This window comes from Odocoileus virginianus, chromosome 17 (genome assembly GCF_023699985.2).
Source record: "Odocoileus virginianus isolate 20LAN1187 ecotype Illinois chromosome 17, Ovbor_1.2, whole genome shotgun sequence".
In the NCBI taxonomy this organism is placed as follows: Eukaryota; Metazoa; Chordata; class Mammalia; order Artiodactyla; family Cervidae; genus Odocoileus; species Odocoileus virginianus.
This window is the reverse complement of record NC_069690.1, coordinates 19,106,828-19,245,508: the sequence shown is the minus strand read 5'-3', so window position 1 is coordinate 19,245,508 and position 138,681 is coordinate 19,106,828. Positions and strand designations below refer to the sequence as shown.

At 52.1% G+C, this 138,681-nt stretch overlaps 4 protein-coding genes and 3 long non-coding RNA genes across 18 annotated transcripts; 4 read left to right on the top strand and 3 right to left on the bottom strand.

Annotated features, from left to right (window-relative positions):
- Positions 1-1,070: 1,070 nt before the first annotated feature.
- On the bottom strand, positions 1,071-11,495 carry LOC110149375 (uncharacterized). Its single transcript, XR_002317445.2, has 3 exons — positions 11,365-11,495; positions 3,639-3,717; positions 1,071-1,340 (listed from the first exon to the last, which is right to left on the bottom strand). It is a non-coding gene; the product is annotated as an uncharacterized lncRNA (long non-coding RNA).
- An 8,201-nt stretch (positions 11,496-19,696) lies between these two features.
- Positions 19,697-67,619, top strand: SEZ6 (seizure related 6 homolog). 3 transcript variants are annotated; one of them, XM_070478768.1, is made up of 17 exons: positions 19,697-19,954; positions 40,944-41,576; positions 42,271-42,404; positions 54,710-54,905; positions 59,303-59,488; positions 61,917-62,085; positions 62,219-62,385; positions 62,947-63,141; positions 63,387-63,525; positions 63,639-63,835; positions 64,426-64,620; positions 65,010-65,201; positions 65,290-65,484; positions 65,760-65,798; positions 66,056-66,173; positions 66,258-66,360; positions 66,525-67,619. In XM_070478768.1, the coding sequence occupies exons 1-17, from the start codon at positions 19,900-19,902 to the stop codon at positions 66,555-66,557; spliced, it is 2,946 nt and encodes a 981-aa protein (XP_070334869.1). In that variant the 5' UTR covers positions 19,697-19,899; the 3' UTR covers positions 66,558-67,619. The 3 variants fall into 3 exon arrangements, with proteins under 3 accessions (XP_070334869.1, XP_020767426.2, XP_020767425.2); XM_020911767.2 differs by having other exon boundaries at positions 19,698-19,954; positions 65,287-65,484; positions 66,541-67,619; XM_020911766.2 differs by having other exon boundaries at positions 19,698-19,954; positions 65,287-65,484.
- A 3,205-nt stretch (positions 67,620-70,824) lies between these two features.
- Positions 70,825-110,229, top strand: PHF12 (PHD finger protein 12). 4 transcript variants are annotated; one of them, XM_020911760.2, is made up of 15 exons: positions 70,827-71,455; positions 72,107-72,288; positions 91,980-92,052; positions 94,633-95,026; positions 96,282-96,402; positions 97,808-97,940; positions 99,812-99,976; positions 102,483-102,641; positions 103,266-104,061; positions 105,250-105,375; positions 106,045-106,188; positions 107,026-107,124; positions 107,822-107,904; positions 108,454-108,592; positions 108,958-110,229. In XM_020911760.2, exons 1-15 carry the CDS (start codon positions 71,390-71,392, stop codon positions 109,290-109,292), a joined length of 3,015 nt encoding a protein of 1,004 aa, XP_020767419.1. In that variant the 5' UTR covers positions 70,827-71,389; the 3' UTR covers positions 109,293-110,229. The 4 variants fall into 4 exon arrangements, with proteins under 4 accessions (XP_020767424.1, XP_070334868.1, XP_020767419.1 ...); XM_070478767.1 differs by lacking the exon at positions 108,958-110,229 and having other exon boundaries at positions 70,826-71,455; positions 108,401-108,577; XM_020911762.2 differs by lacking the exons at positions 70,827-71,455; positions 72,107-72,288 and adding an exon at positions 84,534-84,981.
- LOC110149372 (uncharacterized) lies at positions 72,862-91,985 on the bottom strand. Of its 3 annotated transcripts, none has more exons than XR_011492160.1 (3): positions 91,594-91,985; positions 90,703-90,996; positions 72,862-73,583 (listed from the first exon to the last, which is right to left on the bottom strand). It is a non-coding gene; the product is annotated as an uncharacterized lncRNA (long non-coding RNA). The 3 variants fall into 3 exon arrangements; XR_002317443.2 differs by having other exon boundaries at positions 72,862-73,506; XR_002317442.2 differs by lacking the exon at positions 72,862-73,583 and adding an exon at positions 82,504-82,867.
- Positions 110,230-112,887: 2,658 nt separating the features above from the next.
- Positions 112,888-121,583, top strand: DHRS13 (dehydrogenase/reductase 13). The gene is made up of 5 exons (XM_070478772.1): positions 112,888-113,222; positions 113,314-113,432; positions 114,516-114,639; positions 114,816-115,127; positions 120,451-121,583. The coding sequence occupies exons 1-5, from the start codon at positions 113,096-113,098 to the stop codon at positions 120,900-120,902; spliced, it is 1,134 nt and encodes a 377-aa protein (XP_070334873.1). The 5' UTR covers positions 112,888-113,095; the 3' UTR covers positions 120,903-121,583.
- Positions 121,584-121,713: 130 nt separating this feature from the next.
- Positions 121,714-138,161, top strand: FLOT2 (flotillin 2). 5 transcript variants are annotated; one of them, XM_070478769.1, is made up of 11 exons: positions 121,714-121,856; positions 127,460-127,541; positions 133,061-133,151; positions 134,121-134,244; positions 134,869-134,987; positions 135,110-135,223; positions 135,328-135,447; positions 135,541-135,755; positions 136,169-136,352; positions 136,645-136,794; positions 136,884-138,161. In XM_070478769.1, exons 1-11 carry the CDS (start codon positions 121,808-121,810, stop codon positions 136,920-136,922), a joined length of 1,287 nt encoding a protein of 428 aa, XP_070334870.1. In that variant the 5' UTR covers positions 121,714-121,807; the 3' UTR covers positions 136,923-138,161. The 5 variants fall into 5 exon arrangements, with proteins under 5 accessions (XP_070334870.1, XP_070334871.1, XP_070334872.1 ...); XM_070478770.1 differs by lacking the exon at positions 133,061-133,151 and adding an exon at positions 130,913-131,003; XM_020884746.2 differs by lacking the exons at positions 121,714-121,856; positions 127,460-127,541 and adding an exon at positions 130,914-131,003.
- On the bottom strand, positions 125,611-127,463 carry LOC139039030 (uncharacterized). The gene is made up of 2 exons (XR_011492161.1): positions 127,112-127,463; positions 125,611-125,745 (listed from the first exon to the last, which is right to left on the bottom strand). It is a non-coding gene; the product is annotated as an uncharacterized lncRNA (long non-coding RNA).
- Positions 138,162-138,681: the final 520 nt, after the last annotated feature.

Sequence of the window (138,681 nt, the reverse complement as noted above, 5' to 3'; positions counted from 1 at the left end):
ATGCAAAACAGAAAAAGAGACTCAGATGTATAAAACAGACTTGTGGACTCTGGGAGAAGGCGAGGGTGGGATGTTTCAAGAGAACAGCATTGATACATGTATATTATCTAGGGTGAAACAGATCAACAGCCCAAGTTGGGTGCATGAGACAAGTGCTCGGGCCTGGTGCACTGGGAAGACCCAGAGGGATCGGGTAGAGAGGGAGGTGGGAGGGGGGACCGGGATGGGGAATACATGTAAATCCATGGATAATTCATTTCAATGTATGACAAAAACTACTGTAATGATGTAAAGTAATTAGCCTCCAACTAATAAAAATAAATGGAAAAAAAAAATAAAATAAGAAGGGACTAAAGGCTTGTAAGTTTAAACACCAGCACATGGCCTGGCCCCTGAAATCAGTCGGGGCACTTTAGTGTTTTGCTTGTTTGGCTGCGCTGGGTCTTAGTAAAGGCATATGAAACCTTAAGTTGCAGCATGTGAACTCTTAGTTGAGGCATGTGGGATCTAGTTCCTTGACCAGGGATCGAACCCTGGCCCCCTGCACAGAGTCTTAACCTCTGGACCACCAGGGAAGTCCCAGTCAGTGGCTGTTTTTAACATCGTTACTCTGCACCTTCCATGAGGAGAACAGAGCATCTTCTGTACTTAGCACCTGACAAGCCTCAACTTCTCACCTCTGGGAAGCATTTTTGGAAACACTGGAGATGGGCCCTTCCAAGGATCAACTTCTTAGGGGTACACAGCGCTGCAAACAGGCCCCACACCCACGGCACATCCTCTCCCCTCAGAGACCCTGCCCCTGACCAGGTGACCTCATTGGTCCCCAGGCCACGGGAGCAACCCCCAGTCCTGTGACTCATTGAATTTTTCCAGGGAGTATGTGTCACCACCATTCTCTTTTCCTGTTCCTTCCCTCCCTGGCCCCTGCTTTTCTCTTGATGGAGAAAGCACAAATTAGGCAAAAAGGAAAATGTTGACAGTTCCCAGCCCTCCCTTGCTGGGGATAAAGAGAAATACGTTAACGGTTGAAGCTTTAGGCGGATCAAACAGTTTGTGAGATGTTTCAAATGTATTATTCATCTCACCAATGAGTTGCAATCGTGGGCGTTCTCTTTTTGCCCCAGCAAGAGGAAACCTCAGCTGCCATCAAGATGCTGGTCTCCAGGGAGGAGGGGAGCTTTCGGAATGCCCTCTTTTCAATATTAAATCAACAAGTCCGTCTCGCATCCCTCTTGTTCCTCCAGAAGCCTTCCAGATGGGATAGGTCAACTTGCCAGAGAATCTTAGGGAGCAAAGGCTTCGGGTAAGATCCACAAGGCCTGGGCAGCAACGAGCGCCTAGAATCAAAGAGAAGACTGACTGTAACATTTAGAGGAGGTAGGAATTGGAAGGTGCTCCATGCGCCACATGATCTTGAGGGATGTCACTCTCATGGACTGGAAGAGCTCTGAGAGGAAGCATCCCAGCTGTGCCTTTAGCCTGGAGACCCTCACAGAGAGTGGGGCTGCATTTACCCTCTGCTTGGCCGCCTGGAGGAAGGATCTGGATCCAGACCCAGACGCTTGATACACAAACCTTCGACCTTGTGATTAGGACTTGCTGAGACCCCTGCCATCCTCGCCTGAGGGTTTGGTACTCATCCGAGCACTGAGGTCCCCTCTGGGACTCCTGAGAGGATCCCAGGGGTCTGAGGCATCTTAAATCGCACACTGCCCTCTTTTTGAACACCACCCAGAGAAGAAACAGTGCCAGCCTCCCTTGGCTTTGCCCTACTATCTCACAAACCTTATACTTTTGTGCTGAACAAATCAGAAGTTGTGGTGGGGAGCGGGTGGTGGAATGGGAGATTGAAACAGCCCTGAAGGAAGGAAATTTGACATGATGGATCAAAAAACCCTTAAGTGTACATTCCCTTTAGCAATTCCATTTCTTAGAAACTGCCCTAAGGAAACAATGGATGAGTGTGCAGAGATGTACAAAAGTGTCCACCCCCCCATCTTTGTTGATAAGAGCAAAACCAGCAGACATCTTCAGACCACAATAAGAAAGAATTAATTAAATAGTAGCCTTCTGATGGAGTCATTTAAAAGTAGATTCTGGAATATTGGGGGGAAGCAATATACAAATATATTTGCATTCTAAAAAAATCTTATATAATGAATACAAAGTTCCTCCTTTTCCTAACCCAATCCAGTTCATCTCCTCAAGATACCAATTATCAGTTTAGCACATATCCTCTCAGAACTTTACTTTTGAAGAACAAATATTTAATGTAAACAAGTAATAAACTCAGGTTATGCAAGTCTGTGGGCTTCCCTGTTGGCTCAGTGGTAAAGAATTCACCTGCAATGCAGGAGATATGGGTTCAATCCCAGGATTGGGAAGATCCCCTGGAGGAGGAAGTGGCAACGCACTCCAGTAATCTTGCCTAGAGAATCCCATGGGCAGAGGAACCTGGCGGGCTACAGTCCACAGGGTCACAAAAGAGCAGGACATGACTGAGCAACTAAACAACAACAACTTGCAAATCTGTAACTAGAGATTTGTATATCAGTGCAAAGAGAAAAGGCTCCCTGATTATACACCAAGACATCAACAGTATTCACCTCTGAAAAGTGGGATTGCATATGATTTTTATTTCCTTCTGTAGGAATAACTGTGTTTTCTACATGAGCAAAAAAGGGAAACAATGCTATTTTTAAATACAGTCAAAACAAAGAATCAATAACATTGGCTGTCTCGGAGGAGTGAGAAAGACTCTTCACCATATACTATTTTATGCCTTTTGAATTCTGCATCTTGGGCATGAACTACCTACTTAAAAAATGAATAAAATTGTTAAAAATTTAACACGGCAATAAAATAAACTGAGGGGGTGGTGGAGAAGACCTCTGAAGGATGACAAGCCCTGATCTTCTGAGAATCTGTAAAATTCTCCAAGCTGTAGTTACAGTTTCTGAATCTGGTCCGGATTCACTCCAATAGTGTTTCGACTCTTTCTCACCAGACAAGGAATTAGGACCCATAACCCAGAAGAAATGAGGTAGGGTCTAAAATAAACCAGGCTGCCAGCCAGAAATAACTTTGCAATAATTTACAGCATAGCAACAATAATGGCTTGGTTGAGCCTGATTTCATACTTTTTCAAAGCACTTTTCATCTCCCTTTGGTTCTCCAAATTTTCCTTGAGGCAACCTGCTGCTGGCAGTTGCCTGGGCAGGAAAGGATGGAACGGAAGGCCTTGTCTGAAGAACCATTGTTTGAAGACAGCCCCCAAATTCACATTTCCCAGGGCTGGGCGTCAGGTCTCAGACCGCGGTGCTCCCTTCTGAATCCCAGATCATCTCATCTGTCTCACCCGCCTGTCACCTGTGTATGAGCCTCAGGTTCCTAACTTGTAAAATGAGCCTAATCAACCTTCTCCCTCAGACTGAAATGTGGGTGATGGCTGGATAGACTATAGGGCAAGGGGGCTGCCCAGTTAGAACAGAGGGGCCCCAGAGTGGAAGCGGCTTCCAGACAGCCCCCTGGGTGGGGGACAGGCAGGCTCTAGACAGCACCCCACGGCCTGCCCCTCCACTTGCCTCCCCTGCTCAGAGACCCAGGCCCAAGGGCGATCCCCACCCCACGCCCACCTTCACGCTGCTCGGCACAGGGACACCACCGGTGATCCCGTCTCACCTAATAAATTCCTGTCAGAGAAGCTGTCAGGACCTGGGAAATAAATAATGATATTTAACATTTTGTAATAACAACAATTAACCAGTAAATAATGTCCTTTAAACTGCAAACGCTGGAGTAAATTAATTCTTCTAATGAGCTGTCAGGCACGGAAGGGAAAAAAAAAAATCCCCGTTTTCTTTGGTGCCACGCGACTGCCGTGTGAGCAGCGAGGAAAGCTCACCTCGGCCCCGGGAGCTCATTACCGAGAAGCAGGCGGCGCGGGTTTCCCGGGGACTCGGCCGGCCTCGCCTGCTCCCACGTGGGCGCTCGGCCGCCGCCCGCCCCTGCGCGCCCGGAGCCCCAGGCCGGCCGCACCCTCACCCGCACCGCGCACCGCACTCCGCCAGGTGCCGGCTGCAAACGCGCAGCGCGGGGAGCATTTCAATTAGAGATGCCCCCTCCCTCTCATTCCCCTGCCTGAGCCGCTTCTGCTTCGAGGTGGCCCGGGGTTGGGGGAGCAGGAACCTAGGCCGGAGCTGGGGGGAGAAGCCCGCGCGCATCTTTAGTCCTTGCTGCGTGACCTTGGAGAGATTTCCTGCCCTCTCTGGGCGGGGTAGTCATAAATGGAAATGTGGAGCTAATCAAACCAGATGTGATTACTTCTGAGCTCCCCGAGAAGCCTGTGACCATAAAAAGACACCTAAGAGGAAGGCAGCTCTTTATGTACTGATTCAGAGTAATCTCCAAGATATATTGTCAGGTGACAAAGGCAAGGCAGAGAACAGTGTGCCGGGCTATGCTACATCTTGTGTGTTAAAAATGAGACGAAAGAAAGAGAATATGTGTCCCTATTTACTTGTATATGTGTGGATGGGAAGCAGAACATTGCTTCCCCTGGGGAGGGGAACTGGGAGACTTGGGTGGGAGGGAGACCTTGCCCTGAGCCAGCTCATTTTTTGTATCTTTATTTTTGAAACATGTGCAGGTATTGCCTATTCAAAAAATAGAGAGGGGGCTTCCCTGATGGCCCAGTGGTTAAGAACCCACCTTCCAATGCAGGGAACATAGGTTCTATCCCTGGTGGGGGCATTAAGATTCCACATGCCTCCGAGCAATTAAGACCCCCATGCAGCCAACAATAAATATTAAAAAAAAAAGTCACACTCATCAGAGGTCATCTTGTCTCTCAGTAGCTTTCAAGAAGTGGGAGTCACGGGCCGGGGGGTGGAGGGAAGCAGCTGAATTGAGACCCCAACTGAAACCACCCCAGAGACAGTGCAGCCTCTCGAATAACCTCTCCTAGAGATAATCTCCTGCATCTGGAAGTCTTTCCAGCATCTACTCCCATTCCCTCTTGCTTTCTTCTGAGCTTCTCTCTTCATGCCCTGTATTTGGTGGGTCAAAAGGCTGATAGATACAAAACGGGTTGTGAGGAGCTGCCTCCACACATAGAAGAGGGGGTGCAGGCAACCCCAGTCCTCTGGGGTCATACAGGCCTGGGTTTGAATCTGCTTCCATCACTCCCAAGCTGTGGTGTATTGTATGTCATTCTCCATGGCTAGGTTTCAAGGTTCAGACATCCCTGCCTCCCTCAAGGAAGACATAAGATGCAGAGCCTGATGAGCAAGGGTCCACACCTACAAGAGCTGGTTCAAACTCCCCGGGACAGACAGAAGACCCTTCTTCATAGTCCAGGACCATCTAGTCCCCAGACTCAAGCGTCTCCAGCTGCAATGCCCAAACCCAACCCCCAAAGGATGTAGCTATGTGGCTTCCCTATGGCCAGGGGCAGTTTTGCCCACTTCGCACCTAAATTATCATGCTCGAAACCCAAACAGGCTCACGGTAGCTGTCAAGTGAGAGATGGTGTGGGGCCCAGAAAAATAGCCAGGCCCAGGACTTGGTCACACCACCTGGGGCATGGGGGATAGTTACTGTGGGGCTGGGGGTGAGGGAAGAACAGGAGGGCTCCCAGCCCCCAACCCCATCTGACCAACTCCCTTTTGTTCTGTTTGTATCCTTGCCTTTATTTTATTATTATCCTTTTTTATTGTCGTTATTTTATTATTATCCTTGGTTTTATTTTCTTGGGCTCCAAAATCACTGCGGCTGGTGACTGCAGCCATGAAATTAAAAGACACTTACTCCTTGGAAGAAAAGCTATGGCAAACCTAGACAGCATATTAAAAAGCAGAAATATCACTTAGCTGACGAAGGTCCATCTAGTCAAAGCTATGGTTTTTCCAGTAGTTGTGTATGGACATGACGGTCAGACCGTAAAGAAAGCTGAGCACCGAAGAATTGATTCTTTGGAACTGTGGGGTTGGAGAAGACTCTTGGACAGCAAAGAGATCAAGCAAGTCAATTCTAAAGGATATCAACCCTGAATATTCATTGTAAGGACTGATGCTAAAGCTGAAGCTCCAATACTTTGGCTACTTGATGGGAAGCACTGACTCATTGGAAAAGACCCTAATGCTGGGAAAGAATGAAGGCAGGAGGAGAAGGGGGTGACAGAGGATGAGATGGTTGAATGGCATCACCGACTCAATGGACATGAGTTTGAGCAAACTCCAGGAGATAGTGAAGGACAGGGAAGCCTGGTATGCTGTAGTCCTGGGGTCTCAATGAGTTAGACATGACTGAGCAACTAAAAAACAGCAACAAAGTATCTTCATTTTGTCGAGATCAGATAAGAGACACGCCAAGAGGTTAAGAGACTTGCCCAGGATATTCTACTGAATGGGCTAGAATTTGAACCCCAATCAGCTGACTCCAAAGTCACATCTCCCAACACCCTGCAGGCTGTCCCAAGCCCCATGTCTCACCACACAGATAGACTAATAGGGTGGGAAAGGGGAGAGGAGTAACAGATGAGGCGCAGGAAGGTAGCTGGCCTGTTGACCTTTCTCCTCAGCACCCTCATCAGTACCTGGAGCATCAGGTGAAAGTTCAGGGAATAATGGCTAATTGTGAGAATTCCTGAGAGGCTCCGTTCCCTGGCAGGGAAAAAGGAATGGGTTCGTTTAACCAGACAGGATCCAAGCCGGGGGAGCGTGAGGGGGATCTCTGATGGTGTCTTTAGGACAGAGTGGCCGCTAAGGCTTAGGGACAGGAGCCTAATAGACCTGGGTTAAACCCAGGCTGCATCGATTACAAGCTGTCTGACCCAGAACAAGTTCTTTAACCTCTCTGAGTTTTGGTTTCCTCTTCTACAGAATGTAGAAATTGCTTCCTCTCTTTGGGCTGTCACGGGGATTAAGAAGATGAGGTGTATAAAGTTCTAAGCTTACCTCCCTGGGCATAAAGTAAGCACCCAGTAAATGGCTGTGTCTGTTCTGGTGAGCGTTTTTGCTGCCCTGCTAGACAAACTCCATCTCCAAGACCAAGAAGGGCATTTGTCCTAGTGTCTGAGGTAGGCAAGCTACCTCTGTGACTCCTGATTTGGGAGGCAGCCCAGAAAGGCTCCCAGGTTTGCTTTTTGCAGAGGGCAGTGGAAAATCGGAGCTGAAGCCAGCAAAATGAGTTTCCCAACAGCGCGGCTGAGTCAGCTCCTCCTGGGTTTGGGGGTTCAAAAGCCTTCCTCAAGGTCACACGACCTCCTAGTCCCCCTGTCCTCCACACGACTGCCCCCCTTGGCCTGAGCTCTCCAAGGACCCTGGGCACCTGTGTGCACGAGACACCAGCTGGGAAAGAGGAGTGCTTCAGTGAGCAGAGGAAGCTGGGCCCGGCCACAGGGAAATTAAAATCAGCTTGCCCAGCGCTGAGTTACCATGTCGCCTGAAATCAGATTGATTTCTTGGGCTTGTTGTGACGGCAGTGTTGCAATTGATTCGTCTAGATGGCAGGGAGTTTATCTATTTGGAGCTGTCTGTCATTGATCTGAATAAGCTTCTAAAATAGCCCAAATACCTGGTGAGGGCAAGATCACCAGCAACCCTGGCTCAATATTAATTATAATAATGAACAGGCATGAGGAGGGTGGCTTCATTGCCTGCCCTGCAGGGCTGGCCTCTGTGAAGTTTGGTGTTTAATATTCATTGTGGGTCAACCTGTACCAAGAGCTGGTGGACGCTCCTAAACTGAGGGAAGTCTACGTGGGTGGTGATGCTATTCTCTGCTTCCATGGGACAGAGAAGGAACTGCTCCTGCTGACACAGACAAGATTTAGGTTAGACCTCAAGAAGTCTTACTAATTACCAGAAGTAGATGGATAGAGTGAGTCATTCACTTATTAGCCTAGACAAGTTATATCTGAGTCTCTTTCCTCTTTAAAATAGGGGTTATAATATTAACTTCTCAGAGCTGCTGCTTCTGCTGTTCTTGGGCAGAAAAAGAAGACAAAACAAAGCAAAATAAAGCTCAAGACCTCTTCTGGGCTGTCTGATGGTTCAAGGAGAAGCGAAGGGTCTTGCTTTGTGTAACAAAGCACCCACCTTTCTCAGCATTCACAGGGTGAGCATTCAATCAATGGAGTTATTATTATAATAATTATTGATTCTGTGATATTTACTGAGCACAGGCTATTTGCCTAGCCCTGAGGGAAAACTAGGAAAGAAGCCATGATCGCTTTGAGGAGACTCTGGGTTATGGGAGCCAGGATATCCCACTTGCTCAGGAGTAAGACAGACCCCTTCCTCTGGAAGACAGTTAGAAGGTAGGCACAGGTGGATGTGAGGACCTCATGGTGTGGGTGCAGGTCCCAGGTAGTGTTACCCAGCAGAAGACAACTCTGCTTAAAATCAGTCCATAAGAGCCCCTCCAGAATAACATTCTTCCAGTAAGAACAGGATCCTGCCCTCAAAGGATCTAACAGAAATCTGATTAGACTTTGTGGTTCTGGTTGGCAGGAAGCAAAGAATAACCAGCTGACTCCCACTGCCTATGAAGACAGAAGCTGAAGCCGCAGCAAGAAACATGGAGGTCAGATCACCATAAGGACTTCCTGGCTGAGGTTTGGAAAGCCGTGAAGGAGACCCAGGATGGAGAGACTCCTGCATCTGTCTGGGAGCCTGATCTGCTGCCTTCCTTGTGACATTCCTGCCCCTGTCCCTACAAAATTCTCCCTCTTTCCTCTGGCTTGGCGGCTGGTGGAGACCCCCATGGCCAGCCTTAAGAGAAACATCAGAAGAAAGTTAATAGTGAAACGCTCTGGCGGATCTAATTGATTTTCTTCTTATTGGTTCCCTAATATAGGCAACACTGTTCCTGCCGCTTTTCTGGGCTGGAGATTATGTCATAAATAAAGAGATTTGCTCCCTATTTCCATGTGCTTATCTTTAATAAGTTAAGAACTCAACAAGCTTTAGGAGGACTTGAAATAAGCAAAGGATCCGGTGGTGGCTTCAGCTGTGGCAGTGACAGCGGCAGCAGGAGCTTTATTTCAGCAGAGGGGGAGGGGGAGGGCTGAGGCAGGTGGGGCGGGGGAGGGAATTTGCATTCTTTGGGCAGCCTTGGGCCCAGGCTCAGTTGGAAGATGAGAGGGATAGGGTGGGCAGAGCTAGGGGAGAAAATTCCTGTCGGAAGATGTGCAAAACAGCTGGACAGGGCCCGTGAGGCTGGGGCTAACGTGAGAGTTGAGAGTGCAGGTTCTAGAGCTACCGGAGCCTGGGCTGAAATCCCGGACCCATTGTTGCTTACTAGCTGTGTGACCTTGAGCCGGTTACTTAGCCTGTTTCCTCGTTTTAAAAATGGATAATAACATCTCCTTCAAAGGTTCAACAACAGGCAAGATGCTTAGGCCAGAGCCTGCCGTGGGGTATATGCAGACTTCATGCTAACCAGCACAGGATTGTCAAGGCAGTGTCTAACTGAGTTCACCTGAACGGCTGCTGAGCCTCTGCCTTGTGTCAGGCCTTGGCGTGGGCTTCCCAGAGGAGTGAGACACGGTCCAGCCCTCATTTCCTGGAGGAGGAAATGGCGACCCACTCCAGCCCACTCCAGTATTCTTGCCTGGAGAATCCCATGGACAGAGAAACCTGGCGGGCTGCAGTTCATGGGGTCGCACCGAGCACGCACACGCACAGCCCAGCTAGGGACCCAGCTGCTGTGACCGGCATGAGCTGGGTGGCAGTCCTGAGGGTGCACGCTGGGAGAATCCAAACAGGAAGTGGTGACCCCTTCCTGGGGAGGCGGCCCTGCTCTGCCCGTCTTGAGGCTGACCTGCTCTCTGGCTCCAGACGCCCCACGGATTACTGGCACTCCTTTCAAGCTGTAAAGTAAACAGAAACTGTGCTGCATGCGCAGAACCACTCCAGACTGAGCCCAATCACCACCACGCACTGTGCACTTTCGTGTGTGCCAGGCTTGCTCTGTCCCTGCCTCATTTAGTCCTAAGCAATCCTATGAGGACAATACTATCACGAGTTCCCGTTTCACAGCTTAAGGAAACTGTAAGACAATTTGCTTGAAAGCTTATAGCTGGTAAGGACCAGGATTTGAACCCAGATCCACTGACTTCTCTTGCTCTAAACACTGCCCTCTGTTCTTACGCTGCATTTATAGTCCAAATATTCATGAAGCACATATAATATGCAAAACCCCAGGCTAACGGTTGAGAGGATAGAAAACTATAATGAGCATTTATTGAGTACCTATTATGTGCCAAGCGTTCCTACAGGTTGTCTCATTGAGTATTTCTCTGAAAGGTAAGTAGCATTGTCTTCCTTTTATATGCAAAGAAGTGGAAGCCCAGAGAGGCTCAGAGACTTGTTCAAGGCAAGCAAAAGGCTGGGATGAATTCAACTCAGATCTGAATTTGAAGCCTGGTCACTGTTCAGGATGCCCCCAGCCTCTTTTTTTTTTAATTAATTTATTTGGCTGCACCAAGTCTTAGTTGTGGCACACAGATCTTCAATCGTCTTTGCAGCCTGAGAGATCTTTAATTGCAGCATGCTGGATCTTTAATTGTGGCATGCAGAATCCTTAGTTGCAGCGTGGGAACTCTTATTTGCAACTTCTGGACCTAGTTTCCTGACCAGGTATCAAACCGGGACCCCCTGTATTGGGAACGTGAAGTCTTAACCCCTGGAAAGTGAAAGTGTTAGTCACTCAGTCATGTCCAACTCTTTGTGACCCCATAGACTGTAGCCCACTAGGCTCCTCTGACCATGGAATTCTCCAGGCAAGAATACTGGAGTGGGTAGACTTTCCCTTCTCCAGGGGATCTTCCTGACCCAGGGATCGAACCCATGTCTCCTACATTGCAGATGGATTCTTTACTGTCTGAGCCTCTAGGAAAGTCCTGGACCACCAGGGACATTTCCCTCTGCCAGCCTCTTGATGAGCAGTCTCCCTTTCCAGAAGGCCTCACTCTTGCAAACCACTAATATGATCTCGGGAGAGCCAGGAGGCCTGCCTAGTCCTTCCTGAGAAGTATCAGCAATTTCCCCCTCCTTGGCACCTTCACATCCTCTCTCCTTCCCTGATACTAAGATTAAGGTTCAAACATGGGCCAGGTCCTGGCCAGATCCTCTAGGCTAGTGAGACTGAGAACAGAACCATGTTCCTACCTTACTTCCCAATGATACATGGGGCCACCTCAGTGATCCCAGGATGTTGCTTACCAGGTCCCATCACTGTCTACAGCCCATCTGGGTGGGATTAGATGAAGTTTTCCCTTCATGGGCAATTTTACAGGGGCTGTTTGTCAGTGTAGAAGCTTTTCAATGAGGGAAAAAGTCAATAAGCTGTTTTTACCTCCCTGCAGATGGGCTAGAATAGAGTCCTCCTCCCTCCCATGGGTCTTTAATGGCCTTGTACTTTCTGTGTAGAAGCTGGTTTTCTTCTTAAGCCTCTGTTTTGCCGTCTCCCTGTCTCTTCCTGACCATTGTCTGGCCCTACAGACACTGTTGCTTTAAGAATTGGTGACCTCACAATTGGTTGCCATAGAGACCACTGTGATGTCACAAACAGAGGACAAATAGTTCAAGGAGGAGTGAAGAGTGGGAGTGTGTGGCTGGAACTGAGGGACATTTGGGATTTCTGTCCTATTTTTTATGCCCAGAACAGGCAGTGTCTAGAACTGGATTCTGATATCTGAGGGAGACCTGATCAATTTTCCCTGTGTTGATCTGGGACAGAGAGGCCTCAAAACCCAAAAGAAGGGTCACTGAAAAGGGCCATCAGAAACACTCCCCACCTTGGGGCTGTGAGAAGTGGGCTACTTTTGTTGCTGAAAGGAATGAGGTTAGGTGCCAGGAAGAATTGTGTGACTGGAAGATCTCCCTGGAGGGGTTGAGGTTGCTTTGCCTTAGGAAGCTTGAACCATGGGAGACACTTAGCCTCCAGGGTTGTGATTGTCTGCTGAAGCACCTTGTACAGATGGACATACTATGCCACAGTGTGATGAAACTAATTCTCCCCTCCCTGAGAGCTCCTTGAGGGTCTGCCTCTCCAACAGAACACTGAGGTCCTGCCACGATAAATGGTCCCTCATTCAGTAAAATGAGTGAGAGGGTGATGAATGAACTGGGTAGGAGATTGGAGGAAGGTTGAGTGAATGCATGGACAGACGAACACATGGACAGATGGGCAGCCTAGAGGTCATGTACAGCGCCCCCGCCCCAAGCTTTGAAGTTCTATACCTGTCTGCCTCTCTAGCTGCATCCCACCCCACACTTCTTTTTTTAGAGTTATTCATTTATTTATTTGGCTGTATCAGGTCTTAGTTGAGGCCCATGGGATCTTCACTGCACCATGCAGGATCTTTCATTGCTGAACATCTGCTTAGTTGCTCCGTGGCATTTGGGATCTTAGTTCTCCCACCAGGGATGAAACCCACGTTTCCTGCTTTGCAAGGTGGATTCTTAACCACTGGACCATCAAGGAAGTTCCCCATCCCATGCTTCTTGTTCTCTATGATCCAGCCACAATAACAGTTTCTTAGTCCTGCCTACCACAGGAATTTGCACCTACTGTTCCTTCTGCATGGAACATACTCTCCATCCTTATTTGACCGAATAACTCATACATGTCCCTTGGCTTTCTACTCAATCAGTATCTCCTCATGGAAGCCTTCCCTGACTAAGTCAGGTCCCCAGTGTGGGCCTCCACAGCCCTGGGAACCTCTCCTGAGTACCTGCTACACTGTAGCTTTGCATTTATTCAGGCGGTCCTGTGTAAGGTCTCCAGTTCTAGACAGTGAGCTCTGAGCAGGCTGGGGCAGTGCCTGTTTTTACTCACCTTTGTGTCCCCAGCATTTAGCACTGTGGACACTTAGTATTTGTCTAAAGAATAAATTGATGAGTAACAAGTCCTGCCCCACCTATTCCGAAAGGCCTACCCTTCCCAGCACCAGAGGAGCCTGCAAAGGTGCACTGACATATATGCACTTCTGCTCTGCCATGGTAGTCTGTCTATATTGGTTTGACCTACTAGGTGGTTACAAATCCTTTAGTCTCCCAGAGCCTCAGTTTCCTCATCTGTACAATGGGGACAGTAACAGTGCCTATTTCATAGGATTACTGTGAGAATGTAGTTAAATTCCCCAGCTCAGTGCCCAGTAATACTAAATAATAAATGGCGCTGTTACTCTTATTTTTAAAGGTCAAGTACAGCCTACTGGATTTAGGGTCAACTTCTTAAAAACAATGAGAAGTATACCAAATTTTCATAAATCTGCTTTAAATGTACATGGCAATTTTTTAAAGAGGAAATTTACCTAAAGCTCTCTGTAAAACATGAACCAGCTATAAGTCTATCTTTTATGTAATTCTGAAGCTTCATGCCTGTGTTTGCTCAAAGGGGAAAACTCAATTATCCTCTCATATTACCCAAAGCAACCCCCTAATCTTATCTTAGGCCTTAAAAAAGGGCAGAGGGGGTATGCCCCAGCCATGGGCTTGACCCAGGGTGAGTGTTGTCAGAGGCAAAGGCTGAGGTCAGTCTGGCTGGGATAGTGGTTCATGCCCCACCCATCCTGCCCTCATCCCTGGAGGTGGGTGGAACTGGACTTGGGATTCTATAGGGTAGAAGGGCTCTCCCTGACAAAGGGAGACCACTTCTTGGTCACTGGCACCTCCTCCTTGCTTTTCCTATACATAAATAGTTTCTATCTACTGCTGATCAAGATTCCAGTTAGGTCAAACCCGGTAAGAAGCATTTGGGGCCCTATAGCTGGCTCCATATAGGAAAGAACTGAGATGTCTTTTTAAAATACATATATTTATTTATTTATTTATTTGGCTATGTCAGGTCTTAGTTGAGGCAAGTGGAATCTTCGTGCATCACGCGGGATCTTCCATGGCAGTGCTTGGACTCTCCAGCTGTGGTGCGCAGGCTTAGTTGCCGCGTGGCTCGGGGGATCTCAGTTCCCTAACCAGTGATGGATACCACACCCCCTGCATTGCAAGGTGGATTCTTAACCACTGGACCACCAGGGAAATCCCCCAAAATGCCTTTGAGGGTCATCTCAGCCAGCCAGGGAAGCTTTGTTCCTTCCATCCCCACCCTCAGTTCACAGGAGCCCCCTGAGGCCCATCTGACAGCCCACATGATGTATTTGGGCTCCTTCCCCTTTCTCAGGAGCTCATTGCCCCCCCACCCCCGTGACTCATTCCCTCATCCATGGTCATCATCCTGGTACCAGGTCTCCAGCCTGAGCCACACTACCATAAACCCAATGCCTCTGGACAGATGTATTTTATGTAAGTTCAAGCACTAGAAATATTGAGTTCAGAGCATTTTATTTCTCAAGCTCTCCATATTTCTCTGGGATTATCACCTGTCTTTGTTCCCTCCCTTTCTGGGTTATTATCTTTGGACCCTTTCCAAGCCAAGCTGCCTTGATTGCTTGAGGAGAAGGCTGCCTGCATCCTCCAATGGGTCCTCTGGGTCTGGCGAGGGCAACCTTGGGGGACCCTTTCTTCTTCCTCCTGCATAACTCTGCAGGTGGCCGCACTGCCCAGGCAGCCTTGGCTTTTAGGAGTTGGCTTGACTGAGAGACTCTCCAAGTGCCAGGGAACATTGAGGGGATGATGGAAGTGAAAGCCTCATCCCCCAAATTAGGGAGGGCTATGCTCAGGGTGAGCCTCAGGGTACAGAGGGGAGGGAGAAGGCCAGCTGTTCTCTTTTCTACGCAGTGCCAACCTAGCCTGACACCAAATTAATAGCATTCAAATGAGATGCAAAGCATTATGCAAATCTAGAAGAGGAGGCCACTCTCACCCAGGGCTTTTCGGCTGTCGGAAGGCCAGCACCTTAAGCCCTTTCTCAGAGGACCCTACAGACTTCTTTCAATTTCAACCCTCATCTCTTCTGCACCAGGCGATGTGAAGAATCTGATGAGACTGGCACGACCATGTCAAGGTCCTCTGAACCAAGGGCCACTTTGGTCTCACCTCCCAGGCACTCGAGTCCTCTTCCACTCTGAAATGAGGCGGAGGCAGCCACAGAAGGTGGTATAACCTTCCTCTGGATGCAGAATGCCAGTTCCCCATTCAGTAGCAGTGTATGCAAAGTAGATGCAGGAAGGGGGGGGGGGTGTTGTATCTATTTAAATGTCCATTAAAATGGCCCCACGCCCATCACCTCTGCATAAGCCCAGGCTTCCAAATTGCCAACCCCTGCTGCCTGCAAACACCATGTGGTTCCTGCGCCTGGTAATTGCTGTAGTGTTTGTTGAGCTGTATTTGCATTTGATTGTCATTTAACTTTCCATCTTTCTCCTTCAATCAAACCGGGAACTGGGCTTCTGCAATTGATTATTCATTTTATTTTCAGCCCCTTGGTGGGTTTTTAGAGTTTCCTTCATTAGTGCCACAAACTTGAATCCTGGGACTTCAGTCACATGGAGGGGCAAGGCCTCCTCCCACCCATCCCAGGGCTCCTACATGAAAATAATCTAGCCAGCATCACGGATCTTAAGTCCTATGCCCAGTCTCTGTACTTCAGCACCTGCCTCATTTCTGCCCAGCCAGTGGCATTAAACATTTATGGAGCTGAGGAGGATCAAAGACCTTGGCTGGGGGTGGTGGGCAGGCTGGAGGCCTCAGTCTAGAGATGGAAAGCAGCTCACATCCCTTTTCTGCTGCTGTCTCCACCCACCCTGGGCTCTTGCTAGAGCTGATCTGGTCCTCCTCCCAGAGCAGGAGCAAATGCTGAGTAGTCAGGACTCCCATTTAAGAGAGCAGAGCCCTCCTCCTGCCCCTAAATTCAAAGGGTTGATTTTGGATTCTCTGGGAAGCCTGGCTGGGGCTTCCCTGGTGGCTCAGGGGTAAAGAATCGGCCTGCCAATGCAGGAGATGTGGATCCAATCCCTGGGTTGGGAAGATCCTCTGGAGAAGGAAATGGCAACCCACTCCAGCATTCTTGCCTGGGAAATCACATGGACAGAGGAACCTGGCAGTCTATAGTCCATAGGTTCGCAAAGAGTCAGACACAACTCAGCAACTGAGCAGGCACGTACAAAGGGAAGCTTGGTTGGAGCCATGGCATCCCAGACTGTTCCAGATGCTGCAGGGTTTTGGAACACCCCCTGAGGAGTGGGTTGAGGTGAGCAGACTGCCCTGTGCCCCAGGAGTCTCTGGACAGAGGAGGTAGCCCCTGTCCCTGCTTCCCTGAAACTTCAAAACCCCGTTGGCTCCACAAGATGTAGCTTTGGTTTGAAAGCTGTCTTGAAGACTAATTTTCTTCTTCTCTCACTCAGAAAGGAAGTGTCATCCAGGCACTTCAAAATAAGTCACCAATATGACCGTGATGCCGCAAACTGATGGGCTGTTTGGGAGTGGGGAAGTGAGGCTGGCTTCTCCAGGGGGTGCTGTGCTGGATGTCTGGCATGCTCTGGCCAGAGGCTAGGAGAGTCCCTGAGGTTGGAAAGCCCCTCTCTAGCTCCCAGTCCTAATGCAGCTGTTGTAACTCAGATCCCTTCCCCCACCATCTGAGTGAGCAGTAAACCCCTCAGCTCCTGTCACTGGCCATGGTCATTGAAAACCCACCGTAAGAACTCCAGATTTTCTGGTTTTGGAGTAAAGATCTTTGTGATGGCATAACCCTTTGCAGTACAGTCACTAAGGCTGTCCTATGACTCAGACGACCACAAAGCCTGGCCCCTCCCTTCTCCGACTGTGTCCCTACAGAGACTCCCTGCTCCTCCAGAACCAGTCTTCTCACTGACCCCAGCTCACCTTGCATTTTCCACCACCTTGTATTTGCATAAATCACTCCCTCCACTCTGGATACCCTCCTTCTTCCTCTCCCTTGACTGAAACCTAAGGTGTAATTAAGGCTAATTTCAGGGACTTCCCTGGTGGTTTAGTGGCGGGCCCCAGGCTTGGTCGCTGGTCAGGGAACTAGATCCCACATGCTGCAACTAAAGATCCTGCATGCCACAATAAAGATCAAAGATCCCACTTATCTCAACTAAGACCCAGGGGAGTCAATAAATTTTTTAAAAATAATGCTTTTTAAAAATTATCAACCAAAAAAAGGCTGATTTCAGTCAACCCATCTCCTGTGTGAAGCTCTCAATGACTTCCCTTCACCCCCAAAAGCAATTGTCCCCTTCTCCATTATCTCACAGCATGAATTTAGCACCAATGACCTGCCATGGGCATGACATCATTTATTCACAAACATTTATTAAGCATCTACTATATGGGGGGCACCAGTTAGGTTGGGAGTGGAAGAGATAGACTTGTTCTGTGCCTTCACAGAGTTGACAACTAGTACAGAAAACAATTAAGCAAGCAGTTACATAGACAAGGAGGTCCAACACCCTCTGGGGTAATGATCAGGTGGGGGACACAAAGCAAAGAGGAGAAACCAGACCAGTAAAGGGAGCCTTGGAAGTCTCCCCAGGCTGCCACTTTCAAATGCATATACGACTTGAGTGTATTGTAAATCTGTAGCATAGAGCTCAGTGTTCCCTAGGGCATCTTATTGTACTTAATTTGTGGGTGATGCTAAGATCTGGGCAGAATGAGCCCCTTGAAGTGTTGACAGAGGTGTTGAAGATAGGTGTGACAGAAACTCTACTGCTTCCCAATTTGGTGCAATCTCTGCCTCAACCTAGCTAGGAGCCCATTGCAGAGAGGCCACATTGACCATCTTTAGGAGGGAGGGACAGAGAACCTAGGTGCATATTTTTCCCATAATGCAGGACAAATCCATCCCCTGAGCTCAGGGCAGGGTGATGAATTCTGGGACTTGTAGTCTTTATTGGACACCCCCCCCCCCCACTCCTGAATGCCTCGGTTATTTCAGGCAATAGAAACCATGATGTGACAGGTTCCTGAGCTCCTCCTTTTTGTGAGTATTGCCCAGCTTATCAAGGAACACAGTTTCCACCAGCCTCCAAATTTGCATGAATCATCCTGGCACACAAGGTTCATCCCTGGGTCATGATTCACCCTCCTCTGCCCAAGTTGCGTAGTTCAGAGGAGCCAAAGAATCAAGGAGGAGCTCAGAAATAACTTCAAGGAGGAATCTCTTGCCATTTGCCAGCATTTCCTCCCCTGAGCCACAAAACCTTCTACCTCCATCCTCTGTTGGCAACTCTCTTCCTCCCTCCCCTCTGCATCTTCTTTCCTGGCTTTCTCTCCTTACCTCTGATTCTTTTGTCAAGTCCCCTCCCTTCTGCCATCCATCTGCTACTGCCCTGTTTTTTCTGTTTCTTGAAACGATTGTCCAGGAATTCTCTCCCAGTGATACCCCCAGATAATTCTACATGCCACCTGCCTGTTGTCTAGGCTTATATACAGCCATCAAGGTAGCTGTTCAGAGCCCACAGCAAGAGAATCTAGAGAGACTCTGAGAGGTAGAGCTGTAAAATTGTGATAGTAGTAAGGACCAAAAGACTCTGAGGAATGAGACTTCAGAGTGGAAGTCTTGCCACCTGCTTCCAGGGTGAGACAAGGAAGGGCATTGGACAATGACTGGGGTCTGGAAGCTTTGGAGAAGAGCCAAGTTCATGCGCAAAGACCTGAACAGAAAGCTATTCTCCCAGGGAGCCACAGGAAGTTCAGCCCTCTTCTTCCTCTACAAGGAGAATAACATTGGTCACAGGGTGATGTCTCATTTGTCTACTGAGGCTCTTCCAGTGAGCTCATCCTTGGAGCCAGAAAAACCTCTGGATCTAAACATCTGCCTCAGGGATCTGATTGCCCTCTTTGCTGTTCTGTGACTCACTGGGGCTCCTCAGTCCAAGCAGAGCCCTCGAAGCTTGTTTGTCCATGTCCTTGAATGGAACCACCTCCCTGGCTACCCCCCTGGCCTTCCTTCAAGTCTCTATCTAAAATAATCCTAGGGAAATGCCCTCACACTCCACACACACACCCCACCCCAGTGCCTGTCCCATTTTCTCCACCAGTTCCAGGAACCTGGGCAGGGATGGATGTGAAGGGTCTGCTCTCACTGGCTAGCATTGTGGCTTCTCTGGTCCTGTAGGCGGGCCAAGGCAGGGTCCTGGAGATTCAGGGCCACATGGGGACCCAGGATATTACCTTCACTTGCCCACAGTTTGGCCAGGTTAGCTCCTGCCAAATGTAGAATGTCTTCCCAGGACACAAGTACTACTGGCTTTTAACTATAATATCAGGATAATTAAGCTTTTCTGTGAGCACAGTTTGCTGCTGATGCAGCTGCCTGGAGCCCTGGCATTTATTGAGCGCAAAGTAATAATTTATTGTCCTTTGTACGCTCAAAAGCCATCTTCATTATAGGCTCAGGACGGAGCTGCCACAAGGGCACGCGGGCCTCTCCAGCTGCCTCATTCGGGGACGCCTTCCCAGGTCACCCTTGGCGCCCTCAGGTACCAGGATGGGGTGGGGAGAGATGGTGACAGGGTGGCTCTCTCACGGAGACCTCAGGTTAGAACCTCACCTCCTCGGTAGGCTGCTAATGAGGAAGAGGGCGGCAGACTTGGCTGGGCGTGGGCAGCGGGGAAGGGCGGGGGCCGTGTGCCCACATTAGCAAGGGGGAAGTCCTTCCTCAGAGCTGGCGGCGGCGCAGGGAGGCTGTCCTCCCGCCTCTGGGTCTTCTGCGCCTTTGCTTGAGACTTTACGGTAAGCCGCTCCTCCCGCGCCCCCGCCCCCAGCCCGCGCGGCGATCCCCGGCGCCGACGCCAGGCGCTGGCCGTGGTGCTGATTCTGTCAGGCGCTGGCGGTGGCGGCGGTGGCAGCGGCCACGCTCCCTCTTCCCGGGTCGGACCCGGCTCTGTCCCCCGCGCCTGAGCCCTGCTGAGCTCCCAGCCCTCCCGTCGCAGCCCCGATCTGGGGCGCGGCCGCCACCGGCACCATGCCCCCGGCAGCCCTGCTGCTCCTGCCCTCGCTGCTGGCGCTCCTGGCTCACGGTAAGGGACCCCGGCGTCCGGCGGCAGGGGCAGGGTCCCGGGGGTGGGAAGAGAGGACTGTCCCCGAGCTCAGCTCCGCGTATCTGGCTGCCCAGCCCGGGCACCGCGCTCCGCCGGTTGCTCTGCCCCCCGCGCCGGCCAAGCCGGGCGGGGCGCGGGCTCCGCGGGGCGGGAAGCTGCCGCTGCTCCCGCCATTCGCACCCGGCCGAGACCTCGCCTTTAATCATCTCTCCGGATCTAATGGGATTTCTCAGCTGCAATTCATCACGCCACCCCTCCCCGCACACACTCACGCGTTCACCCGCGCGCTACCTTTCCATACTCCCTGGGCGTCTAGGAGCGTTGGGGTGCGCGTGCCGGGGTGAGGACGGCACAGGGCAGTGAGTCGGGACGGTCCCGCTGGCGGCCCGCAGTCCCGCCTCCCCTGTCGCCCGCCAAACTTCGTTCGACTTTGCCGCCGGTTCCGGGGCCTCTCACAGCGGAGGGACGGGGCCAGATGGCGGCGGGACCCGGAATTGGGACTTCGCCCACCTCTCTCTGCCTTGGCGCTGCCACGCAGAGGTCGGGATTTAGAGTACCATTCCAGGGAGAAACTCGAGGGGCCCGGGGACCCCTATCTGGCTCCTTGTTCTGCCCTGGGCTGCAACAGCTGAAGTCTTGGGATAAAAACTCCGTCCTCCCCGGAGCCCTTTCCCTCCACCCTCCACCCTTGCACACTCCCAGAGCTCCTCCTCCCTCCCGGCCTGCCGTCCTGCTCCGGCCCCCCACCCACCCCATGGCCGCAGACACTTCACGGGAGGACTGGCACCCAACCCTGAGGTCCTCCTTCCCCCACTTGCTCAGGGCTCCAACTTCATCAGTCCTGGGTCGAGGGAAGCTTGGCCGTGAAGTGGGCAGCGAGGGAATGTTAGGGAGACAATGGGGGGTTCTGTGCCTTGCGGAAGGAAGGTTTCCGAGTCTGTCTCCGTGGAACCTGCCCTGGCTCAAACAAACACTCATCAAAACTGCGGGCACCCACTTCTCTCTTCCACTGCAGCCAGTCGGCTGGTGGGATCGCTGAAATCTTGCTTGGCATTGGGACCAGCCATCCCTTAGGAGTGTGGTTAGTAGTGCATGATGCGGAGGAGGAAGAAGGTGGGAGTTTCTAACCTCATGGCTCCATCTTCCCAGGCCTCCTTGGAGCTCAGCACAGTGGGGATGGGGCCAGATTGGGCCCCTGGGCCGCAGTTTTCTTTGCTCTGTGTCCTCAGAGACACGGAAGCCCCTCTCTGAGCCTCTAGCTCTAGCAGCATACAGCCAGGTGTGCTCGCTCTGCTCCCTGGCTGCCCGTGCCAGGTTCTTTTGTGATTCCAGGAATTCAGTACTATGTGTTCCCATTGAGGGAGAGGGAAAAAGTCCCGAACGCCCTGCCGAGCTGGGGCAGGGAGAAGGGAGAGAAGCTTGCATCCTGGCCCAGCTGTCGGAAAACGTCCCTGGGAGTTCGGGATGCGTCTTGCGATTGCGCCACATTCTTGCGCTGGACAGCTCCCTTGGGGTGCAGAGCCTGTGTGTGCCTCCTAATCTGTAGTCCGAAGGCTCCCGTGAGGGTGCGTGGGGTTGCTGTGAATGTAATCAGGGCCCAGAGTGTCTGGAGTAGTAGGTCCAAATGTGTCTGTGCTTCAGAAGGTCTGGATGTTGCATGAGGGCTCAGCAGTGAGTGGGTGTGAGGAGTGTGGAAGGCCGCTAGTGTGCGATGCAGCCTCTGCCAGAGAGTTCCCTGCAGGGCTAGAGTGAGACTGCGGGTCTCCAGGAGGATGGCTGGGGTGGCCAGGAGCCTGGCTGGGCCTCGCTGGGGTCATGGGTGTGAGCATTGAGAAGAACTGGTTCATTCTGCGGCCGAGAGTCTGTGTGTCTCCAGCCAGTGTCCCTCCCTGACCATCTGGACCTCTCCAGTGCCCAAGAGACTTCTCCCCCAGGCGGTATGCAGAATAGGGGTCTGCCTGCTTGGAAAGATCTTTGTTTATAACCCTCCCCACCCACCCAAAGGAGAAGAGGAAGCAGCCCAGCAATGCCAGGCATGAGGAAAGAAGGCCTGGACCTGGGCCAGCCCTGGTGCACCTCTTCCTCCCAGCAGGGCTGCAAGGTCCCAGTCCTTGGGGTACTGAGTGGTCTCACTGAGAGACAATGCACTGAGCCATCTCAGGACTCCTGGGGTCTTCGGCTGTGAGAAGGAGGCCCCGAGCAGTAAGAGGCTCAGACTGTGAGCGTTTGTGGCCTGAATGGTGCCTCCATCAGCCTCGTGGCCCCGAGAGGGGAGCCTCAGAGCTTTGCTCACGTTTAGGCAGAGAGACACAGATGCAGCCAGAAGCGGCCCAGAAGTGGCGGGAGATGGGAGAGGTGGAGACCTAGGGGGGCACAGCAAGATGGTGCTGGGCCAAGCTCAACCTCATGGGCTCAGTTCCCTACTCCCTCTGCAGCCGTTGGGGCACAGTCAGCCTTAGGCTTGAGGGGTGCCATGAGCCACTGGTAATCCTCCCTTCCCGCAGTTGGTAGCTGGCAATCCTGCCACGAGGTAGGAGGAAAGCGGTTTGGGAGGGGCAGCGTGTGCCCAAGCCTGCTGTGTCAGTTTAATGATTTTTAATGAGCAATTACCTTTAGTCATTCTCCTAATTTCTGAATATCAATAAAGTTAATTAAACTCTGCATGTGTGAACGTGGCCTGGGGAGATGGTGAAGGTGGAAGCAGCAGAAACTGGGGTGAGGTTTGGGTCTCCAGAGGCAGAGGCTCCCTCCACTGGCTGTGTGACCTTGGACCTGATGCTCTCCGTCTCTGAACTCTGATGGGAGCATTGGGTGGAAAGAGTGAGGGAGGGGACAGCAAGTAGGGGTTGTTCATTGTGCCAAGAACTGGGGGGACAGGGTCTGGAAGGCAAGAAGAGAAGGAAAACCTGGCCTCCAGAAGCCCTAGTGCTGAAGGGGTTAACAAACCAGGGCTGCCTCAACCTAAAATGGTAATTGCTGCTTCCCGCAGAGTCTGTGGTAGGTGCTGAAGTCTCAAGGTACATTCCTGAGTCTGGGGGCTGAAGCCAAAGCTGGCACCAAGCCCTTCTCTCTGTTGCCCAGCCTGGCACATTGTGGGACTGCTGGGGACAAGGCTCAGACAGTCTAGATTGCACCCAGAGCTCCAGGGGTTGACATGGCAGCCAGGAGACTCCCCTGGGCTTCTGAGTAGACTGGAGGGCCCAGAGACTGCCGTGGACTGGAGGGAAAGTCTGGGTTGGCTTTTGGCCCCTCACGGGCCCAAGCTCATAAGGCTTGGCAGGCCCTGGCGGCGGTCCCAGCTTCCTCAGCAGGGTGGCAGCTTAAAATGCCTTGGGGACACCATGGGGCGCTAATGGGGATCGAGGAGACACAGGGACTGGGTTTAATTAGAAACTGGGCTTAATTAGAGCTTTTGTACCTCTCCCACCAATGGCTGCCTGAATGGTGGGGGGCATGTTAAAAATCCTGCTTCTTTAAAGCCTTCCCTCCACCCCAGCCCTGCCTAGGTGCCTAAGGCTGCCAGCCTCCTCTCCCCTCCTTGTCCCCACTTCTCCAGGCCCCGTTTGCCAGGCTAGGCTCAGTTCAGGGATGCTGCGCCCCCACCTGGGCAGAGCTGTCAGAGCTGGGTACCCCAACCCCCAAATAAGAAAGAGGGTGTGGAAAAGGGCCTATGGGCAGGGGTTACTTTAGCAAAGGAACCTCTCACTTCAGGTGGTTAAGAGCCGCAGGCTACCTGTCTGGCCTCAGGCATGCCTCTGTCCTCTGTAGGTCTCTACCTTCTAGAGCGTTCAATTTAAGGGTGCACCAAACTGGTGGTTGCCAAGACTGAAAGCACATTAGGGCAGATTTCTGGGTCCTCAGCTTACTGACCTGCTCTCAGGGAGGAGGAGCCAGGCTCTGTATGTAAGTGGCTGGGGGAGTGGTGTTGAGGAGACAAGCTACCAGCCGGAGTCAGCAGCTGGGAGGTGGGGAGCAGACATTTGGAGGTCTCCAAGGCCCCTTTCATACTAATTCCAGCAGGAAGCCAACTTACCCAACCAAGACAATCAGTTCCTGGAATTAGCCTTGTTCTCATCAGCTCTGGGCCCTTGCTGTCCTTCTGCCTGAAATTCTTTTCCACTCCTAGGCCAACCTGGCTAACTCTACCTCATGCTTCAGGTCCCAGCTTAGTTGGCCCTTCATGCAGTTCTTCAGCATATATTTATGGGGCATCTACTTACGGCTTCTCAGACCTTCAGCCTGAGCCAGGGGATTCTTCTGGGCTCCCACCAACCCCTGACTTTCCCCCATCAAGTTACCCACCTTGAGGGGTCACGAGCTCCTAGTGCTTGAGGCACCTTTCCAGGAGCAAGACTGAACACAGGAGGAAAGGTACCAAGTCTGTTCTGCTCAGACCCTCCATTTCAGGACAGTTCTAGAATTCTTCTTTAGAAGAAGTTTAGGGTCAGCTGCCTGTTTAGAAAGGAGAGTTGGGTGCATGGCAGCTGGGACTGAAGCTGAGTTTGCGTAGCAAGCACACTATTTTTACATAGATTGTATGTTAGGATTTTTTCCCTTTCCTAACGGTTGGCCAATTATCCCAACTGTAAATTATAGCCTTGACTTAGTTTTTTCCTTCCACAAATTAAGCTGTCACGCCATCAGCCTGAGGTGGCTTGGGGGTGGGGTTCTGATGGCCATTCTAAGAGGGCGAAAGCCTCTCTCCAGCCGCCTGGTACCACCACTGCTTGGGTTCCCAGGGGGCACTTGGCGGACATTAAATACACATTGAATAAACTCCTGACCTGGACAGGCAGGCAATGGCAGAGTGAAGCCCAGAGCCTAGGCTTCTTGATTCCTTCCCACAGCAAGTACCCACCACTTCTGCTGCCTGGGAGGGGTGCCCTGCATGAACTTAAGAACTGAGCTAAGGGAGGGGCAACCCCATGTCATCTGTCTTTATCACTTTCTCTTCCGTCTCAGCTTCAGACACCCTCTCAGAGCTTGGCAGGACCAATATGAAACCTTGGGAGCTGATCTGAGCCTTTCATGCCCTTAAATGAAAAGGTGGAGATGAAGGAGTCCTCCAGAAGCACAACAATTCATGTCCATGAACCTTCCACAGCTCCTAAAAGAGCTATCCCTGGGGAACATCCATCCCTGGGGGTTCATTCATTCATCCATCTCACGAACATCTTTTTGGGGTATGAGGCCTGGCTCAGTACCCTCAGGAGCCAAGTCTTTCATTTTTAAGCCTTTTCTATTTAATAAAACCAGAGACTAGTTATCCCCACTTTATAGATAGGAAAACTGAGTTTCAGAGAGATTAAGTTACTTACCCTGGGCTTAAAGCCAGTAAATAATAAAATGACTCGGGGAAAAAAAAATAAAATAAAATGACTCGGAAGTGCCTCCCCATTTTGCAAAATCTGGCTGCAGCCAACACTGTGCCTACTCCCCCACCCTAAGGCAAAGCTTCAGTACAAACAGATGAGAACCCAGGAGAGTATCACTATCCTATTAATAGTAGTAGTAGCAACAATAATAGCAAGTATTTATTAGTTACCAACTAATGTGCCAGGCACTGTACTAAGTGCTTTATATATTATACATTAGCTCATTTAGTCCTCATATCACCTCTGTGCGGTAGAAGCTGTTATCTGCATTTTATAAGCCAAGTTCAAGCCCATGTTCAGACAGACACAAGACATAAATGGCCCCTTTCTTCTAGCATGTTTCTAGTGATGACGTTGGCTTATCTTCCTGACATCTACCCTCAGTCCTTACTGCTGCAGATTAGGGATATTTTATCTGGCTCATTCCTTAGAGGGCAGAAGAACAAAACACCCTTTCTGACACTTGGAGGCCAGGATAGAGCACAGGACTGGGAGTCAAGTGAACCCTGAAGTCTCGGCCCAGAGACCAGTGACCTTGGGTAACTCTTACTCTCTGATCTTTTAGGAGACTTAGTGAATGAGAATACCAGTCACTCCTGCCCTGCAGCTGGGCTGCCCCACCTACCCGGTACCCCCACTCCTGCTGAGGCCCAGCCCCTGGCGGGGAAGACCCAAGCTTGCCTTGAACCTCAGCTCTTGGACAGGGCTGGGCACCAAGCCTGCCCCAGCTTCCCTCCACCTGCCTACCTGCCACCAGGCTGCCAGCCCTTGGAGGCGAGGATCGATGCCGCAGCGCCGGCAGTGTTGTTGGCCATTGATTGTTGAGATTTCTCGGCGGGCTCTGGAGTAAACAAACCTGCCGCTTCTCCAACAACAATCCGGGTCTCAGGCTGCAGAGTCTGCAGCCTGGCTGGCAGGCAGGCTGGTGGAGAGGAGCCAATGATGGGGGGTGGGGGGTGGGGTGGGGTCCTGGCTGGGCCCAGCAGTGACAAGGGGCTCTGCCAGGAGATGAGAAGGAATGAGTGGGTGGGAAAGGGGCAAAGAGACAGAGTGAGAGTGAACCCTAGACCCTGTAACGCCTTGTTCAGTCCACCCTCTCCATTTTCCCTTAGCCATTTTTCCATACCTGGAATGCTATACCTGGAACCTTCTATTTGTTTCAGTTCAACCACCCCCTCTTTACCTGATCATCCAGCCCACAGGGTTCTCTCTCTTCTCTCAACACTACCATATATCAGGAACTTAGCCTATCCATCTTTCATCCACCAATCCCCTCTCCAAGCAACAGCTCTCTATATTCGGCACCTATCAGATGCTTTAATAGACAGGAATACAACATAATCCCTGCCCTTAATCTTCACAAGTTCAGCTGTGACTGCCTCACCAGCTACACTACAGACTCGCTGATTTTAATTGAATGCGATACAAGTAAGTTGCTAAACAGTATCCAACCACTCACCTTCAAAAGGACAAGAGATTCCTAGCCAGGGACTCTTCTGAGCCTCAGTTTCTTACCTGCAGCGAGAGGGCTCATCTTTTTGTTCTTTGAGGGCAGCAGCAAGACTCTGGGATCCCTGAGCCAAGCCTTGCTTGGTGCCCTCCATCACAACTCTTCCCATCTCTGCTGGGTCTGAGGGTCCCTTTAACCCTCCAAGAAGGCAGAGCAGATACAGGGTCCCTCCTTCCACCAAAAAGTTATGACCAACCTAGACAGCATATTGAAAAGCAGAAACATTACTTTGCCAACAAAGGTCCGTCTAGTCAAGGCTATGGTTTTTCCAGTGGTCATGTATGGATGTGAGAGTTGGACTATAAAGAAAGTTGAGCATCAAAAAATTGATGCTTTTGAACTGAGGTGTTGGAGAAGACTCTTGAGAGTCCCTTGGACTGCAAGGAGATCCAACCAGTCCATCCTAAAAGAAATCGGTCCTGAATATTCATTGGCTGAAACTTCAATACTTTGGCCACCTTATGTGAAGAACTGACTCATTTGAAAAGACCCTGAGGCTGGGAAAGATTGAAGGCGGGAGAAGGGGACAACAGAGTATGAGATGGTTGAATGGCGTCACCGGCTCGATGGACATGAGTTAGAGTAAACTCCGCGAGTTGGTGATGGATAGGGAGGCCTGGCGTGCTGCAGTCCTTGGGGTTGCAAAGAGTCAGACACGACTGAGCTGAACTGAACTGAACCTGCCACCAAACCACAAGTGTTGCAGAATAATCCAACCTGGGGGCTTCTCCCTTCCCGCAGTGAAGTCCCCAGGAGCCCAGTTAGACTCCTGCACCCTGGCAAAAACCTCAGCATCTCCCTCAGTCACCCACTCCTCCCCTCCCACTGACTCCTCTCTCTACCCTCAGTCTCCTTCCAGCTGGTCATGGGCTGCAAGGGCAGAACTGCAGGGCCCCTGTGAAAAGTGCCTGAACCACACAGCAGCCCCCAACAGATGTTCATTTGCATGCTGTTTTACCCCGCTTTGCATTCTGTCTCCTTATTAAAGGCACAGAAGCAGACCCGGCCCCTCCCACTCCCAGCCCCGATCCCTGCCCCCCTCCCCACCCCCACTGCTCCTCCCTCCCTCCCTCGCAGCCCAGCAGCTGAGCGTCAGCTCCTTTGTCCCCCAAGCGGCCACCTGCTGAGCGTCTGGCCCGGGTCCCACCAGCCAGCAGGTGCCTAGGGAGCCCCAGAGCCTGTGAGGGGGGAACACTGCACCGTGTGGAGAGCCAAGTTGTGCCTCGGGGGGAGGGGGTGGCCCCAAAGGAAGAACATGATTAGAAGGATGCTGGCCAGAGGGCCAGGACTCCCAGGGTGTAAACCTGATCCTGGCTCTTACTAGCTAGGTACTGCTGCTGTGTGTGTTCAGTCGCTCAGTCGTGTCCAGCTCTTTTGCGACCCCATTGACTGTAGCCCTCCAGGCTCCTCTGTCCATTGGATTTCCCAGGCAAGCATACTAGAGGTGGGTAGCCATTCCCTTCTCCAGGGGATCCTCCCTATCCAGGGATTGAACTCAGGTCTCCTGCATGGCAGGTGGATTCTTTACTGGCTGAGCCACCGGGGAAGCCCTTACTACCTAGGCGACCTGAGGCAAATCATGTCACTCCTCTGTGTGTCAGTTTCCTCAGGAATTCACGGCACCTGTCCCACCTCTTTCAAAAAACAGATCCAGATCAAAGAAAATCAGAGGAGTTGGTGACAGGGAAGAAACTGGAAGCCCCCCTTAAGAGGAGCATAGGCCTATAGCTGGAGCTGTCCAGCACCAGGAGGGGCTGATTTCCAGGTAGTCACTGGAGGGGCAGATTGGAAAGTGGAGGAGTCCAGGGCTGGCCTGTAAGGTAGGGGTGGGCAGTGAGCTCAAGCTGGCCCAGGCCTGACTAGGAAGCTGAGACTAGCCATGTGGAGGGATGAAGGTTGTGGGTAGGGTGCTTCTAAGGGCCTTCACCCTGGCTTGCTGCTCTGATGGACATTCTGAGATATCATTTATATCCAGCAAGGGGAAGTGCTAGTGATTTGAAACATCTGCTCGGGCAGCTGGCAGGCTCCCTCCTGTTGTGAGGTCCTATTTTCTGGCTGGTTAGAGGAAGTGGGGGAGAGGGATTCACTTTCTTTTGAGGACAGAAGAGCCCCTGGCGTCTCCAGGGAAAGGTGTAAAGGTGGGACCAGACAAGGCTTGTCTGAGGGAGGTCACCTGTGCATCTGCTTGTCCAGCCTCCCCTCGTCCACCTTCCGTCACTGCCCACTCCGTTCTTCCCACCTCCTGGCAGAGTTCTAGCCTTGCTCTTCTGGGTCCAGCCATCTCCCGCTCATCCCCCTACTCTGCCTGCCGGTCTAGGCCTGCTGTTCAGGTCGAGGTGCTGCCCCGAGCCTAGCCTGTTTCACCTCTATTCCTGATGCTATCTCTGGTGTTCCCAGGTTCTTCCCTGCTCTCGGCTTCAAGCAGAAGAGACTGGCAGGGACATGGGGCGAGGATTATCCTTCTCAACTCAAGGCGTACATACATCCCACCTGCCAGGGTCCTTGGAAGAAATCAGAGCAAGGTTGGAGTAAGAGAGGAGACAGAGGGATTATGGGATGCACGGCTGAGTCCATCTGGTGTTCCCAGGGGGTCTGGGGCTACTTGCCCCAGATTTCCAGGTAGCCATATCTGTACACATCTTGCCCTGGCTGGTCCATCTAACCCTGGGTATCTGTGTCCATACATCCCTGCATGTCTGGGTGCTCATGTCCCGACACCCTGCAGCTCTGGGTGCAGGCACCGCAGGTCTCAGCTCAGGCTGGTCTCTCCTCTCCCCAGAGCCCGTTCCACTCTCTTCCTCCCCAATTTTGGGCTCCACTGACCCCTCAAGGAGACTTGAGCTGCTGCTGCTATTTTTAGCAGCTCTGCACCCCTCCCCTCCCCCACTAAGCCTTGCTGGGGGAGGTGGGGAGGACAAGCTGAGCCTGGGGAGCCTCAGAGTCCCATGGAAACAAGGGGAGTCTGGGATAGCCCACAGGTGCAGGGGCCATGCCCTGGGGAAACTTAGGCCCCATGCCACTAGGAGAAAATCCCAGGCTGCCCTTTCTCTGCCCCCTCCAAGCCTTGTAAGTGCAGATCCCAGGCTGCCAGGGACTCTTCCACAGGACATTTAGAAGTAAGGCAGGACTCCCAGAGTCTCCCCCATAGAAGCTGGAGGGGCAGAATGGGGTTCAAAGTGGCAGGAAGTCAAGGGAGGGAGCATACCTGGATGAGATTACCCCATCCACATATACACATCCACACACACACACACACAGGGTCTTCTGGCGCTGGAGATGAGGAGACCGGGGTCTAGTAACATCCAGAGGAAAGTGGCAAGTCAATAGAGCACAGTCACCTGCCCCGCCAGGCCCCCTCAACCTTTACCACTGCCCACCATGAGGCTCCATCAACCCTGATGTTGGGCACTGAGAGTAGAGAGGCTCTCCACCCACCCACCCACAGAACCTAGAAGAAGCCAGGCATGAAGCACTACATGAAAAGCCAAAACAGGCCCAGAGAGAGCAAGAAAAGCCCGAGGTCACACAGCCTGTCGGTGGCAAACCTACCTCCCACACTGGAGGCGGCTCTGACAAGGCCCCGCCAGGCTCCTCAGGCTAAGGACAGACACTCTAGTGACCTCCAGGGGAGAGAGACCCCCTCCTCAGCATTTAGGATCAGGGCAGCTGGGGGTCTAGACTCGGCCAACTTCCCTCAACCCATCTCCTCCCAGGTATAGCTGACAGAATCAGTCACAGGGCAAAGGTCACAAGCTCACTTTGACCCTTGGTACACAGAATGAGCCTCTTCCTCTGACCAAAGGCCACAGAATCTTGGGGCTACCAGACTCAGAGGTGGGCACAGGACCTGAGAGCCCCCTCAGTACTGCCAGTTTTTGAACTTCAGAGGGGGTTGAGAAGGGGCAGCAACCCAGAGATGCTGATCTAGGACCCAGGGTGGTACCTGATCTCAGGTCCTGGTGCCTTGCTGGGCTCAGCGGCTGGGAGGGACTCTCTTTGGCCAGTGTCTGGAATTGGGCAGGGGGCAGAGGATGGAGGGGATGGCCATTCCTCCCTAGAACAACCCTCCTGTTCCCCAACTCCACCACTGGGCTGGCACCAGCTCCAGGGAGAATGCCTTTCTGCCTTCATAGCCTTCCTCACCCCAGCTGACATTTCCAAGGTTTCCAGTCAGAGAAATATGATCCCTGCTGTCACTGAGGAGGCAGCGGGAGCTGTTGGTGCTGGTGGAGGGCTGACCTGAGCACCCAGCTTGGGGCCACGTCCCTTCCCTGCCCTGGCCACACTGCTGCCAGTGGGCATGATGGAGTGGAGTTCGGCAGACTGATCAGCTTCCTGGTGGTGAGGGAGGTGATGCCAAAGGATGCTCAGAGTGTTTCTCCTTCTTCCAGCCTGCCCCAGGGATGGCCATCAGTCCTGCTGCCCCCACCTCCAAGCCCAGCCGCTAGTTCTCTCCCAATCCCCCACCTCAGGTCCCCAACTCCCATGCCCCCTGCCAAGCACCAGGAAGTGTGAGCTGGCAGGATTAGGACCCCCAGGTCCCCAGGGGCAGTGGGCAGGCAGGAGGGAGCACGCAGGGCTGCAGGGGAAGGTGTAGAGCACAGCAGGTGACGCTGTAGCAGAGGCCTCATTAATCACTTCTCCAGCCCCCAGCTCTGCAGCGGCGAGACCATATTAGATTTTAAATTGGAAAGCGGCGAACGTGGCAGTTAGCTGGGAGCTCCCCATACCCTGAGCCCCTGGTCACAGCCTCACGGGAGGGAGGGGGCCGTGGGGAGAAGAGGGCAGGAGCCCGGAGCCCCGTCCCTTCTCCCCGCCACACACCCAGAGCCTGGGGAGCTGTCCCGGCCACAGGGCCCTGGGAAGGGTCAAGGCGAGGTCCAAGAAGGTGGCAGACTGAAAGGAGGGCGCACAGCCACCTTGGGGAGAAAGGCATCGCTTCTGGGAGGCAGTCTGTCCAGGCTTGAGGACCGTGAGGCTGGGTTCCAGGGTATGGCATCCACAGGCAAGGACAAGTGGAAATGACTTGTATTAGTGTGTTTGGAACTACACATGCGCGTGTGTGCAGGCACATACACTCAAGTGTACACACAGGCCCTCCTAATCACACATGAAGCAGCAACTCTGCAGTAGAAACTCAAGCCCAGGCTGAGGAGCAGGCAAACCTAGTTCAAACCCCTTATTTGCCAATTTCCTCCCATGTGAACTAGGATGAATCACTGCCTCTCAGCCTCAGTCCCTTCACATGTAAAGTGTAAAATATTGATTCCAGGCATAAAAGGCGCTGCTCTGGGTGGAAGACAGCTCCCTAGGAAGTCCTGCCTGACTCATGGAGGGTGCTCAGTGTGAGGCCCTCCCCTGGTCCCAAGGTCAGGCAGCTATTCTGGGGCTGCCCCAGGAGCCCTGGGGTGGTGGCCAGGCCAGGCTCCCTGCCCCCATGTGCCTGGCTGGGCAGGGAGGTAGGGGCAGGTCAGCCAGCGCAGCAGGCATTGTCACAGAACGTTCACATACCCTGAAGCCCATCCTGGGCCAAATCACCGGAGGCCAAGCATTCCTGGCTGCCCTCCATCCATGAAGGCCTCCTACACTGGCTCTGCCCAAACTCCCCAAATTGCCCACTGAACACCCACCTCTCAGAACACCAGTGCTCGGACAAGGTTTGGAAGCAGACATCATGGGTGGGCAGTACCAGTCCTTCCTTGGTGGATCAAATGGTTGACAGGCCTCCTGAAAACCTGAGGCCTTTATGAAAAACCTAAGAAGTCCCAGGACTCCTTGTCACCTCTCCCTGCCTGGCCCCAGGCCCTAGTTTTCCCAGGCCCAAAGAGGTGGGTAGACACTGCCAGTCTATCTTAATCTTCTCTGGAATGCCACCCCACCAGCCAGGCTCTTCCCTTCTGAGAAGTGAATACTGCTGAGGTCAAGAGGTCAGTGGACAGAGCTGCACTTTCCATCACGGTAGCTACTACGTACATGTGGCGGTTTAAATTCATGAACATGAAATTGAACTTCAAATTTGGTGCCTCAGTCTCACTAGCCACACTTCAAGGGCTCACTAGCCATGTGTGGCCACTACCATGTCACACTTGCAAATATAAAACATTTTCATCATCACAAAAAGTCCTATTAGCCAGCACTGCTCTAGGGCTGAAAGGCCTCTACGTTTGAATCTGTCACATCCAAACTGGTAACTTGACAATTGCCGTTCCCTGGGTCCCTGTTTCTTCATCTATGAAAGTTCATATCTCAGAGTTACTGTGGGAGGTTAAATGAGTTGATTCTGGTAAAGCACTTCTAATGGTGCTAGGTGTGTGATAAATTCTCAGTAAACAGTGAAAATGTTAGTCGCTCAGTCGTGTCCGACTCTTTGTGACCCCATGGACTGTGGCCCACCAGGCTTCTCTATCCGTGGAATTCTCTAGGCAAGAGTACTGGATTGGGTAGCTGTTCCCTCCTCCAGGGGATCTTTCCAATCCAGGGATCGAACCCAGCTCTCCTGCATTGCAGGCAGATTCTGTACCGTCTGAGCCACAAGTAAACAGTGGCCTTCCGTGTTTTTATTCATAGAGCCCTTTGTGGCTCACCAGATCCTGGAAGATGAGACCTGGCAGGGTCCTTAGATACCTTCTCTGTTTTGCTGATGGGGAAATAGAGGGTCGGGTTAGGGGACTGATTTCTGCAGAGGGATTAACCTCTTAGGGGCAGGACCAGGACTAGTGGGCTGACTCCTGGCTGTTGCCTGCTACACCCACCCACCCTCCCTCCATCTGGCAAGAAGACCCCAACCCTGAAGCTGATGAAGTCCAGGGTTATCCACCCACTCCCACCCTAGTACAATGGGGGTGGAAGCTGCTCCTGGCACACCTCCTGTCGCTGGAGGTATACCCTCTGATGGCAGATGGCCCCAGGAGTAGTGGAGGGTTCACTGTTCACAACAGTTGGGCCAGATGCTCTTTGAGCCCCAACATCTTGAGTTCTAGCCCTGCCCCAGGTTTGCTGTGTGACCTGGGAAACCTCTCTGGATTCCGTTTCTTCCTGTGTGAATGAGGGTGGCTGAGATGTACACAGAGGCTACAAGAGCTCAGATTCAGGGGACTGGCCAATTTCTTGCCTGGATGCCAGCCAAGAGGAGGTGCCCCATTCATCTCTGTACTCCAGATTTGACCAAACTGCCACAAGTTGGCCAAGAGAAGGTAGTGAGAGGGTGCGATGGGGCAGAGGTCAGTGGCAGAGGAAGAGAGCATAGTCTGAGGTTGGAGGCCTACCAGCTCATGCTGGTAGAGACTCTTCATCAAGTGCCAGTTAGGGCTGTGCTGGGGCACTGCCAAGGGCTGGCTGCCCATCTTCTCCCTTCATGACACACCCCTGCCCACCCCCACCCTCCCCTGCCCACCCCTGCTGGCCAAGGGCCAAGTACTTTGGGGAGCAGGGAGCCTTCTGTGTGTGCAGACAGGCAGATTCCTGGCTTGGAGACCATGTCCTCTGAGCCCACCCTGCACTGCGCCTGGCCCCAGAGTCAGCAACTATGAGCAGAAATGAAGGAAGAGAGATGTGCCGCGTGCTGGATCCTTGGCCATGGGCACAAGCTGTACCCGTGCTGAGGGTCCACCAAGAAGTGCCACCAGAAGATCAGAGGAGAGAGGTGTTGCCACCCCCTGGGCCAGGCAGGGTGGCTCCTGCTGCCCAGGAGGGACTGGAGCTGGGTATGGCAGGATGGGGAAAGTTTAAAGAGACAAAAGAGTGATAGAGAGTTGTTCAGTCAAGTCCAACTCTTTACGACCCCATGGTCTGTAGTCCACCAGGCTCCTCTGTCCATGGGATTCTCTAGGCAGGAATACTGGAATGGGTAGCCATTCCTTTCTCCAGGGCATCTTCCCAACCCAGGGAACAAACCCAGGTCTCCTGCATTGCAGGCAGATTCTTTACCATCTGAGCCACCAGGGAAGCCCTTAAAGAAACAAAGCAGTGAGCCAGTAGGGCAGAACGGGGAAGGCACCTGTGTTGGCAGAGTTCCCTTGAAGGGTTTCTCCTCCATTCGAACCACGGTCCACCCCAACAATGGCCCCTCCGGGACACCACCAGGACCTCCTTCCCATCACCCTAAGCTGAAGGGCTCTCAGCACGAGTGCCATAGGATAGTGGCGGCCAGGCTAGTGGGAAGACGGTGAAGAGGTACAGCTGAAGGCCAGTGGCAGCAGGAGACAAAGCTGAGTGATGGAGCTACTGAGCCCTGGGTCCTAGTCCCAGGCTTGCCACGCACTGGCTGTGCAACCTTGGACAGCTTACTTAACCATTCTGGGCTTCAAATGGCTCTATCTCTGGGGAGGATAGATGATTACATGTGAAGGTGCTGAGTGCCTGGTTAGCACATGAGCAGTGAAGAATGACAGCTGCCTGGCTCCAAACCACAGGAGGCAGAACATATCCATTCTGGTTCTGCCGTAGCATTCGGGTGATCTTGCAGAAGCCACACCCCAGCTCTAAGGCCTCAGTTTCCCCATCTATTCTATTGGGTTTATATTGCCTTTCCTGTTAATACAAGAAGTCGACAGCAACAAACCTACCTCAGACACAGGAATCCTGTGGGGTAATTATGTCAGCGGTAGCACATGGAAACAGGCCTCAGGGGCCCTCTGTTACCCTGCCAGCCTCTAGCCGGGGACCCTCAGTTCAGGAGGCAGGCCTGGATCCAGTGAAACGGTCACTGTGGACACCAGGCTCTGGCTCTGGGGGGTGCCCAAGTGCTTTTACTCGGGGGGCCTCTTGTCCTGCCCTCGGGCTCTGGGATAATGGGGGTCTGCAGGGGCCAGGCCCTCACTAATCCCCTATTAAAACTTGAAAGGGGCCAAGGAACCTCCAGAATAAACTCATTAGCTTTTATGGGATAATAAATGGATCCCATTAAATTCTCATTCTCCCTATGCTGGGCCAGCTTAACCTCCAGAGCCCCAAGGGGCAGGCTCCCTGCCCACTGTAACCCCTAGACTTCCCCCTGTACCCACCAGCAGGCATGCTCCCCACAGCTGAAAGCTGGTGCTGCCACAAGTGGGGATCAGGCCTGACCTGTCTGAGGACTCTGGGGCCCCCCTCCATGTGCCAGCCTCTGAGACCAGCAGGCCCCTCCTGCCCTGGCAGAGGATGCGGGGGGGGGGGGGGGGGGCAGCAGAGGGGAGCACAGGCCTGTCTCTAGTTGGCCCTCCCCAAACCATGAGGACCCCACTCCACAGATGAAGAAGCAAATGCTCGGGTGGGCAGCCCCCAGCTCAAGTCACACAGCTAGTGAGAGATAGATGGGGGATTGGAACCTGAAGGTTTTCGGTCTGGAGCAGAGAGATCTGCAGAAACAGTAGTCCTAAGCAGGCGGGCCACCTGGGCTTGGTGCAGCTGTTGCCCCAGGTCTACACCACGTGCAGACCACCACCCGGGTCTTCCCTGGTGGTCTAGTGGTTAAGACTCTGCATTTCCGCTGCATGGGGAGGGTTCCACCCCTGGTGGGGGAAACTGCCTGCTGCCTGGGGCGGCCAAAAAAAAAAGACTACCACCCTCCCCCATTGCCTCCAGACAAACCAGTTCAGGCTCCTCAGCCCACCCATGCTGTGACCCCTGGCAACATCTGGGCCTCACTGAGCCTCAGTTTCCCCATCTGTCAAACAGGGACAAAACACCTACCCCTGGAAGCTATGAAGAAGAGTCCCCCGTCGTTATGGGTTTCCCAAATCAGAGATGAGCACTCCACCCTACTTAGATCCCAGTCTGTCGGGGTGGAGGATGCATCTCGACCCCTCACCCGTCGCCCCATCTCCACCTTCACCCCGCTGGGTCCAGGGGAGGAAGGCGGCGGGGCCGGCGGCTCTCCCTGGGAGGACCCGGCTGGAGCCGAGAGGAGGGGGCTTCTGATCCCAAGAGGGGCCACAGGGGGGCGGCGAGGGCCGGGAGGCGGAGCGGGAGAGAATCCACCGGGGAGGCATCCTGAATGGCTCATTAGTGCCGATGAAAGCCTTTTTTCATTTCGTCTAAATACTTTAAACAGGGCTCCCTCCGATGTCTATTTGCATAGCTTAAGAGCTAATGCGGGGGGAGGGCCCAGGCGGCGGTGGCGGCGGCGGGGCCACACCAGGGCCGGGGGCTGCCGGGAAGCTCCGGGCCTCCGCCGGGGAAGCCGGACTGGGGGTGGGGGAGCGGAGGGGGTGTTTCCCAGCCCCGGCCCGCGGGAGGGGAGGAGGGAGCGGCCGCCCAGGGAGTGCATTCTTGTGTCCAGGCACCAGGTGGACCGGGCAGCCGGGGGATCCTGGGGGGCTGTCTGGCTGTGGCCACTGTCCCCCAGCTCCATGCCCGCCTTCGAGGCGGCCGTCCTTTGCACCGTGTGGTACAATATTATCCTCGTTTAACAGATGACAACGCTGACATCCTGGAGGTCACACACACTGCTACACAACAGGGAACACGGTCCCCCAGAAAGGAGAGGGTGGCCTCACCCGGGCCAGCCTCTCCCAACCACCCTCTCCCAACCCCAGAGAGCTGCTGCCCTCGGAGGGTGGCCTCACCTTCTGTATCCCCCCACACTTCCCCCAGAAACCCCTGCTACTTAGAACATTAAGATTCTCATAAAACCTCTCCAAAGCGCCCGTTTTACAGCTCAGGACACGTGGTGACTGTCCTGGGCTCCCTTGACTTTTAAGTGGCAGAGCTGACATTTAAACCTGGTGCCTGTGTGACGCAGTGCCCCCGCCCTGTGAAGCAGTGTTCTTGGCCTCCGGTTTTGAGTTCCAGACTCAGATGCGCTTTGGGCACAGAATGGGGGCTCCCTGGGTCCCAGCCCAAAGGCCTCCTGGGGGCCCAGCTCTGCTCAGTCTCAGCTTAGGTCCCAGGTGCCAGAAACTGTGGCCCCAGCTCCACTTCCAACCTGCATCAGACCGTGGACAGGTCCAGTCCTTTCTCTGGGCCTTAGCTTCCTGTACTGGCTAGAGGACTCTGCTGGGGAGCACCAGTCCCTTCTTCCTGTGAGGCAGACTGGTGTCCTGGAATGACTAGGGTTTTGTGAACCAGATCAAGGTAGGTTCAGATCCCAGCTGCACCACTGTGCCCCAGGCAGATCCTCACCTTACCTCTCTAGGCTTCCAGTTCTTTTTCTGTAATGTGGGAATAAGAGTCTCACCTCACAGACTTGTAGTGTCACATAATCCAAGATCTGGGGATGGCCTGACTCAGTGTCTGGTACATATCAAGGTACCTGAAGAGACTGGGCATTTGGCCCCCGACACCTGGCAACCCACTCCAGTATTCTTGCCAGGAACATCCCATGGCCAGAGGAGCTGCAGTCCATGGGGTCGCAAAGAGTCAGACATGACTGAGCAGTTACCACACACCTCCCCTGTATCACACCCCCTCTTTGTCGGTCTCTATACCTTTGATCGCAGTCAGCCCAGGCAGAGAGAACCCCAGGAACCTGGCGAGGGAGGTCACAGAGCCTGAGGCTTCCATCAGAATCAAGCAGGGTGTCTAGAGACGCCCTCTCTGTAGAAATGGCTTGTCTCCCACAGATTATCCTACCCTCTCTGACAGTGGGGAGCACCCTCAGGGACCAAGTGGCAGCTGATTGTGGAATCAATTTGCTCGTTTGATATGCTATCTCCATCCCATTTAACCAAGTGCTCGGTCCCCCCAGATAACACAATCAGTGCAATCGACAGTGACGGGAGGTGCCCATTAGCTCTGCTCCGCTGCCCAGCACCCACCTGGCAGCCGGCGGGAGGAGCCGTGCCCACTCTGGTCCCTTCCTGAGACAGAGGCATTCCCTCTCCCAGTGGAGACTGCCCTGGGAGACTCATCTCTTCTTGGGCCACCCTGGAGGGGGACACCAGAACCCTAAGGCTCCAGTCTGTGTGATGAGAAAGGCTCTTCTTCCTTGTGACATGCTAAGATTAGTCTCAGGTCACCTGGCAAAGACCGTGTGACATCTGGGGGCTGGGCAGAGAGTAGTCCTGTCCTGGCAGGTCACAGGCACTCCCTGGACCCTCCAGCACAGACTCAGATGAAAGACACAGGACACTGGCGAACCATCTGCTCCAGGGGGTGTGGGCCTGGCTGCATACCTAGTTTGGGCACCGCGTTGTCAGTGTCTGGTACAGAATGCCAAGGCACAGATGGGCTGTTTTAGTGAGCATCCCAAGAAACAGGGATTGGTCCTGCTTTCTAAAGGCTTTGGGCCCCCAGACCTCTCTGACCCAGAGCAGCAAAGAGCCCTCTGACCTGCAGCCACCTCCCCCACCCCAGTTTCCTCCCTCCTCCTGAGTGTCTAACACATCAGAGCTGCCATGGTCTCCCGAACAGAATGTAGGCCATCTGCTGCATCCTCGTGCCTGCCAATCCACAGGGTGGGTGTGGGATGACAGCCCCACCATCGGATGTGCAGAGGAACCAACCTTCTCCTTGCCGACTCTGTTATCTCACCCTGGCTGTGTTTCCCTTCAAGTCCTCATGCAGCCATTTTGAGAGTTGTTCAAATCAGAATATCTTCCCAGCCTTCTCAAAACTGGCAAAATTCTATGTGAAGTGTATCTGGAGCCAGCATCCATTGACCTTTTTTCTGACAGTCCAGGATCTGGGGAGCCTGGTGGGCCACAAGTAGAATATACAGCATCTCTCCAGCTATGATGTGGTTAAATACGTCACTACAATCAATAGCATAGCAACCTCAGGCCAGGAACAACAAACACGTTTCTTCTTCTTCCATAGCCTATCTAATCAATTGGTAGTGGCTGCCTGCGTAACTGTGTTGAGAAGGATTCTGAAGTCCCATGTGGCCTCAGCAAGAAATAATCAAAACTGGTTAACAATGTCTGCCATGGATTGGGGGTGATGTGCAGATGACCCTACTTTAGACCCTACCCTAAATGGATCCTGGCTTGTGTCAAAAGGAAGATAAAGAGAATTCAGAAAGACGTAGCAAATGGGAAAGGGAAGTAATATTATGTTAATCCTATAAAAGAAACCCCATCTTACAGGTGAGAAAAATAAGGTTCAGAGAGTTTATTTGCCCAAGGTCACACAGTCCCATGGTGACAGATTTGAAGTTATATCTGCCTAATTCCAGAGTTTAGCTTCTCCTACTCCATTCATATTACTGTTCTTGGTGGACAAAAAAGAGCGAGAGAGACGAAAGAAATGATTTTATGGAAAGTAAGAGAAATAAGGCGTAATGGGACCCTAACAAAAAAGTCATCATGAATCCATGAAGGAGTATAAAATAAAATCCCAAATATGTGAAGTATTTCCTGAGACTAATGACCAGCAATTTCACTGAAAATAGAAAGTGAGTTTGAATGCAAGGCCCTGTAATCTCAGGCAGAAAAGTCACGGTGACGGCACTCTTGCTCAGGGTGTCATCTCTGACCTTCAGTTGACTGGTGGTTGACTTCGAGCAAGTTGTTTCCTTTCTTTGACCTTGTTTCCTCATCAGTAAAAGCAGGCCTTTGACCTACATTAGGGATTGGAAATATTTGTTCAACATGTGTGTCTGAGGTTTCAGGCATGGCTGCCTAGAGTGCTGTTTTAAGAAGGATTCTGAGGCCAAATCTGAGAAGAACCAAGAAATGGTGTGATGACAGATTAGTAATGGCCCTCCAGGTGGTGCTGCTGGTAAAGAATCTGCTTGCCAATGCAGCAGACCCAAGAGACCTGGGTTTGATCCCTGAGCTGGGAAGATCCCCTGGAGAAGGAAATGGCTACCCACTCCAGTATTCTTTTCTGGGAAATCCCATGGGACAGAGGAGCCTGGTGAGCCACAGTGCATGGGAGTTGCAAAGAGTCAAACATGACTGAGCACTTGTCAGCAGCAGCAGATTAGTAACGGCTGCCTCTGGTGTTGGTGGGGGGAAGAGATCTCCCATGTGCCATCCTTGAAATGCGTGTTATCATCTCACTTTCAGCTCTCAAGTTCTATAGCTCCATGATTCTCAGCCATGAGGATGCTCCCCAAGGCTCTCGGTCAAAAGAGACATGGGTCTCCCACCGCCTGGACTGTGTATGCTGCTGCTCCCTGTGGGGCAGGAGGAGAATCTCTGAGCATTTGTTATCATTTCAGGACTCTCCTCAGAGGCCCCCACGGAGGGGGAAGGGCAGGCCCCAGGCCTGGAGGAGACGGATGGAGAGTTGACAGCGGCCCCTACACCTGAGCAGCCAGAACCAGGCGTCCACTTCGTCACAACGGCCCCTACCCTGAAGCTGCTTAACCATCACCCCCTGCTGGAGGAATTCCTACAAGAGGGGCTGGAGAAGGGCGAGCTGAGGCCTGACCCACCTACAGCGAGTCCCCTGCCCCGCCTGGCCAATCAGGACAGCCGCCCCGTCTTCACCAGTCCCACTCCAGTCGTGGCGGCAGCCCCTACTCAACCCCAGTCCAGGGAGGGACCCTGGAGCCTGGAGTCAGAGCCCCCTGCACTTCGTATCACAGCTGCCCTACCTCCGGGGCCCAGCATGGCAATGCCCACCCCAGGCCCAGGGGAGGGGCCCAACACTACACCCCCTGGCGGAGCATGGACTCCAACCCCAGAGGGTCCTGGAGACATAGGCAGGCCCTGGGCTCCAGGAGTCATGTTCCGGACCACAGGGCTCGGGATGGAGGGGACCATCGCCACCTCCACAGCTTCAGGGGACGATGAGGAGACGACCACCGGCACCATCCTCACCACCACCGTCACCACAGTCCAGCCACCAGGTCAGTTACTTGCTGGCTCACATCCCCATCTAGAGAGAGGGATGGGGGAGCTGGGGGCCCTCTGGATTCCTCTCTCTGTGTCTCTGTGCTGGCCTGCCTTGCCAACCCACAGGGAGCATGTGGACTGGAACCAGACCCAGGTTCAAATCCTGAGTGAAAGCAACTACCCCAGACCTTGGGGCTTCCCAGGTGGCGCTGGTGGTAGACAGCTCACCTGCCAGTGCAAGAGACGCAAGAGATGTGGGTTCGATCCCTCGGTTGGGAAGATCCCCTGGAGGAGGGCACGGCAACCCACTCCAGTATTCTTGCCTGGAGAACCCCATGGACAGAGGAGCCTGATGGGCTACAGTCCTTAGGATCGCAAAGAGTCGGACACGAATGAACTGACTTTGCATGCACACCAGACCTTAGGGATTTTATCTAACCTCCCTGACCCTCTTCTGTAAAATGGCAATAAGAAGACCCACCTCCCTGGGTCACTGTAAGAACTGAGATAAGACTGCACACAGTAGTTGCTCAAGAAAAGTGGTTACCCTGCTTTCAACAGGGTAATAGAACTCCCAAGGGGTGAGTGTCATCACATACCAGACACGCACTCGCACACACACACACACACACACACACACACGGGGCAGCCATAGTTGGGGCCAAATTGCCAGAGCTGTTTAGCCTTATGTCTCCCACTGCCTTCCAGGCCCTTGCAGCTGGAATTTCTCAGGCCCAGAGGGCTCTCTGGACTCCCCCACGGCCTCCAACTCATCCCCTGATGTCGGCCTGGACTGTTTCTACTACATCTCCGTCTACCCTGGCTACGGCGTGGAAATCAAGGTGAGTGACCTGGATCTGGCAGAGGAGAAGTTGGGGCTAGTGTGTTATCTTTCCAGAAAGGTGCTGGTTACTGGGGGGAGGTGGGGATGTGCCAGGTCATCAGTGGGAGAAGGGGCCTAGGAGCAGGGTCAGGCGATGGGCCTAAACCGTGGTTGGATTCTGCCCTGTGCATCGGGAAGTGAAGAGGTTCCTGTTCCCACTCAGCAGTGCCGAGGCTCGGAGGGGTGGCAGGAGGGGCAGGTGTGCCCATTGTCTTGCCCCAGGGGTTTAATCAGGCGCTCAGGAGAGCCCGAGGAGGGGCTCTAGCCATGGATGGGTAGGGGATTGGGTGAGTGTCTGAATCCACGTGTCTGAGTCAAAGAGGACTCAGGCTGGCCTGGTTGGGCTTCTGAGAGCCATGGAGCCTCACTCGCACATGTATTCACTCACTCATTTCCTTCAGCAAATACCCTCTGAGCAGCCTCTCTCGGTCAGCCCCCTCTGCTGGCTCCTGGCATGCGAAGGTGGGAAAGACAGACATGGCTGCCCCATCCGAGGTGACCAGCTACTGAGGGAGTCAAACCTAGTGCCCAGCCCCCTGCCTCCTGCCTCCCTCCCCTGGCGTGAAGTGTTAGTTGCTCAGTCATGTCCGCCTCTTAGCGACCCCGTGAACAGTTGCTACTTCAGGCTCCTCTGTCCAGGTGATTCTACAGGCAAAAATGCTGGAGTAGGTAGCCATGCCCTTCTCCAGGGGATCTTCCCAACCCAGAGATCAAACCCAGGTCTCTTGGATTACAGGGGGATTCTTTACCGTTTGAGCCACCGGCTTTCTCTTAATCCCCAAACCTGAGCCTGTAGGTTCTCTTGGCTGTCCCACAGGCTCCACATGCTCCAAACCCAGTTCTTCCTTTTTGTTCCCCAAAACCTGCTTGACACTCTACTCCTATCCTCAGAGGTTGGCCCCAACCAATCAGAAACCTAGAGCAGCAGCCCCATGGTCCATTGTAGATGGCATCCCTGAAGCTGTGCAACCAGGGCTGTGAAACCTCGGCCCTTCCCTCTCCCTCTCCCCTGAGTCCACCAACTCATGACAAGTTCTATCACCATGACACTCTCCCAAACTCAGATCTGCCTGCTGCTCCCTCTTATCCCAACCACCACGTGGTCCAGCCTCTGTCATCCCTCCCCTGATGATATAGTGGCTGCCACACTGGTCACTCCACTCATGCTTGACCCCTCCTACCATCCTCCACCCACACTGCAGTCCTTTTTCTCAAATGAAATCGATCCTACCTCCCACATCTCCCCCAAGGGCCTCTGAATCAAGGCCAGTCCCTCTGGGCCCATCTCTAGCTGTTTCCTCCCTTGTTCTCTACCCTTGCTTTGCATTAAACAGCTTACAGCTAATAGAACAGACCAAGTGCACTTTCCTCACAAGCTCCTATTGCACCTGCTGGTCCCTTTGCCCAGAAGAGTCATCCTCCTATCCCTTCCCTTAGGACTCTAATCTTGCCTCACTTTTTCCGGGAATTCTCTCCTGATCCCCAGAGCTTGGGGTATCTCCCATCCTAGCTCATCACTCTGTCTCCTTTGGGTGTGTTTATAGCTGTCCACCTCCCCAGCTCGACTGTGAGTTCCTTGAGGGGTGCCTTGGAATACAGGGCCCAGGCTGGCTTCTCCATGGACTGATTGAATGAAATGGATCAATGAATGGAGGAAGGAAGGAATGAGGTGATATTTGATGTGACTCTGGAGAGTGAATGGAGGTGGAGAGAAGAGGCATTCAGTCCAGGAGAGGGAATCAGGCAGGTGATGGAGGAGCCCAGGGAAGGGGCAGAGGAGGAGAACAGGCAGGGAGCAGGACAGCACTGCCTGTCTCCCCTTCCTGGCCTGTCCCCCACGCATCCCAGAGCCCCTGGATCTGGGCTAAGAGCCAGCTCATCTGTCCTGGGGCAGCACCCTCCAGTCTGGGGATGGCAGGTCCAGGTCTCTGAGCCAGACCCTGAGGAGGGGGCACCTTTTCCCACCCCTGGTGGGCCCCTCCCCTTCTTTCTATAACTGTTTGCTCCTGTTCTGCCAAGCCCTGTGCCCCTCACTCTGGTCTGACTGGGAGGGTAATTAGGAACAGTCACCAACACCCCTCCCCAAGCCATTAGCTCTCAGTGCCGCTTAATTAAGGTAATTAATGTAACATCATCACCTAATGAGTGGTGGCACCGGCTGTAGCTCACCGGGTGGAAGACGCCAGCTGCAGGTGTGGGGCAGGCAGTGGGTAGGGGGGCAGATACCAGGCTGGCTGCCCCCCTGCAGGCCTGGGCTGGCTTTACCTGTCCCCCCAAGCCTACCACCCCCACTGATGCCCACTAGGCCAGGCTGGGCCCCGTCCTGGCACTCTCCACAGTGAGGTGAGATGCTGTGGGCTCTGCCTGCCCTGGCCCCGGCCCCGGCCCAGGCATCTGCCCCCACCCCGGATACCCACCCCCTTACGTAAGCTCTAGGAAGCCCCGTGTCTGTTGTCTGGTTCTGCCACATTTTTTTTCATCAGATGCAAAAGCTGTTACCAGGCAACCTTGAGAGGAAGACCTGCCACAGCCCTGGATGGCTGTCAAGAAATGTAGCAGACAGATGCTGGCCCCGCCCTCTCCTCCCCCACCACTGGGCAGAGTCCTTGGGGACCCTGTCAACCTGATGGCCTGAGACAGTCTGAGGCCATGGCAGGGAGGGCCAGGTGGGGAGGGACACAGAATCAGCCAGTGCTGAAGCAAGATTTTAAGGTTCTTCTATGGCCAGTTCCGGCCACTTCGGATGCTATCCAGGCCTCCTGGAAGCACCACACAGGCCACTTGGGGACCTGAAGAATTACTGATACTGCAGACCAATACCCAATGGGTATGTGAAAAACTGAGGCCATCATGGAAAGAGTGCCCAAGGCCACTCCGTTAATCATTAACTAATGTTTTTTGATGAATGAATTTGTTCCACAAATACGGATCAAGTAACTGCTATGTGCCAGGCTCTGTGCTGGGCACTGGGGACACAGATCTTCACAATTAGTGGAGGAGACAGAAATAAAAAATGATGACCATAAAAAAAAAACTACCACCACCACCAATTACCATAAAATACACAGTACTGTTGGCAACGGAGTGGGGAGCACGGAGGACCGTAGGAGTTCTAGGATGGGGCACACTACCTTAGCCAGCAGTCTGAGTAGGGGGGCTGGTCAGGGAAGGCTTCTGGGAGGTGACGATACCTGTTCGGAAGGCTGAAGGATGAGAGGCGGGCAGCCAAGCCTGGGCTGGGAAGGAGCAGGTAAGGCAGACTGGCCCTTGAAGCGTGCCCAGGCAGTTTTGGACAGGTGACTTTATTGCAGAGGAGCAGGAGGTGGGCTTCAGGGCTTCTCGATGGCACTCCTGCTGGAGGCTAGGTCAGCGTAAAATGCTCTCTTGCTCAGAGCTGGATGTTGGGCCAAGCCATGCTGGGCATTGGCAGCAAGATGAGTGAGACTGTTGGCACACTTATGAGGCTGCCCATTGCTCCTTTAGGCTTGTGGCTTCTCCCCATAACAGGTAAGCCCCTGCCTGCCCCTCCATGAGTTCAGGGAGATGGCTCACACTAGGTGAAAGGGATGGAATCCTGGCAAGGGGGATGGGAGGAGCCATGGGAGGAGAGGAACATCTTAAAGACGCATAAATTACAGCCCTGCACTGGTCAGCCTGGCACCAGGCTGAGCCCCTGCCATGTGCCCAGAGTCCTGGCTAAAGACTGGGGCCCTAGGCAAGACCCTTTCAATCCCCTCTTTGTGAGGGATAGTCTCAGGGTTCTAGAATCTCTAATTGCCCAGCTCCCCATGGCTTGGACCACCTCCCTTTAGGATGTTCTTCGTGCCCTCCAAGAGTGAAGGTCTGAGCTGCCTGCAGGAAGAAGGCCAAGGAGGAAGAAACTTGCCTGTTTCGACCAGGAGTTTGGCATGGGGCTAGGCTTTTTTTAGAGAGATCCAGAGAAGCCCCTTCAGATGGGTGGGCTTGAGCTCTGTAGCCCGTGAGGGTCCCATTTCCTCTCCAGGCAGCCAGTCTCCACTGAGGGCTCCAGGCCTTTCTGGGCCTGGCTCATGTCTCTCACTGTGCTGGGCATTCCAAAAGCCTTCCCACTGCCAGCCCCATCTTGGCTTGACGGCTGTCTGTACCATCTGGAGCCTGGGCACAGCTGCCCACCATCTCTGCCCTGGTGCCCCAAGTGGCCCCATTGGAACACTGCTCTCCCATGCCAGGCCAGCTGCCAATTTGATAACCAGAACCCCCTATCCTCCCAGGCCAGGACCAGGCCTGATGCAGGAGTACGTGGTGGGGCGGTGCAGTGAAATTCCTCAGCAACCTCTTCTCCTCTTCTCTACTGGCTCCAGGAAGGCCCATATGTGTGTGTAGGGGGGAGGGTGTTGGCGGCAGTCACAAGAGAGCAGGCAGGTCTAGCCCCATGGATCTAGGCCCTTCTCCCCATCCCTAAAGCAGACCCTGTGCCATCAGGGTTTTCAGACAAGCATCATTTAAGACAAGGGCATAGAAGCTACAGGACTGGGGTTCCAGTCCTGCCTTTGCAGCCCATCTCTCAGTCATGTGGCTAAGCCCCTAGCCTTCTCTAGGCCTCTGTCCCGCTCTGTGAAAGGAAGTTGAACCAGATGATGGAAAAGTGGAAACGTGTCCTCCACGCCAGTCCCTCTGAGTATGGCTCCTTTTCTGGCTGAGAAACTCCCTAACAGGTCAGACTGGGCAGTGGCCCCTCAGCCCCTGACCCTGTTTCCTGCTTTCTAGCAGCTGGCTTTCTTGGTGGCTCAGACAGTAGAGTCCTCCTGCAATGCAGGAGACCCGGGGTCAATCCTTGAATCAGGAAGATCCCCTGGAGAAAGAAATAGTAACCCACTCCAGTATTCTTGCCTGGAGACTTCCATGGAAGGAGGAGCCTGGCAGGCTACAGTCCACGGGGTCACAAGGAGTCAAACACGATTGAGTGACTTTCACTTTCAGAACTTGGGCCAGGGAGAGGGTGGTTCTTGGGTACCGTGCCTTTCAGGCAGAGCCCTGGCACAGCTGAGGTGAGGTGGCCCACAGCCTGGATGGGGCCCGGGTCACTCCAAAAAAGGGGAAGGAGACCACGGATGCTCCGCCCACTCTGTGCTGAGCCCGTATAGCTGGGATCTAACATAATCCTTACAACCCCAACTCACAGACAAAACTGCGACTCAGAGAGGTCATGTGACTTGCCCAAGGACCTATCAGCTAGTCAGTGACAGAGCTAGGATTTAATCCCAAGACTTGACAGGCCCTGTTCTTCCCCTGGCCCAGAAGGTTGGCCTGTTCCAAGAGGGAATTCAGCTGGGGACAGGTGGAGAGCTCCATCTGCCACCCCTTTCCTCAGCCCAGCCCTGCCTCCTCCTTTACGACCCCCACCTGGAATTCTCCCAGTCTGGGGGCAGAGGCCTGGGATGCATGCATGAAGGCACAGCACTGGACCAGGAAGCAGGAGTCCTGGCTTTGCCTCGGATTCGCTGTGTGACTCAGAGGACCTCTCAACTTCTCTGATCACAAGATTCCTTTCTCTATAGAGTGGAGGTAAACGCAGCCTCCCTGCCTCCTTTATTGAGGTTCTGTGAGATCTGAGAGGATAATGGGTGTGAAAGAGCTTTGAAAACTGTAAAGGATCTCATGGGAAGAACTGTGATTCTACTACTGTTGGAGTGAGGGAGCACATGGACACGAGGGAACACATATATGTGTGGACACGCATGTGCCAGCTCATGTATTTTACGGAGTAGTATGCACACAGTGGGTGGCGCTAGTGGGAAAGAACACACCTGCCAATGCAGGAGACATAAGAGATGCAGGTTTGATCCCTGAGTCAGAAAGATCCCCTAGAGGAGGGCATGGCAACCCACTCCAGTATTCTTGTCTAGAGAATCCCCATAGAGAGGAGCCTGGCAGGCTACAGTCCATAGGGTCGCAAACAGACATGACTGAAGTGACTTAGCATGCATGCACGCACGTGCATGCAGTGGGCTTATGTCAGAGTACACGCATGACTGTTGGTGACCAGGAGAGTGCAGTGGAGCAAGGGCTGTGGTCAGTCTCTTGGGGGTGGGACTCAAGTGCTGGGGGAGGGGCTTGCACATGAGTCATCCCTGAGCTCATGGCCTGCCTCTGCAGGCTTATACTCAGGTAACGGTGTGCAAAGCCTTGTGGCACCATCCTGCCTGTGAGTCATACCATTAGAGTGTGTTCTGGAGACCGACTGGCAGCTTCCATGGGGACAGAGAGGCTGACAGTCTGGGGTTGGCAGAGGGCAACCTAAGTCCTCCCCATCTCCATTCCAGGAAGGAGTCAGGACAGAGTCAGCCCCCTCAAAGCAGCCCTATTTCCTTCCTTGAACTGACCGCCAGTCTGCGGGAAGCCAGGCAGAGTTAGACAGCCCAGGGTCCTATGGGAATTGTCCTCGCCTCCTTCTGCCTCTGTCTTCCCTGGCCTGGTCCCCAGCTCCCCTCTTGTCACTGGCTTGGGGTGTGGGAAGACAGCCCTCATGAGCAGAGCTGACATTTCAATCTGTCTCCTGAGCTCTTCAGATGCCTGCAAATTACATCAGGACTTCATCACCTCCCCCTTGTCTAACACCCAGCCCTGTCTGGCCCCTGTCAGGCCTGGCCCTCAAACAAGTGACAAATTACATCTGGTCATGGTGGCAGGCCTGCAAGTGGGTGCTTGAAACCCAAGGGGCCAGCACTGCCTAGACAGTCACTGGGAGAACAGGGTGCCTTCTGGATAAGACCCCGAGTAATCAGGCCCACTCCATTCCATGCTGTCATGGCAACCCTACCACCAGGCCAGCTTTGAGGGGGGCATGCCTTCCCCAGATCAGAGAGGGACAGAGGTCTCAGTTCCTGGTTTTCCCAGCTTTATAGGCTTCTGAGAGCTTCCTAGGTAGCTCAGTGGTAAAGAATCCGCCTGCCAATGCAGGAGATACAGGTTCGATTCCTGGATCAGGAAGATCCCCTGGGGAAGGAAATGGCAACCCACTCCAGTATTCTTGCCTGGAGAATCCCATGGACAGAGGAGCCTGGTGGGCTACAGTCCACGGGGTTACAAAAGAGTCGGACTCCACTTAGCAACTAAAAACCAACAGGCTTCTGAGGGGGAAGGCGGCTCAACACCTTTAAAAAAAATCCCAGCCTGGCCAAAAATCACGTCCCTGCTAAACCTGACAGACCTGGGGCCTGGGAATAAAGATGTCTAGAAATCTGTCTGCAGGTGACACCCCCATGAGGCTGGGAGGGAGGGAGCTGCCTTGGCCTCCAGTGAGGAAGGCTCTGTTGCTTAACACCTGTGCGACCTTTCCAAAGCTCCTTAGCCTCTCCCAGCTTCTGTTTACTTAAGGGGATTTTACCACCTACCTTCCTTATAGAATTGTGGTGAGGATGAAATAATATCTGTAAATAGTCCAAGGTTTGACACATGGTAGGTGCTCTGTGAATGGTAATTATTGGTATTGCTGCCGCTGTTGCTGGCTAAACATCAGGGTCGGGACCTGGAAGCTGGGGTCAAAAGGGTGTTTAGGGGAACTAGGAAAAATACTAAATTCATGTGTATTTCTCTGCCTTTGCTTCCTTAGCAATTTCCCTGCAGTGATGTCATCCCTTCCTCCTCCTCCTCCTCCTAGTACCGCCCTGCCCCCTGAAGCACTCTCAGACCCACCTGCTCCAGGCTCTATCCCCACGAAGCCTACAACCCCTCCACTCTCCCCTAGAGGATTCCTGCTGCATGCTTTCAGTCCCACTTAAGGCAGAATTATATGCTGCCTGGCATCTCTCGATAATTACAGATTCCACGTGTGTGAGTCTTGTTTGCCCAACTCGAGAATCACAGAATCTCCAAGTTTGAGGGGACCTCCTCCAGCCTCCGCCTGCTGCAGGAATTCCCTGAGGACTGTCGATGGCAGATGGTCCAGCAGCCTCCACCCAAACATGCCCTGAGCTGCTCTTGGAGGAGCAGCACTTCCGGCCCAGCATCTCTGCCTCGGGCCTTCTCCTCAGCCCCCAAGATTCCCCAGGTCTTTGCTCCCAGGCAGGGGGGTCTGCAGGGCACCTCTGCTCTCAGCACTCATAGTCTGAGGGGCTCAGAGTCTAGCACAGCTCTGTCCTCAGACCTCGCTGTTCTCAGCAGCCTCTGGCAAGTGATGTATATCCAGCGACCCGCCCATTCACCCTTTCCATATGTCTTTATTGCAACTGGCCAGTGAAGAGGGTGTGTGCGTGCTAAGTCACTTCAGTCGTGTCTGACTCTGTGCAACCCCATGGACTGTAGCCCACCAGGCTCCTCTGTCCATGGGATTCTCCAGGCAAGAATACCGAAGTGGATTGCCGTGCCCTCTTCCAGGGGATCTTCTCAACCCAGGGATTGAACTGGTGACTCTAGTGTCTCTGCATTGGCGGGTAGGATCTTTACCACTAGCTCCACCTGGAAAGCCCCAGTGAAGAAGCCTTCGTGATCCAAAACGCTACCTTTAGGCTTTAATAGATAGAGGACAGGTGGGGAGGGCCTGAAGTAAAGGAAGTGACTGTCCGGCCTTTGGAGGCAGAGGATGGTGGCCCTGAGACCTGAAAGAATGAGCAGCTTCAGCAGGAGAAGAAGAAGGGCAGGCATTTCCTGGGCAGGATCCTGGGCATGCAAATGCCCAGAGGAGGGGAGTGAGCATGGCCTGTGGCCGCAGTGAAAGTAAGAGGCTGGCATAGCTGTCGAAGTCAACAATGAGCTGGGAAGTTTGGACCTTGTCTTGTGAACAATCTGAAATCACCAACAGCTTTGGGTAGAAGAGAGACATGAACCAATGAGGGACAGCCAGGGCCTGGGAGATGAGTTTGGGATGGACAGGGTGAAGGTCAGGTGGGAAACAATGGAGGGGTGGGGTGCTGGTGGTGGTAATCAGAGCCAAGATGGAGACAAAAGGATGGAGAGAAGGAATCAACTGAAATATTTGGGAGGCAAGATTAGGAGGGATTTGGTGACTCACTGGATGCTACTTAACTAGCCCAAGTGGATAATCCATGAAAGTCTTCCCTCAGAGCAACATACTAGGGACCTTTGAAAACTGCCTGCAATGCGGGAGACCCAAGTTCGATCCCTGCATCAGGAAGATCCCCTGGAGAAGGGAATGGCAACCTGTTCCAGTGTTCTTGCCTGGAGAATTCCATGGACAGAGGACCTGGGGGGCTACAGTTCATGGGGTTGCAAAGAGTCAGACATGACTGAGCAACTAACACTTAAACTTGCACTTTGGAAACTATGTTGATCAGTGCTTTGGAATCATGGGGGAAATCTTGTTAGAAAGTGTGTGTGTGTGTGCTGTCGTGTCAGACTCTTTACGACCCCATGGACTGTAGCCCACCAAACTCCTCTGTCAGAATACTGGAACTGGTTGCCATTTCCCATTCCAAGGGATCTTCCCAACCCAGAGATCAAACCTACATCTCCTGCATCTCCTACATTGGCAGGCAGATTCCTTACCACTAGCACCACCAGAGAAGCCCCCTTGTTAAAATGCAACGGATGATTTAGTAGATCGTAGATGGGGTCTGAGAGTCAGCTCCTGGGTGGTGCTGACACTGCTGGCCCAGGGACCACATTTTGAGTAGCAGAGATTCACACTGGGCCGTTTTATAGATGAAGAAACTAAAGCTCAAATAGTCGGCATATTTGTGCAAGATTACATGGTTAGAATTAGGCCCTAGACCTCTGGGTTCCTAATCCAATGCTGCTTTACGAGGCCATACACTCACCTGAGCTGAAACCACTCAACCTGAGCCTGGGGCTTGATCTCATCTCAGTGCCGGGACTCAAACCCATCTGAAACCCGTGATCTTCCAACTGAGGTCACATGCCTGGTTTCAGGACTTAATGAAGGTCAGGTTCTTTGTGAATGACTGCAGAAGGAATTCAGCAAGAGTCAAAATGATAGGCAAGAAGTAGATTTATTAACATAGGATTTATTGTTAAGAGATGCAAGTGGGCAGGTGAGGGAACTCTGCCCCGAGGATTAAGTAGGCTATAATTTTATAGTCAAAGGAAAGTAAGAGAGGGGGAGAGACTGCCTTCTTTGAGAAGAGGTCAGGCTTACATCACTAGCTGCTCCTTCATATCGGGCAGGAGAGTGTTCAATCCTATGAGATCAAACTAGGATTATCGTTGTTGCTCAGTCACTCAGTGGTGTCTGACTATTTGAGACCCCATGAACTGCAGCACACCAGGCCTCCCTGTCCTTCACTACCTCCCGGAGTTTGCTCAAACTCATGTCCATTGAGTCGACAGTGCCATCCAACCATCTCATCTTCTGTTGCCCCCTTCTCCTCCTGCCGTCAATCTTTCCCAGCCTCAGGGTCTTTTCCAATGAGTCGGCTCTTGGTGGACAAATTGTTGGAGCTTCAGCTTCAGCATCAGTCCTTCCAGTGAATATTCAGGGTTGATTTCCTTTAGGATTGACTGGTTTGATCTCCTTGCTGTCCAAGACACTCTCAAGAGTCTTTAGCACCATGGTTCGAAAGCATCAATTCTTTGGATTATCATAGCACTTATTGAAAACAGTAGAAGGTTGTTCGTTTTTGTTTTTTTTTTTCCCTTTACTTAATGGCCTGGGGCATGTCTCATGCTTTTATTTATGGCTTTGTGGTTAAGCAAGCCTGCTTCACTTCACGATGTTCCAATAGCTTTCTTGAGTGATCATTAACTTAGAGTGGTGTCCCAAAGTTTCCTAGGTTTCCCCTCTCTATCCATAGTCTCCTGGGACTTCTATAGCTACCTGTTTAACTCTCCTATTCTAATCCTATCACTACCGTTTCTCCTCTGGGCAGACGCTGTTGCTGTCCAGTCCTTGTTTGACTGAATGAAGGCATGGAGCCCAGAAGGATGCTCCAGGGATTGAAGGACTAAGAATTGGAGTGATGGCAGGGGGGCCTGTGACAGACAGGAAACGATCAGAAGGGAGGGGTGTGGTGTAAGACCAGGCTGAGCAGTCAGCAGGGGCCAAGTGGGGCAGGGAGCCCAGGGCCGCAGCAAAGAGCTTGGACTAGATACTATGGCCTTTGTGGGCTCACTGGAAAGTCAGGGAGGATTTAAATAAGGAAGCACCATGAGCACCCACAGATCGGGTCTATTCCCTGGCTGCAGTTCAGATAATAGTGATGTAGAGGAAGGAGTGGGGTAAGCCCTGCAGGCGGAAAGGCTGGCAGCAGGCTGCTGCATTGGTCCCGGTGAACAGTAAGAGCGAGGACTGTGGGGAGGGGACAGTGAACAGAGCTGGGGCCAGTTGACAGGATGGAATGACTGATTGGGTGTGGAATATGAGGCAGGGGGCAAGATGCTAGTTTCTAACTTGGGCTTGCAGATGGATAGTGAGGTCATTCCCTGAGCTAGGGAGCCAGGAGAGCTGCTAGTTGAGGAAAGAGAAGAAGAGAAGAAGGTTTGAGGTAGACTGGGTGAGGATGCCTGTGAGGCATCCAACAGGGGATTTTCAGGGGAAACTGGGCTCATGGGTCTGATGTTTAAGACCCCACCTTGCTGACCAGGACCCTGGACACCACTTAGTTCAACCCACCCACTGCATCCCCACTTTACAGATGAGAAAACAGCCTGAAGCAAGGAAGGGACAGGAAGCATATGGTGTAGTTGAAAAGCTTTGGAAAACAGAAGTGAAGTGAAAGTCGCTCAGTTGTGTCTGACTCTTTGCAACCCCATGGACTGTATAGAATTCTCCAGGCCAGAATCCTGGAGTGGGTAGCCTTTCCCTCCTCCAGATGTGTTTACAAATCCCACTTCTGCTAATCTCTGGGTGTATGCGTATGTGTGCTCAGCTGTGTCTGACTCTTTGCAACCCCATGGAGCCTGTCAGGCTCCCCTGTCCATGGAATTCTCCAGGCTAGAATATTGGAGTGGGTTGCCATTCCCTTCTCCAGGGGGCTCCCAACCCAGGGATCAAACCCGTGTCCCCTGTGTCTAGATTGGCAGGTAGATTCTTTACCATTGCACTGCCTGGAATGCCCTATAATCTCTCTGTGACCTTGAATAATATACTTGGTATCTGTGAACTTCGGGTCCCATTTCACAAGGTTACTGGGGAGGTAAAATGAGATCTTCCTGCACTGAAGGGCCTAGCTCCGGGCTGGGGGCTCCAGTGCCCAGGAGGCACTGAGGACTGGCCATGCCTCGGGGCCTGCGGGAGCCTGAGGGCAGCAGGGCTCAATCAGTAAAAAGAAGCCTGACCCTTCTGCTTTGCTCTGTCTATCCCACGGGCAGGTCCAGAACATCAGCCTCCGAGAGGGGGAGACCGTGACCGTGGAGGGCCTCGGGGGGCCAGACCCACTGCCCCTGGCCAACCAGTCTTTCCTGCTGAGGGGCCAAGTCATCCGCAGCCCCACCCACCAGGCAGCCCTGAGGTTCCAGAGCCTCCCACCCCCTGCTGGGCCTGGCACCTTCCATTTCCACTACCAAGGTAGGCCTGGGGAGCTGAGGGCAGGACCAGTCCGGACTGGCTGCCCTATTGGGGGTCTCTGTTGCTATTACAGCCTGAGGGGGAACACGGAGAGGCTAGTAACATACACCGGGGTGAGCATGGCCCATCTGATACCTCCAGGATGTTCCCTCCTACCCTATCACCCACCAGAGAACTCGTCCCAAAGAGGGACTGATGCAGAATCAGGTAGCCCTGGGTGTGTCCATTACCACTCATTCGTTCATTCAGTAAACTTTTCCTAGGCATCTGCTCCTTGCCAGGCCTGTGCTGGAGACTGGCAGTATTAAGACCCAGCCTAGTCCTTGCCCTCAAGGAAATCAGAATCTCCGCAGCAGGCAGACACTTAACAGGCAGTTAACAACAGAGGCCCTCTTCCCAAATGCAAGGGGGTCAAGGTCAAATGGGCTTGATGGCTGACCATCTATCTAGAGGTCCTTACCTACCACCCTGGCCTTCCTGGACTGTCTCACCCACCCTGGACTTGGCCCATGTCCCAGTCAGCTCAGAATACCTCTGGAAATAGGAGAGTGGTATGACGTAATAGGAAAATCACAGACTCAAGAGAAGGGCAGATCCGCGTCTGAATCTCCTTCCCCCTGGCTATCAACCTTACGCAAGTCATTTGACCTCTCTAACCCTCTGACCGCTTTTCCTCCACTGTAAAATGAGACCAAAACAGCGAGTCCACAAAGCTATGGTGGACAACTGTTTAGCACTCATCCATGAGAAAACCGGAAACTATATTAAAGAGCTGGCAGGATGGGAAAGGGAGGAAGAGCAGCTCTGTCCCTCTCCCGCCAGGATCCCTCCCGGCCCCTTCTTCCCCAGGCAAAGTCTCCTTGATCCCTTGCACTGCTGTGACAAGGCAACCAGTTCAAACTGGGGAGTGCTGATGGGGAGATAATTGATGAGAACAGTTGCCTTGATCACCAGGGACCACTTCCCCTCTCCTCTGGAGATGGGGATGCTTGGTCCTCCCCTCAAGGAGTACCCACACCTTCCTGGCGTCTCCACCTAAACTGGGGGAGCAGTCTGGTGTGGTAATAGGGAGCCTCGTGGTCACCAGGGTTTGGCCAGGGGCTTGTCAGAGACAAGGGACCAGCTTGCCTTGAGGCAAGGGCCCTCGTGGCTCATCAATCCTCCCTAGCAGCAGGCATAATTTCACGCCACAGTAACCTTCTCAGTAGCTACAGATTCCTTTGCACAAATCCTCGGACCTTCTCTCTGTTGGGCCAGACAAAGGTGGCTGAAATGCAGCAAGGTGGAGGCCTGGTGAGGGGTGCGGACCCCAAGGAGGGGCTGGGAAAGCTGGCCCAGTCCTGCATCTTTCTCAGTTCCCAGAAGCCCTCCCTCCTCGGCCCAGTTTTTGTCAATGATCAGCTCTTTCCTTAATGAGTGTAATTCCCCTAATTATAGGCTGTAATTAGCCCTGATCCCAGAGATGGGAACAGGAGGAGTGTGCGCTCATACGCGCGTCTCCCCAGGCTGGAGAAAGGGGGTGCCAGAAGAGGGGGTGAGGGGCCCCGGACCCACAGCCCTGCCAGAACTGTCCAAGAGAATGTTGGAGATCACGAGGCAGGGGTCTCATCTGCAGAACAAAGTTCCAGCTCCCCTCCCACAGCCTCAGGCAGGGTGAAGAAGCAGAGGGCCTTGCCAGGCATCCCCCTCCTCCCTCCTGAATATTCCTGGCACTGGACTTGGCCCCAGAAACAGATGCCAGGGAGAAAATAGCTCAACAGATTGCAGCGATGCAGGCTCCCCGGGAACAGTCGTCATGGCAACAGGAGGAAGCTCGTCCTGGGAAGCGGCACTTTACCCACCATGGAGTCTGGGGGCTTCATCGTCTGCCCCCAGCCTCCTGCTCTAACCTCACATCAGCCCCATTTCCTAGTCTGTGAAATGGGGGGTCTCCATTCCAAGAGTTATGGGGAAGATTAAAATACAAGTGCTGAGCATGCCATCTGCCTCATGACCTAGACCGCCCTGGGTGTCATTCCCCCTCCATTCTGGGTAGAGTGTCCCATCCCACTCCAGCCTGGGATTCCTACCCAGATCACTGTGAGTGGCCACCCTGCACCACCACCCAGGGCAGCCTTGGTTATTACTCTCAGGTTTCTCTGATTCTTGAGCCCACATTTCTACTTCAACTGGGAAAGCAGGTGGGAAAGGGGAGATAGAAAGCAAGTGGGCTCCAGAGCCAGGAGCTTCAAGTGCTCACTCTACCGCTTACTGACTGTGATCAGGCCAAGTCCCTCCATCTCTCTGAACCTTAGTTTTTTCCTCACCTGAAAATGAGTTAATAAACCCTAGCTTCCTCCTAAGCATCAAGTAAGAAGGGTGTGAAGGCAATTTTTTTTTTTACTTAGTTCCCCAACTTAGTTCCCTGTCCCCTGCATTGGAAGCACAGAGCCTTAACCAGTGGACCGCCATGGGAGTCCCATAAAGGCACTTTAGAAGCTGGAAGTTGCTCCCTTTCCCATGCAGATGTGAGGTGCTTTTATTAATCAAAATTACAAACAATAACAGCATCTGGTGCTATTCTGTGCCAGGGCTTCTCTTGGTGGCTCAGATGATAAACAATCTGCCAGGAGTGAGGGAGACTCCGTTTCTATCCCTGGGTCAGGACGATCCCCTGGAGAAGGGAATGGCTACTTAGTCCAGTACTCTTGCCTGGAAAATCTCATGGACAGAGGCTATGATCCATGGGGTTGCAAAAAGTCAGACAACTAAGTGACTAACACTTTCACTTTCCCTGCCCCAGAGTATTAGTGAAGGTTCAAATATATAAGGTTCAGACACTGCACATATATCTTCTCATGTAACAACATAGAATGCAGGGTGGGTAAACAAGGAAACTGAGGCACAGAGAAGTTAGGTAACTTGCCCAAAGTGGCATATCAAGGAGAGGATCCCGTATTCAAACCCAGGCAGTCTGACCTCAGAGCCCACCTCCTGAGCACTGCCCCCGTACAGCTGACTGCCAGTCACAAGCCAGCGCTCACTGGACATTCTTCTAAGAACTCTGTGAGAGAGGGAAAGGTAGGAGTGGTCTCCCCTTTTCACAGACCTAGTAACTAAGGCCAGGCCAGGTGAAAATCACAAAACTTGTGATGACTCAAAGGTAAAGAATCTGCCCACAGTGCAGGAGACACAGGAGATGTGGGCTAGATCCCTGGGTCAGGAAGATCCCCTGGAGTGGGAAATGGCAACCCACTCCAGTATTCTTGCCTGGAGAATCCCACGGACCAAGGAGCCTGGCGGGCTACAGTCCATGGGGTTTTGCATAGAGTCAGATATGACTGAGCAAGTAAGCATTGGCATTGACATTGTGTCTGGACCCTGGTCTGCCCAGAAGCAGCCCTTTCCTATATTCATACAAAGACACCCAGAGGCTAGTAGAGTTCCTGCCTGGACCTCATTTCCCATCCTCCTAGTGCTATCAAGTGAGGGTGGGCCTCCTCCACTCCCAAGATCCAGGAGTGGTTTCTCAGTCTAGACGGTTCTCATCTCTCCCAGCACCCCCAGGGTTTTCAGGCTCCATAGCCCAGACTCTTCACTCAGCCCTTCTCCTTGACCCCTCCAAGGCCTTCTTCCCCACCTCTCAGCCCTGGTCCCCATTTTTAGCTAAGGCCCCAGCTTGGCACTGGATTGGGATTTGCTGGGTTGTTTTATAGGATTTGCTGCCACCATTCGGTCATACTTGGTAGGACAATTTCAAAAGTTAAGTTTCCCAGGGCAACTTGTTCCTCCCACAACTTCCATGAAGTTGTATTCTGCTTCCCCACCTGGGACCCGTTCTGTTTTTCAAAGTCCACAGCTCTTGTCATCAAGCTTTTTAGCATTTCTTAGTGAATACTCGGAAAGTTTTTACTGTCTGACTTTTGCTGTTTCCTGCTGTAATTCATCTTTGTTCCTTGCAGAAAAAATAATATCAATACTTCACATCAGCATAGGCTTTTCACTATTTCGAGTGCTTTCACATCTATAAGTCATTCAGTACACACTTCTTGGTTCCAGGGATACCAAGTTGAATAAAATACTCCCCATTTATTCTCACAATAACCCTGTAAGTGGGCTGACGTCTTGAACCTCATTTAACAAACGAGGAAACTAGGACAGAGAAAGGTGAAGTAACTTGCCTGGAGTGTCAAAGCTTGGAACCCAAGGCTCCAACCTCCAGCTCTGTGCTTGCTCCAGCCCAGGCTGCCGGAAGAAGTATCGCTGACACCTTCTGGGGAGGGGATCAGAGTCTCTTCTGGAATTCCTGATGCTTCCTCTGACACCTTGAGGCGGGCTGGGGCGGGCCCCTTTTGCCCTGGCTATGACTCAGCCCCCTCGACACACACATACACATGTCACTCATTCTCTCTCTGCAGCCTATCTCCTGAGCTGCCGCTTTCCCCGACGTCCAGCTTATGGAGCTGTGACCGTCACCAGCCTCCACCCTGGAGGTAGTGCCCGCTTCCGCTGTACCACTGGCTACCAGCTGAAGGGTGCCAGGCTCCTTACCTGTCTCAACGCCACCCAGCCCTTCTGGGATTCTCAGGAGCCGGTCTGCATCAGTGAGTGGCCCCCGGTGACTCAATGCCGATCAGGGAAGTGAGGTGGGAGGCTCATTCCTGCTTTCCATTGCGGTCTGGCACCTCCATTTGCTCTCCATAATGAAGCCAGAAAACGGCCTCACACCTCAGTAGCATTCACACAACCTGCACTTCTTGAGCACTTACTATATGGAGGCACCACAGGTATACCGAGTGGAATTAAACAGGGACTGTGCCCTCAAGGAGCCCACAGTTCTAGGATATGAGAGAGGGAGACAGCCCCTGGGTCGCCAACTTCCAGAGCAGGAAGTTAAAAGTATGGATGAAGAGACAGAGTGACCTGGAATGGGTGGAAACAGTCGTTCTTAGCTGGGTGCTTAGGAGGCTTCCTGGGCGGAGTGGCTTTGAAGGTTTCAGTGGAGGGAACAGTGTGGGCAGTGACCCCGAGGTGAGAGAGGGAGAGAGCGTTTTAGGGACAAAGAAAACAGCCAGGTTTGGCTGAGGCCTGAGACAGGGGCAGAGGGCGATGGGAGGGCCTTGAATGTCAGGCCAAGACACTGGGTGGAGAGCTGTTTACATTTTGTGAGACAGGGAGGGAGGGGCTCAGAACTGTCCCTCAGGAGAGATAGGGAGGCAGTGTCTGGAAGCTCGCAGCCAGCCAGGCAAGAGGGTTTGAATTTAGACAATGACTTTGGGCATGAAGAGGTGGGAAGAGGTTCCAGAGACCCAGATGAGGGAAGGGGGGACATAGGAGACTTCTAGGTTCTGGTCCTGGGTGATCAGAGAGTCTGAGATTGCTGCCAGTGAAGAGGGGCTTGTTGACAGAAGTGAGACGGAGTGTTTTGTTTGCAGGGTGAAAGGCAGCTTGGGGTTTTGATACTTATTTCATCCTATTAACTCTTTCTGGGCCTCAGGCCAAAGTGGGTGTGAATAAGCCAGAAGTGGGTTCTGCCCTCAAGGAGCTCTCTGTTCGGCAGGAAGACTGGAAAGCAACCCAGGAAGTTCAGGGCAGATGGGCAAACTCAGGGCACCATGGAGATCCAAGCTGGGGGAGTAGGGGAGAACTGCTTGAAACTGAGGAAGGAGGTCAAAAAAACTTCCCAAGGAGAAGGCAGGGAAGGGTGACGGGCATGTCAGAGCTCCGGGAAGTGGAATGGATCCCTGGAACAGCACATGCAGAGATGCGGAGACATGAAGCGGCACGCCACAATGAGGACACAGCGGGGCGCGCCTCAAGAAGACAGTGTACCGGGAAGCGCTGAAGACGAGTCAAGAGAGAGTGGGGTTTATAAAGGGCTCAAACCCCGTCTTGAGCTTCGACCATATCTTGAGGGTAACAGGGAGCCACTGAGGAATTTAAGTGGAGGATGGGGCATAGTCAGATTTCAAGGGCAGTGCCATTCCAAGACCAAGCAGAAAGGCGAGTCTGCCCTCTCTGCAAAGAAGCAGAGAAGCAACTCACCAGCACCCCTTCCCCAGGAGCTTTGTTAGGTTAAAATACTCTTCATTCTGACCACTTGGAGACAAAGGCACTGCATCTTGGCCGGGGTAGCCTGGTCTCTGAGAGCTGGCAGAGTCCAGAGCTGTGGGTCCAGGAAAGGAAAGTGCTACCCAGGACCAGCCAGAGTCCTATTGCCCATGACTTCTCTGGCCCCATTTAACTGCCAGGAGCTTGTGGCCCAGCAACTCAGCAGCCCTTGGTGATGGGGAAGGGCGAGCTGCCGAGCCTCTGCTAAGGAAGAGGGCCCCGTCCCAGGCCAGAGGGACCAGTGCTGGAAAGGGGTCAGCCTGTCTTTTGACAGTAGCAGTGATGCTGATTCAAGACTGTCTCCTGGCTAACAAAGCCTGCTACAGGCACAAGGCTTGGAGGTGAAGGGCATGCCCACCAGGTGCTGTCATCCCTGATCTAGTCCTACTCTCTTTTTCATAGTCATTCATTCATTTTATAAAAAAAAAAAACAACATTGAATACCAACTCTGTCTCTGGTTTGAAAAGACCTGGCCCCTACCCTGGAGGGCCTAGTTAAGGGACATCTCCAAAAATAACTGGTTTAGGAAGCTGGTCTGAGACAGAGGCAGCAGATAAATCCAAGAAGGTTGGAACCCTGGGAAGGGGAATAAAGTTCACCTGGGAGGGGGAATCGGGGAGGGCCTCCCTGAGAAGTCAGCAGTGAGGAAAGGTGACTCACCCAGGGCCACGTGGCTCGGCAGCCGCAGATTCCCCTTAGTCAAGGGAGTTGCACGTGAATGGTCCTGGAGGAGCGAAAGGTTAAGAGGTTGGCTGCCTGGAGCTGCAGGGTCACAGGGGCAAAGGAATGACCTCCAGAGCCATGAAGGCAAGCTCCCTGCTGCCCCGTGCAGAAGGCATGGAGCTGGGACAGGCGGGGAGGCTTGCTAGGCCATCTAGGGTCCAGCCGGGGCCCAGCCCACAGTGCGGCCCGTCTCACAGCTGCCTGCGGTGGAGTGATCCGCAACGCCACCACCGGCCGCATCGTCTCCCCCGGCTTCCCGGGCAACTACAGCAACAACCTCACCTGCCACTGGCTGCTTGAGGCTCCCGAGGGCCAGCGGCTGCACCTGCACTTTGAGAAGGTTTCCCTGGCAGAGGATGACGACAGGTGAGGGGGGTGTCCTGGTGGGATCGGAGTGCCTGGCCTGGTAGTACCCCACCAGAGGGATGGTACCCAAGCCTGGGGCCTCACCCCACCCAACCCAGCAACCAGCCACGCAGCTGCCGCTCTTGTGGCCCAGGCTCATCATCCGTAATGGGGACAACGTGGAGGCCCCGCCCGTGTATGATTCCTACGAGGTGGAGTACCTGCCTATTGAGGGCCTGCTCAGCTCCGGCCGACACTTCTTCGTGGAGCTCAGTACTGATAGCAGTGGGGTGGCTGCGGGCATGGCCCTGCGCTACGAGGGTGAGCCTGCTGGGGCCTAACCGGGAGCGGGGGTCTCCAGCCCAGGGTCTCTTCTCACACCCTCCCTCTCTGCCTCGGTTCCCTCATCACGCCTTCCAACTCGCCCCTTGCTCACCTGCCACCCAGGTCCTCTCTCCTTATTCATACCTTGAAGTTCAGGATTCCACTCCATCTTTGCAGGAGACCCCTGCCTGGACCCAGGCCCTCTGGTCCAAGAGAATCAGTTCTCTATAGAGTTTGAAGAATAAAAATAGCCCCAACCCTTACGGAAGAACTGCTGCAGGAGACATTCTAGCACCACTCACGCAAGCATGTGTTCATTAATTTATTAAAAAAACCACATGTATTGAGCACCTTCTGTGTACTAAGCACAAACTCAGCACTGAGAATACAGTGGTGATGGCCTCCTGAGGATAGACGCTCTGGGCTGCTCCATCCCCTGCTCCAAACCCAGACACACATCTGTCATCAGGAAGAGAAAGGCCCTGGGGAGGGAAGTAGGATGACTGCCCCCTGTTTGCCCCGGTTGAGCTGAGCTGGGCTGGGTCCTGTGGTTTGCAGCCTTCCAGCAAGGCCATTGCTATGAGCCCTTTGTCAAATACGGCAACTTCAGCAGCAGCGCACCCTCTTACCCTGTGGGGACCACCGTGGAGTTCAGCTGCGACCCCGGCTACACTCTGGAGCAGGGCTCCATCATCATTGAGTGCGTGGACCCCCACGACCCCCAGTGGAATGAGACAGAGCCCGCCTGCCGAGGTCAGTAGGCATCAGGGGCTAGGCCTGCTGGGGGCAGGGAGAGGGGTGGGCACGAGGCAGCCGGCCACAGGGCCTTGGACCACAGGGCCCGGTGACACATGTGATTGAAACTCCCCCCCCCCCCCAAGGAGGAGGTGGGGGGTCCCAGCAGTGGGCAGGCACTCCTGTGGGCAGGAGGCAGCCGCAGGCTGCAGGGGGTGGGGGCAGGGGGGACGCCAGGGAGATGCGGCTCCCCTGCCTTCCAGCCGTGTGTAGTGGGGAGACCACAGACTCGGCCGGCGTGGTGCTCTCCCCCAACTGGCCGGAGCCGTACGGCCGTGGGCAGGACTGCATCTGGGGTGTGCACGTGGAGGAAGACAAGCGCATCATGCTGGACGTCCGAGTGTGAGTGCCCGCTGGGCTCGGCCAGGCTGCCTCCCGGGATCTGGGGCCCTTTCTCAGCCATCCCGTCCTAGGGGTCCCCCCGGCCTGCCCTGCCTGACGGTTCCCCTCTACAGGCTGCGCATAGGCACAGGTGACGTGCTGACCTTCTATGACGGGGATGACCTGACAGCTCGGGTCCTGGGCCAGTACTCTGGGCCCCGTGGCCACTTCAAGCTCTTTACCTCCATGGCTGATGTCACCATTCAGTTCCAGTCGGACCCCGGGGCCTCAGTGCTCGGCTACCAGCAGGGCTTCGTCATCCACTTCTTTGGTGAGCTTGCCCCTGCCCTGCCCTGCCCTGCTGCTGGGGGTAGAAGCGACGCCAGGGTGCAGACCCCCAGCCTCGGCAAGTCAGAAAGGCCAGGGAGGTGAGGAGTCTGAGCACTCTTATCTGATTGGGGGAAGCTGGGACATTCCAGGCATCACCTTCGGGAAGCTAATCTTATTCTCCATCTCCCCTGAGGGCCCAGTGAGAGGAAGCAAGCCTCTGCTAAAGGGAGCTGGGTAGACAGTGGGAAGAACTTCCTAATAGAAACAGGGAACTGAGGAAAGGCCTTCATTTCTACCTTTCTGACAATCTTTGACAGAAGTGACCGTTTTCCCCACCCTACCCGGCCCCTCTCTCAAGGCTGAGGAATTGGCCAACGCGCTTTTGGAAGTAAGGCCAAAGTTTAGGTGACGACCCTGGAGTCTAGGAGACAGGCACGGAAGGACCCCTGAGCAGGAAGGCATGATCACTGAACCTGCCCAGGCCAGGCCAGGCCTGGATGAATTGGCAGGAGCTGGCGTGCCCTCGAGGGGAGGGAGGCTGGCACAGTCTCCCTTGGGTGCTGCTGAGGGCCTGCATCTTGCTGCCCCCAGAGGTGCCCCGTAATGACACATGTCCGGAGCTACCTGAGATCCCCAATGGCTGGAAGAGCCCGTCGCAGCCCGAGCTGGTGCATGGCACCGTCGTCACCTACCAGTGCTACCCTGGCTACCAGGTGGTGGGCTCCAGCGTCCTCATGTGCCAGTGGGACCTCACTTGGAGTGAGGACCTGCCCTCATGCCAGAGGGGTGAGTGTACCTGCTCCGCACGCTCTCCCCAGTGCAGCCTACAAGCCTCTCTCCTGGATTCTGATCCAGACTCTAGCTGTTATTAGCTGGTAGTCATAGCCTCAGTTGCCTCATCTGTGAAATGGGATCATGCCTTCTCATAGGGTTATCCACCAAGTACTCCAAGTTTTCCATTCCTGGTATGTGGCCGGCCCATCAGTGTTGGTTGATTCTGATGAATGGGGAGGGGGACAAATGGAGAGATAACATCAGCACAATGGTAGAGGCAGATAAATAGGGGTGGAGCCCTGTGCTCTGAAGATGTTGGCAGGCCTGAAACAAAACCAGTATGCAGTGGTTTTTGTTGAGTTCCACTTGGGCCTCTTCCCTCTGTCATTCCCTACCGTCAGTGACTTCCTGTCATGACCCTGGGGACGTGGAACACAGCCGACGCCTCATATCGAGCCCCAAGTTCCCCGTGGGGGCCACCGTGCAGTATATCTGCGACCAGGGTTTTGTGCTGACGGGTAGTGCCCTCCTCACCTGCCATGACCGCCAAGCCAGCAGCCCCAAGTGGAGCGACCGGGCCCCCAAATGTCTCCGTGAGTGTCAAATGGGGAGGTGGGAGGCTGCTGCCTCTGGCGGCTGGGGGCCTGGCACCCTCACTGGGCCCTGACTGTTTTGCAGTAGAACAGCTCAAACCATGCCACGGCCTCAGTGCCCCCGAGAATGGTGCCCGCAGTCCCGAGAAGCGGCTGCACCCAGCGGGGGCTACTGTCCACTTCTCGTGTGCCCCTGGCTACGTGCTGAAGGGCCAGGCCAGCATCAAATGTGTGCCCGGACACCCCTCACATTGGAGTGACCCCCCACCCATCTGTAGGGCTGGTGAGTGTCCTGCCATCTGCTGAACCTCTACCTGGCCCACAGGGCTGCCCTGGCAAAGATGTCACAGGCCGAGAACCAAAACCCCCTGCCCACGCACCCCCACTTCTTGTTATTCTTGGTCTCCCGGGTGTCTGCCAGATCCTTTTGACCTGGTGACAAACTTTGGGGTGGGCTCCCCTTGGACAAATTCCTCCCCATAACCAGCCCACTCCCTGCCTTTGTGGTCTGGCTCTTTGGGCTCACCCACTGCCCTTGGCCCTCCCCTCTTATTCCAGCCTCTCTGGACGGCTTCTACAGCGGCCGCAGCCTGGATGGTGAGCCCCCAACCTCCTCGAGGGTCAGGGAAATAATCTCCCTGCCCCTTGTTCTCACAGCTTCCAGGCTGTGGGCTCCCCAAGGAGGGAGGGCAGAGAAAGAGAGAGATCTGGGACTAGCAGGGGGCAAAAAGCTCCTTCCCCGCCCCCAGCCAGCTAGATGGAGCTGGCGGCTGGCTGCCCCTGGGCAGAGACAAGGGGATGTGGGACCCAGGCAACAGGGCCCTCTGCCCTAGCCCCATCCTCTGTGCTTTCAGTTGCCAAAGTGCCAGCTGCCTCCAGCACGCTGGATGCTGCTCACATCGCAGCTGCCATCTTCTTGCCGCTGGTGGCGATGGCGCTCTTGGTGGGAGGTGTGTACCTCTACTTCTGCAGGTGAGTCTGGCTTCCCTGCCTGCCCTACACCCCTGACCCGCTCCTGCCCAGCACTCCTGACTCCTAGGCTTCTCTGCTGCACAGGCTCCAGGGGAAGAGCCCCCTGCAGCTGCCCCGGACACGACCCCGCCCTTATGACCGCATCACCGTGGAGTCAGCATTTGATAATCCAACTTACGAGACTGGAGTAAGTACCCAGGCCAGGCTCGACACCCTAGTCAGGACACAATTCTGTGCTTCCTTGGCTAGGTACCACTGCGGGTCCTGCCAAGCCCTTTCACTCTTTCCTTTTTCCTCAGGAAGGTGGATTGTGGGCTGGCAAGCCTTTGACAAGTTTCCAACTCCCAGAAGTCTCTTTCCTTTGCAGGAGACGAGAGAATATGAAGTCTCCATCTAGGTGGGGCGGCCTGGGGAAGCCGGCTCCACCCTGCATCCGAGTCTAGCAGCAGAGCTCCCAGCTTCCTGCTCCCTTGCCCTCCACCTCCTGTACATACCACCTGGGAAGAGATGCTGCCAGTCCCTCAAGAAGTTGTGCGCTTCCCGCCTGCAATACCCACCGGGGCCTATTTTCTTGGGACCACTGCCCACTTAGGGCCCTTCCTTGGGTCCAAGTTAGGGGCATCTGCCTCCAGGCCAAACAGCTGGAGCACATGCACCAAGAACCAGCATTCTCCTGACCCTCTCTCAGGCCTGGGACCTCTAGGCTGGAATTCACAGGCAGGGCAGAGTACCTCCCTCCATGTGACCACCCTCCAGCCCTGGCATGCAGCAGCCCTGGCATGACAGCGGCAGAAACTGTGCCAGGTTGCTCCGCACAGGGCCGTTGCCAGTGGCCAAAACCGCTCTCAACAGTGACCTCTGGGTAGTCCTGGCATGCTGACATCAGTCCCCTGCGGGAAATCTCTAGTCTTTCTCTAAGGCCCCAGGAATGGTCAGTTCTGCCTCCTGCCCCTTCCTGGCAGAGGCAATAATGCTAAGGGATCTTAAGGGATTTAGGGACTCTACCCCAAGCTCAGGTTGGGCTCCCCTAGGCCACACCACTCATGCTCCACACCAAAGCAGGACACCCCCCGCTGCTCCCCTGGCGGCCCTACACCCTAAGAGAGGGAGACCCTACCCTGACATCAGTCCGGCTGTGAAAAACACCCTCTTGCCCACCTTCCCCTCCTCCAACCCCAGCGACCTGTCAGGCTTCCCTCCTGGCAACTGCGTTTTGGGATAAGGGGAGTGGCAGGCATATTCTAGAGGTGAGCAGAAGTCCACAGGTACAGGAATTTGGCATGGAACAGGGGGTCAAAGCATCCCAGGGAGAGGCCCAGGAGTTGGCTGCAGGCTACTTTGTACATGTAATGTATTATATGGGGTCTGGGCTCCAGTCAGAGAACAATCTTCTATTTCTGTTGTTTCCTTATTAAAATGGTGTTTTTGAAAAAAAAAAAAAAAAAAGCAATGGCCTGGTGGATGGTGCTTTCTTGGAGTGAAGGGACATGGGAGACAAATGGGATGTGGACTTGAGGGCCAGAAGGCATGCTAAACCTACCAACTGATCATCTCCAGACTTTATCAAAAACCAGTCATGGGAATTCCCTAGAGGCTCCAGCGTCTGGGATTCAGCACTTTCACTGGACAGTCTGGGTTCAATCCTTGATCACAGAACTAAGATCCTGCAAGCCCCACATGCAGTCAAGCAAACAAAAACAAAACGTATCCACGTGCCAGTGCCTCAGGGACTACTGTCTCAATAAGACCAGTGTGACAGCTGGCATGTGCAGTGAGAGGCCCCAAGGTTGGGGCCACAGGGGTATGGGAACCCAGAAACTGAAATGCTCAGCCATCCCAGTGCTTCACTTCCCCCTCTTTGCTAGGTCCAGAACCAAAGCCTGGCACAGTTCTAAGTCTGTCCTCGAACGCACTGTACTGCTGAAAAAGCCCAGAAAACCTGACGCCTCTCCTCCTTCACTTCATTCCAGCTAGCAAGGTTTAGGAAATTGGAATAGGAATCAGAGACTGAGCCCCTAAACGTGAGGCTCTAGTCTGTCTTGGCCTCAGAGAACATCCAGACTGTCAGGTGCAGAGGCAATGCAGCCTAGGGGCTTAGCTCCTAATTTAACAAAAGCTGTGTCCATGGACTCCAGAAAGAGGTAACTGAAGATGTGCTTAAGTTTGCCTTGTTTGGTCCCTCTCAGCATCTCTGCCCCTTCTCTATGGCCCCCAGCATCTCTTGAGATGTGTTTAGCCAGCCTTGGTCTGCATCACACACATCCATGCTTAGAGGTGTGCTCTGCATTGCTGCTCTCCAGAATAAGAGCAAAAGGAAGACAATAGGGAGTTGTGGGCACTCAGAAGCCAGAAGACGGAAATGGTAGCAGCAACCAGAACTTCTACAGTTATCCAACTCGGAGATCTTGGACCACTCATGGCTGGCCACCTCCTGGTTCTACCACAAGCCACCTTGAAGGATGGAGAGGCTCCAGCCCATGCAGAATGCAGTGCCTACATTAGCCACAAGAGGTCACTTCCAAAGGCATGTGTATCCCACCTGCTCTCCTCAATCCCCCTGGCACATCCAGGGCTGGAGCTCTCCAAGGTGGCACCAATTTCTAGCCCCACTGGGCTGACCTCACCCTCCAACTTCTGAGAGGAAGGTGCGTGGAGTGATTAGTTCTCCTGGTACTTGTCAACAGAGCCAAGTAGTATTTCCCTCATTAGCCCATTAATGCCTATGTCTGTTCTCAACTGCAGTGATGGTGTTGACCAAAGCAAAGCCTTGCTCTTTGGGCATGTGCCAGTTGCTTACTTATCTGCCCTATAATACCTTCAGGCTGACACAGCAGCATGGCTGGGCCCTGAGTTGTAGAAAGGAAGCCAGTAGGAGAGGGTACATGATATACCCATTTTTGAGCATCTGTAGCATGAAACACTGCCTAAGAAGACATGAGGTCAAGCCACTTCCATACTTCTAACTCAGCCCTTCTCTCTCTGAAGGCTACATCTCTGTCCCAGAGCCACTAAGATTTGCTGAGGCTGGTAGAGGGTAGAGAGTGCCGATCTACATGACATATTCCCCTGCTTGATCAATAAGACCCAGGACTTTATTATTCTTCCCAGGCACCAACCGGATCATTAGGAACGTCAGAAGAACAGAAACCAAAGACCACACACCCACGATCTCACGCTATACAACTCATCCTCCTTACTATCCACCACCCCAAAGCAGCAACTCCTCTCAGGCAGTTAGACAGTATCCTAGCCTGGGAATTTAAAAAATATGTTTCATTCTTAGGTCTGCCATAAATTCACTATGTGAACTAGGCAAATCACTACTTTTCTCTCTGCATCTGGAAATGAAGAGGTTAATACAGATGGTTTTTAAGCCCTTTCCAGTTTTAGGTTTCTGAGAATGCTAAGTATACCTTAACATCAAAAGTGAGCCAGGACACAGCTACCTGGTAACAATGCCAAAGAAACACCTCGAGTCAGGCACAATGATGCCCCTCCCTCCTCCACCGCTTCATCTACAGTCAGGCAGAGGCAACTGGCCATCTCTGTAGATGGCACCAAGGGGAGGGACGGGCGCGGTGGAGAGCGTGAAGCCCCGCCCAGAGTCCAAGGTGAGACCTTCAGACTACAAATCCCAGCATACAGTGGCAGCTCTGAAAGGTATCTCGCTCTTCCCCGAGTCCACATTACATTACACTGCATCGCACGCATCGCATCACACGGAACTACGGTTCCCAGAATCCACCAGACCCATCGCGATTCTTGCTCCCAGGGTGCAATGCTCTCCCTTCGCCCTTTGGACCTCTGCGCGTTGCAAACTGGGAGCTGAAGTCCACTGCGGGCAGGTAGCTGGGCGTTGTCAGCATTACAAACTCTTCGCCTTTGGCTTTCTCTTGGAGGGCAGTTTTCAGAGACAGTAATCAAAAGAGGTTTGTATCGGGCAGGCGGACCTCCATGGTGCCATCACTACTAAAGGCAGGGATGATCAGGCTAAAATTTACTGCTGGGAGCGGGAGGGAAGAGAGAACAGAAGCCATCCAACCCGACACCAAAACCATAGCTTTCCGTCGCGATGGCTTTTCTTTTTCTCTTTACCAATATGGCGCCTGGTCCAGCCACACCTGACGCTGGAACCAAACAGTCCAGTACAACATCCCTAGGAGTACACGCTGTCACCGACAGCCCACCAGCGCCAACCAACACCACACTTTGCTCCTTTCTGTTCACGGCTGAGGACTCCAAGGGCATGGCAGTCTATAACCCACTACCAAAATGGCGAAAGGAGAAGCATTCTTGTTGGGGCCTTCTGGTGACAATACGCCTGCGCCGGAGTCGGTTGTGTTATTGTGGGGCGGGAGGGGAGCATCCGCAACACGCCTGCGCGGGAACACAGTCCTCTTGGTCTACACTCAAACACCAATGGATGAAGAGCCCCGGTGTTCTTGCGGCTGCGCTGTGACCCTTCGGAGCTTTCCCAGGCGCCTGCGCGAGACCGCAAGTCCCGCCCTTTCATCGCAGTACGCTGGCGCAGGGCTGAAAGGCGGGGCTTCGGCCCTTCAGACGAATGCCAGCGCGGCTGCGCGCCGGGGGGTGCCCCCTCTCTGCGGCTGCGCGGGAGCCCGGCCGCCGGCTGTCACTGCGGTTGCGCGCGGCGAGCGGCGATCCCGGGGCGCCTGCGCGGGTGGCTTTGCGGGCGCTCGCGGTAAGTTTGCGCCAAGTGCGCGGCAGCCGGGACGCAGACGGCGGCGGCGGCGAGAGGCGGAGCCCGGGGACCACCCCCCATCACCCTCCCCGCAGTCACCTCACGTACCACAACCTCACCTAACCTCTCACCCCCCCCCTCCGATCCCCCCAACCCCGGGATGGCAGCGCCCGCCAGGCTTCCCGGCCGGACCAGCGGTCACCAGCGCCGGCTCTAGCCTGTGGGACTAGGCCCCGCCGAGGCCTGACCCCCCCCCGAGCCGGGACCCACCGTGCAGCCAGCCGCCGGGCCGGGGCTGAGGGGCCGCTCCCCCCTCACGGCCCGTGGGGAGGACGCTGCCGTCCCGGGGACTGGGGGCCGGGGGGTGGGGGGGAGCCAGGGCGAGGAAGTCGGGACCCGTGTTTGGAAAAAAGAAGAAGGGCCGGGGTCCGGAGCGCCCCCTCCCCCCGCTTCCCCCCTCCCCCCGGGGTTGGGGGGGCCGGAGCAGAGAGCGCCCAGCCCGGGAGGTGGATGAATGTGGGAGAAAATGGAGACCAAGACGATCGTGTACGACTTGGACACGTCGGGGGGGCTGATGGAGGTAAGAGTGGCCCACCTCATCCCCTTCCCCCAGCGCCGGGAGGGAACCTCCGCCCTCCGCCCCACAAAGCCGGCCCTGAGCTCGCAGCGCAAGAGGGCCGGGGGAGGGGGGGGGGGCTCTTCCTCACCCAGACTCTCCCTCCCATCTTTGCAACTCGGGGGGCTGAGCTCAGCCGCCGAGGACGTTTGCAGCAGTTTCACCTACCCGCCGCCCTCGATTCGCTCTCCCGAAGCGCCAACCCACTCCATCTCTTTGCACCGGCGGGCCTCCCCACCCCCTCCTTGTCGGCCCCTTTGTGCTTCCCCCAGCACGTCCGGGTACCCGGCTTCAGGCCTTTCCCGAGCCTGGCTTTGGAGTCCCCCACTGTCCATACAAGGAAGTGGCGAGAAGGGAACCGCGCACCCTCTCCCCATCCCCCTACTCTGATCCTCCCCATTTGGAAGAAGCGGTGCTCGTTGTTGTGCGGCAGGAACGCGGTTAGGGTGGGCTCCCCCTGGTTCCGGGGGCTAAAAGGTTCTGGGAGCAGCCTGGATGGGAGGAAGAAGGACAAAAGGGGGGAGAGGGGTGGGTGACGGAGAAGCCGCGCCGGGGGGGCGACGGACCGCCCGGGAGCTCCGAGTGTGCACACACGCCATTTGTATGTGTGTGCAGCAAATCCAAGCTCTGCTGGCTCCCCCCAAGACGGACGAGGCCGAAAAGCGGAGTCGGAAGCCTGAGAAGGAGCCCCGGAGAAGCGGCAGGGCCACCAACCACGACAGCTGCGATAGCTGCAAAGAAGGTGGGGACCTCCTGTGCTGTGACCACTGCCCGGCCGCCTTCCATCTCCAGTGCTGGTAAGGTCTGGGGACCCCCTCCGGAGCCCCTTGGCGGACCCTTCCCGGCACATTCCTTCACCCGGCCTACCCCTGCTGGCCGAGATAACGGGCGCTTGCAGCCGCTAGCTCTCTGCTGCCGCTGGGGCGAGCGCCTCCCCGCCCCCAGGTGCGGCCCGGATCCGGCCGTTTGAGGGGGAGGAGCAGCCGTAGGTCCGGACCCCGAGGTGGGGGTGGGGAGGAGTGCGGAGTGCCCCATCTGGGATTGGAAGTCGCTGGGGAGCCGGGACGGAGCCGGCGGGCACGGCCGGCGGTGGCGGGGGAGGAAGGGGAGGAGCTCCGGGCCCTGCGCCGCTCACTGCCCGCCGCCCGCGCGCCCGCCCGCCGCCCTCGGGCTCCTGCCGGGATGGGCTGGCCTCGGGGTGGGTGCGCGGAGCCCTCGGCCGCCGGAGCTGCCCTGGTCCAGGCCCGAGGGACCCGGCACCCGGGCGCTCCCAGTCGTGGAAGAAATCATGGAGGGTGTCTCTCGCCTCTGCTCCGCTTCTCTGTTTACAATATGGCGACCCGCCTTTAAATTATATTTTTATTCTCAGCGCCATTTTGGCTGCATATATGATTTGCAGACGTCTCCCGGGGAACAGTGGGGTAACCTCGGAGTCCTTTCGGCGGAAGCTCGTCGGGCGCCGGGGCTGGGGTCTTGCCGTTGGGATCCCCTTTCTCTGCCGCCGCTTGCCCTTGTTGCCTGTCGGAGCTGCCTGCCTCTTCCCTCTCCTCCCCGCGCTGCCGCCTCTTAGGAAATCGAGCCGGGTTAGACAATTAAAATTGCCCTTGGGCGCCGATTTCACTGCTCCGCTCCGGGTCGGCGAACCCTTCTCTGCAAAATTCTTTGCTGCCGGGGTTCTGTGTGCGGTGGCTCCGCGAGGGCATTTTTAAGGAGAGGAGAGCTGGAAAGCCAGGCGCATTTTCTTCCCCCCACTTAATGAACACAAGGGGAGGCGAGAGACCGAAGAGGGAGGGAGGGACCGGGGTTAGTCGCCCGCTGCTTGATCCTCCTCAGCAGTTCAGCCCAGAACAATCCTACCAAGAAGAGTGTAAACTCCAGCTCCTTCCTGGAGAAGTCACCTCGGCCTTCCTCAAAAATCCCACATCTGCGCCGGGACCCCGATCACATCTTGTTCGGATGGCTCTTGTTCTGTTCAGCAACAGTTGACTGGGGCAGATGTTTGCGAGAGGAGATGGCTGGGGAGAGAGCGGTAAAGAGAGGGGCTGCTGCTTTTGTTCTCACCCGTTTTTGATACTGCCATTTTTGGCCTTTTCTTTAAAAAAAAAAAAAAAAAACATAAAGTGAGGTTTTCCTTAAGCTCTCTACACAGTTCCATTCACATTCCGCCTCTAGGTTGGTGGAAGAGTGCCTATTGTGTGTTTGTACTAATTGCAGTTTTGGGAACACTTACTAGACAGATGACTGATACTGGGCAAATTAAGTCTGTGGTCAGAAGTTCTGTAGGAAGCTCCCATTACCATTCCCAAGATTCCTTTGCCCAGGAGAGCACCCCATCTTGGCTTGTAATGTTGCAGGGACAAAAATGATTATCCTGGAGGGAGCTTTGCTGATGGCTTTAAAATTTTTATTGCTTAGTGACTAAGGCCAGCAGGAAGGGTCTGTGGTTTTTAGCCTTTGCTTCCTATAAGGTGTAAGCCATCTCCTGTCACATTTCCTGTGCTGTTGTTGAGCACAGAAGAGATTTGTACTGGGTGGTGTTGTGTTGCTTACTAGTTATTCCCTGTTGATTTTGTTTGGTTTGTGATTGTGTTTGATACATACTAAGAGTGAATTGTAGGCTCCTTGATTTAAAACATGGGTTAATATTTTACCTCTCGAATGAAGTGAATGTTAACCAAGAAGGGTGACTCCCATATTGAGTGAGACTTTTGTAAGCTCTTTATTATTTGTTTAATCAAGCTGAAATTGTTTATTAAAAACCTCAGACAAGGGGGAAGTGTGCTGTTTTGCCTGAGATTGGGCTTTTAAACTCTAAAACCTAACTCCTGAATCTTTGCACTAGATGAGTCCAAGTCTTGTCAAGTTGTAACAATTAACAGTTCTAATTTAGCTGGTGGGGGAGAGAGGCGCTTTGCTTTTCCTTCTTTTTGAGATTCAGACTGTGCATTTCATTGACTACTTTTTTTTTTTTTAAGACCATGAATGGAAAGTGGTAATCAGAGATTTGAGAATCCTAGTAAATGAGACAGCCCTTGTTTCACATCTCCAGTTCCCTCTTTGAAGATGCTAGTACTGAATGTAACATTGATGTATCTGAGTAGTTATAAAAATCACAAAACATTGTAGATACTGGTACAAAGGCAGGAAGCCTTCGCTCAAGTGAGGTTTATCCCACTTTACTGCTTCCTACCCCACACTCTTTCTAGCCCAAGAGAAGTATTTCTTTAACCATCTCAACCCGAGTAGTTAGGTCAAGCAGTTAATAGTGTCAAATTTTTGACTCCTGCTTGTGCTCTCGGTAATTTGTCCCATTATCACTTATTTGTGTCATGTGAGAGTGAGGTTAGGAGGTGTGTCTGTTCTCTCTTGCTTCCCTTTATAACTGGCTAAGACTGGATTATTTACATAAGCATAGTAAAGATGACTTTCCTCTTATACGGAATGTACAAAAGGGAAGATAGAGTTTTGCAAACTCTGTAAGTCTTAATCACAGTGCTGCTGTAGGTCTCCATTCAACGCTCCGGGAGACAAGTCCTTTTGCAGTCTCTGGTGTGCCTGACCAGCTTGCCTCACAGTGAACAGGATCTAGTAAAATGCTCCAGAAGTGGTTTTAGGTACACTTTACCTGCTGGACTTAGTGACATGGCCATAACCCCGGGGGTTTTTTTAAGATAACCTACTGGAGGAATTGAGTGGTCCAATAAGCTGTTTTAATTGTCTTGTCTTTTCTTAGGGGCCAGTGCTCTGTGTGAGGAACCTTTCTTAATTAGACCGGGAGCCCTGTTTCTGGGTTTTCTCTGATAACTTTCTGGGCGAGGGAATGGATTGTCCTATGCTCAGAATCCTGGACTTACTAAAGAATTGAATTTGAAGAGCTGATGTCTTCATATTCGTTTAAGTGATAGGGTAATCAATTTTATCCAAGTTTAACTGGTTTATCAATTATTCAGAGTGGTGGTAAGGGTTACTAAATTTGCCCCTAGAGAACCAGGAAGAGGTGTTTTCAAGTGTTCCCTGGTGAACCTGACCTTTATCATAATTGTTGAGCTTTCTGAAAATACTGATCTCCATGGACTGGTCCCTAAAAATTAGCCTTTAAAAAAAAATTAGAAAACTGGCAGAGCTCTAGTTGCAGCCGACCCATCTTTCTGTTTGAGAAGGATGGGATTGTTCTCAGGGACAAAGTGAGTACCATAGGGCATCACTAGTGAGGCTGACTGGAACCTAAACGGTTGCTTCTGGTTGCATTTTGCTGCAGACAGTCTGAGGGACCAGAACTGTCTGGGTGAGAAGTGCATCTCCCTCGCAGACCTCAGCATGGTCGCTTCCCGTCAGACAGATTTCTGTAGCATTTGCCTCCGCATGTTATATTTGGAATTGTTGGCCGGCTTTCCTCTCTCTGGTGTTGGCAGCAAGATCCAAAACGAGGTTTTCGAAGAATGAGAGTAAAAAGGTCTCTGTGCACAGGCAAAACTAAGCTCAGCTTGGAGTTTTGCATATTTAATTTTCAGTGAGTCATAACGAGAAAGGTCTCACACACACAGTAGAAGACTGCCTTGTAGAAAACCTATATACTGTTCGAACTTCTAAGGGAGTGATTTTTCTGCTTTTGTTGTCGTTAGAATAGTACCAAGCAAGTGGTGAATTAAAATACATTTATTTTAGTGTTATCTTACAAATCTTTTGTTTCTGACATTCTGAGTGCTTAGAAGCCTGGCACTGAAGAACTGGAGATGACAGCATCTGAACTCCCTCCCTTTATTCTGCCCACTCATAGTAAAACGATTCAACAATAAACAAACCTGGGACATCCCTGGAGGTCCAGTGGTTAATATTGCTTCCCCTGCAGGGGATGTGGTTCAATCCCTGGTGGGGAATCTAAGATCCCACATGCTGTGCAGAGCGGCTAAAAGACTTTAAAAAACAACCCTAATTTGGTTTTATGTTTATTTTTTTTTTGTATTTGCTGTGTTGTGTTGGAATCTGGATGTGTAGTATTGTTTTTAAATGATCCACTCAGACATCGAGGTTCCACTAACATTTAACTTTAACTCAATTTCAGTGTGCATGCTTTGTGAAATTTACTTTTTTTTTCAGATTTATTTCATTTATTTTTACCAAAGGCTTTGTAAACTTAACGTGGGGCTCAAGGGCCAGTTCTAACGAAATGAGTGCTGTAGTTGGAAGATAACAGACAAACACTGTTTAAAAATATAAGGATAATACTTGGGATGAGTTGTTTACTCACAAAATGTCAATCTCTTGCTGTTCCTTGAGGCTCTCAAAGTACTTTACAGATGGGCTCCACTAATATGTTAGGGCTGTCTGAGGCCTTTGTGGTATTGGGGTTTTTATGTTTTTGTTTATTTGTTTTTTAATGTGTTTAAATTTGCAAAAGTCGTATTTAGGTACTGCCTTCATTTTAATCTTGGAGGTGAGATTCATCTTGGTCTTTTTAAAATTCTTAAGTGTTTCCAAGAGAATTGTTTAAAAGCCAGATCATAAAGGCAAATAAATTATTTAATTTGAACTGAAAAGGAATTCAAATAGTCACTACTGTGTGTTGAATGAAACCCTGTTTTTTATTAAGTACAAGTGGCACTCAGAAGGGCTCAGTGAGTTTTCAGGGTTCATCGTTCTAAGATTTGTGAGCACTTCATTTTTTTTTATGGCTGAAAACAATTCTATGTATGATTACCATATATACACACACACCCTGTGTTTTTTAAAGTCCATTCATCAGTTGATGGGTATTTGGGTTATTTGTTCTTTTTGCTATTGTGAATAATCATGCTATAGATACTTGAGTGCAAGCTTTCTCTTGGACATCTGTTTTCATTTCTCTTAGGTATATACCCAGGAGTAAAATCACTGGGTCATATGGTAACTCTTATATTTAACCTGTGAGGAACTGCCAGACTATTTTCCAAAGTGGCTGCATCATTTTACATTCCCATCAGCACTGTATGAGCATTCCAGTTTCTCTACATCCTTTTCAGTACTAGCTATTACTTGTCTTCTTGATTAAAGCCATCCTATGGGTATGACATGCTATCTCACTGTGGTTTTGATTTGCATTTGCCTGATGGCTGACTATATTGAACATCTTTTCATGTGCTTCTTGATCATTTGTATATTTTCTTGGAAAAATGTCTGTTCAGATCCTTTGTCTGATTTTAATTGGGTTATTTGTATTTTTATTATTGAGTTGTAAGAGTTCTTTATGTATTCTAGGTACACGTCCTTTGTCAGATATATGACTTGCGAGTATTTTCTCCCATTCTGTAGGTTGTCTTTCACTTCCCCTATCTTCTTATTTTTTAATTTTTACTCTTATCTAGTAAAAGACGGCTGATTTAAGCACACTTTAATGTCTTTGCCTATGTTTTCTATGTCAAGACAGTAAGTAAAGGATTTTTCATGAACTCAGGATGATGTGTCTCAGTAGAGGGAACCTTATAATGATTTGGTATGTTGCTATTTCAGCTTTTCTGGGTGACCACTCTTAGCAAAAAAGTAAAGCTGAAAGTTACCATGGAGGATGTATAAAAAAAATCCACCACATGGCTCCCACCAGCCACAGAAAATTTCTGTGTACAGGCACTTCTCATACATGGAGGGCCCTGGTGTAAGGAGGAAGATTTTAATCACCTCAGTTTGATAGGTACAGCCTTGGGGTGGACATAACTATAGATGAACTAGTGAGCTTTTTGATCCCGGTTAACAAGAACAAAAAGTTGGTTTGAACATTGCAGTGAATTCCTCACCTGTTTATATGTATCTATATCTAAGCCCAGGTAGCAGTAAATAGGGAGATAGCAGGCAGAGACTATTTGCTTGAAGGTTTTATGTAGGTTATACAAGAAACCATCTGCTATGATGCCCCCAGGAGGGGTTTTTTTGGTACCCTAGAAATGCAGGTATCCTGCTTCTTAACAGAAACGGGTATATTTTTTCTTCTGTAAGTTGCTAGAACAATAGTAAATAGATGGAGTTGATTGTTGTTTGTTTTGAGTTCTGGGTAAGAGTTTTAAAATCCATCTCTGAGCTTTCTTGTCCCACCCCCAGCGCATAAACAGCTGTTCCTTGGGTGTGTAGTTAAGCAGGCCAACCTGGTAGAAAATTCTGGTTGAGTTTATGATGGCATTTACTATGATAATGCAGCACAGGCTCCTGGAAATGCATTCTAGTTTTAAAGTGCCAGAGTTTTAAGTAATTAGAGCAGTGGGGAAAAAGTTTGTCTTCCCCCCTCCACTGCTCTTCCTTGACTTAAAGCCCCTAGGGAGTGCAGCATGGGCCAGCTGCATTGCCATTCAATGAGTGACACTTCTGAGAGCACCTCTGCGTAATGCTAGCCTCCCAAGAGACAGGACAGGAGTACAGCTGTCCCTCTGCCAATTTCCTGCAAGAGGAGGACATTGTATTCAGTGCAAGTCCTAGACCAAATTTCAGAAAGGCACTTTGGTGTTGCAGAGTTGTCACTGTGCCCAGGCCGCATGCACAGGTCGCTAGCTGACTGCCTTTCCCATGACTCAAGAACAGTTAAGAAGAATAAGAAGGTGACTCCTTTTTCTGCCTGCCATTTCCAGATATCAAATTCCTCATCCTTTAAGCCTTAATTTTTTTCTAAATCTAGTCTCAGCAAATAAGAATAAAGATGAAGTCTTTGTTCTTTTTTCTAAAAATGGAGTTTTGTATGGGAGGCAAAAGACACTGAGGGGTGTAATGGACACTGATAAAAGGAGAAATCGTTGATTTGATCCATTGACGAAAAGGGGCTTGGCTGTTACACACAGCTCTTGTTGAATTCACAATAAGCAAATTCCTGGTATACCTTGCAGATTGATGACATTTTCTAAGTAATGAAAAACTTGACTCACTCATTTAAAGAACTACACTCCTTTCCCTTTTGCAATCCTATACTCAGTGCTCACTAAACTAGTTAAAAGACAGAGACTGACCCATCTCCTCTGCTCACCGTTGCATAATACTTAGTGGTGTCACAAATGAGAGAGGTGCGAAGATAAACATTGGTTGGGTAACAGAAATGATGTCTGGGTTCTTCAAAGCGGATGGTACTTTGTTAACACAAACATGGTGACCGTTCCTTTCTCCCTCATTAACGTTTGCTTTCCTATATATTAGTAGCTTGGGTTTTTAATCTTTGCCCTTCCCCTGTTTTCTGACAAATTATCCAGGGTAATCTCCCAGGAAATGTTTCCTGGTCTTGAAAGGACAAAAGTCTTAGTTGCGGGGTGGAGAGTGTCAATGCCTGAACCTAACTTTGGTCTCTCTCACTGCTTTAGGCTGTGCCTAAGGCTTTTTTTAAAGTAAACTCAAGTGAACAGGAGAGGGGCCTTCCCTTCCGCCTGCCATTGCAGGAGACACAAGAGATGGAGGTTTGATGCCTGGGTGGGGAAGATGGGCTGGAGAAGAAAATGGTAACGCACTCCAATATTCTCGCCTGGGAGGTCCCATGGACAGAGGAGCCTGGCGGGCTACAGTCCATGGGGTCGCAAAGAGCTGGACACATCTGAGCACAGCACAAAACAGGAGAGGATTCTGTGGGATTTGAGTTTATCCATAGCCCAAAGACTTCACTGTACCTCCTGGCCAGGCAGGAATTGGGGGTACCTCTCGGAATTGCTAGCAAGGTTAAATTCCAGGCAGCGCCAATACATTTTACAGGCTTTTATGCAGCTGTGATCCTCAGAAGGATGCTGGGTGTTTGTTCCCCTGTCTGCATTTGTGCAAAGAACGGAGCAGAAAAGCTAATGAAATGCATGGAACTTTGAGTGAGTTTAGAAAAGTCTCTGCATTACAAATTTGGCCAGTGTGGAGCTACTCCTGTTCTTTCTCCCAGCCATGGGCTCCTGCGATGAGCTGGAAGCTTTTTAATTCCCATGTTGACTAACTGTCAGAGTTCTCCTGATTCCTGGTTTTAACGAAGTTCTGGAAACACCAGGGAGAAACTACGGTGAACTTTCTCCATGAACAATCATCAGTTATTGGTCAAAATACATTGTGAAAATTTTACTATGTGAATCTCATTAAAAGTGTCTAAACCTGTAATACTTCATAGGCCTGTGCCTGGGTTGGCCATATGTAACTCTCCTTGACCTTGCTTGCCATTTTTATGAAAGACCATCTTAAATGCAGGGAGAATTCTGTCACTAATTTTGGCCTTTCTTGATGCTGATATTGATGATGTTTTGCTCTGTCATTTGTGTTTTGCTTTACCCCTCCTCAGTAGTCCTCTCGGTTTTGCTTGGCAGAGATGACACTTAGTCATCTAACTCAAGGCAGTTCTGACTCCTGACTCCATGATAGCAGACATCTTTGACTTTGGGCTGCAGTTTATGGCCTTGAAGTAGGAAAACTGTCTGCAGGTTATTTAAGTCACAGGAAAGAGCTCCTGCCCAGGGCCTGTATGCTTGCTGCATGCAAGCTTCCCACAAGTCTTAGCATTTGTGTGCACACTTTCAGGCCTTTAGGGTGATTGTTCTTTGGTTGGGGGCCATCCGAGAGAACAGTGGGCAGAAAGGAAGAATCATGGCGCTGTCTCTGACAAGTGTGTTTAGCTCCTAAATAGGTCACCAGGGGTATAACTGGAAGGCTTCAGAAGCCCAAGTCAGCACTTAGCTGTGGCATCAAACCACGACAGCACAGTCTGACAGCATGCCCAGGAGATTACTTCAGCTGGGCAGGGCGGGGAGCTTTGAGGTTTCTAAGTGAATTGGGGGAGGGGCGAGCGGCAGAGTCAAAGAAGAGGGGACTAAGTCCTGTGCTGTTTTGGCCCAAATGGTAGCTTTATGCCTCCTCCTTCCCTTTTTTTTTTTTTAAAAAAAAAAGAAGACCCTGTCAGTGTAGAGTAAATGAAGCAGAAATCCTTCTTGGGGAAGAGCAGCTGGGCCATGGGTAGAAACCTGCTCTCTGCATTTAGCTGGCTTTCAAATAGATGGTCTCCCTACATCTAAGATGTTACACTGTTTCTAGTTTTCCCAACCTTTATAGAATTTTAGGCCCAATATCTGTAAGATGTGAACTGTTCCAGATTCCCTGAGCTGTGTTCACAAGAAGAGTGTGGCCTGGCTATTTCCTTACTCTTAGTCGTCCACTGAAATTTGACCACAGAACAGTACCCAGTTTTCCATACCTTGGAGACTTTTATGGAATACACAGTTAAGATTGTTCTACTTTCCCATGGAATGTTCCCTGAGACTATTAAAAAGTGACTGTTGAGGCCAGAGTATCGACTCTTTTCTAAAACAAGTGGACTCCAGCATCCATCATTAGGTGAATGAATGAAGCCCATTTTTAAAATGTTTGCAGCCAGCTCATTTTCCATTGTAGAGAAGCCAGGATTGCAAGAACAGCCACACCAGTGATAGAGCAGGTCCTGTGGCACCGGGGTTCGGGTTGTAGAGAAGTTAGCAGAGGCAAACACCTGGTAGAACTGTTGGTGGTCTGCCCCACCTCCTCTTTGCCCTGCACTACTTGTAACCCGCTTTTCCAGGTGTCCTTCACTGGGAGGATGGCCAGTGAAGCTCTACATGAAGGCAATAAAATCAGGGGGCACAGTCAGCTAGTTTGAAAGGATTATATGCCTGTGGAAGTGACGCAACTCGCTAAGTTTCTCAATGGGGCGTTTGTAATGGTCTGGCACTGCATTGGCCTCCTTGTTAACACAGCCACTGAGGCTCTGCATGAAAAAACCAGCAGTGCGTGTACTTTTTATGTATTTTGTGGCATTAGCTGTATTTGAGTCAGTAGCTGGGATAAAGGAGAGGAAGAAATTAAGGTTCAGGGACCCCATGAACTTTCTCTCCACTTTCATCTCTTCAGTATCCTTCAATGTGACCATCTTTCCTGCCTTTGAAAGGTAGGCCATCTGTGAAGGGAAAAGCTAATGCCCACACAAGTGTCCAGGGGAAGCTTACTATTTCTTCTGACATTTAAATTTCATTAAGTTTTGTTCCTTCAAAACACAGACCAGTAAATCGAGGAATTATTAATACAGCTTTTAATTTAAACAGATGTTTTTAAATTAAACTTGAACTGTCATCTCTTAGCTTTTCCAGGACAGAAACTGATTTCAGTTTATAAAAGCCTTGTTTTCTATGCGGGTAAATGCCTTTGTAGATCAAGATGGCTGCTGGGAGGCTGAGACACGGCTATGGTCCTGTCAGCAATCCCGTTTTGACTAGTACCGACACATTTCCTGAGCTAGCCAAGAGCAGCAGGGCTAGTCAGAGAGAGGAGGCCTGTTCTGAGCATGTATTGTCTTCAGCAGTCAATCTTGCACAATGCCATTAAATATAAATGCAGGATTTTTATCTGGTAGTGGACCTCACGTGGATGGATGAGACCCATGAACTGTGAAATTAAAAATCAGAACCGCTCAGTGCTATTGTTTGCTGACTGAACACCCCCACCACCCCAAAAAGGGGAGGGGACATACAGATGGTGGGGAAGGGGGGCTGCAGGCAGTGAAACCTTTCTTAGTCTGATATTTTATTTCAACTGAAACAACCGTTTGTGGGGCTGGAGAGCTTCTGATTCTTGGAGAATCATGGGTTCTGACAGGAGGGACCCTCATCAGTTCATTTGACTGACCTCTTTTAGAAGAGAACGGAGTGGAAGGCTCTTGGTGTATTGTATACAGAAAGGCTGTTTGAACAGTGTTCCTATGTGTATTATATAGAATATTTTGTCAATCCAGGGAGAGAAAATGGAGTGTGTTCTTTTTTAAGTATTTCTTCGTCCACCTGCTTCCTTTTGTCCTGAGACATACACCAAAGCTTTTAATTTGGTTAGGTGATATTTTCATGTCTTTCTGACTGCCTTTGGCTCAAGTTTTAAAATGTCAGTGTCACTTAGCTGGATGGACATTTGCAAGCCATACATCAGTAACAACATATTAACAAAAAAAAAAAGTCCAGAGCCCTGTACCATTTTTATCTCCATGTTGTGATGCAAAAAAGAAATCTCTGAAATAAAAGGCAGTCTTTCTGCTTCCCTGTCTCCCTTCACCTCTCCCCTCCTCCCTTTGTTCTCTCGATCCCCTCCCCCTCTCCCTTCCAGTTCTATATTGAAAAACTGCTTGTGCTGGATGGATAATTAGCACAGAGCTATGGAGCAACAGGTCCCGCTGGTAGCGACTAAATCTGAAGTAAATGTTAATGTCGGGCAGGTTCACATGTATTAATAGGCGAGGGAGATGAGTGAGGTTAGACTGGGATCAACCGCACTGGTATATGACTTGAAATAGATTCTCTTAATTAGAGAGCCAAGAACCATGACAGCTACCAACATCTTTCCACCTGCAGTGGTGAGCTGCTGCCTCATTAGTGAATGAAAGAGACATTCTAAATTAAAACCGGGCTCCTTCCATCCTTTAGCTGTAAGTTGGGATCATTTGGCTCTGGACTTTGAATCTTTGACCCAGCACAGATATTACAGTTAGCTGAGGGTTGTGTGTCTGTGATTTTCTCAATAGACCAATCTAGACACCCTCTTCAGCACCAGAGGCACATCATTTGATATGTTTGTGGGAGTTCAGATGCTAGAGTCCTGCAGCAGAGGTTTAGGAGTTTTTGCTTGAAATAATTAATGTTTTTGACAAGCCTTTTTTTTTTTTTTTTTGTAATTTTTGGCTGCCTTGGGTCTTCCTTGTTGCAGTGCACAGGCTTCTCACTGTGGTGGCTTGTCCTGTTGCAGAGCCTGGGCTCCAGGCACATGGGCCTCAGTAGTTGTAGCACACAGACTTAGTTTTCACGGACCAGGGATCAAACTGGTAGCCCCTGCATTGCATGGTGGATTCTTAACCACTGCACGGCCAGGGAAGCCCCTTTGACCAACTTTTTAATTGGTTTGTGTGCAGATGTTACTGTTAACAGTTTATAGGCCCTCTCAGGCCTCACAGAGCAGCTACTCTGTGAGATGCATATCCTTCAGTTGTAACATCTCTGAAGATTTAGAGCTCCATTGTTGTGAAGTATTTTATAGCTTACAGTGTCTTTAAGATCAGGTAGTGGTTAAAATAGCTTACAGTGTCTTTAAGATCAGGTAGTGGTTAAAATAAATAGCAAGTTGCAGAGCGGTGAACAGTCGCTCTCTGGCCAGTAATTGCAGTAATTGCTTTTTAACAAACGATCTGGAAGGAAACATCTGTAGCTGTGAAGATGGGAAGATTCTGTAAGAGTACCATGCTCCCAGGACACCCTTCTGTCCTGGGGAGAAGGGTGCCTGTTTTTTAGCACTGTGGGCCATATTCTTTGAAGCCAGAAAATAAAATAAAGATCCTTGGCCTGTTGTCTAAAGAGCTACCAGTTTTCCAAGACAAGCCAGCTCACGTATAGAATACCACTTTTCCAGGGCTCACCTTTCTTCCCAGGACTTAGTTCTCCGAAGGAACCTAAAGGTGGTTGGTGGAGTTCAGTCTCTGTTCCCAGGAAAATGTCTCCACTCCCAGAACCTTCCTTTATCAGGTAGGTTGTCACAATACCGAAATACACCTTCTTCTAAAACTATAGTCTCAGGACTTCCCAGGCAGTCCAGTGGTTGAGACTCTGTGCTCCCAATTCAGGGGGCATGAGTTCGATCCCAGGTCAGGGAACTAAAATCCCACATGATCCCCAGCTTGGCCAAAAAATAAAATTAAAAAAAAAAAAAAAACTAATCTCCTCATGAACACCTCAAGATCCTTAACTTTATCATCTGTAGATCACTGGCTTAATAACCATTTGCTGAATAGCAGTTGTTGCGATGTAGAAAGAATCAGGGAAGGGCCACTGTCACCTTCAGATACCAAAAGACCAAACTTCTGAGGCTCTGGGTTGTCTGGGATCCAAGAGCAGTTGAGTCTTACATAGGTCTTTATGCCTATAAGCAGCTTGTAGCTGGTTGTATGTGGTCTCCATACCAATTGTCCTTTCCAAGTTGTCTCTCCACTGTGGTCCGTGAGAGCAAGGACCATTTCTGAAATCTTGCCACTTAGTACATTGCTTAACATAACGTGGGGGAGGCGGGGTGTGGGTGTGAGAGAGAGAATTCAGTCATGTCCAACTCTTTGCGACCCCATGGACTGTAGCCCACCAAGCTCCTCTGTCCATGGAATTTTCCAGGCAATAATACTGAAATGGATTGTCATTTCCTCCTCCAGGAGATCTTCCTGACCCAGGGATGGAACTTATGTCTCCTGCATTGGCAGGTGGATTCTTTATCACTGCACTGCCTGGGAAGCATAACATGGTGTCCAGTAAATACTTGAGTGGATGAATGACTGGTCTTCTCTCCCTAGAGGCTGAGTTTCTTGACGGGGTAGATCATAACTGGTTTGCTTAATGTCCTTCCTCCAGCGTGGTACCTCCAGTGTGGCACTGGTTAGGAAGCAGTGGGAACTCAATAAAGGAAGACTAATGGAGAGGGAAATGCTTGACCTTGTGGTTGAGTAAGTTACTCTGATGGATATTCCATTGTGTTCCCCAGAAATAAGATAACTCCCAAAGGTTCTTTAAAAACAGATTGGGCTCAAGATTTGGAAGAACCAGGAAGCTGATTTTGGTTCTCATTCTGCTGCTTTCTGACTCCATAGCTTTAGATAAATGAGTTTGGAGATACCTGCATGATGGGAGTAAGAATTTTCACAGTTTGATGGTGAAGATCAAATAAGCGCATCTGTGAAAACACTTTGTGAACCGTAATACACTAGATGTAAAATGAGATTATCACTCTGCTGTTTCTAAGCTTAGTGATTAGGAAGCACATCGATGTCTTTACAAGTGGCACCGGCTCACAGTAGTGTTTTTATGGTTTTTACTACTGAGCAGCAGAAACTCTGATAATTTCAGTGTTACCTGACTTTAACTTTTAATCATTTCCTTCTGTAGAGGATGGCCTTCAGCGCCCTGTCTTCATTGATATATAGGGTTGAGAGGGAGCTGGGATGGAACTGTGTTCTTCTTGACAGGCATATTATGATTTAAAGACTTTGGCATGCATATGATTGTTTCGAAGTTGCATGTTTAACTTGTGAGAATACTGTTCTAATGAGGGAAGGAGCTTTAAGATGAGTGGATGAGGCAGGGGAGTCCTTAGGATGTGTGTGTGAGCAATCCCAAGGCTGTAGAATCTTCGTTCTTGGGAAGGGGGATCGGGATGGGGAACACATGTAAATCCGTGGCTGGTTTCTGTCAATGTATGGCAAAAACCACTACAATATTGTAAAGTAATTAGCCTCCAACTAATAAAAATAAATGAAAAGGAAAAAAAAAAGAATCTCCTTTCTCCCTGGAATCCTTTCTCTGTCGGCGCTGTTTCTGATACAGAACAAAATTAGTCTGCTTGCAGAACAGCATCTTCAGAAAAGTTTCTGAGCTCATTGCCCTACCCCAATGGCAGCCTGTCTTTCCTTGAGCCATTTCGTGAATCTTTATCTAGATGTCTAAGTTGAAAAACTGCCTTCTAAGGACTTCCCTGGCTGTCCAGTGGTTAAGACTCCACATTTCCAGTGCAGAGGGCGTAGATTCAATCCCCAGTCAGGGAGCTAAGATCCTCCGTGCCATATGGTACGGCCAAAAAAATAAAAGCTTTTTATAAAAGCTGCCTTCCACATAGCTTGAAAGGAATTGCTCAAAGCAAAGAAGAAAGAACCATCATCATGAGAAAGCCTGGTGGGTGATTCCTGTTTTCCAGCCATGACTGCGATGGTCATTTTCAAGAAACATAGACCTTCCTTCCCTATTCATCCCATCTCTGATATTACTGCCATCTCTCAAGATACCATATTTTCAAATTTATTTCAAGATGCATGTTCTGTCTCTAAGAAAGCAGCAAGGCCTCACTTTTTAAAATGTCTGTGTTCATCCTGGAGACAACACTCTGACTTTCCTTCATGACTCCCTAAACTCGCAGCCCTCATCCCACACTTCAGGGTAGACAAGATGAGCCCATGGTCATAATCTAGGATTCTGAGAAATGTTCTTAAGCATGGTATCTCTAAAAGTGATCCTTTAGAAGCCAACCAGGAGCTACTTTTGAGAGCTGCTTAATACAGATTTTAAGCATTTTACCCCTGTGTTAAGAAAGATAAATCAAATTGCGTAAAGAGGATTTAAGTAGGGTGTTGCTGTAGGAAGTTTAGGCTTGCAGGTATGGACTTTGATTCTGATATCTTATTGTTTTGTGACAGAAAATATAAGTAATTTCATGTGTGATTTAACCACCAAAATAAGTACCCAACCACATTGCCTCATCTCATGACTTTGGCCAGGGGGCAGTTACATTCACTCTTAGAAACACATTCATTTTGTGTTCCCCAGTTCTTTAAAGCTTTATTGTGTACCTGCTGTGTGCCAAACATTATGCAGAGACTGGCAGAGAGCAGGATTCAGGTTCCTTGAGAGTTCAGTATATAGTGTGGCCCAGAAGTGCCATAGAGGATCGCGGGCTGTCAGAGGAGACTTCCTGGAGATGACGCCTAACTTGGGCTCCAGAAAAGAAGGAGTTCACCAGATGAAGGATTGGAGGGAGGCTTAGCTTTTGTGGTTGTGGGTAGCAGCTCTGGCATGAGCAGAGAGACACAGGGTTGAGAAACAGCATGGACTGTGTCGGGAGCCACCAGACTAATGGAGCTGGGGAAGGGGCAGATTTCTGGCCTGCAGTACTGAGGAGCTTGACCTTTATCCTTTTGGGGTGAGGGCAATATGGAAGGGCTTTTCATTAGGAGACTGACATGATCAGATTGTGGCAGAATTATTTTGCCAGCAGGGTTAGACATAGATTGAGGAAGGCAGGAAGAGCAGCCAGGGGGGCATTCACATCTTGGTAAAAAGATCTAAGCCACTGCCACCTTGCCTCACCCTTCCCTGCTTTACGTGTTTAGTGTAGGTTATCTTGATACAAAACACAAAGCCAGTAGGCAGATGAAAAGAAATGATGAAAAACAGAATCAGAAATGACAGCCCTTTCAGGGTTAATTTTAATATGACAGCTGCTGAAGCATAGCAGAGTCTGTAGGCCTTTGCAAATTACACACATGCATTTCATTAGTTTGGATATGGCCTGTGAGGAAATACATTGGAAAGAGCTAGGGAAGACTTTACAGGTGACATTCACGTGTGGTTATCTAGGGCTTGAAGACCTGTCCCAGTAGGCCACTGTGCCTCCTGGTAAGGATCCTCCTGAGATTCCACCAGGGAAACCAAATAGGAAGCAATGAGCTGTGAGGGCTTGGTGGACATCCTGACATGTACGCTTAGGGCCCCAGGGATATGTTGACAAAGCAGGAGCTAGGAAAAATTGTCAGGCTAAATGCTATTTAGGTAGAAAGGGTAAAGCAGCCTAGCATTAAGGCCTAGGACTTAAGGAAGAGTCCTTATATATTCATAGCCTATATATATATATAAAATATATATAATAATTTGTTTTTAGCATTTTTCATATATTATGAAAAAAAATTTCCTTCACATCATTCCAAGTTGGTGAATCCCAGGAACCAAATATAGGAATTTCTTAAGCATAAATGTAACCTTATTCTGTATAGCAGTGGCTTTCAAACCTTGGATGTTGAGCAGAATCACCTGGAGAGCTTGTTAAACACACGTTACTGAGGCTGTCTCAGAATTTCTACTTCAGTAGGCCTGGAGTGAGGGCTCAGAATTTGCATTTCTTTTTAATTTTTTAATTGAATTATAGTTAATTTGCAATGTTGTGTTTCAAGTGTATGCAAAGTGATTCAGTTATATATACATACACACATTCTTTTTCATTATAGGTTATTACAAGATACTGAATATAGTTCCCTTCGCTATACAGTAGGTCCTTGTTGTTTACCTACTTTATATTTAGCAGTGTATGTGTGTTAATCACAAAATCCTAATTTATCTTCCCCCCACCCTACCCTCCACCACTGCTATACCCTTTCAGTTCAGTTCAGTTAAGTTCAGTCACTCAGTCGTGTCTGACTTTTTGCAACCCCATGAATCTCAACACGCCAGGCCTCCCTGTCCATCACCAACTCCCGGAGTTTACTCAAACTCATGCCCATCAAGTCGGTGATGCCATCCAACCATCTCATCCTCTGTCGTCCCCTTCTCCTCATGCTCCCAATCCCTCCCAGCATCAGGGTCTTTTCCAGTGAGTCAACTCTTTGCATGAGGTGGCCAAAGTATTGGAGTTTCAGCTTCAACATCAGACCTTCCAATGAACAGCCAGGACTGATCTCCTTTAGGATGGACTGGTTGGATCTCCTTGCAGTGCAAGGGACTCTCAAGAGTCTTCTCCAACACCACAGTTCAAAAGCATCAATTCTTTGGCACTCAGCTTTCTTCACAGTCCAACTCTCACATCCATACATGACCACTGGAAAAACCATAGCCTTGACTAGACGGACCTTTGTTGGTGAAGTAATGTCTCTGCTTTTTAATATGCTATCTAGGTTTGTCATATCCCCTTTGGTAACCATAAATTTGCTTTCTATGTCTGCAAGTCAAGTAAGTTATTTGTATCATTTTTTTAGATTCCACATATAAGTGATAAATGATGATTTGTCTTTCTAGGACTTCCTTCACTCAGCTGCAAGTGGTGTTTCATTCTTTTTTATGGCTGAGTAATATTCCATTGTATATGTATACCATATCTTAACACGTTCATCTGTCGATGACCGTTTAGATTGCCTCTATATCTTGGTTATGGTAGATAGCACTGCTGTGAACATTGGGGAGTATGTATCTTTTTGGACAGAATTTTTATTTCTGGTAAGTTCCCAGATGATGCTGATGCTGCTTGTCTGGAGACCACACTTTGAGAACCCCTGCTGTAGAGACATTATAAATGTGACCCTCCTAAGAATTCAATAAAGTTTCATATGATTCTTACAAACCTTAATGGAAATCAGTGATCTGGAGACTCAATAAGACCAGCCCTCCACAGCTGTAATTTTGATTCAGTATTGACTTACTGAGTGACTACTGTTTATGCAGCCTCTCTATTGTAAAGATACAAAGAGGGAAGGAGATCCAGCCCTTGTCTTGATTCCTCTGATAAAAGAAGTAAGAGAATTGTCACACAAGGGAAGGCATAAGAAGGATGTCTTAGTGGTCTGAGAAGAGTGCGTGGAGGAATTGTGGGCTCAGTCACCTATCACTGGTAACAAACTACCCCAAAACTCAGTGACTTAAAACAGACCCTAGTTATTATCTCTCACAAACCTGCATGTTGACTAGGCTCAGCTGGATGGTTTTTCTGTTCAGTTGTTATCTGGGACTGTGGTTATTTGGAGGCTTAGCTGAGCTGGCATGATCCAGGATGACTCAGTCTTGTAGCAATAGTCGATGCTGGCTGTTGACTTGGCGCTGACTGGAGCGCCTGAAGTCTCTTCTGTGTGACCTCTCAGCATGAGAGCAGGGCTCTGAGATGGAACATTCCAAGTGTGTAAAAATGGAATCTACAGGGCTCTTCAGACCCAGCCATGGAAGTTCCTACATTGTCACCTCTGCTGCATTCTGTTGGTTAGAACAAGTCACAAGAGGGAATGCCTCAGTGATCCAGTGGTTAGGATTCCACACTCTTACTGTTGAGGGCATGGGTTCAATCCCTGCCCTAGTTGGGGAACTGGGATCCTGCAAGCTGCGAGGTGTGGTCAGAAATAGACAAGGCAGTTCGAGAGGAAGGAAATGGACTACTGGGTGGAAGGGTAGCAGAGAATTTGTAGCCATCTTTAGCTACTATAGGCTGATTGAGGCAGGCCCTACAGGATGAATAGGGTTTTGATAGGCATAGCTTTCAGAGGGAAGAGTTTTAGAGGAAGAAATAGCAAGTCTACAGTTTAACCAGGGGGAAAAGTTCCCAAAAGGGGCATGGGAAGATGGAAGGGGACCCTGTGACAGAGGGCTTTGAACAGCAGGTGGAAGATCATGGACTTCACTGGCCAACTTTGAAATGGCTGTGGAGGACCTATCTGTGATTTTATTAGCATGGTGCAGAGTTTGGGAATGACTCCTCAATTCTCCAAACCAGTTCATTGTATCTTTCCCTGTCAGTCCAGTGTTCATAGCTCTGGGTTTGGCATCTCTTTCTAAGATGTGGGAAGGTATACTTACTCCTTGAAAGTGAAAGTGAAGTCGCTCAGTCATGTCCGATTCTTTGCGACCCAGTGGACTGTAGCCTACCAAGCTCCTCCGTCCATGGGATTTTCCAAGCAACAGTACTGGTGTGGGTTGCCATTTCCTTCTCCAGGGGATCTTCCTTACCCAAGGATCGAACCCGGGTCTCCTGTATTGTAGGCAGACGCTTTACTATCTGAGCTACCAAGCTTACTCCTTAGGTTACTGTAAATGGGGCCAAGTAAGCATTTTGAAGGATAAGAGATGTATAACTACAGAATACAAGTTGAGCAACATGCGGCTTTGCATCAGACCTAATTAGGCTTGTCCCTGCTGCATTGGTGCATTAGTTACTTAGTCTTGCCCTTGTCTTTTTCTCGTAGCAACCCTCCACTGAGTGAAGAGATGTTGCCTCCTGGGGAGTGGATGTGTCACCGGTGCACTGTTCGACGAAAGGTAAGAATGCTGCTTTCTGAAGGCTTTGCTCCAAATGCCAGATCTAGACCACTGATAATGGAGAGCAAAGACGGCCTGGCCCTGAAGGCTTTTTCGTCCCTCCTTCTTATCTCTTCCAGCCCTGAATCACCCTCACACGCTCCGTGTTGACTGTTTAGAATCCAGTAGGGCCTAAAATTCAAACATGGGCTGCTGAAATGGGCTGAAGAGGTGTGTTAATTTACTGAGACATGTTCATTCACTAGTGACAGGAGTAGTCTGATCTCCTTGTAGACTTCCTGATAACTGGCCTGAACATACTGGCAGCTGTTTCCATGGCGAAAGAGGCTGAAGAAGAAGGCTGCCCCTGCAGCTTGATAGAAAAAGGATTCCCCTCACCTCGAGGCAAATAAGTCACTGGTCTCCAGAGGCTTGGTCAGGTGTGGGGGGTGGAGAGCACTTTGACCCACTTGGACCCCAGGTTGTCTAACCTCTCTTCAGCTCCCCTTCCCTCAGCTTTGATAATTTAGTACTGGCTTTGAGAACGTAATTTTCTATGTTGAGAACTTTGGTGGGGTTCAAAAGCTAAATGCTCCCTTATCAAAAAAGGAAGTAAGTGTGCTTCCACCAGATAGCGAGACCCAATCCTCAAATTACAGGCTGTGGATTAGAATTTGTGTGTGAATTGTAAACCATTCCCTGCCCTACCCCCACACTAATCACACACCAAGCAACTGTCCTTTGTTGTGACATCACCTCTTTTCCTGGCCCCTCAACATGATGTCACAATGAATGATGACTTCCTTTGTTGCAGAAACAGGATGAGATGATTCAGAGATTGTGGTTTATGTGTGTAACAGTTTTCAGCCTTTAAGAAGGTTAACAATTAGGCGGACACTTTTTCAATGTGTGCATAGAGTTCCTATTAAAAAGTAAGCCAAGGCCAAGTCAACCACCCTACCAGAGCAGTGGTTTGATTTCTCTTGATGTCCACAAAGCAAGTGTCCTTCAGCTTGTCCTCCTCCCAATCTCTACCTGTGTGTCCCCAGCTAGATTAGAGTGGTGTTAGTTAGAAGCATCTGTCAGCCAAGAGGCCTTTCAGAAACTTGCCACTCAAAAAAACTGAACTGAACAGGGCTGGGAACTACTGTGGCAGAAGAGATGAAGCCAGGAAAAGGAGGTGAAGAAGAGGAGCTAACATTGTTTTGATGCTCATCATGGCTGGCTGTTCTACATGTGTTTCATGTAATCCATACAGCCTCCTATGAGTGCTGGTGCTATTATCTCCATTTTTAAAAGGAAGAAACTTGAGGTTCACAATTATAGAACTTACCCAAGTACTCAAAAGAATTGACCGAACCAAGTTTTGAACCCATAACTTTCTGACTCCAGACTCTATTACTTCCTCAACAATTTAAACAGAACTACTTTCTGGGGATTATACTATAATATGCCTTTTTCTGCATAGTGTGCTTTTCCCAAAATGCCACTCCCTGCTCTCAAGTGGACCTCTGTGTCTTCCCATGCCATATCTGCCTTTTGCACCACCACCACCTCTCCAGCCCTCTGGCCTCCCTTAGTTACAGTGAAGTGGGTTGAAATGGCCTCCTGTGGACCTCACCAACCTCTCATGTTCAGGTCTCACTCCTAGTGGAAGCTAGATCTTACCCCCATCTCAGAGTCATCCCTTTCATGTATCCGGTGCTCTTTGTCACAACCAAATCCCTGAGAGGAGGAGGAGAAAGGTTTTACTAGTCTCACTTCACACAGAGAGGAATTCCTGCCCTCCAGCCGGAATCACCTAAGGTCATAGGGACCTTAGGTGGCAGAACTGGGACAAGATCCCAGGTCTCCTTACTGGACCCCAGTGCTAAACCTTTATTCTGCTTGCACCCTTGGAGGAAAATGTATTTGTCAGTCATTCAGTCCTACTCTGTGCACTTAGTCTTTTCCCTGTCCCCACCTTTCCATTCAAAAAGTGCCACTTTCAGGGTTCTAGTTAAACTGGAGACATGAAAGCCACCATTCTTGGACACCGTGATTGCTGGGTCACTCTGCTCCACACACCATCCTTCCACCTTGTAGTGTGGTTGCCTTGCAAGCCAGTACCCACCATCCCTGGATAGGGAGCTCGGCTTGCCCGTTTTACTTTTTACCTTTGCTTTTACAGACCTTTCTTTATTTTGAGCAAAGTTCTTAACCCTTCAGGACACTCCCAAGGCAAACGGCAGCGTTCTCAGTCCTTGATTCCCTGAGTTGTCCTCACTGTCCCCACTTAGTCTAAGTTTCTTCTCACTGCTTTAACTTTAATCCCTTTACCCCCACCTTGTGTGTGGAGACACTGTGTATCATAGGATGTGTGGTTTGTTTCTGACTTTGGTACTTTCTGATCCCCTGCCCCACTGGTTTTGCCAGCTATAGTTTAGTTCAGCCATAGTTTGGTCAACTTTCACAGACCAGTGTTCCAAGTCCACAGGTGGGTGAGTCTGTAATATTAGAGACCTTCATGGTTTTGGTGAGTGGTCTAGCAGGACTCATAGCATCCATCGCTTTCTGTTTTGTGATACTCTATGTGATGGGCCCGCCTGTTCACTTGCACAGAAACGAGAGCAGAAGAAAGAACTGGGCCATGTCAATGGACTGGTGGACAAATCTGGCAAACGGACTACATCCCCCAGCAGTGACACTGACTTGTTGGACAGATCAGCTAGCAAAACTGAACTCAAGGCCATTGCCCACGCCCGGATCCTGGAAAGGAGAGCCAGCCGACCTGGCACACCCACATCCAACGCCAGCACGGAGACCCCCACCTCTGAGCAGAATGACGTCGACGAGGACATCATCGATGTGGACGAGGAGCCAGTGGCCACAGAGCCGGACTACGTGCAGCCCCAGCTGAGGCGGCCCTTTGAGCTGCTGATCGCTGCCGCCATGGAGCGGAACCCCACCCAATTCCAGTTGCCCAATGAACTGACTTGTACCACTGCACTACCAGGTTAGCCAGACCGTCATATCCTCCCCCCTACCCCGGCTTCCACAAAGGACGTCGTCCACCCAGAGGGCTGTGTAGCCTGGGGTCACTGTCTGTGTAGCCACTGTCTCAAGTTCCTGTTTTGGTTTGTGGAAAGATCTTTGAAAGCTTACATGCTTACTCAATTTTCTAATTTCCACCCTTTCCAATATCACTTTAAAAACGGGGCGGGGGAGGGGGGCACGGGATGTGGAATATATACACATAGTTCAGAAATCAAAAAATGTAAGAAGAATTTCAATAAAACATCTCCCACCTGTCCCTGTCCGCCGTTGCCCGATTTCCACCTTCCTTCCCCTCACAGATAACCACTGTTTGGTTCTTATGTATCTCTTAGAAGCCAATACAGATATGTTTATCATTTTCCCCTTAAATAGCATGCTTACTTAACATCTTTCGATATTAATGTCGACATTATCCTCAGTTTTCTTAATGGTTGCATAGTAACACATTATATAAACTAATTTCCTATTAATGGACATCCTGGTTGTTCCTAATCTTTTGTTAGGAACAACAGATGGTGTTTCAACAAATAATTTTGTAAATATATCACTGTATACATGTGAGTGTATGGAGGATAAATTACTAATATTAGAATTGCTGGGTCAAAACTATGCAACTATGCACTTGTAGTATTGATGGATATTATAAATTGTCCTCCATTCCCTTTTTTAAAAAAAATTTTTTTAATTAAGTCACGGCTTCTCCTTGATACCAAAAAACATCTAGATCTTATTTTCTTCTTCCCGTAGAAAGTGAAATCGGCAGGCATAGGAAACCTGCTGGTCAGTAGGATGCATACAGCATCGTAGCTTTTCTGCTTTCTGTTAAAATGCAGTAAAATTACAGTCTTTTTCTCAGGCACCTCTGTAGAATTTGTTGACCATTTGACCTGGGTCTTTGTGTTTCTTAACTTGCCAGTATCTAACCTAGGCTGCTGACCACTTGATGTTTGCAAAACACTGAGGATGTATTTCTATCACAGAACAAGGAACTCGTGATCATGGTTCTGACTTACGTCTCCCTTCTCCTGCTTTTTCATTCTGTTTCTCACTGGAAACCAGCCTGGGATGGGGAGGGCCCTCAGAAAGAGATCTGTGTCCAGGCCATGGCACATGGTTTTACTAAGATCCGTTCCTCTGACTCACTCTTGTTTCCATACCCCAGACTAGGAACTCTGCCTCCAGAGAACGTTTAGCACCACCAATTTCTCTTCCAGGTTCCAGCAAAAGGAGAAGAAAGGAGGAAACCACGGGGAAAAACGTTAAGAAAACACAGCACGAGTTAGATCACAATGGTCTTGTTCCCTTGCCAGTCAAAGTCTGCTTCACGTGTAACAGGTATTTTTCTTCCCTAGCAAAGGGCTCTTCCTCATTCAGCAAATGTTTTTTCTCTCTTTTATCACCTCTTCCAAACCATGTATGTTAAATAGGGAAGGGAAGTCGCTCAGTTGTGCCCGACTCTTTGCGACCGCATTGACAGTAGCCTCCTCCGTCCATGGGAATTTCTAGGCAAGAATACTGGAGTGGGTTGCCGTTTCCTTCTCCAGGGAATCTTCCCGACCCAGGGACCGAACCCAGGTCTCCCGCATTGTAGACAGACACTTTACCGTCTGAGCCACCAGGGAAGTCCATGTTAAGTAGAGGTAACCCGTAATCTGATGGTGTGAGTACAAAGAGACTGAGTGACTGACTGATCAGAGCCTTGAGTGTTCTAAAAAAGAAATCCTCGAACAGTCACGGTGCAGAATACCGTAAACCATGTTGATAGAGGCTTAAGCGAGAGAAGTTGGACTTAAAATGAAGCATGAGATATTTAGACTAGCTGGCAGGAAGAACTCTGGCCAGCCGAGACACACATCCCTGAGAAAGGCTAATAATTTTTGAAGCGCTAAAGATGAATTTAAAAGTAGTACAAGTATCCACCCTAGCTGGCATGCATCAGACTGGATGACTTCCAAAAGCCTCTAGGCTGCCCCAGTTGTAGCTTCCCTGGGACACTGGTTTCCTTCAAATAAGATCTCCGCAGTGACAGGAACCAGCTGCCTCAGTTACTGAAGCTGGACTTGCTGGCTTGGATCTGTGAGAAAGGCAGGATAGCAAGAGAAAATAGCTCTCAATGAGAAATGTTCCACAGCAAAAGCTATAAGGAACAAGACAGGAGCCAGACCCACACTGTGGCTCCAGTGTGACTTCAGGACTCCTGGGGTATCGTAGGTACAACTCATAACTGGTGTTTGCTTACGCGCCCTCCCTGGAATCGCACTTACGTGAGCACATAACAGAAGCATCTTCCCAGCACAGTGCTCTCTGGTTGTCAGTGTTACTGAGGGCTAATGTGGAAGAGAAATCTTTTCCTCTTGTAGTGTGGGACTCTGGAAAAGTTGCTAGTGATTTTTTTTTTTTAACTGAGGTAATTGCTTTCTGTTAAGGAGTAGAAAGATCAGAGCAGGGTTGGCGGTCTTCCCCAGTAGGTACCGAGCGTTGATCATTCCTGCTCCGACAGCCACTTTAGCTCTACTCTAAATGAGCATTCACTTCTCTGCATTCCTCTTAGAAGAGTGATGAGAAGCCCAGTGGTGGCCCCCAGCTTCATCCATCTTCCTGATGGTGAATGGAACTGAATTACTGGGGAGAGAGTGTGGAAGAACACGGCTAGGATTAAGGAAGGGAGGCCGTCCCACAGGGCAGAGTCCACATGAATTCTCTCACTTTGCCAAATCAATGGCCTCCCTCTCTCTTGCAGGAGTTGTCGTGTGGCCCCTCTCATCCAGTGTGACTATTGCCCCCTCCTGTTCCACATGGACTGCCTCGAGCCCCCGCTCACTGCCATGCCCCTGGGCAGGTGGATGTGTCCGAATCACATCGAACATGTGGTGGTAAGCACGGCAGTGTCCTGGGTGGGCACAGCCAGGGCGTGGACCCAGTCATTGGGGAGCATAGTACTGTCAGCCTTGTGCCAGAGTTCACTCCAGTCCCTCAGATGCTGGTTCCTGCAGACCATCCTACTCACTTCCCATTACTGTGACCTGCCTGCCTCGGCCATGCGTTTGGCCTTTTCCCACACTGCCTTGTTTCAGCTGCACGGGCAGACTTAGGCCACTTGCACTTGATGGTTCATGAATAATTTCCTCTGTAATGAGTTAAGCAATTGGTGTTACAGCCCTCAAAAGGGAGCATACTATATTGGATCCAGCCTTAACGCAAATCAATGCTCTTCCGTATTTTCTTTTTCTTATTTTTAATTGTAAGATAATTGCTTTACAATGTTGTGATGGTTTCTGCTGTACAACAACGTGAAACAGCAACAATCCCTGATTATTTTTAGAGTGAATCCCTCTTGTTTTTAGAGGGAACAAACTAAGAAAGTTCTAAAATATTTATTCTCATAGCACTGGCAGGTAACTGCCCAGTAACTTTGGAGAATTGAAGAATTGACCCAGATAACTAACATTCCAGACAGTCATTTATTGAGCACCTAACGTGTCCTGCACACCACACGTGGAGGACCTTGCCCTTCTCTTCCTTTGTCAAAACTGTCAAAATGAATGAATGGTATGAGGTGCTATTATCTTATCTCCCAGGAGATTTGGTTACATTTTCCAGACTGCTTCCCGAGGCCAGACTAGAACTGTAATTTCCTATCTCCACCAGAGGGATAGGACATCTCCTAATCAGCACTGTCCCTCGGAAGGTTGAATGAGAGAGGGCCTCAGGCGGAGCAGCTCCCTCTTAAGAGCAGCCTCTCCAGGTTCAAAGGGTAATTGCATAAGGCATCACCATATCAAAGGGTGATAACCATGGAATGACTGCTGGCCTTCTGCTCTGCCTGCCCGGAGAGGAACTTCAGTTATAGACTTGCTCAAATGGGAGAAAGCACGTACTTGGCCCTCTTCACTTCACTCATGCACCTCAGAAGGGTTATGCAGGAGGAAGCCTCTCTCCAAGGCTCAGTGTGAGTGTCTCGTTTTGCCTCCTGCTGAACCAGAAGAGAAACAGCCATGAGCAGTCTACCCAAATGTGAATCTGTAAGAACAGCCTTTCAGCAGACGAGGAGTTATTAACTGGGTGATTATTTATTAGCCGCATAGGGGTTTTCCTAATTTACTAATTAGGAAGCGGCCACATAGATCTTTTCTTTTAATTAAAGTATGGGGGACCAGACGTAGAAAAGGAAAAGAGGCATAGTTGCTCCATGCCTCCTGGAGGCTGCTGCACACACTTTTTTTCTTCCTTCCCTTTGGCCTCTTGAGAGCAGGCCAAGGCTTTCTGCCTGCTGTAGAACAAGGCTCTGGTACCCAGGTGGGTTCACGAATGCTTCCTGGTGCCATGGAGGAGGAATAGGGCAGGATTCTGGTGTTGGTCTCACCTGTCAGCCAAGCTCCCACACGGGAAACAGTTCTGCTTCTGGTGGGAGAGAGGCCCTTGCTAGGAAAGGAGTCTGGAGCGCTCTAGGGCCAAGGCCTGCACCTGCTCTGAAACCTGTGCACTGGGAAGAGGACTGTCAGAGGCTGAGTTTGGAAGGGCCCTCCGGGCTGACTCCCTGTGTCTTGTCCCCTTCGGGCCTCTCTAGGGAGTGGGAACTAGACTGGCCACATCCCCCGGCCCTCTGACAGGAGTGTTGACATACCAGCTCCTGACAAAATGAGCCCAATGGGCCGAGGGAGCCTTTTTTTTTTTTAACATAGAGATAATTGGGAGGGTGATGCATCTGAGCTCCATAGCAGGAATGTGTCTCCTCTGTCCCCAGCTGAACCAGAAGAACATGACGCTGAGCAATCGGTGCCAGGTGTTTGACCGTTTCCAGGACACCATTTCACAGCACGTCGTCAAAGTGGACTTCCTGAACCGAATCCACAAGAAGCACCCTCCCAACCGCCGCGTGCTCCAGTCGGTCAAAAGAAGAAGCTTGAAGGTGAGTCACAACCCGGCGCAAGCAGGATGGTGGTCTCTGCCCGCCTTCCTGGGTAGACAGGGTCAGGGTCCCCATTACAGAGGGGAAGACTGAAGCTCAATGGCAAGTGACAAATGCAACCATCAATTTATGGTGGTCAGGAAACCCACAGGGAGGCCTTCAGACTCAGCCAGCTTTCTAGTTCTCTTGAGGATCAGCAGTCTTCAGTCCCTCCCACCAAACTTTTGGTGTGCTCTGCCGTTACCATCCCCACTCCTGGCACTCATTCTGTTTCTGTTAGATGGCCCCTTTCTCAAAGCTGTCTGGTGAGGGGGGAAGTGTTTAAAGGGGTGATTAAGCTAAAGCCCTTAACAAAAAGTGAGGGACAATCCATTTTGGGGGGCTACTGTTAATATATCATCAATACTCAAAAAAATTGTGGTGTTGGTATAGTCAACATTTGTATGCATCTGACAGCTGCTAACCTGTGTCCACAGAGATGGACAGGAGTATTTCCTTCTTTGAAAAGCATTTGGTAGTACTGAGGCTGTCTCTCCTAAACTGGTCAGTCTCATTCATTTAACTTAGAGAACATAACACTATATACCCGTGTATATAAACTTGATTTTTCTCTTTTGAAATAATCCTGCAGTCCCCTCTACCAAGGGAAACCAACAGTTCTCAAATGTGGCCACTTGGTGGCAGCCACACTTAATATTATCACTCGCACCACTTCCATCACTTCCATTGGGTCTCAGTGCTAGCTAAATGTTGACTGTTGAAAATTGTGTAACAAACTCTTAACCGTAAATATTTATGCTTTGGTGGGAACACCAGTTTTCCAAATTAAATAAAGGTATTTGCAGTCAGGGGTAGAATGTATTTGCACATTGAAGATGGCATGCCTCAGACCTTACTTAGACATCTAAGAGTAAGTCTGGGCTGTGTGATTGACCGTATGGATCTGAAAGAAAGCCTGGCTGCTGAAGTGAACAGGTCAGGGGGCCTTGATAGAATCCTGATGCCCCTCCCCCTTTTGAAATGTGTCCCTATTCTTGAGGAGAACCCAAGGTTATGAGTCGCCTAAGAAGCATTTTGTTCTTAGTGTGAGAGAGAAATGGGGCCTGCAGCACCAGAGGACCACGGCAGAGAACTGCTCCAGCCCTGTTCTGGAACATTGGCCTTCATCCGTGACATGCAACAATGCAGGCAAAATCAGCCGAGACCTTCATATCTTTGTTGGGGGATCCCTCTTTCTCAGGGGCAACCTTAGTCTAGCTACTGCCCCATTCCTGGATGCCCTCAGACAAGTCCATAGCACTGGCCACCACTGTTAACGTGACAGCTCTCAATTCTGTGTTCCTTGCCTTTCTCCTGATAACTAGATTCATATCTGCCTGCTCATCCTGCAAAAAACCAAGAGTCTTTTGCCTCCAAATGTGCTCTTCCTCTTCTTGTATTTCCTGGTTCAGTGAATGACTTGAAATCTCTACCCAGTCCCTCAAACCAGAATTCAGCTCTTCTTCCGTTAATCTCCGTAAGGACTTGGTCACCAAATCTGTTAGTTCTCACACATTTTCCAAGTCCACCCCCCCCACCTGTAGTTACCCCTTCATCTGCCTAGGAGTTCCTCCTCCGCTTCCAGTCTTGGATAATACTGCCCTCCAACGAAATCCTCCCTAGTCTGAGCTCCTGGCCCCCAGACGAAAGTAAGCACACTCTTTTTTTTTTTATAGCTCCTTAGACATCCTCTCTTTTAGGACCCATTACATTGTATTGTAATGTTTCTGGGCTCATCTCCCACCAGGCTGTGAGCTTCTTTAGGGGCAAGGCTTAAATTTTGTTCATCTCTGGATCTCTAGGACTTGGCGTGGTGCAGACTCAGGAGGTACTCAGTAAACGTTGGCTGAATGTATGAATGACTCTTGGCTTGTGTGACGCTTCCTTTCACACGTGTTGTGATTCAGTGTGTGTTGTCCGTCTTTGTGCAGCAAAGAGGCCTTTAATTGTTTCATGAGTCATGAGTGAATGGATGAAGACAACTGACATTGAGTGCTTATCACCAGACAGGCCTCACGCTGCGCATTTTCACAGTGAATGTGGCCTTATTTAACTTTTTCTCTCTCAGATACTGCTCACTCACCTCCCAGATGAGATGCTGATCAGTAAGAGCCTAGACTACCACTCTAAAGCCCTGTCCAGTGTCTCTCTTACACTTTTTGGGCCAAAACAGAGGCAGCATACAGGAAGGCCTGGTTTCTGCAGGCCTTGGACCTTGATGAAGAAGAGTTAGGAGACATGGCTGCCTTTTCTAGTGCTGTGCCTTCTCAGACTCGTGTGTGTCAGAGTCACAGAGATGGAGATACAGAGCAGCAGCCGCCCACCGTGCGTCCTCGTCCTCAGTGGGCCCCTGAGTAGACGGCTGCCCCCAGGCATCGGCACCACAGACGAGCAAGGCCAGCGCAGAGCCCACCGGGTGTGTTGGCTCTGCCACCCTCTCCTTCCTCTCTCTCTCTGTCCTGAACAGGTTCCCGATGCCATCAAATCTCAGTACCAGTTCCCACCCCCTCTCATTGCACCCGCGGCCATTCGGGACGGGGAGCTGATCTGTAATGGGATCCCTGAGGAGTCACAGACGCACCTTGTGAACTCTGAGCACTTAGCCACCCAGGCAGAGCAGCAAGAGGTGAGTGAAGGCAGGGCCGGGACTCCAGACCCCATCATCCTTCCACCTCGCTGCGGCTGTCACTGGAAGTCACTCTCATCCCCATCTTCTGCCACCCCACCCTCCCCCACCCTGAGCCCCCACCCCTGCTGCCACCGCCCTGCCCCCTGAGTTGACCGTTCCAGAGAGACCCTCTGGCTCAGATCCTGAGGCAAGTAAGAGAACTACAGAGTCAACTGGTCTGCTTCTCTCCACCAGTCCCCAGGGTGCTGCGAGACGGGCACGTCCGTCTTGCAGAAAGAGATGAGTAGACCTAGAGAAGTTAGGTGGCATTGCTGGACACACAGCAGGAGCTTGGGTCCTTGCTGGATATTGGTGACGAGGTGAGCCTTAGGGGCAGAGTCAGAACGGGAACCCCCAGCCCTGCTGACCAGGGTGTTGCCTGCCGAGTGTGTACCGACAAGCCTTGCTTGGGAATGGAGATGGAGTCCTCTCAGGAGTCAAGCACACCCTCTCTGGGCATTCGCGATGGGACCTTGGAAACAGTGCTTGTCGGCTCTGCGGTAGCCCTGGCCGCTGTGGCAGGAAGGACCAGCGCCTCCCAGGCCTCTCACCCTCCTCTCCTCTCCTCTCCTTCCGTTGCAGTGGCTCTGTAGTGTTGTTGCGCTCCAGTGCAGCATATTGAAACATTTATCTGCTAAGCAGATGCCTTCGCATTGGGACTCTGAACAGACAGAGAAGGCTGATATTAAGCCTGTTATTGTGACTGACAGCTCAATCACCACCTCCCTGCAAACAGCTGACAAGGCACCTCCACCTTCCCACTACCCCTTGTCCTGCCCCTCAGGGCTTAGCACCCAGAATTCCCTGAGTTGCTCTCCACCCCACCAACCCCCAACCCTAGAGGACATCAGCTGCAGCTCTTGTGCGGAAAAATCCAAGAAAGCCCCCTGTGGGACTGCCAACGGGCCGGTGAACACAGAGGTGAAAGCCAATGGCCCACACCTCTACAGCAGCCCCACTGATTCCACGGACCCCCGGCGACTTCCAGGCGCCAACACCCCCCTACCAGGCCTCTCACACCGGCAAGGCTGGCCCCGGCCCCTCACGCCACCAGCGGCTGGGGGGCTTCAGAACCACACCGTCGGCATCATTGTGAAGACAGAGAATGCCACTGGCCCCAGCTCTTGCCCCCAGAGGAGTGTGGGTCTTGTCCCAAGCCTACCCCCTTCCGTTCCCAGCTCTTGTGCCAGCATCGAGAACACCAGCACTTTGCAAAGAAAGACTGTCCAATCCCAGATAGGACCTCCGTTGACAGATTCAAGGCCACTGGGCTCACCCCCAAATGCCACCCGGGTGCTCACTCCCCCCCAAGCTGCAGGTGATGGTATCTTGGCCACAGGAGCCAACCAACGATTCTGCTCACCAGCGCCATCGTCAGGTGAGTGCGGCTCAGCCTTTCATGCTCTTCCTGGCAAATAACTCTTAAGGTTCAAACAACACTTGTATCCCTGTAAATGTTCCAGAGGACTTTGATCTCTGTATTAATTGTCCTTCCCCCTGTTTCTATGATAGAAGAGAAAGTGCCTGTTAACTTATCCCTAATTTAGAGGCAGGACCTTTAGGCTCTGAAAGTGATTTCCTTAAGGTAACCTACCGAGTCAGTGCAGGAGTGGAACTGGAGCCTGGGTCTCCTGACTCTCCCCTCCCAGGCTGTCCAGGCTTTTTGTCCGTCACCTTAGAGGAGAGCAGCCAGCTCCCGGGAGCTGCCGTGGTCAGTCTTAGGTTCTGGGTGACGGCCTCGGTCTTTGATGATCCACCCCGTTCCAGAATCTCAGAGACAGCTCATTTGAAGAAATTGCTGTGTCAGGGAAAGCAGGGCCAGAAAACGGCACTGCCTTCCAGAGTAGGCAGAGTGGAGTGCCCGCAGAGGTCGCTCTGGCCCGAAGGCTTGTGCTCGGGCCACATTCTACAAGGCAGTCCCATAATGCGTCCTGGGCGAGGTGTAGACCCGCCCTTTCACCTGTGCCCTGTCAGCATTCAGGACCTCAAGGTTGCTGACCCCAGCATCTGAACCAGGTTTCAGATGCTGCTGGAACCCCCTGTGGTCTCTCCTGTCTGAACTGAACTGGCCTCCTAGTCAGCTGGGAGTCTCGGTGACCAGGTGACTGTGACTTCTCTGCATGGGGGCCCTGGTCCCAGGATGGCCCCTACTCTCAGGCTCTCTTCCTATTTATCTCTAAATACCGGCCTGGCTAGCTTCGGCACCTGTGAGTCCACTTCAGGACACAGGAGCTGCAGGGGCAGGCACCACCTGCTTGAGTGAGCAGAGGCGGCCGGGAGGTAGTCGCGGCCCAGAGGACGAAGCTATCCCACCACGTCCCCCTGAGCAGTAGATGTCCTCATTCTCGTGCTCTGGGGACTCCCGCGTGCCCGGGTGTGTTGTCGTTCCACCTGCCCTTCCTCACCACACGTTTTTAGCTCTAGGAGTTCCAGAGCCTATGGGGTGAGGATCAAGAAGGGAACATCACCTTGGGCCCGAAATCCAGGCCTGTCTCAGCAGTGGGGGATTGGACCGGTGGGTTTCCCTCAGGCAACGTAAGTAACAGTCTTCCTGCTCCGTCCCCAGATGGCAAGGTCAGCCCCGGCACGTTATCCATAGGAAGCGCTTTAACCGTACCCTCTTTCCCAGCCAACTCTACTGCCATGGTGGACCTCACCAACTCACTTCGAGCATTCATGGATGTCAATGGAGGTGAGTGAGTGAGCTGCTGCCCCTGTGCAGCGTTCAGCTCATTGCAGAGGAGCAGAAGGGGGCCTGGTCTCAGGGGGCGGGGAGGCGGGAGGACTGTAGGAAAGAAAGTCCCTTCTCCCAGTTCTGCCTCTTACACGCGGTATACACATAACAGTGACAAAGGGAGCGCAGAGCCAAGCTAAACCAGTGAGAAGGCAAGAAAGTCACTTTAGGCAGATCACTTGGACTTGAATAAAACCAGGAAGAGCCTCGCTTCCAAAGGAGGGACCTCATCTGTGAGGAACCCCTGAAGTCAGGGAGAACAGGAGCCAACCTTGATCTCTGAGCAGGGGCGTTAGAGAGTCCAGGCCTCAGTACCAGACATCAGGGCTTCCGCTCAGCCCAGGTAGGCAAGTTGTGTCTTGCTGCACTTTCTGGAACCACCGTACCTAATGTTAAGCTTCCCCACTGCAGGGGGCATCTGCCCAGGCTGCCTGCAGCCTCTCATTGCAGAAGGGCCAGTGACATACTTGGCTCCAGGCCCTGGTACCACTTTGTACTCTGAGTCATTTGAGAAAAATCACTTGGCTGGATTTTAGGAATGCTGAAATATTGGCTCTCTGACCCTCACCTACTTCCACATTCCATTTCCTCCTCAGCTGCTTTTTAATCTTTCTCTTTGGTTAATAGAAATCGAGATAAATATGCTGGACGAGAAGCTGATCAAGTTTCTGGCCTTGCAGAGAATACATCAGCTTTTCCCCTCCCGGGTCCAAGCTTCACCGGGCAGTGTCGGGGCACATCCGCTGGCTTCTGGAGGGCACCACACGGAAGGTGCGCATGCCCACGCCACCCAGCTTGGTCCACCCTCTGCCTGTGAACAGCCATCTCCCCTCCACGGAGAATCTCAGTCCTCCATGCAGGCCTTTACTGGGCTTAATAATAACACCACAGTTTCTTTTCTCAAAAGCAGAAACAAGATGGTGACCACCACTTTCAGATCAGACTCGGGAGAGTCTGCTGTAACTCATCCCTCGTGAGACACAGAAAGCAGCTAGGAGTGCCTTTGGGTATATGGGATATGCTTTCTGCTCATTTGCTTCTCAGTATTTGAGCTGGAAGGATTTTCCAAAAGGCTAACTCTGCTTAGGGCAGCCCTTAGAGCGTTAGCCAGTAAAAACCTCGCTGCTTAGAAGCAGGATCCTCAGACCGTGAGCATCCGCATCTCCTAAGAGCTTGTTAGCAGAGCTCAGGCCCCACCTCCGACCTACGGAATCAGAACCTGCATTTTAACAAGATCCCTGGGTGATTCATATTCAAAATTAGAGGAACATTGGTTTGTGCCTTCTGGGGTTTTTGCACAGCCTCCCTTATAAGATCAGTTAGTATATCCCTGATAAACCAACCGGCAGCCCTGTGCTTCAAGTACTATCATCCTTGAATTACATGGTCCTCTTGAGAGATGGTCCTTTTTACTCCCCGACGTGGGAAACGCTGTTAAGTGGGGAGAGAGCCACACCCTGCAGCAGCTTCATGTGAGGTGTGAGTTTGGAAAGATGACTCAGCCTGTGGGGTTATTTTCTCCATGACCAAAGGTCCAGCTTCTCTTGATGTGTGTTTGGGCCCCAGGTTCTGTTCCTGAACAGTCACATCCCTGTGTTTGCCTTGCAGTGCAGAGAAGGGAAGTACAGGCCCGAGCTGTGTTCTACCCCCTCTTAGGGTTGGGAGGCGCTGTGAACATGTGCTATCGAACCCTCTACATCGGGACAGGTAAGCCAGGTGGGAGGGGCATTGACCCTCTCCAGCCCTGAAGATGGACACCCTGACCCCCTGAGGCTAGAAAGGGACGGACGCCCTCTCCAGGGTGGACTGGTTTAACCCAGCAGATGTCTGAACAGGAGGGACTGAGAAGAGGGACTGTCAGCTGCCATCTTCCCGCTTCAGGCCTTGTGGCCCGTGTGGCTCAGACAGCCCGGAAGGCAGCCCTGACTGCTGCTCAGTGAGCATTTCAGCAGCGCAGGGAAGACCTGAGCAGAGGGCACATGCGGTCTCCCTGGAGACCTTTGAAGACGTGATGGGGCTGACACATGTGTAACCCGTACTTAGCCCTGCATCTTGCCAGAGGGACAGGCAAGCCCTTAGCCTGGAAAGGCCCCTTTCTCTCAGACGATGCGATTTCTGGACCATGCACCCCATGTTGTGCTCGCATGGAGATCGCTCCCTGCACCCCTCTGGGCAGCAGCCCATATTCTGAAGCACATGAGCTGGCAGGGACATCTGTTCTTTTACAGGGGATTGGAAAAGATAGCAGTTTTTCTTCAAAAGTACAAGGAGAGGGCCCTGAGCTTACCTGTCCCTGAAGCTCCCGCCCAGAAGCTAACTCCCACCCCGCTCAGCTCCCCCGTGCATCCACCTCACAGTCTGTTCTTCGTTTCCTTTCCTCTCCTCCACCCTCCTCCCCTTGCAGGAGCTGACATGGACGTGTGCCTTACAAACTATGGTCACTGTAACTACGTGTCCGGGAAACATGCCTGCATATTCTACGATGAGGTGAGGGGAGGCAGAGAGCTCTGCCAGCCTGAGGCGTCTCCCAGCGCTGGGGTTGTGTTCAGTGCCCTGGGTGAGGGGAAGGGGGTGGGGTCCTCTCCTTCTCTTCCCTCCCTGGCATTCCCAGAAGAGAAGAGTCTTAGTGTGAAGGGCATCCGTCCTGGGGAGCAGGGCCGCCATTTCTCCTGAGGTGGGTCAGCAGGCCCAGGGAGGGAGGAGGCACCCTAAGCTAGGGGGCGGGGGGACCAGCAGAAGGAACCTAGCCCTCCAGGCGTGTCCCTGTGGGTTGCAGCAGCAGCAGGTGCCAGTGAATGTCATTTCACCAGGAGCCTGCACGAAGGAGGCAGAGTACTGGGAGGGTAGGAAAGAAAGCTTTCTTGAGGACATGAGTCTTGAGCCCTATTGGAAGGGGCAGGGCAGCGAGGCGTGATGGGGAAGGAAGGAGGGGGCTCCCCGGTAGAGCAGCACAGCCTTCTCCATGTGTCCTCTCTCCCCTTAGCCCCAGGCCCCACGCAGCAGACCACACATCTTATCTTCCCTCCTCCTCCTCAGAATACCAAACATTATGAGCTGTTAAACTACAGTGAGCACGGGACAACGGTGGACAATGTGCTGTATTCATGTGACTTCTCTGAGAAGACCCCGCCAACCCCCCCAAGCAGTATTGTTGCCAAAGTGCAGAGTGTCATCAGTAAGTTGGAGCAGAGGCCTGTGGCCACGGAACCTGCCCTTTTGGACACTTTCTCTGATGCCTGGGTCAGGGTGGCTGTGGCTCGCTGCCATGACCTGTTGTCACTAGCCTTCCCCGTCCTGCTGGCCAGGTTCTCCTTGCTCATGGGCCCCAGAAGGGCCACGGAGAAGCACGTGCTGCACACCCCCATGGGTATATACACCTCCCTTGGGAGCCTCAGACTCCACCCCTCCTTTCTGAGCTCCCCTCACCCCAAGTCACACAGCGTTTTAGAGTGGGGAGGTGCAGGGGCCCCACCCTGGCTGGCGGCCCAGGTGGGGCTTGGCTGCTCACTTCCTCTCCTGTGACCTTCCCGTCTCTCCCAGGGCGCCGCCGGCACCAGAAACAAGATGAAGAGCCAAGTGAAGAGGCAGCCATGATGAGCTCCCAGGCCCAGGGGCCGCAGCGGAGACCCTGCAACTGCAAAGCCAGCAGCTCGAGCTTGATTGGGGGCAGTGGGGCCGGCTGGGAGGGCACGGCCTTGCTGCACCACGGCAGCTACATCAAGCTGGGGTGCCTGCAGTTTGTCTTCAGCATCACTGAGTTTGCGACCAAACAGCCCAAAGGCGATGCCGGCCTGCTGCAAGATGGGGTCTTGGCCGAGAAGCTCTCTCTCAAGCCCCACCAGGGCCCCGTGCTGCGCTCCAACTCCGTTCCCTAGGACTGGCGGCCATCCCGTCACCCGCCCGTCCACCCCACCCAAGACTCCTGCAATGCAAAAATGTACACAAACCAAGCCCGGGTTTTTTTTTTCTATACTCTACCGGAAACCCTTCGACTACAATCTTTGCATGAAATGAAGAAACCTTTTGACTGTTTTTTAAAAATCCTTTTTCTTTTCTCAAGTTCTAGGGGGCATTTGCACATATATTTGTACTCAACATTTCATGGGAAAGCGGCAGACCGAGCTGAGGAACAGCGTGGGCAGGGAGGGGAAGGCCGATGGTCTGGACACCTCCGACACAAAACCGTTCCCCACCCACCTCCTGCTCCCTCCCCCTCGCCCGCCGTTGTAAAATAATCAGAAACTTGTTCTATTTTGTGGCAGTGACAATAGTTTTATATTAAAAGAAAAAAATACAGTTTTCATACAGCAAAATCTATACAATATCATTGTTTTATTTAATATAAAGATCGTACCCACCCTCCTTCCATGGTTCCCACCCTCCAGGTTATTTTCCCTTTCTGCAGCGGTTGCACTACAGGTAGCTACTGTGTATTATGGACAAATGAGAAATGAATTCTTTTTCTGGCTGTCCATCTTATTTTATTTCAAATAAGGAAAAGTGTATTTGGATTTTGTGTAAATACATCTAGTGATGACATTTTTTCAATGTTTTTAAAAACTGTGTACAGTACTACATGTGGTAGAGCGTTTTCTTCAAATTGTCTATTGTAGCAAAAATGTTTTTGTCGTAAACCTGTTTTGTCTCCTTTTTTTTGTTCTCTTGCCACTTCTCTCCTCTTCCTCCCACCCCTGGCTCCCTCCTCTCCCCCCACCCCCACAACTAGTTCCGATGTACATAGTAATTGTAATGTTTTAGACTTTACAGAAACTTTCCTGTATTCTGTATATAAAAAAACAAAAATACTTCAAATTATGTTTTCTGCCTGTCTGTCCTACCTGTCATCACCCTTAAGAGGGAACCCTCCTGAGGCCCTGGTCCCACAACCCCACTGAACAAGTCTCAGTCCCAGATACTCAGTCCCCAGGGAAGTCAGGAGAGGGGAGGTGTTAGAGAAAAGTGTGCCTAGGGTAGGAAGGCCAAATGGAAGGGGAGGGGTTCAGCTGCGGTGGCGGGTTGTTGTATGGCTTTGTGGGTGATGTGAGGGGATTCAGAGGGCTTGAGCATTTGATGTGATCAGATTCTACAAGAATCCCAAGAGTGCAGATCCCTGCTCCTCTTGGCTCCAAAACCAAGACATTAAAATAGGAGATGGACTTCTCTGGTGGCTCAGTGGTAAAGAATCTGCCTGCCAAAGCTGGGCACTCGGGTTCCACCCCTGGTCTGAGAAGATCCTACATGCCTCAAAGCAGCTAAGCCCTCACACCTAGAACCCGTGCTTTGCCACAAGAGAAGCCACTGCAATCCGAAGCCCACACACCACAGTGAAGAGCAGCCCCCACTCACCGCAACTAGAGAAATCCCACACATCCAAAAATGTTTGTTTTTTTTTGTTTTGTTTTTCAAAAATATTTTTTTTAAATAAGAGATAGCATGAGATCTCTGCATTCTGGTCTAGAAGCTTTAATCCAAGCAGTGGGTCTGTCTTTCCTTCCAGTTATTTACTATCATTTTATCCATCTATTCTGGGAGAAGTCATAACACCTGGTTTTTTTCCCCCTCAGCCCTAGCTGGGTATGGAGCAATTCATTATTCAAGTATCACTCAAGTTCCTCCAGTGCCGAGCCTTTGCCGGGCCTTGGATCTTGGTCTCAGTAACTTGCTGTGAGCAATCACCAGGGCAGATGAGGCCCCTGCCTCTCGGAGCTTAGAATCTAGTGCGGAGCAGTTGGTTGTTTCAAATGTCTGAAGAGAGAAGAAATTCAGTCTCTAGACTCAGTCATGCCACAGGTAACTCGACTTGCAGTCACAACTTTACAACTGCAATCCCTGATCAGATGAGTTCACCCATTACCTTAATTCTCAGGCCTCCAACCTCGCTTTTATTTAAACAAACTATTCCTCCTTGCACATTATACTTAAGAAATTTTATCTGCCAATTTTTTCCTGAAAACCATCTCCTTCTCCTTAGAGAACACAGCTGTGTGTATGCATGCCAGCGCTGTTAAGAGTGCGTGGTATCTGTTTGCATGTCAGGATTTTGTTTTGGCGGGGGTGGAGAACACATCCATTTATTTCACTCATATTCCATCCCTAGTCTCATCCCACAGCATGGACACGTGAACACTGAATCCATGGTGCAGCTAAACAGGAAACCTCCCCTGGAATCTGAGGTCTGACCCTGGTTTCCACCCACCCTTCTAACTGCCTCGACCACTCTCCTCCTCCTCCTCCCCCGATGGGCCTTGTGAACTCCTTAAGGGCAGAAACATTGTTCTGCTGGGTATTTTCAAGGCTACCTACACTGCTGGGCATGCTGTGAGTGCCAAACAACAGGTGCTAAATTGTACTGGATTTCTGGCAAGTCACCTGGCCAGAAATAATACCCTTACCCATGCCTCCCCAGCTGTCCCCACACACTCAGCCATCACAATCACTTCTATTCAGTGATGAAGCCTCTTTACCTAATTCTCCCATCTGTCAGAATCATTCCAGAGACAAATTTCCTCCTGAAGATCAGAGGACAGATTTTACACTCCCTTCCTGCTTCCCTTCAGAAATGGAGGGGTGGGGGACTTTCCTAGTGGGCCAGCAGCTAAGACTGCACTCCCAATGCAGGGGCCCCAGGTCCAATCCCTGCTAGGGAACTAGATCCCACATCCCACGTGCTGCAGTTAAGACCCGGTGCAGCCAAATAAATAAATATATCTATAAAAAAGGAGGGGTCTGGTGGGGTAGGAGGAGGTGAGGAGATAGACAGCTAATGAATAAGTGAATCCTGACAGCCCTGAACTGATGGTGCCACCCTACACGCACTGTGTCACCTCCCTGACCTCTATGGGAAGAAATGAAAGAATCCTAGAAGCTGAGGGCTTCCCTGGTGGCTTGGCTCAGCTGATAAAGAATCCGCCTGCAACGCAGGAGACCTGGGTTCCATCCCTGGGTAGAGAAGATCCTAGAAGCTGAGGGCTGAAATAAGAGGATAAGGAACTGATGGACTTGTTCACAGAGGGCAAAGAATCCAGGAATAGACTCACTGTCAGACACAGCAGCATTCAGGCGCCCACCCCTCTCCAGATGGGAAGGACTGCTGCATAATGACACCCAGAGAGCCCACCCGTCTGCTAAGCCCCCTCCTGCTTCCGCTACAGAGCCCAACACAGAGTACAGGCGAAGACAGTCATTCATGCACACACTGACAGACTACAGATGCATGCACACTTCTGGAGGGGCTCGAAGCCCACAAACACACACCTACACGGTGCTCACACGGGCGCGCACACACAGGATCCAGAGGCACGCACACAACCTAAAGGATGATCCCAGGATCCATAGGCACATCACATACCAAAAAGTCACTAGCACCTTCACTAGGGGTGCGTGTACATACCTAGAGGGCGCTCCCAGGCGCAAACGCACATTGGCACCTAGGTTTTCACACCAGCGCACACCCCGAGGACGCAGACGCACGCCTAGGGGGCGCTCCCAGGGCCCACGCACACACGCACGCACACACATCCCTGCCCTGTCTCCCGCCCGCCTCCGCCTCCGCCTCCGCCTTCGCCAAACCGAAGAGCGCCAGGCGCCCTTCCAGGCCGGTGCGGGGAAAGCCCGCAGCCCCCCGGGCGGCGATCCAGGCGTCTCCGGGCCTGGGCGGGAGCCCGGAGGTGCGGCCGGCATGGAGGCGCTGCTGCTGGGCGTGGGGCTGCTGCTGGGCGCCTACGTGCTTGTCTACTACAACCTGGTGAAGGCCCCGCCGTGCCGCGGCCTCGCCAGCCTGCGGGGCCGCACGGCCGTAGTCACGGGTAAGTGCTGGCTGGCGGGCAGAGGGCGGGGAGCCGGGACAGCGGGGCTGGGGCCCGACGCCTCAGCTCGGCTCCCGCCCACCCTTCCCAGGCGCCAACAGCGGCATCGGGAAGATGACGGCACTGGAGCTGGCGCGCCGGGGAGCGCGCGTGGTGCTGGCCTGCCGGAGCCGGGAGCGCGGCGAAGCGGCTGCGTTCGACCTCCGCCAGGTGAGGGAGGGCGGGGCCAGGAGGGGGCGGGGCCTGGCGTGGAGGGCGGGGCCTGGCGTGGAGGGCGGGGCCTGGCGGGAGGGTGAACAGAGGATGGAAACACCGAAGAAACAGACCGAAAAGAGCTGGACGTGGGGCCGAGAGTATCCAGTCCCTTAAAGGATAATGCAGCCCAGTTCTCCAAATGGAGAAGAGGGTGCACAGGTGCTCTGGCCACACAGCGAAGGGACACCAGATCTGAAGGAAGTAATTGCTGTTCTAAGACATTTAAGAATCAGTGGAAGTTACTCTAATGAAAGTCGGAAAGAGAACAGCAGAGGGAACAGCATATGCAGAAGCCCTGAGGCAAGATAAATGGTCTGATTTGAGAAACTGATTGAGAGGTTTAATGAGGCTGGAGCACGGAGTATGGGGAGAAGGGGCAAAAGGAAGGGGCTGAACTCTCTGAGCCAGGGCCAGGTTCTGAGGGCCCTTATAGACCCTACTGAGGAGATCAGATTTCATAGACTGGACAGTGGAGATCCGATGAAGTGTCCTCAGCAGGGGCTGGACTGTCAGAATAACCTTTGGGAAGGAACCCCTAAGTGACTGTGTGAGACCTGGTTTGTAGGGGGTAAAAGTGGGTTGGAGGAGACCAGTGAGTAGTCCGTTGTAGATTTTAGGGTAACGATAACAGGCAGAGGGTATGATGATATTTTAATAATAATAGCAAGTACCAAAAAAAAAAAAAAAAAAGCAAATGCCTACAGAGTGGTGACTACATGATGCCAGGCAGTGTTCTAAAGAATTCTAAAGATTTTACATATGTTAACTCACTTAATCCTCACAATAACTCTATCAGTACTGTTATTATTTCCATTTTACAGATAACTAAGCCTCAGAAAGATTAAGTATCTTGCCCAAGGTATCACTCTAATAATAAGCAAAGTCAAGATTTGCATCCAGCATCCACACACTTATCCACTACATTCTAATGCCTGGAGCAGATCTTAGTAGAAGGAGCTGAACTCTCAGAATTTGGTGCCTGGGGAGAAGGAAGAAGAGAAGGGTGCGTATGACAGGCCACTTCTTGCCACTCCACAGGAGAGTGGGAACAATGAAGTCATCTTCATGGCCTTGGATTTGGCCAGTCTGGCCTCCGTGAGGGCCTTTGCCACTGCCTTCCTGAGCTCCGAGCCACGGCTGGACATCCTCATCCACAATGCCGGTGAGGGCAGCCGACCTGCGGGGGGGCGGGAGGGTGCCCTACCCTTCCAGGCAGGCTTGGCTGTGGGACTGGTAAACATGTGGGAAGGATGCCCCCTACCACCATCTCACCTGGGGGACGCTGAGGCTTCTGAGAATCCCTCTGGAGCAGTTGCTCACACCTAGCCCCTGCCCCAGGGATAAGTTCCTGCGGCCGGACCCGGGAGCCCTTTAACCTGCTGCTGCGCGTGAACCACATCGGCCCCTTCCTGCTGACGCACCTGCTGCTGCCCCGGCTCAAGACGAGCGCCCCCAGCCGTGTGGTGGTGGTCTCCTCTGCCGCCCACCGCCGAGGCCGCCTCGACTTCACACGCCTGGACCGCCCAGTGGTGGGCTGGCAGCAGGAGCTGCGGGCATATGCCGACAGTAAGCTGGCCAACGTGTTGTTCGCCAGGGAGCTTGCCACTCAGCTTGAGGGCACTGGTGTCACCTGCTATGCAGCCCACCCAGGTGAGGTTCGGCTCTCTGGCTGCTCTGCTTCATTCTTATTCCCCCTCTCCCATCCTCGCCCCCTCCCCTGCTCCCCCAGCCTCTCGCTGAGCCACAGAACCTCAGAGCAGGAAGGAAGCCTGGTCCAGGGAGAGGCCCGTTCCTTGCTGATCTTGAAGCCTGGTTCTCCTTGTCTGGGTTTTTCCTCTCACACCACAAGTTCAGATGCTGACGGCTGGGTAAGGCATGGCAATGAGGAAGGCCTAGGTTCTCACCCCAAGGAACCATCTGCATGACGGAACTGATGATGTTAGCTTATAATTACTCATTCAGGAAGCATTTACTGAGTACCTACTATGTTCCAGGCATTAATCTTGACACAAGTAATGTAGTAGTGAGCAAAACAAAGACCTCATCCTTATAGAGTTTACATTCTACTTTATAGAAGGAGACAGCTAATAAATATATACAATGACAGGTGGTGTTTAAAGTGCTGCAGGGAAAGATAAGACAGGGTAAGGGGACTAAGAAATGACAGAGTTGGCAAAAGAAGAAGAAAAAAGAAATGACGGGGTGCTATGTTTATCTATGGCAGTCAAGGAAGATATAACTGAAAAGGTGACATCTGAGTAGAAGCTTAAAGGAAATGAATGACCTATAAGGCATTCTAGGGAGAAGAGTAAAAGAACAGAGTAAATACCAAGTGCAAGGGTCCTGAGGCAGAAGTGCCTGGTGTGTTTAAGAAAGAACAGAGAGCCTGCTGTGGCTGGAACAGAGTGAGGAAGGGAATGTGGCAAAAGATAAGGTATAGAGATACGCTGGGTCATCCAGGGTCTAGGGGTCCACTGGAAGCATTCTTACAGTTTGAGTGATTTTACTAATTAGTAAGACCCATTCCTGAGGTGTTGGAGAAGACTCTTGAGAGTCCCTTGGACTGCAAGGAGATCCAACCAGTCCATCCTAAAGGAAGTCAGTCCTGAATGTTCATTGGAAGGATTGATGTTGAAACTGAAACTCCAATACCTTGGCCACCTGATGCGAAGAACTGACTCACTGGAAAAGACCCTGATGCTGGGAAAGATTGAAGGCAGGAAAAGGGGACGACAGAGGATGAGATGGTTGGATGGCATCACTGACTCAATGGACATGAGTTTGAGTAAACTCCCAGAGTTGGTGATGAACAGGGAGGTCTGGCATGCTGCAGTCCATGGGGTCACAAAGAGTCGGACACGACTGAGCGACTGAACTGAACTGAACTGAAGACTCATCCCTGCCTTAGGGAACGAGTTGCCGGATAATAAGATCTGCCTGACGCATAATACTATACCAAATATTAGACAATCATTACCTAAGGCTCCTTAAAATTATAATAGAGATAATAATTACAGCTAGCCATTATTACACTCCATATCTCTATATCCAAAGCAGTGGCTGGTCCACTGTTCTGTTCAGTTCAGTCACTCAGTCATGTCCGACTCTTTGCGACCCCATGAATCGCAACACGCCAGGCCTCCCTGTCCATCACCAACTTCCAAAGTTTACTCAAACTCATGCCCATCGAGTCGGTGATGCCATCTAGCCATCTCATCCTCTGTCATCCCCTTCTCCTGCCCCCAGTCCCTCCCAGCATCAGGGTCTTTTCCAATGAGTCAACTTTTTGCAAGAGGTGGCCAAAGTATTGGAGTTTCAGCTTCAGCATCAGTCCTTCCAATGAACACCCAGGACTGATCTCCTTTAGGATGGACTGGTTGGATCTCCTTGCAGTCCAAGGGACTCTCAAGAGTCTTCTCCAACACCACAGTTCAAAAGCATCAATTCTCCTGCACTCAGTTTTCTTCACAGTCCAACTCTCACATCCATACATGACCACTGGAAAAACCATAGCCTTGACCAGATGGACCTTTGTTGGCAAAGTAATGTCTCTGCTTTTTAATATGCTATCTAGATTGATCATAACTGCCCTTCCAAGGAGTAAGCATCTTTTAATTTTATGGCTGCAGTCACCATCTGCAGTGATTTTGGAGCCCCAAAAAATAAAGTCTGACACTGTTTCCACTGTCTCCCCATCTATTTCCCATGAAGTGATGGGACCAGATGCCATGATCTTCGTTTTCTGAATGTTGAGCTTTAAGCCAACCAACTTTTTCACTCTCCTCTTTCACTTTCATCAAGAGGCTTTTTAGTTCATCTTCACTTTTTGCCATAAGATTGATGTCATCTGCATATCTGAGGTTATTGATATTTCTCCCAGCAATCTTGATTCTAGCTTGTGCTTCTTCCAGCCCAGCGTTTCTCATGATATACTCTGCATGTAAGTTAAATAAGCAGGATGACAATATACAGCCTTGACGCATTCCTTTTCCTATTTGGAACCAGTCTGTTGTTCCATGTCCAGTTCTAACTGTTGCTTCCTTACCTGCATACAGGTTTCTCAAGAGGCAGGTCAGGTGGTCTGGTATTCCCATCTCTTTCAGAATTTTCCACAGTTTATTGTGATCCACACAGTCGAAGGTTTTGGCGTAGTCAATAAAGCAGAAATAGATGTTTTTCTGGAACTCTCTTGCTTTTTTGATGATCCAGCGGATGTTGGCAATTTGATCTCTGGTTCCTCTGCCTTTTCTAAAACCAGCTTGAACATCTGGAAGTTCACAGTTCACGTATTGCTGAAGCCTGGCTTGGCAAATTTTGAGCATTACTTTACTAGCGTGTGAGATGAGTGCAATTGTGCCGTAGTTTGAGCATTCTTTGGCATTGCCTTTCTTAGGGATTGGAATGAAAACTGCCCTTTTCCAGTCCTGTGGCCACTGCTGAGTTTTCCAAATTTGCTGGCATACTGAGTGCAGCACTTTCACAGCATCATCTTTCAGGATTTGAAATAGCTCAACTGGAATTCCATCACATCCACTAGCTTTGTTCATAGTGATGCTTTCTAAGGCCCACCTGACTTCACATTCCAGGATGTCTGGCTCTAGGTGAGTGATCACACCATTGTGATTATCTGGGTCATGAAGATCTTTTTTGTACAGTTCTTCTGTGTGTATTCTTGCCACCTCTTCTTAATATCTTCTGCTTTTGTTAGGCCCATACCATTTCTGTCCTTTATCGAACCCATCTTTGTGTGAAATATTCCTTTGGTATCTCTAATTTTCTTGAAGAGATCTCTAGTCTTTCCCATTCTGTTGTTTTCCTCTATTTCTTTGCATTGATCACTGAGGAAGGCTTTCTCATCTCTCCTGGCTATTCTTTGGAACTCTGCATTCAAATGGGAATATCTTTCCTTTTCTCCTTTGCTTTTCACTTCTCTTCTTTTCACAGCTATTTGTAAGGCCTTCTCAGACAACCATTTTGCCTTTTTGCATTTCTTTTCCATGGGGATGGTCTTGATCCCTGTCTCCTGTACAATGTCATGAACCTCCGTCCATAGTTCATCAGGCTCTCTGTCTATCAGATCTAGTCCCTTAAGTCTATTTCTCACTTCCACTGTATAATCATAAGGGATTTGATTTAGGTCATAACTGAATGGTCTAGTGGTTTTCCGTACTTTCTTCAGTTTAAGTCTGAATTTGGCAATAAGGAGTTCATGATCTGAGCCACGGTCAGCTCCCGGTCTTGTTTTTGCTGACTGTATAGAGGTTCTCCATCTTTGGCTGCAAAGAATATAATCAGTATGATTTTGGTGTCGACCATCTGGTGATGTCCATATGTAGAGTCTTCTCTTGTGTTTTTGGAAGAGGGTGTTTGCTATGACCAGTGCATTCTCTTGGCAGAACTCTATTAGCCTTTGCCCTGCTTCATTCCATACTCCAAGGCCAAATTTGCCTATTACTCCAGGTGTTTCTTGACTTCCTACTTTTGCATTCCAGTCCCCTATAGTGGAAAGGGCATCTTTTTTGGGTGTTAGTCCTAAAAGGTCTTGTAGGTCTTTATAGAACCATTCAACTTCAGCTTCTTCAGCATTACTGGTTGGGGCATAGGCTTGGATTACTGTGATATTGAATGGTTTGCCTTGGAAACGAACAGAGAGCATTCTGTCGTTTTTGAGATTGCATCCAAGTACTGCATTTCGGACTCTTTTGTTGACCATGATGGCTACTCCATTTCTTCTAAGGGATTCCTGCCCACAGTAGTAGATACAATGGTCATCTGAGTTAAATTCACCCATTCCAGTCCATTTTAGTTCGCTGATTCCTAGAATGTCGACATTCACTCTTGCCATCTCCTGTTTGACCACTTCCAATTTGCCTTGATTCATGGACCTAACATTCCAGGTTCCTATGCAGTATTGCTCTTTACAGCATCGGACCTTGCTTCTGTCACCAGTCACATCCACAACTGGGTATTGCTTTTGCTTTGGCTCTATCCCTTCATTCTTTCTGGAGTTATTTCTCCACTGAACTCCAGTAGCATATTGGGCACCTACTGACCTGGGGAGTTCCTCTTTCAGTATCCTATCAATTTGCCTTTTCCTACTGTTCATGGGGTTCTCAAGGCAAGAATTCTGAAGTGGTTTGCCATTCCCTTCTCCAGTGGACCACATTCTGTCAGACCTCTCCACCATGACCTGACCGTCTTGGGTGGCCCCACAGGGCATGGTTTAGTTTCATTGGGTTAGACACGACTGTGGTCCTATGATCAGATTGGCTAGTTTTCTGTGGTTATGGTCTTAGTGTGTCTGCCCTCTGATGCCCTCTTGCAACACCTACCGACTTACTTGGGTTTCTCTTTCCTTGGATGTAGGGTATCTCTTCACAGCTGCTCCAGCAAAATGCAGCCGCTGCTCCTTACCTTGGAGGAGGGGTCTACTGTAGGTGTTCATAATGTTTGCTGGTTAAACAAAGAACAGGAGGACTTTCCTGGCAGTCCAATGGTTAGGACTCCACATGTTTCCAATGCAGGGGATGAGGGTTTGATTCCTGGTTTGGAGAACTAAGATCCCACATGCCACTGAGGGAGGCCAAAAGATAAAATACAAAGGAACAGGAAAAAAGATGGAGAGAGACAGATTGTTCCAGGCTAGGTTCTTGCCTGGAGAATCCCATGGAGAAGTCCATAGGGTCGAAAAGAGTCGAACACGACTGAAGTGACTGAGCAGGCAGTGACACAGCATGAGTAATATCTGGAAGATGAGGATGTGTAAGGAGCTTGGATGGAGAAGAAGTGGCTTGCTGTTAGAAACGAGTAAGGTCAGCTTATCAGGTCCCTAAGTACTACCTGGTTAATGCGACCTTGGCTTCCCTGGGACCGGACTCTTTTCCCCACTCCTCCGTAGCCCTGTGCGTGCCTCTTACCCTAGAGCCTCAACCACGGTCGTCTTCCCTGCTGCTTCCTTTCTTCCCGACCACAGGGCCAGTTAACTCGGAACTCTTCCTGCGCCACGTTCCTGGATGGCTCCGCCCACTTTTGCGCCCCCTGGCTTGGCTGGCGCTCCGGGCACCGCGAGGGGGTGCCCAGACACCCCTGTACTGCGCTCTGCAGGAAGGCATTGAGCCCCTCAGCGGGAGGTACTTCGCCAACTGCCGTGTGGAGGAGGTGCCCCCAGCCGCCAGAGACGACCGCGCAGCTCACCGGCTGTGGGAGGCCAGCAGGAAGCTAGCAGGGCTTGGGCCTGGGGAGGATGCCGAATCGGATGAAGATTCCCAGTCTGAGGACCCGGGGACTCCATCCTCTCCAAGCAGCCCCCACCCCGAGGAGCCCACGGCTTCCGAACTCTACCCCAGCCCTCAGAATTCAACAGACAGGTCTACGGTCAAGCGCCGGATTCCGGTTAAAGCTGAACTTGAGCCTCAGGCTTGCTAACTGCCCCCCTACCCCAAGACGCCCCCACACACACACACACACACAGACCGGGCAGCTTTCCAGGGCACCTGGTGGGCCTTTAAAACCTTAGCGGTGTGCTGGGCCACGCACTGGGCATGGAGAGAGTTCCATTTTCGCCTCCATGGTTACTTTCCGGGGTTTCCGAGGTATGTCCTGGACAGCTCGTTTCCTGGCGGAAGGAAATAAAGGGTGATTATTCCTCCCTGAGAGGAACGGTAACCCCAGATTGAGAGGTGGGACGTTAGTATATCTGCTGCGGCTTCTCAGGAATTTGAATTTCCTATTTCCAAGCCCTACTTTCAGGCATGCCGATCGGCCCCGGAATAGGGCCTGGGAATTTGTAATCGGATGCCCGGCCAACACAGGATTATTCAGCTGGGCCCCTTTCGACCCTGTAGCTAAGTAGTTTCATTATCCGCTTTTTGCATTAGCAGTCAGGTGAGGGACTCAGCCAGATAAGGGACTCGCCCAAGGTCGCCCAGCTAGTAAGCGCAGGGGCTGAAATTGGAACCCCCAGCGGGCTGGCTCCAGGGCCGACCGCTGTAAAGTGGGAGCTGGGAGGTGGAAGGTGAGAAAGGGCAGGGCGGTGGTTATTCAGGCGCCCAGTGGGAGTCGAGGGCACGCGATGTCTACCCCGTGCAATAAAACGTGTTGACTCCACGGGTAGCGCGCAGATCGCCTCGCAGGCCGCGCCGGCCCCGCCCTCCGCCGCCACACTTCCGGCGGCGCTGCGGCCGCGAAGGGGTGCGGGCGGGCGGCCGCTGAGGGTGGCCCGACAGGCAGGGCGAGGCCGGCGGTGCGGGCGGTCGCGCGCGGGGTGCGGTCCGGAGGCTGCTGTCCAGGTCTCCGCGACCCCCGGGGGGCCCCTCCGTCCCGCCGGCGCCATGGGCAATTGTCACACGGTGGGGCCCAACGAGGCGCTGGTGGTTTCAGGTGAGGGGGCCCCGAGGGAGGTGGGTCTGGAACGCCCGGCGCCGGGAGGGTGTTTGGGGCGGGGGCTGTGCCTGGGAGGGCGGGAGAGGGGCCAGGCCGAGGAAGGGCTCTGAGGGCTGGGGGGCGGTGGGCAGTGCCGGGGGTGGGGCCTGAGTCTACGGTAGCTCCGGAGACCCCTCCCAGGAGGGACCCCCACTCTCCGTGCTCCGCTCCTTAGGGCACCGGCCAGGCGCTCCCCCCACCTCCGCGCCCTGCGTGTTTGCCCGTGTTTATTCCCTCGTTTCCTTTCTCCGCCTCCTCCTTTGGGCAGGGTCTCCCCTGTGGCCTAGAGGATCCCGAACCGAAGCCTTGGGGTTCCGGGAACACTGGCTGGCTGGATGCCAGCGCCCGGAACGAGGGTTGGGTGGGTCGCAGGTGCCTGTCTGGGGAGGGGTGGTGGACCTGGATCCTTAGGTTCTGGGCACAGATCCGTTAATTCCGAGCAGGCTGAGGCTTGCCAGGCTTTACTGACACTGCCCGCCCCGGAGACGCGGGTGCGGCCTCTACAGGTTGAGAAACCTGGCTCCGGGCTGTGTTTCTCTTGGTTGCAAAATGCTGCGGACTCCAGAATTTCTGTTGCGCTTAGGCGGGAAGGGGGCTCCGCAATGTTGGGGGAGGGAGAGAGGTCTTGCCATAAGGCTACTATTTAAATCGTGTATTTGGATGTTTTGGGAAGTGGCAGAAGCCTTTCAAGCCACCAGTTTGTGCAGCCAATGGCGCGGGTGCTGGGGAGAAGCCCGTGTTTCCCCGACAGCGAGGAGGCCTGTAGCTGCAGGAAACGCTCATATCCTGCTTCCCACTGTCAATATGGATTCTCCACCTGTGCACAGAGTTGTTAGGACCAGCTGCAGAACTGAGCAGAAGAGGGTGGGCTGGACCAGGGCTTGTTGCCACCCACTTTGCATTGGGAACTTTCATGGACTTTGGTTCAGTTTGGATCTCAAAGTGATCTCTGTCCTGGGACAGGAAATCGTAAATCTCTCTGACTAGGACCCTACTCCTGTGGGGAAATTAAGATCCTTCACTTCCCTGGCACTTCCCTGGCTGTCCAGTGGTTCGGACTCCGTGGTTTCACTGCAGTGACCCGGGGCTTGATCCCTGGTCAGGGAACTAAGATCCCGCAAGCCCTGCGGCACAGCCAAAAAAAAAAAAAAAAATCTTTCACTTCCCTGAAAACTAGAGAAGACAGCATTGGGGTCGCCAGGGAGACCCCCAGAGAGCACTGAGGCCAAAGCTGCTCCTCTTCTCAGACCTGAGCCAGTCTCCCAGCCTCCACTCCTAAAGGTTTTTAGAAAACTGAATCTACATCACACTTGTATTTTTTTTGTGTGGTATTTCTCTCTAGAAGCCCAGACTCTGGGCCAAGGAGAAAAAGCTCCAGTTTTGTCTTTGTGGCAATCCTGAAACTGAGGGGCAAAAAGAACCCCTAAGACGGGCTGCTCCGTGCCTTCCAAGTTACCAGGGTACTCTAGCCAGAGGCCAAGGCAGTGCTAACTTCGAAGCTGTTTTAGGGGTGCGGCGAGGAGGCCACAATGAGAATTAAGAGAGCTGAAGTTGAGGGAGGGTGGAAGAGGAGAGAGAGAGAGATGATGCCCAGCATAATAGTACCTTGGGATTTGAGATGATCGAACTGCACTGTGGCTCTCGCTAGCATGTGGACTTCCAGTCCTGTTCCTACACCCCATTAATTGGACCTGCATCGAAGTCCAGGTGGCTTCCATGGTGGCTCAGCTGGTAAAGAATCTGCCTGCAATGCAGGAGACCTGGGTTCGATCCCTGGGTTGGAAAGATCCCCTGGAGAAGGAATGGCTACCCACTCCAGGATTCTGACCTGGAAAATTCCATGGACTATATAGTCCATGGAATTGCAAAGAGTCATGACTGAGTGACTTTCACTTTCACTTCTAAGTACAGGGGCATCTCACGAAGCCTGCTTTCAGAAGGAGGATGTTGATGTATATCATGATCATCTTTTCCACTTGAAGAGTCTGGAGGTTCTTCTTGTCTATCCTCCCTTCTTTCTGTAATACACAGTTTTTTTTTCTCTGTTTTCTACTTTTGGGGAATCCAAACACCATATACCTTTCTCTTATCTCTACAGTAGGTCAAAAATTCTTAACCTGGACTTTGTGGATAGAATTTAGAGGTCTTTGCATTTGATAAGAGGAAAATAGTACATTTTTATTTACACTAACCTAAACTGAAAGTTAGTGCTTCCTATGATTATTAATGTCGGCAACAATCCATGATAGGATTAGTAGATATTTTCCTACCATACTGCCTTTGTTGCAGGTATGGTGAAAATCATATTCCTTGCTACTTTTTTTTTTTCATTGCTACTTTGATATTAAGCCTGTTATTAAATCTACCACTGGATCTTATTATTTAATAACATACATGTTACTGTGTATCACATAGCACACATATATAACTTTAAATATTTGTTTCTTATGTATCTTATTTTATGCATTTATGAACATTCAGGCTTTGCCAGACTGCTAAGGGAGGGATTTGGGCTCAAAAAATGCCCCGTGTGTGAGAGTTCCCTGATGGTCCAGTAGTTAGGATTCAGCACTTTCACTGCCCAGTTCAGTCCTGGTTGGGGAACTGAAATCCCAAAAGCCCTGCAGTGCGACCAAAAAAAAAAAAAAATCTGCCTTGTAGAGTAGAGTTGTAGGTCTTCTTGACTAGTAGGAATGAAAGAGTAGAAGAGGGGCAGGAAGGAAGGGAGTGTTCCTGAGGAGGCAGACAGATGCTTGTGTTTGGGGAGGGCTAAGAGTGAGGCAGACTCTATGACGGGATATTTTGTGATCCTTCAGCTTGGTTGAGGACAGAGCAAAGGAAAGTGGGTTGGGTTAGAAGAAGTGAGATAAAATTAGGAGGATTTTCTCCAGGTCTGGAGACAGTAAGAACTGGGGAGGTCAAGGAAGGGTCACCTAAGAGTCCTCTTTTGGGAGTGGTCCCCATGGTGACCAGGAAGCTGGGAGGAAGATGCCTTCCAGGGGAGGAGGCTGCTGGGGGTGGGGCAGCCAGGCAGCCCCAGCTTCCTGTTGTTGCTACCCCTGGGAACCTGGCCATGTTACCCTTGGCTGAGGCCCAGCCTGAGCTGTGGCAGCCTGCTCCCAAGGTCAAAGAATAAGTTAAAGGTAAAAAAAAAAAGGCTACTCCCTCCAGTATTCTTGCCCTGAGAATTCCATGGACAGGGAGCCTGACAGTCCATGGGGTCGTACAGAGTCGGAAACAACTGAGTGACTAATGCCTCACTTTTCACTTCAAAGCGTGGATTCCCACCCTTGGCCCCCTCGCCCCCATCCCACCCTGCCACCACCTCCTCCCCCTGCCCCCTGAGAAGTGCCCTGGGTTGGTTGGAGAAAGCTGTGCCGCTGTGCCCCAGCCCCCACCAGGCCAGAGGAAGTGGAACAAGCTATGGTTTTTGATCCTCTTCCAGTTTCACTGGATCCCGAGATGGTTTTGGTCCTCAGAGGCTCCTCTCACCCCTTCCCCAGGGCAGAGCAGCCTGCAGTGGCTTACCTTGAGCGGCAGTCCTGTGAACAGGTGTTTCCAGAGACCTGCGACCTCTTCCTGACCCTGTTCACACTGCGGGGATGCTCCGGCTCCCTGGACCTCAGGCTCAGCTGCTTGTACACCATACACAGGGCAGACCCAGAGGACAGGGTGGGTTGCCCAGTGGGCGGTACCACTTGCCAGCTGTCTATCTTGGCAGGCCCGCCACACTTGTGGGATCTTTGTTCCTTTGTTGTTGTTTAGTCGCTTAATTGTGTCCGACTCTCCAGCCCCGTGGACTGCAGCACACCAGGCTTCCCTGCCCTTCACTATCACCTGGAGGTGGCTGAAATTCATGTCCATCAAGTCGGTGATGCCAGCCAACCATCTCATCCTCTGTCGCCCCCTTCTCCTCCTGCCCTCAATCTTTCCCAGCATCAGGGTCTTTTCCAGTGAGTCGGCTGGTCGCATCAGGTGGTCCCTCCACCTATCTAAAACTTCTCTCCAGTTCATGATTCTACTGTCTCTGTTTGGTTGTTGGCCTGACCACCCACCCAAACCCTGGCTCTTGACCTACACTTCCAATATGGTAGCCATGAGGCACAGGTTAATTTAAGTTAATTAAAATTCATTTTCTTGGTTATACCAGCCAGATTTCCAGTGCTCAATAGCATATGTCCCGAATAGCTGCTTTGTTGCACAGCACAGCTGTGGAACATTTCAATCCGAGAAGGACGTTCTCTTGGATAAGACTACTCTAGTAGTTACCCCCCCATGTCAGCCACTGTGTGTGGCCTAGGTCACTGCAAGAGGCTGCTTCTCCCCAGCCTCCCTGACCCAGGTATCTTTCTCCTTGTGCAAAGTGGGGTTTCTAAAATGCAAATATAAGTGTGGTTTCTTAGCTTAAATGACTTCCCCATCACTCAGGCACATACACACAGTACCCCTGCTTGGCCCAATACCTACAGTACTCTGCAGTCTGTCCTCTGCCCTTCTACCTGGCTTTGTCTCCTGCCATGAGGCCTCAGAGACACTAACCCAGCTACACAAAACTACCCCTGACCTTTGACCTTGGGAGGCACTCACCCTAGACTTTCCTGAAAACTCAAGTTCGTGAATGCGGAAATGACGCCCACTGGCTTTTTGCCGTCACGTTTCCTCTGAATCATCTGTTTCTGCCAGGGAATAGCCCCTCTTGCTTTTACTAAGTTTTCTTGAATTTGTTGATTAATTTCGGCATCAACAGGAGGGTTTGCAGCAAGAATTTCAAGAACTGATTTTTCTCATTTCTGTATAGAGATTGTGCGGAGCTCATCCGCGAAGTGAATCTGGGTGGTGGCCAGATTCAACGGGCTATTTAGTTGATACATAGTTTCCAGGAGTCATTTCCTTTTTAGGCCTTTTCCCTTTCTCTCACTTTTCCAGTTGGTACCATGAGTTGGCTTCTGTTTTGAGGTCTTGCCTTCTTCCCCATCCGCTCTCATTCACTCTGAACCCCTGGGAACCAGCCTCACTGAGAGGTCTGCTGAGCGTGAGCCAGCCCCCACCCCCACCCCGCCCCTTGGCTCATAGACTCCCTTGCATTAGCCTTCCACCTGCATTCCCTCTGGGACTGATCCCATCCTGGTAACAGGCCAGTCGCATGGTACAACCATCAGCTCAGGAAAAGGTCACTCCTCGAAGTCCCACCTTTTTTAAGAGAGGAACCGTACCTTCATCTCTGTTTTCCTAGCACAGAAAAGTACTTGTTTGCTGAAGTGATGGTTGAATCAAAGATGGAAGCTTCCCTGTTCATTCTTGTCCACTGACTTTGTTCTCTGAAAGCACATACATTCTGAACCACTCATTGTCTCCCCTCATTTCTGTGCAAATTGCCTGTCTAACAAACTAGATCCCAAGACCTTAAGGGCCTGTCTCCGATTTATCTGTAACCTCCACACCTGGTGCCCAGTGGTGGGAGTTGTCAATGCAGGCGAAGGCCCAGCATTGCTGATGGAGGTGTTGGAGGGTAGACAGACCCAAGGACTGACTGACCAGACATGGTTTGCTTTGCTCTCCAGGGGGCTGTTGTGGTTCCGACTATAAACAGTATGTGTTTGGCGGCTGGGCCTGGGCTTGGTGGTGTATCTCCGACACTCAGAGGTAAGGGCCTGGGGGCTGGTGATTGGGCATCCTGGTGGGCAGGGGAGAAGACGGTCTCCATCCTTACCCCCTTCTTGCCACTTGAGTTAAAGCATCTACCACTTGCTGCATTCCACTCTAGTTGGGGGGACCTCCCAAGAGGCAGGTAGAATGGGTTACATGGGAAGGCAGGAGGGCTGTCTGTGGGCAGCTCCTCCATGGTGGGTGTGCTTTTTCCAGTGAGAGCATCACTTCTGCCCCAGGCAATTCAGGCAGAACCCTAACGCCCTGATTCTAGCTCAGAATTATTCACGAAGCCTTAATAACACACCTGTTTGAAGTGGTCCGAGGAAGGAGGAAAGGCTTGAAGAGACCCCTACCTTGTGCAGGCCCCGGGACAATGCAGGCAGGGGCTAAATGGCAGACGATGGTTACAGTCTGAAGGGGCTCTGTGTATTAAAGACAAAGGATGCAGATCTAAGGAATTGGCGCTGGGGCTAGGCAAGATGGGTCTGGACCTCCCCCGTCAGTCTGGAGAGACTTAGAAGGGGAAAGGAGATTTCAGCTCAGGCTCTACCTGCTGGCTTTCCCAGAGCCCAGGGCAGGGTTAGACTTGGGCCCAGGCCTCTCCTGTTCCCCTCACTGCCCACCCAGGAGGAGATGAGGCTGGCCGGCCACCTCTCCACCAGCACCCCCTTCCTGATTATGGGAGATCAGGGGAGGAGGGGCCCAGATTCTTCCAGGCCAGGAGCCAGGTGACACAGGCGGCGGAGCTATGAAAGCGCAGGCCCATTGGCAGGGGTGGGGGTCCTGTGAAGGGGAAGCAGTGGAGATTCCAGTGGAAATCCCCCTTTATCTCATCTTGGCAGAGAGACGCCTCATGGCTGCAGGGAGCTGCTAGTGCTTAGGGCTCCGGGGAGTCTGAGGGTGCTGGCTTAGGTCAGGGGTATGGGAAGCATGTCACAATGATTTAACTTCTCTGATCTCTCCTAACCCCCTCCACCCATCTCTCACCACTCTGCCTCAGTTGAGGGATCTTGGGAAACTCTTCTGGCCCAAGGTCAAAATTGTTCAGAAAGTAATTAGTAGCGGTCACAACTTCCTCTCTGGATCCTAAGACTCCTGAGGGGGCCAGCTGGCCTGACAGGTGCCATGGGCCCCTCTCCAGAGACACTGTCACCTCCCACCGCACATCCACAACACTGTCCTGGGACAGCAGAGTGTCTCGTCCAAGCCCCTCAACCTACGGCCGGGCCTAGAGAGTGTCCACGTACCCTGAGACCTGTCCTGCCAGGCGTCCGCTGCCGGGTACTGCTGACACCCCAGAGGCCCTTTCTCCACACTGAGGTTGGTCCCCTCCCACTTCCTGCTCCCGGGAGCAGAGCCCCAAGACAGCAGGGCCCGGCTTCTCTGACGGCAGGTTTGAAGGTGAGGGGTAGGGGGCCTTGTGCCTCATCCTAGGAGCGGCTCTTCCACACCCAGGCTCAGCCTTTCAACCCACTCTTGGGTTCCTGGGGCGGCCCCTTCCCTGTTCCCTAGCCTGCTGCAGGGGCGTCTCCCCCAGCGGGAACTTTTGTTTCCCCAAGGCCAGCAGGCGCTTCCTAGGTCAGAGTGGAGGTCTAGGTTTCTAACTCAGCCTCCCATTTGAGGTCCTTTCCACAGCCATCCTCCATGTCACCTGCCCTCAGTGTCAGCTGTCCTTCTCCAGACCCAATGAGGTCTCTCCCGCTGCCCTTTGCTGCCATGTCCTGTCCTGTCCTGAGGCCCCATGGGGGCAGCTGTCTCTCCCTAACCTGGGCGGTTCCTCCACTTCTGGCATCTGAGCTGCAGCCTCCCTCCTCCCCACTCCTTCCCTCCTCCTCCCTCATCCTTTCTCCCCTCTCCCCACTCCCTCCCCTCCTCTCTCCTCCCCTCCCTTTCTCCCCTTCTCTTTCCAGTCTCCCTCCCCTCCCCCCTCTTCCCCCTCCTCCCCACCCTCCCCCTTTCCTGTCTCCTTCCCTCCCTCTTCCTCCCTCCCCTTCTCCCCTTCCCCTCCCTCCACCCTCCCCCTTTCCTGTCTCCCTCCCTCCTCTCCCTCCCCCCTCTTCTCCCTTCCCCACCCTCCCCTCTTCCCCCTCCCCCACCCTCCCCCTTCCTGTCTCCCTCCCTCCCCCTTTCTTGTCTCCCTCCTCCTCCCTCTCTCCTCCCCTCCCTCCCCCCTCTTTCCTGTCTCCCTCCCACCTCTCCCTGCCCTCCTCCCTCCTCCCTGCTCCCCCACCCCCCCCTTTCCTGTCTCCTTCCCTCCCTCTGTCCTCCCCTCCCTTTCCCCCCTCTTTCCTGCCTCCCTCCCCTCCTTCCCCAAAGAGAGCTTGATTGGTGCCTGTCTGAGCTGGGTCTGCTGTCCTCTCGACCTGAGGGTGCTGTTAGGGAGGGGCTGGAAGGCAGTCAACCTGTGTACATGCGCATGGCTGGAGAGTGGGGGGACCCACATTGCGTCCTGCTCCCCGTCCCCCCACTCCACTTGCTTCTGCTCCTTCACCTCAGCCTCTGCCCTCCTTCCCTCTGGTTTAAGGAAACCTTCTGCGCTGTCCACAGGCTGGCCTCTGCCTGGTCCAGCACCCAGCACATACGGGCACACACCCTGCCCCAGGGAGGCCCAGGTAGCTTCCACACACCTTTTCTTTGCAATGACTCTGCCTGTGCCCAACTCTGGAAGTGAGTGACTCCCAGTTGTCCCTGTGAATATTGGCAGGGGTGCACACACTTCCCCCCCTCCCCAGCCTTCCTTGACACATCCCACCCCGCAAATCAGAAAATCCAAAAATCTCTTTAGACTCTTCTGGGCCTAAATTGCCTTCTTAGGGGTAAGTAGCACAGGCCTTGAGGGGTTGTGCCCTGAACAAGATTCGGTATTTGCTGCGACTCATGAACCCCCAGAGTGGCCTCCCCCACCCCCCACCCCAGCTTCTGGAAACACAGGTTTGCCTCTATCTGGAGCTCGGAGGAGCTCGGGCTGCCAGCCAGACAGTGCCAGGAGTCTCCTGGGAAAGTGAGGCAGTGGGTAACCCCGGTGCCCTGCGCACAGGCAGCCTCCCACCTCAGGTCACGGGCCCAGGGCATCAGCAGGCTTTACCTCCAGCCCGTCGGCTTCTCACTGGAAGGGTGTGGGGGCTGGAGAAGAGACCCAGAGGCCTCAGGCCAGCTCAGGGGTGTCTCTGGCCCCCTACGTCCCGGCCTGGCCTAGCCGAGCTGGCAGTGGGGGATGGGAGCTGAAGTTTTGAGAGCGACCCCACCCCCAGCCCCCAGGCCTCAGGCATCTGGTGCTTGTCTGGTAACCACTGTGTGTGTTTGCTGTGTCCCCTCCTCCCCCTTCCTGTCCCTACCTTTCCCTCCCTCCCCCGGCTGCTCCTCAGACTGTCTCTGGAGGTTATGACCATCCTGTGTCGCTGTGAGAATATTGAGACGTCGGAGGGGGTCCCGCTATTCGTAACAGGGGTTGCACAGGTAATAACCCGCCTGCTTCCTCCTCTGTGTCTAACCTCCTCTCTTCCCGCCCTGCGGGGGCCTGGCAGACTCCAGATGGACTCCCTTTTCGTGAAAGCGTGCCTCCCTGCCCTCTGCTCCCACCACCACTGCTCTGGGTGGCCGTGCGGAGCCTCTAGGGTCCCCCACTCCCTTGTCCGGGCTCATGGGGGGCTTCGAGTGGGGAGAGAGAGTGAGGGCTTCTGGGAGCTCTGCCCAAGTCTGCCAGGGGTGTCCTTGGACACCAAGCCTACATTGAGAGTAAGCTGAGGCAGGAGAAGACACAGGCCCTTTTGTGACAGAGGTGGACTGCCCAGGTCGGGCGGGGTCTGTCCTAACAACTCCTGCCAGAGTCTTAGTCCTCCAGGCATCACAGAGCTTCTTGCCCGTGCCTTCTCCAGGCCGACACCCTCCTCCCAGGCCCCCTGGGGAGTTATATTTACCCCCACCCCTTGACCACCTCCAACCTCCTTGACAGGCCTGGGCAAAAAGAGCCATGGCCATTCCCTGCCCCTGATTCTCTGTCGAGAGGCCTTTGAGCAGCTGTCTTTGTCACCAGACTTCAGCTTCCCCATCTGCAAAAGGGGGAGAATCGAGCCCTCCCTGAGCCTTGTAGGAATATTGGAAAGGCAAGTAAAGTAATGTGAGGGTGCTCGCTTTGGGATTTTCAGGAAAGAAGTGCTTGAGGAATGCCATCTGTATCACAGACTTGATCTCACCTGGGAAAGCAAGCGACCTTCTGTCTCCCTCCTCACTGCCATGCAGCCATAGAGATGAAACCCTTTCCTGAGCCAGGGCATTTAGCAACGCAGGTTCCCAACTTCATTGGTCCATTTGCCAGCTCTCTGCTGAGCGTCTTGTCAGCTCCCAGCACAGCGGAGGCAGCAGTGGACATCAGAAAGCCCCTGCCCCTCAGAGCCTGCATGCTGGTGGGTCCCCAGGCCAGAGGAGACCTACATGTCACCTTACCCATCCTCCACCCTTCCATGAAATTGTCCTTCAGCTTCTCAGGCAAAACCTGGCACCCCCACACCCTGCCTCCCCACACCCTGCCTCTTATCTTTAATGGGGAAGAAGACTGTCCCCATTGCACCCACCACTCATCGCCATGGAAGGGCAGGCTTCAGGGCAGAGAAGAAGCCCAGAGCCCCTTTGCGTGGGATGCATAGGGGCCAGGCCTACCTCGACACCCCACTTAGCAGGCTCGTCTCCCTCCAAGCCCACACTCCACTTGAAAGAGCTGCTGATACCCAGGTCCCTTTTCAACTGGGTGATACGGACCCTGAAAGACTCAGGTCATCTGGGCAGAACTTTTCTTGGTCCCGAAGCTCTAGCGTGACCCCAGCCTTTTCCTCCATTGGCCCCACCTGGCCCCAGCCCCAGAGAGTGGGCTTCCAGCCTTGGCCTGTTGCCAGGTAGAGGGATCCGGCAGGGCTCCCCCGGTGGGGCGGGATAAACACAGGATCACTTCCATCTTGGCCCAGCAGTGGGCATACCCCCAGCATGCCAGGTAGGAGGCAGCTTTCTCAGCAGCCTCAGGAACACCCTGGGGTGCTGAGCACGCCCAGGGAACAGGCAAAGGCCTCTGGGGGATGTTCAGATGGTACCCACAAACACAGCCTGGAGGACCAGCACTTATGTGCTGTCCCAGGACACACATAGCTACGCCAAGACTCTTGCCCACCCTTCCCCAGCAACCCGGCCCCCGGCCCCCGGCCCAGACCACCCCCGACTACTTCTCTACTTCCTTTTCCCGCTCTTCCAGCCAGGCTGATGTGAGCAGAGGACACATGTGCACGTGGGTGGCACATGACGTGATGGCACATGGGTGAGCCATCTGCACCCCAGCCCCGCCTTCCCACCCCTCTCCTCCTCACACGCTCCCAGCTCCCACCCCTTGGAGAGCCCACCCCCTCCGCCTCCTGCAGCAGGACCCCCCTGGCTCATCCCAGCCGGCGCAGTGAGATGTCAAAGTCTTTCCCCACACCCCAGGCCCTGGGCCCCCAGACCCATGGCCCCTGTTTTGCATTTCTTGGCAGGATTTCCCTAGAGATTATGACGTTGCAGCCCCGCTGTGAGGACGTAGAGACGGCCGAGGGGGTAGCTTTAACTGTGACGGGTGTCGCCCAGGTATAGTAACTCAGCAGCCCCGCGCATGTCCGTTGAGCTGCCTCGTCCCCACGCTGGGGTTTGGGGTGGGAACGAGGAAAGGCCGGCAGCCGAGGGCAGTCTCTCTCCAGCGGCCCCACCCCCGCCCACCCCCCTTCCCGGAGAGGGTCGTCGCCACTGGAACTTGCAGTCAGCCTCTCGGCCACCCAGCAGGACTAACAAGACACCCCTTCTCTCCCCAGCGGGCCAGCGGAGGACAGAAGCAGTGCTGAGGGCTCCTGTGTCACTAACCCCTCCCCATTCTTTGCAGGTGTCGGAAATGCCAAGCCCCAGAATGCAGGCCTCCCCTGAACACTGGGTAGGGGGCTGCAGGGTGGGGACCAGAGGGTGAGGCCACATGAGACCGGGCAGCTCTAGGCTCTGGAGTCAGAGCTGCGTTATATTCCCAGCCCGGTGACTGGGTGAGGGGCTTCCTGCTCTCCAGAGGTCCTCACGGGGCAGGTTCAGCCATTTCAAAGGCCCCTGGTGCAGGAGTGGCTGGCTTGGTGCCTTGGGGAAGAAAGAAAGGAGGATGCCCACCCCTGGTGATGGACCGCAGACCTGTCTCCTGCCCTCTCCTGGCTCTTTCCTAGTCTGTCTGTCTGCACCCCTGTTGCTCATTCTCCTTTTTGCAGAGATCTGCAGGCTGAGGGGCCAAGGGTGGACTGGAGGGGTTGGGTGGGGGGAGGAACCCCGAATGCCCAGGAGAGAGGCCCTGGCAGAGCCTGGGGCTGCCAGTGAAGGTGAAATTTCTGAGTATGAGTTCCTCGTGTTTTCTCCCTGCTGGAGGCCTCAGCAGACCCCATCCACTCCCACCACCACTCCCTCCCAGGCCTCCAGGCCTCCAGGTCCTGAAAAGGAGGGGAGGGGTACCGCCACCATCCTCCTGGGTCTGGGGCCTCTGTCTGCCTGCCTCCAGCCTGGCTCAGGCTCCTCTGTGACCACCGGCAGGTGAAGATCATGACCGAGAAGGAGCTCCTGGCCGTGGCCTGTGAGCAGTTCCTGGGCAAGAGCGTGCAAGACATCAAGAACGTCGTCCTGCAGACTCTGGAGGGACACCTGCGCTCCATCCTTGGTGAGGCCCTGCCTGGCACAGGCACCCCTCTCCCTCTGCCACCTGCAAGGAGCCACACAGCATCCCTGAGCAAAGGCCAGGGAGGGGAGAGGGGGCCTTGGACAGACAGGCCTGTCAGTCCCACTGAGAGGCTTCTTCAGAAAAGCTGATAGGTTTTCCGTCATGTATTTCCTTTCAAAACGTCAGGAGAGTCGAGTGAAGAAGAGGGTGTGGATATAGAGCTGAGTGACTGCCAGTCTGGTCAGGCACCTAGGACTCTTTGGGGCATTTTTCCTCATCCTGCCCACACCCTGCAAGAGGAGACTCGGTGTTAGAAGAAACCCACCAGGGACTTCCCTGCTGGTCCAGTGGCCAAGACTGCGCTCCCGAGGCAGGGAGCCCAGATTGGATCCCTGGTCAGGGAACTAGATCCCACATGCCACAACTTAAGAGTTCACGTGCTGCCGCTAAAGATCCCACATACTGCAACGAAGACCCAGCACAGTCAGATAGAAAGAAACCTAGGAAGACCCAGCACAGACCGCGTGACCCCTGCCTACACTCAGACCTCTCCCTGGCCACCTCCTCCCTTACCCAAGCTGGCTGGGCCCCTGGGGAGCCAGCCCACGATCCTTCTGCCCCCAGGGACCCTGACGGTGGAGCAGATTTATCAGGACCGGGACCAGTTTGCCAAGCTGGTGCGGGAGGTGGCAGCCCCTGACGTCGGCCGCATGGGCATCGAGATCCTCAGCTTCACCATCAAGGTGCAGTGTGGCGGGAAGGCTGTGGCCCCCGTGTCTATCCGTGCAGGGCGGGGGAGCTTGGCAGGAGGGGCCCCTTTATGCCTCTGACTATTCCCAGGGACGACTTGCCCTTCCCTCCCCAGGATGTGTATGACAAAGTGGACTATCTGAGCTCCCTGGGCAAGACACAGACGGCTGTGGTCCAGAGAGATGCCGACATCGGGGTAGCTGAGGCCGAGCGGGACGCAGGCATCCGGGTATGTGGGCTTGCCTTCCCAGCCCTGGGGACGAGGAAGTGCAGGGGCAGTGGGAACCCCAGTTACTCAGGGGGACCCTCAGCACCTGCCCCTCCTGCTCCCAGGAAGCCGAGTGCAAGAAGGAGATGCTGGATGTGAAGTTCATGGCAGACACCAAGATCGCCGACTCCAAGCGAGCCTTCGAGCTGCAGAAGTCGGCCTTCAGCGAGGAGGTCAACATCAAGGTGAGAAGCTGTCGGGCGTCCCGGGGTCGGGGCTCAAGGCCCAGGACTGTGGCGGCCAGCCTGTGACGTGCTGACCACCCTCGCCCTCCACAGACGGCTGAGGCCCAGCTGGCTTACGAGCTGCAAGGGGCGCGCGAGCAGCAGAAGATCCGGCAGGAGGAGATTGAGATCGAGGTTGTGCAGCGCAAGAAGCAGATTGCTGTGGAGGCGCAGGAGATCCTGCGCACGGACAAGGAGCTCATCGCCACGGTGCGCTGCCCCGCCGAGGCCGAGGCCCACCGCATACAGCAGATCGCCGAGGGCGAGAAGTAGGTGCTGCTGGGGGCCCCGCTTTAGTCTGGCTCCTCTGCCACCCAGGCAACCCCTCCACTCCTGGCCAAGCTTGGAGGCCCCCATGCCAGCTTCCTCACTGGGAAGTAGGGGTAACCCGCCTGCCCCATGGGATTGTTGTTAGGAAGACTGAATTAGGTGCCAGAGGTTTAAGGGCCTGGTGTGCTGCTTGGCACAGAGGGCACCCAGGTAGGTACCCTCTCCAATCTGGCCTCTGGGACCCCAGTGCCCTCTTCCAGGCCAGAACCAGAAGGCCAGGGCACTGCCCTCATGGGTCCCTCACCCCTGACACCTGCCGAAGTGGGGGGCTCGAGGGTTCACTGGCCCCCAGGCGAGGCTTGAGGGACCCCTGGCACTTCCCACTGACCCTGCCCACCCGTGACTCCCCCAGGGTGAAGCAGGTCCTCCTGGCTCAGGCAGAAGCAGAGAAGATCCGCAAAATCGGGGAGGCAGAGGCAGCAGTCATTGAGGCGAGGGGCAAGGCAGAGGCCGAGCGGATGAAACTTAAGGCTGAGGCCTACCAGAAATACGGAGACGCAGCCAAGATGGCCTTGGTGTTGGACGCCCTGCCCCGGGTAAGGCTCCCACCCCAGGCTGGAACTGGCTGGGCAAGTGCTGGACTTCTCTGGCCTTGTCAGTAACACAGCGACAGGACGGCTGGGAGGATTAAATGGGGAAGTACTCAGCAGCGTGGGGAAGAACTCTACAACAGGCCTAGGCTCATCCCTAACCCAATGGACCATCTGACCTTTATTGCAAATAAGGGCCACCCAGGCTGCATTGGGATGATGGGAGGGAGAGATGCTGGATGGGGCAGGTGGATGGAGTCCGAGTAACAACCAGCTCTCCCTCGATCCCGCCTCCTAGATTGCTGCCAAAATTGCTGCCCCACTGACCAAAGTCGATGAGATTGTGGTCCTCAGCGGGGACAACAGCAAGGTGACGTCAGAAGTGAACCGCCTGCTGGCCGAGCTGCCCGCCTCTGTGCACGCCCTGACGGGCGTGGACCTGTCTAAGGTGGGTGTCTCACCGTCTGCGATGGGTTGCCCAGGCAGAGAGGTGGGGGCCCTGGAGCCAAGGCCTCATGGCATCTCCTGTCCTTGCAGATACCGCTGATCAAGAAGGCCACCGGTGCACAGGTGTGAGGTCTCGGCAGCCCACACCCTTCAGCAGCCACCGCCCCCACCTTCAGCACCCGTTTTAATACCGCAGGGACAACGGGAACGTCACTGACTCTGGTGCCTTATTCTGTAGGGACCAGAAGTGCTGCGTGTTCAGGCCTCTGGCTGTCTTCCCTTCTCTCTGTCTCTGTCTGTCTCCTCCCTCTTCTCCTCCATCCCTCACTTTCACTGCCACGAGTATCTGGTTTGTCTCTTGCACCCTTATCTCCTATATGTCTCTTCCTTTGTCTGTCTTTTTCTCTCCCTCTCTCCTCACACCCTCTACACACATCATGTCGTTTAAATTGAAGATGTTTATTACAATCACCGTCTTGTCTGTCTGTGGGGGTGGCCCTGCTGCTCCCGAGAATCCTGGTGCCTTGAAGTTTTCTGTGCTTCTGTCCACCCACCCCCGCCACCCCATGGCCCCGGCCAGAGCCTCAGCATGGGTGCAGGGATTCTGGGGATGACGGCCACCCTGCCCTCTCCTGGCGTGGTCTTCCCAGCCCAAAACCTGCCCCCAGGAAGTCCCCAGCCTCACCCACTCCAGCCCTTCTGGGCCCGGATAGCTGTGGCTGCAGGCCCAGGGCCATGGCCCTCCGCCGACCCCTGCCCAGCCCCAGGCCTGCTCTCGCACCTCACCTCTCTCCTGCGCCCACGGGCACAGAGGTGAGGCCTCCTGTGTAGAGCAGCTCCTTCGGTTTACTACGGCCTTAGGAGGCCCCTGCTCGTGCTCAGGGAAGCCCCTTCCCTGGAGTGGGGCTTGGTCCCAACTCTGCTAAGCCTTTCTGGGATCAGGATCCAGCCCTTCTGGGGACTAGAAAATGTACAGACCCCCTTCCTACTAGGGCTGTGCTGCCCTGAGTATCAGGCTGGGCCCTTCCAGTGGGCAGAGCTGTGCCAGCCCTGTACAGAATCTAGTGCCGTAGGCCAGCTTCCCCTTCCTTCCCCTCTTGTGCCGGCTTGCTTCCTGGCCAGAACTGATCAGGCTCCAGCCGTGGGGAAGCAGCCCGGTCCTCTGTCTCCTTGCCTCAGAGGAGGTAGAAGAGCCCAGGGCCCCAGCATCCTGGCAGGGACCTGTGGTCCTGGTCCCCCACCCCTCGCCCTGCCCCAGCCTGTGTAGCTGTTCCTGCATGTGGGTGCTGCATGTCCGGTCTGGGGCTTGGATGCTGCACTGCCCCGCTGCCTGTCCCTTCTGGTGAAATAAAGATCTGGTCATGCCCACGCCCTGTACCGTGCTTTTTGTGAGGAGAGAGACTGGAACCCACCCACACACCCCTTCAGCCTAAAGGCTGCACTTTGCCTGTTCTTCCGCACCCTCGACACTGGGGGGCAGCAGCACCCTGGCCTTGCCCTCTTGGCTTCCTGGAGCAGGGCAGCCATTGCCCAGGCGCTGAAGCCAGATCTGAGCCCTGGGAGACCTGGCTCCGCTGCAGACACAAGGCGGAAGGCGCTGCCGGGTTCACTGCCCCTCTCGCCCATTCTGAGCCCCACTCGGTGCAACCAAAAAAAAAAAAGTGTATTGCAATACCATTTCTCTAAAATTGATCTATAAATTCAATATAATCCCAATCAAAATCCCAAGAAATTTTTAATCGACAGTAATTCTGAAGTTATAGGGAAATGCCAAAGGAATAAGAATAATCAAGACAAGCTTGAAAAAGAGTGAGGTGAGAGGATTCAAACTTAGACGTCAAGACATAAAAAAAAGTGAAAGTGTTAGTTGCTCAGTGGTGTCCAACTG

Excerpts from the sequence above, each read along its gene's own strand:
- SEZ6 (XM_020911766.2), top strand. The coding sequence starts at position 19,900 with ATGCCCCCGGCAGCCCTGCTGCTCCTGCCCTCGCTGCTGGCGCTCCTG. Across the intron at positions 65,799-66,055 it reads CAGCGGCCGCAGCCTGGATG|TTGCCAAAGTGCCAGCTGCC; the intron begins GTGAGCCCCCAA and ends CTGTGCTTTCAG. Across the intron at positions 66,361-66,524 it reads ATCCAACTTACGAGACTGGA|TCTCTTTCCTTTGCAGGAGA; the intron begins GTAAGTACCCAG and ends AACTCCCAGAAG.
- PHF12 (XM_020911760.2), top strand. The coding sequence starts at position 71,390 with ATGTGGGAGAAAATGGAGACCAAGACGATCGTGTACGACTTGGACACG. Across the intron at positions 97,941-99,811 it reads ATCACATCGAACATGTGGTG|CTGAACCAGAAGAACATGAC; the intron begins GTAAGCACGGCA and ends CTCTGTCCCCAG. Across the intron at positions 99,977-102,482 it reads TCAAAAGAAGAAGCTTGAAG|GTTCCCGATGCCATCAAATC; the intron begins GTGAGTCACAAC and ends TGTCCTGAACAG.
- DHRS13 (XM_070478772.1), top strand. The coding sequence starts at position 113,096 with ATGGAGGCGCTGCTGCTGGGCGTGGGGCTGCTGCTGGGCGCCTACGTG. Across the intron at positions 114,640-114,815 it reads CATCCTCATCCACAATGCCG|GGATAAGTTCCTGCGGCCGG; the intron begins GTGAGGGCAGCC and ends CCCCTGCCCCAG. Across the intron at positions 115,128-120,450 it reads CTGCTATGCAGCCCACCCAG|GGCCAGTTAACTCGGAACTC; the intron begins GTGAGGTTCGGC and ends TCCCGACCACAG.
- FLOT2 (XM_070478769.1), top strand. The coding sequence starts at position 121,808 with ATGGGCAATTGTCACACGGTGGGGCCCAACGAGGCGCTGGTGGTTTCA. Across the intron at positions 135,756-136,168 it reads CAGATCGCCGAGGGCGAGAA|GGTGAAGCAGGTCCTCCTGG; the intron begins GTAGGTGCTGCT and ends TGACTCCCCCAG. Across the intron at positions 136,795-136,883 it reads CGGGCGTGGACCTGTCTAAG|ATACCGCTGATCAAGAAGGC; the intron begins GTGGGTGTCTCA and ends CTGTCCTTGCAG.